General features: G+C 39.3%; 3 protein-coding genes across 9 annotated transcripts; 1 reads left to right on the top strand and 2 right to left on the bottom strand.

Annotated features, from left to right (window-relative positions):
* Positions 1-30,902: 30,902 nt before the first annotated feature.
* On the bottom strand, positions 30,903-36,673 carry LOC139444987 (protein CFAP276-like). The gene is made up of 4 exons (XM_071226024.1): positions 36,563-36,673; positions 35,603-35,835; positions 33,781-33,899; positions 30,903-32,589 (listed from the first exon to the last, which is right to left on the bottom strand). Exons 1-4 carry the CDS (start codon positions 36,638-36,640, stop codon positions 32,519-32,521), a joined length of 501 nt encoding a protein of 166 aa, XP_071082125.1. The 5' UTR covers positions 36,641-36,673; the 3' UTR covers positions 30,903-32,518.
* A 3,820-nt stretch (positions 36,674-40,493) lies between these two features.
* LOC139446229 (endosome/lysosome-associated apoptosis and autophagy regulator family member 2-like) lies at positions 40,494-103,915 on the top strand. 6 transcript variants are annotated; one of them, XM_071227575.1, is made up of 25 exons: positions 40,494-40,772; positions 53,992-54,115; positions 57,738-57,939; positions 71,772-71,786; positions 73,008-73,155; positions 75,965-76,054; positions 77,105-77,210; positions 78,228-78,377; positions 78,910-78,998; positions 79,625-79,910; positions 81,002-81,219; positions 82,192-82,256; positions 82,687-82,881; positions 83,636-83,854; positions 84,629-84,761; positions 86,260-86,301; positions 89,690-89,790; positions 90,828-90,916; positions 91,357-91,396; positions 92,241-92,483; positions 93,076-93,145; positions 93,439-93,521; positions 93,932-94,103; positions 96,288-96,308; positions 98,366-103,915. In XM_071227575.1, exons 1-25 carry the CDS (start codon positions 40,683-40,685, stop codon positions 98,420-98,422), a joined length of 3,048 nt encoding a protein of 1,015 aa, XP_071083676.1. In that variant the 5' UTR covers positions 40,494-40,682; the 3' UTR covers positions 98,423-103,915. The 6 variants fall into 6 exon arrangements, with proteins under 6 accessions (XP_071083676.1, XP_071083681.1, XP_071083678.1 ...); XM_071227580.1 differs by having other exon boundaries at positions 96,288-96,358; XM_071227576.1 differs by lacking the exon at positions 40,494-40,772 and adding an exon at positions 48,836-48,937.
* A 7,432-nt stretch (positions 103,916-111,347) lies between these two features.
* LOC139444926 (uncharacterized) lies at positions 111,348-137,507 on the bottom strand. 2 transcript variants are annotated; one of them, XM_071225944.1, is made up of 9 exons: positions 137,412-137,507; positions 135,070-135,175; positions 130,051-130,134; positions 122,407-122,484; positions 120,573-120,716; positions 117,617-120,091; positions 116,046-116,127; positions 114,152-114,308; positions 111,348-112,499 (listed from the first exon to the last, which is right to left on the bottom strand). In XM_071225944.1, the coding sequence occupies exons 1-9, from the start codon at positions 137,453-137,455 to the stop codon at positions 112,205-112,207; spliced, it is 3,465 nt and encodes a 1,154-aa protein (XP_071082045.1). In that variant the 5' UTR covers positions 137,456-137,507; the 3' UTR covers positions 111,348-112,204. The 2 variants fall into 2 exon arrangements, with proteins under 2 accessions (XP_071082045.1, XP_071082044.1); XM_071225943.1 differs by having other exon boundaries at positions 120,573-120,720; positions 122,408-122,484.
* Positions 137,508-144,179: the final 6,672 nt, after the last annotated feature.

Below are 144,179 nucleotides of genomic sequence, written 5' to 3'. Positions count from 1 at the left end.
CTCTTTCACACATGCAAAAAAAAATCCTCTAACACATACACATGCACATGCTCTCTGTCACACAAGCAAAAACACATCCTCTTACACATACACATGCACATGCTCTCTGTCACACAAGCAAAAACACATCCTCTCACATTTATACAACTATAAATATAACCACTCATACACACACACACACACTGGATGAGAAATCTACGAGAAGATTCTCCTCCAGAAGGCAGCCACTCTCCTCAGCGCCTTCCTCAGAGGTTGAACCTCTCTGTCCTCCACAAAGCTGTCATCATCCTCGTCCTCGTAGACCCAGTAGTCACTGTCGTCATCACTAGGGGCAGGATAGTGGTCGACGTAGGTGATCGTGACTGGGGCGGGGAGCGTCTCACCGTGGTCAGAGCGGGCCCAGAAGGGGGTGAAAACACTCAGAGGGTTGGGAGAGGGGGTCGGGGACGCAGCCTGGGGACGCTACATCAGTGATGGGGGAGGGAGGGAGAAAGGAGGGTCAGTGGGCCAAGAATATAGTCAGTTTTCAAATGAAATGTGCAAAAGAAAGTCAGTGTTATACACAGATTACACATGCTATAAGGGGTATAACAAGACCAAAATTTGGATCGACTGTTTGAAACAAGTAATTGGAGGAGAGGTATCATGCAGCTATTTTTCAGGACACAATAACACACAGAGAAAATGGGCAATGTCAAAAGTGTGCGTGAGGGGACATGGACAAATGAAGAAATGTGAGCTATTCGGCGGCCGAATCTAAAAGAGATGTAGATAAACTACATACACAGTCGGATTCCTCATCCAGCGACGGCCATAAACTCGCAGCAGGAGTGACATGATACCGGATCATGTCTTCCCGTGCTGAAAAGAAAGGGAATAAACACATTTAAAAATACATTAAAATACGTGTTCAATGAATATATCGAGTTAAGGTGTTCGGGTTAACGAGGTTTCCCTGTACTACGTTGAGGAAGTGACATTGCCCAGCCTCTAGGCAACAAATAGATTTAGGCCTCGATATTTTACACGCAGCACATCTCTACAGAAACTTGTGAGCTCTTATTTCCTCCTCAGCACCTGAATGGGTGGACGGACATGAGCAGGTGTCATGAGACTATAAGCAGGCGTTAGTAAGAGTGAAATGGGCATTTAATAGTTGTTTTCATGCTTTAGTCATGTCTTTTCAAGCCCGTGGTTTGAAAGAGTAGTTTATGAATAAAAAGATATCAAAGTTATACAATGTCACACATTTGATCTATAATGTTTGAACAACATCGTCCGTCATATTTATAGACGGACCACTCTCATTTCAAAGCAGACAAGAGATTTTAAAGTCACCTATTTCTGAATCAAAACAATTGCAAATGGCGACCAATGTCATCACCGCCGATACTGCTGTCAAACTACGGCCAATTTCAGTGCTAATCTACGTACTAAACACTTTAAGTACAATAAATGCATGCTTAAATACCTTGAATATGCAGCCTAGTAAACATCTTGTCAGAAGAAGATCTTGAAACGATACTGTAGTCAACGAAATGCAGAGCGATAGGGAGCAAGAGCGATAGTGAATCTGTTCAAAACAGAGGGGACGTTGGCCGCGACAACGGTAACTACGTTACGGAGACGAAGTCAGAACGAGGTGTCATCGTTCCATTTCCGGCAAGGCTAAACCTCTACAGTCGCATGTCATGGGTGTTTGCTGGTAATGACCGTTAGTTTTAACTGGGGACTGTTTGCTGGTGTGTGTTTAAGGTTGGCGGGACGTCTGCGCTTATTACTGTGGAAGGACAGGCTGCGCAAAACACCCGGGCAAATCCCCAACTAGCATCTCCACTGATACACTCGGAGAAATAGTCTGACATGAGTGGTCTCCCTTTGTTCATTGGTAGAAAAGAAGCCCATTCCCGTCACATACACGGAAGATAAAAGCTATCTAAGCTGCAAGCTTGTTCAATCAGCGTGTTTGTTTGTTTATTATGTACATGTATGATATGAGTAAGAAATTAACGCCGGTCCCACAGCATAGCGCAAGCTATATCCCTGCTCATCCACGTGTCAAGGCAGCTAGGATCCCGGCCCTTTAAAACTGTATATTTGATAACCAGCTCGATTTGTTGTGACATTCAGCGTTGGTTATCTGTATGTTGTTGTTGTTGTTGTTGTTGTTTTCCAAAATACTGAATCTGCTAGAGAGGGGTGCGCACTATACACAAGAAAATACGGTATGTATTTTGGGGACAGATTTGTACCCTGATCTACCGTCTGGTCAAGGCATATTAAACTGACGAAGACCATGTTCGAAACAACAGAGACGATTAAACGCCTCATTTCTATTTTCAGTCTCTTACTTTTCCAATCAGCTATTGGTTATGGGTTTGCTGTATGCTTATAATATACACCTATATCAGGTTGTTCATTTCGTTCAACAATAGCGTACAGGCTGTTGATCCCCCGGGTCCACAAGGAAATAAGGTGCTCCTTATATACCTGAATGCCAATGTGTATGTTATCAGTGTGGGTGGAGAAATGAACACTTAGATGAATGCACTTGTGCATCTGTATGACGGTGGACGTTCATGTAGCAGTAATGATTATTGATACAAGTATCGTATTTCACATAGATGTCATAAAGGGGCGGTGGTGTAGCTGAGTGGTTAAGGTGTTGGCTCATCACGCCAAAGGCCCAGGGTCCATTCCAGGTATAGGCTTATCTTAAAGTTCAGTCTTGGTGTCCTCCGCCGTCCTATGGGGTCGTTGCGATTTGCGAGTTTAAACATTTAAAGGGCAACTATCCCCGAGCAAACTCGGTTTTAGTAAGTTTGGCTCAAGTCTTTCAAACACAACTTTCTGTCTGTTGACTCAAATTTCAATATTTATATTAATCTAAGAGATCATAAGTACTCTGATTGACCTAAGTGTCCATTAGACATTACTTACAATGTGTAGACCTGGACTGAAACTGGGCACCAGACACAAAAGCGCAGTCGCCCTTTAAGTGCTAGTTTGCTAAGAAACTTACGTTTTTAATTTTATCATCATTTTAAATGATGAATTACTTTTATCGGTGTCATGCGTATCTAAACTGCAATATTTACTTTGCAACCAGCTACCAGTAAACGAATAGGATTATCAAGATCTATTTAAAAAAATCCATTTGTTGGAAAACCATCGGCAGAGGCGAAGGGAGATAACTCTCGATCTTTCATCCATGCATGTACCTAACAGAAATTGTGTGATCGTTAAATATCCAGTGTTACTACTTTTGGCTTCGGAGCTATGTAACAGCTATCCATGGGTATGGAGTTCGGACTTTCCATAGGAGATTCCTCTGGTACATTGGGCAAGAAGACAGCAACACAGCGGTTCAGGGAAAATGTCCCCTAATATCTTAAATTGATAATAAATATTCTCTATATTACCACTTTAAATTATGTTAACACCAGACTGGGGTCACCTGCCTTTACTGCTGTGTTGCTGCCAAGTAGTCGTTGGTAGATCCAAGAAAGGAAAACAGACTCATGTGTATACCATTATTCCATATTTATTTAGATATATTTAAGAAATGGAATGGCATGTGTCAAAAGAAAGTAATTAAAGCAGGGCCAAAAGTGAGCACTTTAAACAGTTCTCCCATATCAGAGAATAGAATAAATTTAAAAATGTCAGCCAAAGGGTGAGCCAAAACAAAGGAAAAGAAGATCGAAAGAGTGTGTCCAAACATAAACCGAAAGGGTGTAGCCAAAACAGTCCAAAAGGGAGAAATGCTTATTACACGGACACCAAACCACATCCACTCACACAAACACACATGCAAAACACATTCCCTCATACATACTCTCACCCACACATGCGAAACACATCCTGTCTCACATATACTCTTAAAATCAAACACATGCACAACACATGCTCTCACACATACACACTCAGTCACACACACAAAAACACACCCTCTCACACATAAACATTTACACACTCTATCACACATACAATACATACAAACTTACACCTATCACACATGCAAAAACACATCCTATCACACATACACACAAACACTCTCTGTCAGTCATACAAAACGCATCCTCTCACACATACACACTTACCCTCAACAACACATACAAAACACATCCTATCACACATACACACTTACCCTCAACAACACATACAAAACACATCCTCTCACACATACACACAAACACTCTCTGTCACACAAGCAAAAACACATCCTCTCACACATACACACTTACCCTCAACAACACATACAAAACACATCCTCACACACTCACACACACACACACACACACTGGATGAGAAATCTACGAGAAGATTCTCCTCCAGAAGGCAGCCACTCTCCTCAGCGCCTTCCTCAGAGGATGAACCTCTCTGTCCTCCACAAAGCTGTCGTCATCCTCGTCCTCGTAGACCCAGTAGTCACTGTCGTCATCACTAGGGGCAGGATAGTGGTCGACGTAGGTGATCGTGACTGGGGCGGGGAGCGTCTCACCATTGTCAGAGCGGGCCCAGAAGGGGGTGAAAACACTCAGAGGGTTGGGAGAGGGGGTCGGGGACGCAGCCTGGGGACGCTACATCAGTGATGGGGGAGGGAGGGAGAAAGGAGGGTCAGTGGGCCAAGAATATAGTCAGTTTTCAAATAAAATGTGCAAAAGAAAGTCAGTGTTATACACAGATTACACATGCTATAAGGGGTATAACAAGACCAAAATTTGGATCGACTGTTTGAAACAAGTAATTGGAGAAGAGGTATCATGCAGCTATTTTTCAGGACACAATAACACACAGAGAAAATGGGCAATGTCAAAAGTGTGCGTGAGGGGACATGGACAAATGAAGAAAGGTGAGCTATTCGGCGGCCGAATCTAAAACTAGTAAAAGAGATGTAGATAAACTACATACACAGTCGGATTCCTCATCCAGCGACGGCCATAAACTCGCAGCAGGAGTGACATGATACCGGATCATGTCTTCCCGTGCTGAAAAGAAAGGGAATAAACACATTTAAAAATACATTAAAATACATGTTCAATGAATATATCGAGTTAAGGAGTTCGGGTTAACGAGGTTTCACTGTACTACGTTGAGGAAGTGACATTGCCCAGCCTCTAGGCAACAAATAGATTTAGGCCTCGATATTTTACAGGCAGCACATCTCTACAGAAACCCGTGAGCTCTTATTTCCTCCTCAGCACCTGAATGGGTGGACGGACATGAGCAGGTGTCATGAGACTATAAGCAGGCGTTAGTAAGAGTGAAATGGGCATTTAATAGTTGTGTTCATGTTTTAGTCATGTCTTTTCAAGCCCGTGGTTTGAAAAGGTAGTTTCTGAATAAAAAGATATCAAAGTTATACAATGTCACACATTTGATCTATAATGTTTGAACAACATCGTCCGTCATATTTATAGACGGACCACTCTCATTTCAAAGCAGACAAGAGATTTTAAAGTCACCCATTTCTGAATCAAAACAATTGCAAATGGCGGCCAATGTCATCACCGCCGATACTGCTGTCAAACTACGGCCAATTTCAGTGCTAATCTACGTACTAAACACTTTCAAGTACAATAAATGCATGCTTAAATACCTTGAATATGCAGCCTAGTAAACATCGTGTCAGAAGAAGATCTTGAAACGATACTGTAGTCAACGAAATGCAGAGCGATAGGGAGCAAGAGCGATAGTGAATCTGTTCAAAACAGAGGGGACGTTGGCCGCGACAACGGTAACTACGTTACGGAGACGAAGTCAGAACGAGGCGTCATCGTTCCATTTCCGGCAAGGCTAAACCTCTACAGTCGCATGTCATGGGTGTTTGCTGGTAATGACCGTTGGTTTTAACTGGGGACTGTTTGCTGGTGTGTGTTTAAGGTTGGCGGGACGTCTGCGCTTATTACTGTGGAAGGACAGGCTGCGCAAAACCCCCGGGCAAATCCCCAACTAGCATCTCCACTGATACACTCGGAGAAATAGTCTGACATGAGTGGTCTCCCTTTGTTCATTGGTAGAAAAGAAGCCCATTCCCGTCACATACACGGAAGATAAAAGCTATCTAAGCTGCAAGCTTGTTCAATCAGCGTGTTTGCTTGTTTATTATGTACATGTATGATATGAGTAAGAAATTAACGCCGGTCCCACAGCATAGCGCAAGCTATATCCCTGCTCATCCACGTGTCAAGGCAGCTAGGATCCCGGCCCTTTAAAACTGTAGGTTAATGTATATTTGATAACCAGCTCGATTTGTTGTGACATTCAGCGTTGGTTATCTGTATGTTGTTGTTGTTGTTGTTGTTGTTTTCCAAAATACTGAATCTGCTAGAGAGGGGTGCGCACTATACACAAGAAAATACGGTATGTATTTTGGGGACAGATTTGTACCCTGATCTACCGTCTGGTCAAGGCATATTAAACTGACGAAGACCATGTTCGAAACAACAGAGACGATTAAACGCCTCATTTCTATTTTCAGTCTCTTACTTTTCCAATCAGCTATTGGTTATGGGTTTGCTGTATGCTTATAATATACACCTATATCAGGTTGTTCATTTCGTTCAACAATAGCGTACAGGCTGTTGATCCCCCGGGTCCACAAGGAAATAAGGTGCTCCTTATATACCTGAATGCCAATGTGTATGTTATCAGTGTGGGTGGAGAAATGAACACTTAGATGAATGCACTTGTGCATCTGTATACGGTGGACGTTCATGTAGCAGTAATGATTATTGATACAAGTATCGTATTTCACATAGATGTCTTAAAGGGGCGGTGGTGTAGCTGAGTGGTTAAGGTGTTGGCTCATCACGCCAAAGGCCCAGGGTCCATTCCAGGTATAGGCTTATCTTAAAGTTCCGTCTTGGTGTCCTCCGCCGTCCTATGGGGTCGTTGCGATTTGCGAGTTTAAACATTTAAAGGGCAACTATCCCCGAGCAAACTCGGTTTTAGTAAGTTTGGCTCAAGTCTTTCAAACACAACTTTCTTTGTCTGTTGACTCAAATTTCAATATTTATATTAATCTAAGAGATCATAAGTACTCTGATTGACCTAAGTGTCCATTAGGCATTACTTACAACGTGTAGACCTGGACTGAAACTGGGCACCAGACACAAAAGCGCAGTCGCCCTTTAAGAGCTAGTTTGCTAAGAAACTTACGTTTTTATTTTATCATCATTTTAAATGATGAATTACTTTTATCGGGGTCATGCGTATCTAAACTGCAATATTTACTTTGCAACCTGCTACCAGTAAACGAATAGGATTATCAAGATATATTTTAAAAAATCCATTTGTTGGAAAACCATCGGCAGAGGCGAAGGGAGATAACTCTCGATCTTTCATCCATGCATGTACCTAACAGAAATTGTGTGATCGTTAAATATCCAGTGTTACTACTTTTGGCTTCGGAGCTATGTAACAGCTATCCATGGGTATGGAGTTCGGACTTTCCATCGGAGATTCCTCTGGTACATTGGGCAAGAAGACAGCAACACAACGGTTCAGGGAAAATGTCCCCTAATATCTTAAATTGATAATAAATATTCTCTATATTACCACTTTAAATTATATTAACACCAGACTGGGGTCACCTGCCTTTACTGCTGTGTTGCTGCCAAGTAGTCGTTGGTAGATCCAAGAAAGGAAAACAGACTCATGTGTATACCATTATTCCATATTTATTTAGATATATTTAAGAAATGGAATGGCATGTGTCAAAAGAAAGTAATTAAAGCAGGGCCAAAAGTGAGCACTTTAAACAGTTCTCCCATATCAGAGAATAGAATAAACTTAAAAATGTCAGCCAAAGGGTGAGCCAAAACAAAGGAAAAGAAGATCGAAAGAGTGTGTCCAAACATAAACCGAAAGGGTGTAGCCAAAACAGTCCAAAAGGGAGAAATGCTTATTACACGGACACCAAACCACATCCACTCACACAAACACACATGCAAAACACATTCCCTCATACATACTCTCACCCACACATGCGAAACACATCCTGTCTCACATATACTCTTAAAATCAAACACATGCACAACACATGCTCTCACACATACACACTCAGTCACACACACAAAAACACACCCTCTCACACATAAACATTTACACACTCTATCACACATACAATACATACAAACTTACACCTATCACACATGCAAAAACACATCCTATCACACATACACACAAACACTCTCTGTCAGTCATACAAAACGCATCCTCTCACACATACACACTTACCCTCAACAACACATACAAAACACATCCTATCACACATACACACTTACCCTCAACAACACATACAAAACACATCCTCTCACACATACACACAAACACTCTGTCACACAAGCAAAAACACATCCTCTCACACATACACACTTACCCTCAACAACACATACAAAACACATCCTCACACACTCACACACACACACACACACACTGGATGAGAAATCTACGAGAAGATTCTCCTCCAGAAGGCAGCCACTCTCCTCAGCGCCTTCCTCAGAGGATGAACCTCTCTGTCCTCCACAAAGCTGTCGTCATCCTCGTCCTCGTAGACCCAGTAGTCACTGTCGTCATCACTAGGGGCAGGATAGTGGTCGACGTAGGTGATCGTGACTGGGGCGGGGAGCGTCTCACCATTGTCAGAGCGGGCCCAGAAGGGGGTGAAAACACTCAGAGGGTTGGGAGAGGGGGTCGGGGACGCAGCCTGGGGACGCTACATCAGTGATGGGGGAGGGAGGGAGAAAGGAGGGTCAGTGGGCCAAGAATATAGTCAGTTTTCAAATAAAATGTGCAAAAGAAAGTCAGTGTTATACACAGATTACACATGCTATAAGGGGTATAACAAGACCAAAATTTGGATCGACTGTTTGAAACAAGTAATTGGAGAAGAGGTATCATGCAGCTATTTTTCAGGACACAATAACACACAGAGAAAATGGGCAATGTCAAAAGTGTGCGTGAGGGGACATGGACAAATGAAGAAAGGTGAGCTATTCGGCGGCCGAATCTAAAACTAGTAAAAGAGATGTAGATAAACTACATACACAGTCGGATTCCTCATCCAGCGACGGCCATAAACTCGCAGCAGGAGTGACATGATACCGGATCATGTCTTCCCGTGCTGAAAAGAAAGGGAATAAACACATTTAAAAATACATTAAAATACATGTTCAATGAATATATCGAGTTAAGGAGTTCGGGTTAACGAGGTTTCACTGTACTACGTTGAGGAAGTGACATTGCCCAGCCTCTAGGCAACAAATAGATTTAGGCCTCGATATTTTACAGGCAGCACATCTCTACAGAAACCCGTGAGCTCTTATTTCCTCCTCAGCACCTGAATGGGTGGACGGACATGAGCAGGTGTCATGAGACTATAAGCAGGCGTTAGTAAGAGTGAAATGGGCATTTAATAGTTGTGTTCATGTTTTAGTCATGTCTTTTCAAGCCCGTGGTTTGAAAAGGTAGTTTCTGAATAAAAAGATATCAAAGTTATACAATGTCACACATTTGATCTATAATGTTTGAACAACATCGTCCGTCATATTTATAGACGGACCACTCTCATTTCAAAGCAGACAAGAGATTTTAAAGTCACCCATTTCTGAATCAAAACAATTGCAAATGGCGGCCAATGTCATCACCGCCGATACTGCTGTCAAACTACGGCCAATTTCAGTGCTAATCTACGTACTAAACACTTTCAAGTACAATAAATGCATGCTTAAATACCTTGAATATGCAGCCTAGTAAACATCGTGTCAGAAGAAGATCTTGAAACGATACTGTAGTCAACGAAATGCAGAGCGATAGGGAGCAAGAGCGATAGTGAATCTGTTCAAAACAGAGGGGACGTTGGCCGCGACAACGGTAACTACGTTACGGAGACGAAGTCAGAACGAGGCGTCATCGTTCCATTTCCGGCAAGGCTAAACCTCTACAGTCGCATGTCATGGGTGTTTGCTGGTAATGACCGTTGGTTTTAACTGGGGACTGTTTGCTGGTGTGTGTTTAAGGTTGGCGGGACGTCTGCGCTTATTACTGTGGAAGGACAGGCTGCGCAAAACCCCCGGGCAAATCCCCAACTAGCATCTCCACTGATACACTCGGAGAAATAGTCTGACATGAGTGGTCTCCCTTTGTTCATTGGTAGAAAAGAAGCCCATTCCCGTCACATACACGGAAGATAAAAGCTATCTAAGCTGCAAGCTTGTTCAATCAGCGTGTTTGCTTGTTTATTATGTACATGTATGATATGAGTAAGAAATTAACGCCGGTCCCACAGCATAGCGCAAGCTATATCCCTGCTCATCCACGTGTCAAGGCAGCTAGGATCCCGGCCCTTTAAAACTGTAGGTTAATGTATATTTGATAACCAGCTCGATTTGTTGTGACATTCAGCGTTGGTTATCTGTATGTTGTTGTTGTTGTTGTTGTTGTTTTCCAAAATACTGAATCTGCTAGAGAGGGGTGCGCACTATACACAAGAAAATACGGTATGTATTTTGGGGACAGATTTGTACCCTGATCTACCGTCTGGTCAAGGCATATTAAACTGACGAAGACCATGTTCGAAACAACAGAGACGATTAAACGCCTCATTTCTATTTTCAGTCTCTTACTTTTCCAATCAGCTATTGGTTATGGGTTTGCTGTATGCTTATAATATACACCTATATCAGGTTGTTCATTTCGTTCAACAATAGCGTACAGGCTGTTGATCCCCCGGGTCCACAAGGAAATAAGGTGCTCCTTATATACCTGAATGCCAATGTGTATGTTATCAGTGTGGGTGGAGAAATGAACACTTAGATGAATGCACTTGTGCATCTGTATACGGTGGACGTTCATGTAGCAGTAATGATTATTGATACAAGTATCGTATTTCACATAGATGTCTTAAAGGGGCGGTGGTGTAGCTGAGTGGTTAAGGTGTTGGCTCATCACGCCAAAGGCCCAGGGTCCATTCCAGGTATAGGCTTATCTTAAAGTTCCGTCTTGGTGTCCTCCGCCGTCCTATGGGGTCGTTGCGATTTGCGAGTTTAAACATTTAAAGGGCAACTATCCCCGAGCAAACTCGGTTTTAGTAAGTTTGGCTCAAGTCTTTCAAACACAACTTTCTTTGTCTGTTGACTCAAATTTCAATATTTATATTAATCTAAGAGATCATAAGTACTCTGATTGACCTAAGTGTCCATTAGGCATTACTTACAACGTGTAGACCTGGACTGAAACTGGGCACCAGACACAAAAGCGCAGTCGCCCTTTAAGAGCTAGTTTGCTAAGAAACTTACGTTTTTATTTTATCATCATTTTAAATGATGAATTACTTTTATCGGGGTCATGCGTATCTAAACTGCAATATTTACTTTGCAACCTGCTACCAGTAAACGAATAGGATTATCAAGATATATTTTAAAAAATCCATTTGTTGGAAAACCATCGGCAGAGGCGAAGGGAGATAACTCTCGATCTTTCATCCATGCATGTACCTAACAGAAATTGTGTGATCGTTAAATATCCAGTGTTACTACTTTTGGCTTCGGAGCTATGTAACAGCTATCCATGGGTATGGAGTTCGGACTTTCCATCGGAGATTCCTCTGGTACATTGGGCAAGAAGACAGCAACACAACGGTTCAGGGAAAATGTCCCCTAATATCTTAAATTGATAATAAATATTCTCTATATTACCACTTTAAATTATATTAACACCAGACTGGGGTCACCTGCCTTTACTGCTGTGTTGCTGCCAAGTAGTCGTTGGTAGATCCAAGAAAGGAAAACAGACTCATGTGTATACCATTATTCCATATTTATTTAGATATATTTAAGAAATGGAATGGCATGTGTCAAAAGAAAGTAATTAAAGCAGGGCCAAAAGTGAGCACTTTAAACAGTTCTCCCATATCAGAGAATAGAATAAACTTAAAAATGTCAGCCAAAGGGTGAGCCAAAACAAAGGAAAAGAAGATCGAAAGAGTGTGTCCAAACATAAACCGAAAGGGTGTAGCCAAAACAGTCCAAAAGGGAGAAATGCTTATTACACGGACACCAAACCACATCCACTCACACAAACACACATGCAAAACACATTCCCTCATACATACACTCACCCACACATGCGAAACACATCCTGTCTCACATATACTCTTAAAATCAAACACATGCACAACACATGCTCTCACACATACACACTCAGTCACACACACAAAAACACACCCTCTCACACATAAACATTTACACACTCTATCACACATACAATACATACAAACTTACACCTATCACACATGCAAAAACACATCCTATCACACATACACACAAACACTCTCTGTCAGTCATACAAAACGCATCCTCTCACACATACACACTTACCCTCAACAACACATACAAAACACATCCTATCACACATACACACTTACCCTCAACAACACATACAAAACACATCCTCTCACACATACACACAAACACTCTGTCACACAAGCAAAAACACATCCTCTCACACATACACACTTACCCTCAACAACACATACAAAACACATCCTCACACACTCACACACACACACACACACACTGGATGAGAAATCTACGAGAAGATTCTCCTCCAGAAGGCAGCCACTCTCCTCAGCGCCTTCCTCAGAGGATGAACCTCTCTGTCCTCCACAAAGCTGTCATCATCCTCGTCCTCGTAGACCCAGTAGTCACTGTCGTCATCACTAGGGGCAGGATAGTGGTCGACGTAGGTGATCGTGACTGGGGCGGGGAGCGTCTCACCGTGGTCAGAGCGGGCCCAGAAGGGGGTGAAAACACTCAGAGGGTTGGGAGAGGGGGTCGGGGACGCAGCCTGGGGACGCTACATCAGTGATGGGGGAGGGAGGGAGAAAGGAGGGTCAGTGGGCCAAGAATATAGTCAGTTTTCAAATGAAATGTGCAAAAGAAAGTCAGTGTTATACACAGATTACACATGCTATAAGGGGTATAACAAGACCAAAATTTGGATCGACTGTTTGAAACAAGTAATTGGAGGAGAGGTATCATGCAGCTATTTTTCAGGACACAACAACACACAGAGAAAATGGGCAATGTCAAAAGTGTGCGTGACGGGACATGGACAAATGAAGAAAGGTGAGCTATTCGGCGGCCGAATCTAAAAGAGATGTAGATAAACTACATACACAGTCGGATTCCTCATCCAGCGACGGCCATAAACTCGCAGCAGGAGTGACATGATACCGGATCATGTCTTCCCGTGCTGAAAAGAAAGGGAATAAACACATTTAAAAATACATTAAAATACATGTTCAATGAATATATCGAGTTAAGGAGTTCGGGTTAACGAGGTTTCACTGTACTACGTTGAGGAAGTGACATTGCCCAGCCTCTAGGCAACAAATAGATTTAGGCCTCGATATTTTACACGCAGCACATCTCTACAGAAACCTGTGAGCTCTTATTTCCTCCTCAGCACCTGAATGGGTGGACGGACATGAGCAGGTGTCATGAGACTATAAGCAGGCGTTAGTAAGAGTGAAATGGGCATTTAATAGTTGTGTTCATGTTTTAGTCATGTCTTTTCAAGCCCGTGGTTTGAAAGAGTAGTTTCTGAATAAAAAGATATCAAAGTTATACAATATCACACATTTGATCTATAATGTTTGAACAACATCGTCCGTCATATTTATAGACGGACCACTCTCATTTCAAAGCAGACAAGAGATTTTAAAGTCACCCATTTCTGAATCAAAACAATAGGGGGTGTAAGTAGGTCACGGGACTACGCGAGACCAAACGTTATTTTGTACATCCGGTGACAAACAACGTCTCGCGGCAATGGCGACAGCAGTGTCACGTCGGACAGGGCCCGACGAATCATATTTGGAACACGCAGGTGTAACTTAGAAAAACATGACATTGTCACAGGCATTAAAACACTCGAGATGGGGAACATGAATAGCAAGTGTTGGCTTGTCAAAGCAGTTGCAGTGTTGTCAAGACGTCCTATGGACGATGTCAAACTGGCCGCTACCCATTCATAAATATTGAGGTAAGTTTTTTGCACACTTCTGATAAGTTGGTATAATTGTCAGTGTTGATAAGGCAATACTGCTCGGTTCATGGTTCATCATCACACGTACAATGGTGATGGCGTTGAAAAATGAGCATAAACATTCGTTCTGAAGGTATTTGCAATATGCTCTCGGTTTATGCATCATACAATGTTATGGCAAATGTCCATTACATCTATCCTGAACCTTTTCCAATAATAAATGTTCAGCTCTTTTCAGGAACGTCACAGAATTATATGTGTAGGTCCAGGGGAGATGACACAAACTATAGTCATATTTAAAGAATGCCTATCATGTGCATGTTGGCAATGCAAATTTTGTCAATACTTAATGTTGTGCAAGGAGACTTAAATGGGGGTGCCTGTGTTAATAAATAAGGATATGTGCCAATATCACGATGATAATGTTATGTGCACTGAAAAATCAGGTTTTATCCACACACAAAAAATATTAATCTAATTTGTATATAATGATGATTAAATCCTTGCGGTGTTTTTTTAAGATCTCTGAAAAGTGACCTCACTTAAATGTATTCTGTATTATGTGAATAGACTTGATCATTACAACCCCATTTAGCATTTGTTTATCATATTCAGTTGAAGTTACAATGTACATGCTTAATTTATTAATTATATCTTGATGTGGACATTGTAAGAAATGGTTGGTATTTTAGAAGTATATATTATATGATCTCATAAGTGTTATTTATCTTTTGCAGTTGAGCCATATTTCAATGTTTGAGGGAAGAACGATTTCCTTGCTGGAACAGGACCTACCTGTCATCAACATGGTGTTGCAGAACATCTCATAAAGTCCAGTGTGAATCTAGATACTGACACCAGTAACAGTGCATACTGGCACATTTATTTGTTCAGGCTTGGCATTTGGGAATATTTGCCATGAATGTTTAATACTCATGACCATGGAATAAAATTACTGAATAGATCTGAGTCTTATTTATTGTTTTTTGTCTGGGATAATGCCATACAAAAAAAGGTTTTTTAATATTTCTGGTATCAGCCATGATACTGCATTGATATTGAATATAATATCATAACAATACACATGGAATGTGTGATAATAGATTTCCAGTTAATGGGTCAAAAGTTTCCCCCAAAATACAACGGATGCTTACCAATGAAAATTTAACTTAACCAATGGCATAGCAGTTGTTGCTTTGTGAAATGAATTCTTTGTTGAAATATCAACATGTCTTGTTTTTGCATCGCTGTTTTAGGGTCCAGCATACAAATTACACTGATTCATAGAACAATAGCCAATAAACATTGACATTTCTTGAGCAGATCTTAAAACAGATTGGTCCAAATGGATAGCGGAAAATGTGAAATGTCAGTTACCTCATTTGTTTGACTTGGATTTATTGGCAGAATATTTGAAATACACAAATATATGAAAAATAGGTGCAATTGTTTCTATCTCTGCATCAAGTCAATATGGTTGCACTAAATTTGTGTTCATCAGAGTTGATTGAGTGATAAGGTGAATGTATTATTGTTTCGGACTTTTGAGCCTCACAACCAGAAATATTAATTAAAAAACCCTACCGTTCATCACAATTAATCTTTTAATCTTGCCCCTTCTATCAATCACAGTCTGCAGTGTCATAACAATTATATTGCTGACAAGGTGTAACACTTTTATTTCTTCCCTCAGGAAAGCATATTACACTTCATATATTAGTAACTATCTTTCTTAATGTAGGACATGTCATTGGTGATCGCCTCCATAATTCAGTGTATTTGTCTTGGATTTTGGCCACTTCTGACTTGAAGTTGCTGTGTGCTGGATGCTGCTTCATCTTTTGGTTCTTGTACAGCAGAAATTCACTCCTGTATGACCAAGAAAAAACCCATTCATGTTCTGCAACAACATGGAGCTAGACATCAAGTACATACACAGTGTAAAATTACCATTGTCCAAAACCAGTTCTATTCATCACCGGACTTAACAAATAATGTTTACACAATTTGAAAAATAGGTATATCACTGTGAATATTCAGATGGAATACTAACAGCGGTTACTTGTTGCACAAACCTGAAACCACCTGAGACTAAGAGGTCTTTCATTGAAATATGTGAGTAAAATAAATCATTTTGACTTACATACTTTTATTATAATCATGATAATGCATGTTAAAATGTAATTCGAAATTAAGGGACATGTGTGATTTACAGGTTAGGGTTTGATATATTTATTTCAAATACTAGATTATAGTAATCAAGATAATGTATTGACTTGCCTTCATGGTTATTTGTTTATCTGTTGAGTGATTTGTGACACTATAAGTTTTTATGTTTATTTTCCCATACATTCTTTTTTGGTGCATGTTGATGAGAAGAACTTTTTTTAATTTAATTTGGATAATTATTTTTGGGATCAATATATTTACAGGCAGGGCTAAGAAAATCTATTTGACATGCAGTAATAACTGTCATTCATCCAAAGTAGAAGAGATCATTCATATTCTCTCAACTTTTAATTATTTAAAAAATAAAACATTTTTTTTATTATTATATTTTTCTTCTTCTTCTTTTTTATATATATATTTTTTTTGGTGGTGGGGGAGGGGGGTCCTTTGAGTCTTTCTTGTTAATTTCTGACATCCACACTTCCATACAGTCACCCAGTACGTGTAGATGAGAGTTAACTTATAGTGCAAACTACCAAAGAGCAAGTAGTAGTACATCTGCATTATTATATCTATTCACATTTAATATACAAACTAATTTATGCACAGGCTTTCTACATCGGATAAAAACCCTCTTGTCTCCTTCATAAAAAAATATTTAAAAATAAGTTTCTTCTCAAAACTAACAAATTTCTGAATGGAAAATTATTTACTTAATTAAAGGTAAACATGGTAAATATGACCAAATATAGTGCATATTAAATTTTAAGTTCCAAACACATGACTGGGTTATTGAGTACTATAATTACTAAAAAAATAAATTAATACAATATACTAAAATATATTTCACGTTTACAAATATATTCATAGCATAGATTTTCCAAATGTTATCCTCCAAATCTTGCCTAATTTAATGCCTATTCAAACTGTCAAAGGCACGGCTTCCTTGACACTGCTCATGCCGTCAGATATCAGAATACCGTGGTAAGTTGGGTAAAGTGGCCTACCTATTAGTAGTTACATGTTCATAAATAATATTACATCAAATAAACATGTAACACATCCTCAGTAATCATAAAACACTGTCCATTGAGACTATAAATACACGACTGAACGATAGTACCCCACTGGTTGTCAAAATTATTTTAAAGGTAAAGAAAAGAACACATACCTTTACGAACGGTCCCATGGTTGTCAGTTGTCAGTCAGGAACCGATAAACCTAACAGGAATGACAAATAATATATTCATATTATTCTGAAATAAGTAAACTTTTACGACTGTCAACAGCGGTGACAACCAAGCGTGGTAGTTTACTTGGTACCGTCTACAGAGTTAGCTTTGGCGGTCGCGCATTTCGAAAGCAAAAATAGTTCACGAGTACAGGCATGTCACCGGAAATGCTGGCACCGGAAGTAGCGCTTCGCGAGACTTACGGGCCCTATTGCAAATGGCGGCCAATGTCATCACCGCCGATACTGCTGTCAAACTACGGCCAATTTCAGTGCTAATCTACGTACTAAACACTTTCAAGTACAATAAATGCATGCTTAAATACCTTGAATATGCAGCCTAGTAAACATCGTGTCAGAAGAAGATCTTGAAACGATACTGTAGTCAACGAAATGCAGAGCGATAGGGAGCAAGAGCGATAGTGAATCTGTTCAAAACAGAGGGGACGTTGGCCGCGACAACGGTAACTACGTTACGGAGACGAAGTCAGAACGAGGCGTCATCGTTCCATTTCCGGCAAGGCTAAAGCTCTACAGTCGCATGTCATGGGTGTTTGCTGGTAATGACCGTTGGTTTTAACTGGGGACTGTTTGCTGGTGTGTGTTTAAGGTTGGCGGGACGTCTGCGCTTATTACTGTGGAAGGACAGGCTGCGCAAAACCCCCGGGCAAATCCCCAACTAGCATCTCCACTGATACACTCGGAGAAATAGTCTGACATGAGTGGTCTCCCTTTGTTCATTGGTAGAAAAGAAGCCCATTCCCGTCACATACACGGAAGATAAAAGCTATCTAAGCTGCAAGCTTGTTCAATCAGCGTGTTTGCTTGTTTATTATGTACATGTATGATATGAGTAAGAAATTAACGCCGGTCCCACAGCATAGCGCAAGCTATATCCCTGCTCATCCACGTGTCAAGGCAGCTAGGATCCCGGCCCTTTAAAACTGTAGGTTAATGTATATTTGATAACCAGCTCGATTTGTTGTGACATTCAGCGCTGGTTATCTGTATGTTGTTGTTTTCCAAAATACTGAATCTGCTGGAGGGGGGTGCGCACTATACACAAGAAAATACGGTATGTATTTTGGGGACAGATTTGTACCCAGATCTACCGTCTGGTCAAGGCATATTAAACTGACGAAGACCATGTTCGAAACAACAGAGACGATTAAACGCCTCATTTCTATTTTCAGTCTCTTACTTTTCCAATCAGCTATTGGTTATGGGTTTGCTGTATGCTTATAATATACACCTATATCAGGTTGTTCATTTCGTTCAACAATAGCGTACAGGCTGTTGATCCCCCGGGTCCACAAGGAAATAAGGTGCTCCTTATATACCTGAATGCCAATGTGTATGTTATCAGTGTGGGTGGAGAAATGAACACTTAGATGAATGCACTTGTGCATCTGTATACGGTGGACGTTCATGTAGCAGTAATGATTATTGATACAAGTATCGTATTTCACATAGATGTCTTAAAGGGGCGGTGGTGTAGCTGAGTGGTTAAGGTGTTGGCTCATCACGCCAAAGGCCCAGGGTCCATTCCAGGTATAGGCTTATCTTAAAGTTCCGTCTTGGTGTCCTCCGCCGTCCTATGGGGTCGTTGCGATTTGCGAGTTTAAACATTTAAAGGGCAACTATCCCCGAGCAAACTCGGTTTTAGTAAGTTTGGCTCAAGTCTTTCAAACACAACTTTCTTTGTCTGTTGACTCAAATTTCAATATTTATATTAATCTAAGAGATCATAAGTACTCTGATTGACCTAAGTGTCCATTAGGCATTACTTACAACGTGTAGACCTGGACTGAAACTGGGCACCAGACACAAAAGCGCAGTCGCCCTTTAAGAGCTAGTTTGCTAAGAAACTTACGTTTTTATTTTATCATCATTTTAAATGATGAATTACTTTTATCGGGGTCATGCGTATCTAAACTGCAATATTTACTTTGCAACCTGCTACCAGTAAACGAATAGGATTATCAAGATATATTTTAAAAAATCCATTTGTTGGAAAACCATCGGCAGAGGCGAAGGGAGATAACTCTCGATCTTTCATCCATGCATGTACCTAACAGAAATTGTGTGATCGTTAAATATCCAGTGTTACTACTTTTGGCTTCGGAGCTATGTAACAGCTATCCATGGGTATGGAGTTCGGACTTTCCATCGGAGATTCCTCTGGTACATTGGGCAAGAAGACAGCAACACAACGGTTCAGGGAAAATGTCCCCTAATATCTTAAATTGATAATAAATATTCTCTATATTACCACTTTAAATTATATTAACACCAGACTGGGGTCACCTGCCTTTACTGCTTTGTTGCTGCCAAGTAGTCGTTGCTAGATCCAAGAAAGGAAAACAGACTCATGTGTATACCATTATTCCATATTTATTTAGATATATTTAAGAAATGGAATGGCATGTGTCAAAAGAAAGTAATTAAAGCAGGGCCAAAAGTGAGCACTTTAAACTCTTCTCCCATATCAGAGAATAGAATAAACTTAAAAATGTCAGCCAAAGGGTGAGCCAAAACAAAGGAAAAGAAGATCGAAAGAGTGTGTCCAAACATAAACCGAAAGGGTGTAGCCAAAACAGTCCAAAAGGGAGAAATGCTTATTACACGGACACCAAACCACATCCACTCACACAAACACACATGCAAAACACATTCCCTCATACATACACTCACCCACACATGCGAAACACATCCTGTCTCACATATACTCTTAAAATCAAACACATGCACAACACATGCTCTCACACATACACACTCAGTCACACACACAAAAACACACCCTCTCACACATAAACATTTACACACTCTATCACACATACAATACATACAAACTTACACCTATCACACATGCAAAAACACATCCTATCACACATACACACAAACACTCTCTGTCAGTCATACAAAACGCATCCTCTCACACATACACACTTACCCCTCAACAACACATACAAAACACATCCTATCACACATACACACTTACCCTCAACAACACATACAAAACACATCCTCTCACACATACACACAAACACTCTCTGTCACACAAGCAAAAACACATCCTCTCACACATACACACTTACCCTCAACAACACATACAAAACACATCCTCACACACTCACACACACACACACACACACTGGATGAGAAATCTACGAGAAGATTCTCCTCCAGAAGGCAGCCACTCCTCAGCGCCTTCCTCAGAGGATGAACCTCTCTGTCCTCCACAAAGCTGTCGTCATCCTCGTCCTCGTAGACCCAGTAGTCACTGTCGTCATCACTAGGGGCAGGATAGTGGTCGACGTAGGTGATCGTGACTGGGGCGGGGAGCGTCTCACCGTGGTCAGAGCGGGCCCAGAAGGGGGTGAAAACACTCAGAGGGTTGGGAGAGGGGGTCGGGGACGCAGCCTGGGGACGCTACATCAGTGATGGGGGAGGGAGGGAGAAAGGAGGGTCAGTGGGCCAAGAATATAGTCAGTTTTCAAATGAAATGTGCAAAAGAAAGTCAGTGTTATACACAGATTACACATGCTATAAGGGGTATAACAAGACCAAAATTTGGATCGACTGTTTGAAACAAGTAATTGGAGGAGAGGTATCATGCAGCTATTTTTCAGGACACAACAACACACAGAGAAAATGGGCAATGTCAAAAGTGTGCGTGAGGGGACATGGACAAATGAAGAAAGGTGAGCTATTCGGCGGCCGAATCTAAAAGAGATGTAGATAAACTACATACACAGTCGGATTCCTCATCCAGCGACGGCCATAAACTCGCAGCAGGAGTGACATGATACCGGATCATGTCTTCCCGTGCTGAAAAGAAAGGGAATAAACACATTTAAAAATACATTAAAATACATGTTCAATGAATATATCGAGTTAAGGAGTTCGGGTTAACGAGGTTTCACTGTACTACGTTGAGGAAGTGACATTGCCCAGCCTCTAGGCAACAAATAGATTTAGGCCTCGATATTTTACACGCAGCACATCTCTACAGAAACCTGTGAGCTCTTATTTCCTCCTCAGCACCTGAATGGGTGGACGGACATGAGCAGGTGTCATGAGACTATAAGCAGGCGTTAGTAAGAGTGAAATGGGCATTTAATAGTTGTGTTCATGTTTTAGTCATGTCTTTTCAAGCCCGTGGTTTGAAAGAGTAGTTTCTGAATAAAAAGATATCAAAGTTATACAATGTCACACATTTGATCTATAATGTTTGAACAACATCGTCCGTCATATTTATAGACGGACCACTCTCATTTCAAAGCAGACAAGAGATTTTAAAGTCACCCATTTCTGAATCAAAACAATTGCAAATGGCGGCCAATGTCATCACCGCCGATACTGCTGTCAAACTATGGCCAATTTCAGTGCTAATCTACGTACTAAACACTTTCAAGTACAATAAATGCATGCTTAAATACCTTGAATATGCAGCCTAGTAAACATCGTGTCAGAAGAAGATCTTGAAACGATACTGTAGTCAACGAAATGCAGAGCGATAGGGAGCAAGAGCGATAGTGAATCTGTTCCAATTAGAGGGGACGTTGGCCGCGACAACGGTAACTACGTTACGGAGACGAAGTCAGAACGAGGCGTCATCGTTCCATTTCCGGCAAGGCTAAACCTCTACAGTCGCATGTCATGGGTGTTTGCTGGTAATGACCGTTGGTTTTAACTGGGGACTGTTTGCTGGTGTGTGTTTAAGGTTGGCGGGACGTCTGCGCTTATTACTGTGGAAGGACAGGCTGCGCAAAACCCCCGGGCAAATCCCCAACTAGCATCTCCACTGATACACTCGGAGAAATAGTCTGACATGAGTGGTCTCCCTTTGTTCATTGGTAGAAAAGAAGCCCATTCCCGTCACATACACGGAAGATAAAAGCTATCTAAGCTGCAAGCTTGTTCAATCAGCGTGTTTGCTTGTTTATTATGTACATGTATGATATGAGTAAGAAATTAACGCCGGTCCCACAGCATAGCGCAAGCTATATCCCTGCTCATCCACGTGTCAAGGCAGCTAGGATCCCGGCCCTTTAAAACTGTAGGTTAATGTATATTTGATAACCAGCTCGATTTGTTGTGACATTCAGCGTTGGTTATCTGTATGTTGTTGTTGTTGTTGTTGTTTTCCAAAATACTGAATCTGCTAGAGAGGGGTGCGCACTATACACAAGAAAATACGGTATGTATTTTGGGGACAGATTCGTACCCTGATCTACCGTCTGGTCAAGGCATATTAAACTGACGAAGACCATGTTCGAAACAACAGAGACGATTAAACGCCTCATTTCTATTTTCAGTCTCTTACTTTTCCAATCAGCTATTGGTTATGGGTTTGCTGTATGCTTATAATATACACCTATATCAGGTTGTTCATTTCGTTCAACAATAGCGTACAGGCTGTTGATCCCCCGGGTCCACAAGGAAATAAGGTGCTCCTTATATACCTGAATGCCAATGTGTATGTTATCAGTGTGGGTGGAGAAATGAACACTTAGATGAATGCACTTGTGCATCTGTATGACGGTGGACGTTCATGTAGCAGTAATGATTATTGATACAAGTATCGTATTTCACATAGATGTCATAAAGGGGCGGTGGTGTAGCTGAGTGGTTAAGGTGTTGGCTCATCACGCCAAAGGCCCAGGGTCCATTCCAGGTATAGGCTTATCTTAAAGTTCCGTCTTGGTGTCCTCCGCCGTCCTATGGGGTCGTTGCGATTTGCGAGTTTAAACATTTAAAGGGCAACTATCCCCGCGCAAACTCGGTTTTAGTAAGTTTGGCTCAAGTCTTTCAAACACAACTTTCTTTGTCTGTTGACTCAAATTTCAATATTTATATTAATCTAAGAGATCATAAGTACTCTGATTGACCTAAGTGTCCATTAGACATTACTTACAACGTGTAGACCTGGACTGAAACTGGGCACCAGACACAAAAGCGCAGTCGCCCTTTAAGTGCTAGTTTGCTAAGAAACTTACGTTTTTAATTTTATCATTATTTTAAATGATGAATTACTTTTATCGGGGTCATGCGTATCTAAACTGCAATATTTACTTTGCAACCAGCTACCAGTAAACGAATAGGATTATCAAGATCTATTTAAAAAAATCCATTTGTTGGAAAACCATCGGCAGAGGCGAAGGGAGATAACTCTCGATCTTTCATCCATGCATGTACCTAACAGAAATTGTGTGATCGTTAAATATCACAGTGTTACTACTTTTGGCTTCGGAGCTATGTAACAGCTATCCATGAGTATGGAGTTCGGACTTTCCATCGGAGATTCCTCTGGTACATTGGGCAAGAAGACAGCAACACAACGGTTCAGGGAAAATGTCCCCTAATATCTTAAATTGATAATAAATATTCTCTATATTACCACTTTAAATTATGTTAACACCAGACTGGGGTCACCTGCCTTTACTGCTGTGTTGCTGCCAAGTAGTCGTTGGTAGATCCAAGAAAGGAAAACAGACTCATGTGTATACCATTATTCCATATTTATTTAGATATATTTAAGAAATGGAATGGCATGTGTCAAAAGAAAGTAATTAAAGCAGGGCCAAAAGTGAGCACTTTAAACAGTTCTCCCATATCAGAGAATAGAATAAACTTAAAAATGTCAGCCAAAGGGTGAGCCAAAACAAAGGAAAAGAAGATCGAAAGAGTGTGTCCAAACATAAACCGAAAGGGTGTAGCCAAAACAGTCCAAAAGGGAGAAATGCTTATTACACGGACACCAAACCACATCCACTCACACAAACACACATGCAAAACACATTCCCTCATACATACACTCACCCACACATGCGAAACACATCCTGTCTCACATTTACTCTTAAAATCAAACACATGCACAACACATGCTCTCACACATACACACTCAGTCACACACACAAAAACACACCCTCTCACACATAAACATTTACACACTCTATCACACATACAAAACATACAAACTTACACCTATCACACATGCAAAAACACATCCTATCACACATACACACAAACACTCTCTGTCAGTCATACAAAACGCATCCTCTCACACATACAAACTTACCCTCAACAACACATACAAAACACATCCTATCACACATACACACAAACACTCTCTGTCAGTCATACAAAACACATCCTCTCACACATACACACTTACCCTCAACAACACATACAAAACACATCCTATCACACATACACACAAACACTCTCTGTCAGTCATACAAAACGCATCCTCTCACACATACACACTTACCCTCAACAACACATACAAAACACATCCTATCACACATACACACTTACCCTCAACAACACATACAAAACACATCCTCTCACACATACACACAAACACTCTCTGTCACACATGCAAAACGCATCCTCTCACACAAACACTTACACTCAACATCACACATACAAAAACACATACTCTCACACATACACACAAACACTCTCTGTCACACATGCAAAACGCATCCTTTCACACAAACACTTACACTCAACATCACACATACAAAAACACATACTCTCACACATACACATGAACATACCCTGTCACTCATGCAAAAACACATCCTCTGACACAAACACACTTGTACTCTCTATCACACATGCAGAAACACATCCTCACACACAAACAGTCTGTCACACATGCAGAAACACATCCTCTCACACATACACATGCACATACTCTCTGTCACACAAGCAAAAACACATCCTCTCACACATACACACCTACCCTCAACAACACATACAAAACACATCCTCACACACACACACACACACACACACACACACACTGGATGAGAAATCTACGAGAAGATTCTCCTCCAGAAGGCAGCCACTCTCCTCAGCGCCTTCCTCAGAGGATGAACCTCTCTGTCCTCCACAAAGCTGTCGTCATCCTCGTCCTCGTAGACCCAGTAGTCACTGTCGTCATCACTAGGGGCAGGATAGTGGTCGACGTAGGTGATCGTGACTGGGGCGGGGAGCGTCTCACCGTGGTCAGAGCGGGCACAGAAGGGGGTGAAAACACTCAGAGGGTTGGGAGAGGGGGTCGGGGACGCAGCCTGGGGACGCTACATCAGTGATGGGGGAGGGAGGGAGAAAGGAGGGTCAGTGGGCCAAGAATATAGTCAGTTTTCAAATGAAACGTGCAAAAGAAAGTCAGTGTTATACACAGATTACACATGCTATAAGGGGTATAACAAGACCAAAATTTGGATCGACTGTTTGAAACAAGTAATTGGAGGAGAGGTATCATGCAGCTATTTTTCAGGACACAATAACACACAGAGAAAATGGGCAATGTCAAAAGTGTGCGTGAGGGGACATGGACAAATGAAGAAAGGTGAGCTATTCGGCGGCCGAATCTAAAACTAGTAAAAGAGATGTAGATAAACTACATACACAGTCGGATTCCTCATCCAGCGACGGCCATAAACTCGCAGCAGGAGTGACATGATACCGGATCATGTCTTCCCGTGCTGAAAAGAAAGGGAATAAACACATTTAAAAATACATTAAAATACATGTTCAATGAATATATCGAGTTAAGGAGTTCGGGTTAACGAGGTTTCACTGTACTACGTTGAGGAAGTGACATTGCCCAGCCTCTAGGCAACAAATAGATTTAGGCCTCGATATTTTACACGCAGCACATCTCTACAGAAACCTGTGAGCTCTTATTTCCTCCTCAGCACCTGAATGGGTGGACGGACATGAGCAGGTGTCATGAGACTATAAGCAGGCGTTAGTAAGAGTGAAATGGGCATTTAATAGTTGTGTTCATGTTTTAGTCATGTCTTTTCAAGCCTGTGGTTTGAAAGAGTAGTTTATGAATAAAAAGATATCAAAGTTATACAATGTCACACATTTGATCTATAATGTTTGAACAACATCGTCCGTCATATTTATAGACGGACCACTCTCATTTCAAAGCAGACAAGAGATTTTAAAGTCACCCATTTCTGAATCAAAACAATTGCAAATGGCGGCCAATGTCATCACCGCCGATACTGCTGTCAAACTACGGCCAATTTCAGTGCTAATCTACGTACTAAACACTTTCAAGTACAATAAATGCATGCTTAAATACCTTGAATATGCAGCCTAGTAAACATCTTGTCAGAAGAAGATCTTGAAACGATACTGTAGTCAACGAAATGCAGAGCGAAAGGGAGCAAGAGCGATAGTGAATCTGTTCAAAACAGAGGGGACGTTGGCCGCGACAACGGTAACTACGTTACGGAGACGAAGTCAGAACGAGGCGTCATCGTTCCATTTCCGGCAAGGCTAAACCTCTACAGTCGCATGTCATGGGTGTTTGCTGGTAATGACCGTTGGTTTTAACTGGGGACTGTTTGCTGGTGTGTGTTTAAGGTTGGCGGGACGTCTGCGCTTATTACTGTGGAAGGACAGGCTGCGCAAAACCCCCGGGCAAATCCCCAACTAGCATCTCCACTGATACACTCGGAGAAATAGTCTGACATGAGTGGTCTCCCTTTGTTCATTGGTAGAAAAGAAGCCCATTCCCGTCACATACACGGAAGATAAAAGCTATCTAAGCTGCAAGCTTGTTCAATCAGCGTGTTTGCTTGTTTATTATGTACATGTATGATATGAGTAAGAAATTAACGCCGGTCCCACAGCATAGCGCAAGCTATATCCCTGCTCATCCACGTGTCAAGGCAGCTAGGATCCCGGCCCTTTAAAACTGTAGGTTAATGTATATTTGATAACCAGCTCGATTTGTTGTGACATTCAGCGTTGGTTATCTGTATGTTGTTGTTGTTGTTGTTGTTGTTTTCCAAAATACTGAATCTGCTAGAGAGGGGTGCGCACTATACACAAGAAAATACGGTATGTATTTTGGGGACAGATTTGTACCCTGATCTACCGTCTGGTCAAGGCATATTAAACTGACGAAGACCATGTTCGAAACAACAGAGACGATTAAACGCCTCATTTCTATTTTCAGTCTCTTACTTTTCCAATCAGCTATTGGTTATGGGTTTGCTGTATGCTTATAATATACACCTATATCAGGTTGTTCATTTCGTTCAACAATAGCGTACAGGCTGTTGATCCCCCGGGTCCACAAGGAAATAAGGTGCTCCTTATATACCTGAATGCCAATGTGTATGTTATCAGTGTGGGTGGAGAAATGAACACTTAGATGAATGCACTTGTGCATCTGTATACGGTGGACGTTCATGTAGCAGTAATGATTATTGATACAAGTATCGTATTTCACATAGATGTCTTAAAGGGGCGGTGGTGTAGCTGAGTGGTTAAGGTGTTGGCTCATCACGCCAAAGGCCCAGGGTCCATTCCAGGTATAGGCTTATCTTAAAGTTCCGTCTTGGTGTCCTCCGCCGTCCTATGGGGTCGTTGCGATTTGCGAGTTTAAACATTTAAAGGGCAACTATCCCCGAGCAAACTCGGTTTTAGTAAGTTTGGCTCAAGTCTTTCAAACACAACTTTCTTTGTCTGTTGACTCAAATTTCAATATTTATATTAATCTAAGAGATCATAAGTACTCTGATTGACCTAAGTGTCCATTAGGCATTACTTACAACGTGTAGACCTGGACTGAAACTGGGCACCAGACACAAAAGCGCAGTCGCCCTTTAAGAGCTAGTTTGCTAAGAAACTTACGTTTTTATTTTATCATCATTTTAAATGATGAATTACTTTTATCGGGGTCATGCGTATCTAAACTGCAATATTTACTTTGCAACCTGCTACCAGTAAACGAATAGGATTATCAAGATATATTTTAAAAAATCCATTTGTTGGAAAACCATCGGCAGAGGCGAAGGGAGATAACTCTCGATCTTTCATCCATGCATGTACCTAACAGAAATTGTGTGATCGTTAAATATCCAGTGTTACTACTTTTGGCTTCGGAGCTATGTAACAGCTATCCATGGGTATGGAGTTCGGACTTTCCATCGGAGATTCCTCTGGTACATTGGGCAAGAAGACAGCAACACAACGGTTCAGGGAAAATGTCCCCTAATATCTTAAATTGATAATAAATATTCTCCATATTACCACTTTAAATTATATTAACACCAGGGAAGAATTTGTCAATTTTCAACCATATTTCACAAACACACCTCCCCATCCCTCCCTGCCTAACTAATATCAAAATTAGCATCAAGGGAATTAACACAAGTAATAAAGTCCCATCACATCTCATCACAGCCAGACTATGGTTTGAGTATGATGCTACAGCAGGACAGCCAGGCCATGGTGTGAGTATGATGCTTTACTAGTGCAGCCAGGCCATGGTTTGAGTATGATGATACACTGGGGCAACCAGGCCATGGTTTGGGTATGATGCTACACTAGTACAGCCAGGCCACGGTTTGGGTATGATGCTACACTATTAGTGCAGCCAGGCCATGGTTTGAGTATGATGCTACACTAGGACAGCCAGGCCATAGTTTAGGTATGATGCTACACTAGTGCATCCAGGCCATTGTTTGAGTATAATGCTACACTAGTGCAGCCAGGCCATGCGCTGAGAAACTTACACTTGCATGGCATTAAAGTTTCGAATACACTCGGTCGGGCAGTTAATGGAAGACCTCAGGCTTCTGCAAATGATAATGCACAAAAGCAATATTAGATATTATCATACCTCCTTGTCAGAATGATGAGATCTGATTGGTCCTCATTGTCTTTTTAAACACTCTGTATCCCGACTTGGAGAATAGATTTCTAATCGGGTGAATAAATCCCTTAGACCCTGCCATGAGCAAGACAGGCTGCACATGGATTTATGAGAGGCAGAATAAATCCCTCATACCCTGCTTCCAAGTAAAAAGCTGCACGCTTTTTCCAATTTAATGGAAGTCACACGACATAGCACAAGCTAACCTCAGCTCAATCGAACAGCTGCTTTCTATAATTTGTTTATTTATTTGAATTATTTTACAATGTCATATTAAAACATGTCGGTAAGATAAATTCGTTGTAGCAGGATAACTCAGGGTACATGGGGTTTTATGCATCCCTCGTTTTATACCACTTGCCAGAGACTTATAACATTAACAAGAATAACAAAATGAGAAATTGTATGGAATAACTTTAATGCAATCAAAATCCATATACTGTCAGTATCAGTACACTTATCATGGTGTAAAGACGTGAACGTGAAGGAGGTATCACAGCTGAAATAACAGTAAATATACACCAGTGCTCACATGCTAGAATAAACTGACTTCAGAAAAACAGACTTCAAAATGATAATACCGATCTGCAATGTCTCAATAATACTTGATAATACTCTCTATCATGCCAATTAAGCCAAGCTGTTCCCTGCTGTCTACTAGACACTAGACCACTAAACACTGTGTGACAGTAATACTGTTTGGTTAGCTATGGCTCAAGAGGTTTTGGTCAAGGTGGAGAACTACTATAAGACAAGCAACTGATTTTTTCTAAATGTGTCTACACAACAGACTTCTCAAACGGATGCTGTTTATCATCTCAAATAAATTCTACATCACACAATCATAACTTTCCTTGCTAGAATTTTACCAAACCAATACGACAAAAATGCTTTGATTTACAAATTCTTTCAACTTTTCCTCTTTGCTGTGAACAGAACATATTATTCTGATATTCAAGAATATCATGCCATGATGTTGTCAAGCCTTATTTTGATCATTTTACAATTCCAAAAAATATACTTGCAATATTATTCAGAATACCAAAACACGAACAAGCGGAAAAATACAATCCTGTTAGTTTGTATTTGACTTCAGACAATGACCTCAGTGTCCAATCCAAAAATGGAAACACCATCATCAAAACTGGTAGAAGCTGTTAAGACATCTTGATTTAATAACTGCTGAGTATGCAAAACCACTTTGAAGGATTAATTACTGTTCTGATATTGCTGGGATAAATACAAGTCCATAAAAGCAGCACGATGTAAAGTTTGCATAATCAAACAATTCTAGATGTAAATATGTTGTACAACTATATAAAATATATCACAGAAAATAAATATATAGTGAGAGCAACACTTCTAAAAAATACATAATAAAATATACATATGTACATAATTTCTTAACAAGGATTTAAAAGATAATAAGTACACTAATGTTTACAAATTAACAACAAATGGGTTAGCATTATCTAAAACATATCATATCACTTCATTAAACATGTTGAAGTTGTTAAATTCTTTTACACAATATTCTTAACGAACATTGATGGATCTTGTTAAATAGCTGGAGACGAATGTGGACTGCTACAAGTTAGGTACTGTAGAATCCACCGTCATGTTTCCTTGAATAGCCGCCATTGGTGCCAGCGATGTGGGGGCTCTCTATAGTGACAAGGGAGATAAGTACGGTGGGATTAGTACTGTGAAGAAGAGCGACACCTGCCTTCATCAAGCAAGCACCTGATAACCTGACTACAGTTTGTGCTTGAGTGAGATCCAATGTTTTAATCAAATTTCCCTTAAATAAACTATTAAACTCATTATTCACTGTTAATTTGTTACTTCATGTGTTTAACACATAAAAAATATTCCATTATCTTACAATTTTAAGATACAATCGCAGTCAATATTGGCAATGAATTTTTACAATTCTTTTATAAAAGATCATTGTTCTAGAGTTTCAACAAAGAGCGGATAATTAATCAGAAATGTCCCACTTGTACATTTTTATTATTTTACAGCCTTGATCAAACAACTGTACTGCTTTAGTACCCCCTGTAGAAATTTGAACAAATTACGTTCCCATTTATATATTTAATCCATGTCCAGTTAAATTTCCATCCTGTTTAATCAATTAAATTTATGATACGATTTGTTTTGACTAACAAGTTATACGACCAAGGTGCTTCACATTGTATTCATTGCAATGCATCAAACAGTAGATGAGGCTGACAGGTGAGATGCTAGGATGAAGAAAAGCAAAGGAAGAAAGTCAGTCAATCCAATTTATGTAAACATGATTTATAATAATGTTACTCCAAACAAATACAGTAGAATCACCTGAATTTTGATCAGTTTCAAATTATTGATTTATCAAATCCAAATACATAAGGACACATTTTGTGTATTTTTTTTTAAAACAATAATTCAAAATCGGTCAATTTTTGCAATGTTTGACTAATTTTTCACGCACATTTAATGGGCATGTGAGAAGGCACACAGTTTAAACTAGTTCTACTGACTAGTAGCGACTAGCTCGACAGGACAAAAGGACATAGTTCACATCGGAAATAAGTCCTTGAATGTCCATGTAAGATGTCTACAGCAGTTAGTACTATGAGCAGGTAAGAAACTGAAAGATGAAAGAGGTTAATTGGAATGCAAGAGGTTATCAAAGCCACAGTTGTTCTTTAAACTACTGCATGTTGTAAACAGTGTGTTTGGAACACAGCATACCCTGTGCTGATGAGGTAACCCTGAAGTCTTTTTCAGTTATCCCAAATTTCATAAGATATTTTCAAGAATTACTGTGAATGTTAAACTTTTGTCATGATGATAAAAAATCAGTAGTAGTGCATGTTGTTGATTACAAAACTTTCAATTTTCATCATGTGAGAATGCTTATTTCATAAATAATTCTCAATTATATATATTTTTTTTTAAAAACCCAATTTCTTAATATGATAGTTAATCTGCCATTGCATGACAGAATAGAGAGTGAGTGAGTGAGCTGCTTCTATCAATATTCCAGCAATATCATGGCAGGGGATACCAGACCATTGTAAGGAATTGAACCCAGGGTTTCAGCGTGAGGAGTGAACGCTTTAACCACTAGGCTACCCCACCACCCCTTATGACATGAACTTTAGTCATGTGACAGAATCGCGTGTCCTTAACTTCTGTTGTGTAGTACAAAGAGTAAGCTGTACATAACAAATGAAACATGATGTGGTTCGGGATATTTCTGTTATGAATTTGTTAGTTTCTGTTAGTGCTCCCAGCAAGAGACTGGGCATTGCCAGTTTTAGAAGACATAAGCAGTTAGACAGAGGATTGTGAGATTCTAGACAGTGAGGAAATCAAGAGCAAAAAAATCCTCCGTCAGGTTTTCTAGAATAGCCTTTGTTTGTTGTCTGGGTATGGTGGCTCTCTGAAATAAACACGTCACAACATCAGCAAACTAAAGGTGAGGTGAAAAGGTTTAACGCCGCATTCAAGATTATTGTACTTAAGATATAGCGACACACATGCTTGTGTTTGTGGCTGCTTGTACAGCGTGGAATAAAGCCGTTTTTAAGAGCCAGCCCACTGAGACACCATGCGGTAGTTTAAACATGTATTCCACTCGGTAATACTGACTCAAAGCCGTTCAGTCCTTGTCTTATGCCCTTAATACAGGCAGGGTAACAACAAGCACCTTTTAAAATCGTTTGGTAAGAGGCGGCCTGGAATCTAACCATCGACCTCCTGCTCTCCGGGCAGACACAATATCCGCTACACTACAGAGGCTGTCATCAAACAAAGCGCATGAGTGAATATTGACTAACGCTGCTTTCAGCCATATTACAGCATATCACAGACACCTAGAGATAATCCTGTCTGGACCAGAAAAATAGTGGTTGACAGCATGACCCACTGTTGGGGAACAATGACACACATTGTGAGCACCCAATCTTCATTGACTCGGCAACAAGCATCGTACTGCGGGCCCCCTTCCTCATCAAGGGCATCAGTGAACGTGATCACAGACATCCATGATAGAAGACCCATGCATGTGTTCAGAATATATTTCCATGCAGCACTTCAAGGCACAACATATGTGTATCTGTACAGTCGAGACAAATATTTTCGTTTCTCCACAACACTTTACTTTCAGCAAGTCCACTATGCCCAGGGAAGGATTTGCTTCTATGGGACAAAATATTTTTTTTCAAACATTCCTGGGAACCAATTTGCTATTATTTTATTATACCAAAAATCCCAGGCCCCCTAAAAATCTCAGATTGGCCCCTTAATAATTCTGATCATTTGTGCTTCTCGCTATTTCTAATACTACCCACAACACTTGTACTAAAACATCAGACATATTTTTTATGGAGGAAATGATCTTTGAGTAAGCCTATATATTTCAATATGATAAATAAATAAATAAATAAATGATAAAATTATTACAAGAAATAATTACAAATATATGGAAACATAGAAGTATTTGTTTTACATAAAAAAGTGAAAATCAAAATTAAAGAATTCAGGATTTGCTTTGTGAGAGTTTTGTAAAAAATATAGTGTTTTGTGAAATGCAAACTATTGTGACTTAACATTATGCTGGAGATGAACCCACCAATTGCATTCTTGATGCAGTGAATGCTCTCTCTCTTCGTCTGTTCGGAGATGCTGATTGGATGGTCCATTGCGGGTGCTTGTGGTACTACTACAACTGTCCGGTTCTTTAGCACCCTCCTGTAACAAGCAGCAAGCTGACACTTCACACACAGCTACTTTATAACACTACAGTAGTGATGCCTCAATCAAGTCTGGCCGATCTGTTTTGCAAATATAATTTTATAGGTGAATATCACCGAACACATCGATTCTAGTCAAACAAAATCACAGAGGTCAACAAGGTTTCAGGGTTTCAAAAAATATTGACTGATTGTCATCCAAAATATTTTTTTCCAATTTCCAATTTTGATAATGATATAAAAGAATCAAAACTTAATGAAATCATGAAAATGTGTTACTGCCCTAAAATTCAATTTAAGACCGTTTAATTCTGTAATAAGTTGACAGAGCCTCTTACTTATAAGCCAGTACAAAAATTAGTATTAAAATCCATAAAGGGAAGTAACTGTATCTAATAACCTAAACATATACAGTTACATTTTGATTAAATTTATATTCTTCTGACCATATGTAAAATTTATTTGAATTTTTGGCATAACTTTATTAGTGTTGCAAAAGTCATTTTGAACGTTATGTGTCAATGGTGGTTATTCACATGAAGCATAAATGTTTGGTAGGACCACATAAACTCTAGCGGAAAAGAAAGTATACACCCAATACTGTTTTCAGCAAATAAAGTTTTGATAACATTTACAATCTTTTGGTCAAATCCAGTTTTCAAGTATATACTTTCTTTTGCCCAGCAGGTTATATGGTGTATATCATCAAGTAAAATAAGGAATGGACAACAAGCAGCTTTCTTCAATCAGGAACTTGCAGTAATAAAATTATCTTAAGGGTGTTTGGTAGTGATGGGGTACAGATGGAAGTTTAATCACTTATTTTAATGTCCTAATATGCATATATGATTATAATATACAAATACATAATAAAATGGTGACAGGTCACTGAAAACTGTCATGGTTCAGTGGTAGCCACTGATACTACATGTGGTCATGTACTATGTGCATTGTCAAAGTGTATAAAGTGGAATTGCATACATATGACACTGTATGTATTTGGAGGTTAGTGATTAAGGAAAAGATTGGTATACATATGTGTTAGGGCTGGGATGAGTCCAAATTTACAACCCGGGTACCCACCACCCTATTACCCGACCCTACCCGGGTACCCACTGTAGCTCTGAGGAGATGTCTCAAAATGTCCGATTGGGAACATTTTTACCATAGCCCTGGCAAAACGTATTTAGATACATTAAACAATCTGGTCATTCATTCATACACTGAAGTTGAAATAAGGTATATCTTTATTCAACATATGAAAAATCAGAAGGAATGGGTGCATAGTCAGAAAGAAATGTGAACATTAGTGACTTAAGTGTAACCATAGAGTTCTAGAATATTTTTGTCATCAAACAATATATCAAGTGACTAACCACGGGTCTGGGTAGTCCTGTGGGTATCCGGGTCCTACTCAGTACCCACCCGACCCGGGTAGCCGAGTTACCCATCCCAGCCCTAATATGTGTAATATTTTAAGTCTGCTCCAAATCCTACAGTGCAAATCCACAAACTTTTCTTTCGGGACGATTCATAGCCCCCAAAAGTGATGGATAGAAAATCTGACGTTTACGATGATCCAATGAAAGGACAAGGACCAGCAGCTTGGTCACATGTTATAAACCTTCCTGTTTTTTAGTATGATTCAATGACAACCTGTAAACCTTAACTTTTACTGAAAAAGAAATTTCGACAACTTACCCATGTTCCCTGCCAAGAGTCTCGGGCTGGAGAAGAGTTTCATTTTTATCCTTGAGGAACTCTCCATGATGGTCATATTCTGACTTCAACACAAAGTCCAGGCTGTCCCGGGGAGCCACGGGGTCGTAATGCTGAACCTCCCGCCTCGTGCTGCTCAGGGTGTGCTTTGTGTTCAGACGGTTCCATGGGTCCTGCTTCTGGGCCAAGTGTGTAGGAACACCGTACGGTTCTTGCTGAAATCGGAATGAAACATTGGAATTATATTTCATTTGCAATGTATGTAATATTTACATTAAAATGTTGGTTTCTTTATTGTCAAATCCTCAATAGAACCCAAAATACAACAACTCATCGTCAACAAATTGGATTGTGAATTTTCAGACACCTTAGACAAACTCTTCATTAACAAATATGGAAAAACTATTCATTTTATTTGCAGAATGATTAACACTCTAATTATATAAACAAATAGTTTTAGTCCACTAGCCCTTATAATAACATATAGCAAAACCCATTAAAATGGCAAACTTCTACTAGTCCTTACGATACCTAACTATTGAGCAGGTTATGTTGACACCAATTATTCAAAGACAAACAAACAAATATTTGTAAAGATGTCCTGACTTGAGTTTAGACTGGTCAGTCATTGTTTCCAAACAAGTGTTTGTAAACAAACAAGACTTTAGTAGGCTCAGTCTGCCAAGTATAATTAGGCTACTATTATTTCCGTTGCTATGGAGGATACATTTTGCAGGCAGAATCAGTATAACAACGTATTCCTGAACAGTAATTATATATAACCACACAAACAAACTAATTAAAGCAGAAACGTGAAATGAGAAACTTGTGTCGAATTTGCTCTGCGATTGAAAGTCATCAAAGTGATGATCGGTCAACTGAAGTCTGAATACTCGTGTATTCTTCAGCTTAGGTCTTACGATAAATTATACATATACTTACTAAAGTCTGTCGAAGTCCAGCGAAATTTTCATCATTCTGCAGCTTTGGGAAAGGGTAGGGATCGCGTAGGGACATCATCTTGGCAGAGAAGTGAAAGCACACGACTGACAGTTCCACACAACGTTGTATTAAATACTATAGCAACCAAGGGAATCATGGGTAATCCCCGCATTCGCCAAAACAATCTTTTGATATTTAATTATTTTAAATAGCTGTAAACTGTCTAGTATTTTGTATAGGAAATGTTGTTTTACTGACTATATATTTTCAATCCTATACTTTGTGATTTAGGGAGAAATAAATACCATACGGAATTCACCGAACGCCAACGAGTTGCGAATTGTATTTACCTAACAGCTAATGTTAGTTTTCTACCCTTCCCAACGGCTTCTGGCGAATTTCTTCAAGCGGTTCTTCGATTCCGAAAGTAATATTGTTATATGGACTTCCTGGTAAAAGTGAGTTCCTTTGTAGCAAAACTAAACTAAATAATATGTTCTTCTTATATATTTGTAAATATGTACACAATCCAGTCTGTAAATTAATTTAAATAATCCTTGTCTTGTCTGTTTCATCTGTATTCAAATGTATATGCTCCGCTCTGTAAATATTGTCAAGGCGGCATCGAATAAAATCATGTCTTATCTGTTATTACTTGTCTGTATGTGCTGTGGCCATGTGATTACATAACATTAATAGGTAAAATCACAGTTATTAAGACTCTGGCTCTTTCGACATTAGTTCATATATTTTCAGCACTTCCAAACCCACCCGATGTTTTTTTGAAAATTTAATCAACTATTTTATACATACATTTGGAATAACAAACCAGACAAAATCAAAAGGTACTTTGATAAGGTAATATGAAGCAAGTGGTCTGAGAATGATAGATACCCGCAAATTTATTGATTCATTGAAATTATCATTTTTAAGGACAAGTTTACAAAAACCGGCCTTGTCAACATTAAAGAACTTTCAATCAAAACAAATGTTCCTTTTGGGAGCAAATATTGATAAGTTTATTACTTTTGGAGGGATATATTGAATATTTGTGGTAATTACTACAGAAAACATAAAGTTGACAAACAAAGATATTTTGACAGAGCCATTATGGTTCAATCACCAATTTAAAAATATTTTCATTTTAAGACATTGGTTTAAATAAGGTTATTTATGTAGCAACAACAGATTTTTAACATTTGAGTAATGCTAAATATCCCTAAATCATGGAAAAAAGCAATAAATGGCAGATTTTGTATAATAGCTAATTTAAACATAAATAACATTTTGAGAGACTTGTTGATAAGAACAAAGGGCTACAGAATATTTTATGATAAACTCATAACTAACTTTCTTCTGATGTGTGATAAATGGGGAAATTAACTTAATCAAAGCCTTTTATGGAATACTGTTTTCACTAATTGTAGAATGTGTACCAATGATGTTAAACTAATAGATTTCCAGCACAGATTCATAAATAGAGCTCTATATACCAAAAAGGAATTACTGAAAATGAAGTTAACGATGATAACGCCACTCTTTTTGTGTCTCTGAATCTGAAAACGTTTTGGAATTTTCATTAGAAATTGAAGTGTACCTTAACTCGAAACTTGCATGTGATATTCATCCTACCATTCTAAATATTTTGCTACAACAAAAACAACTATCTTAACAACCATATAATTCTTCTTGCAAAAGATACATACACCAGTCAAGCATTAAGAACTCTGTTATGCTTTCCTTTCTTCATAAAAATATTGAAAGAGATATGTAAAATAGAAATAAATATCGCAATGAAAAGTAGTAATAATAATTAATTCGACAGAAAATGGAAGGAAATATCAGCCTACTTAATATAATTTATCAGTCAATCCAATATATGTATATCCCATATCTTGATGTTTTAAGATTCTATGAATTGTACACTTATATACCTCATGTACCAATGTTACATTTATGTCTACTGAATTGAAATAAAAATATTTTTTTTAAAAACAAAAAAGGAGTTACTTTGCAGCAAAAACTAAACTAAATAGTATTTTCTTCTTATATATTTGTAAATATGTACACTATCCACTGTTAATGAATAAATGAAATTCTTTGTCTTGTCTGTTTCATCTGTATTCAATCTCCACTCTGTAAATATTGTCAAGGCCACATCGAATAAAATCCTGTCTTATCTGTTTTTATTACTTGTCTGTATGTGCTGTGACCATGTGATTACATAACTGGTCCACCATCTGGGGTCGGTGACAGCCTGGTGCACCGAACCAAGACTAGTGCTGGTCCAAGCTGTGGTTCCCATGGCTAATACCGTATTTAGTCAATTAAATACGTTCCACAAGGCGATCTTAGGTGAGGTGAAATAGGGTTTAACGTCGCGTCCACGATTATTGCACTTATATAGCGACGTGCATGCACGTGCGTGCGTGGCTGCTTGTACTAGTCCGGACTGATGCCGAGTTATAGTGCTAGCCACTGAGATACCATGTCGCAGTTTAACATGAATATCCCACTCAGACACCGTATACTGACTCCGAGCCGACCAGTCCTTGTTTTAGCCCCTTAATGACGAGCGCCAGACAGGGTAACAACAAGTACCATCTATTTTGGTATGACGCGGCTGGGGACCAAACCTCGGACCTTCCGCTCTCCGGGCGGACCCTCTACCACTAGACCACGGAGGCGGTCTCAAGGCGATCTTAAAACTTGCGCTAAGGTGATCGTTTCTCCCTTACTTTAACTTGACTTAAGACAAACATGGCACTAAGATCACTTTGTCGAATGGGGCCCAAGCCTTCATCAATTTCAGCTTACTTTTAGACCCGGCCCATATCAGAGTCCAGGCTTTATTTCACAAAGATGTTGGGAGTTACGACCATATTAACGCTAAGATCGCTTTGTGCATGTGGACCATGGTATTCAAATTCAACGGGGAGAAATCATCAGCTGAAGGTGACCATGCTTTCCTTTAGGCACCGAGCCTTGTTCAAGAAAGCGATCGGAGCGCTACGACTGTCGTATAGGAGTAACGATCACCTTAGAGCTACGATCGCTTTGTGGAACATCGCGACATAGCCACATCGTGGGGATTCCGGGTTAATATTCTTCCTCAGCGCTTATGGATGTCCTAAGAGGCGACTAACGGGATCGGGTGGTCAGGCTCACTGACTTGGTTGACGCATTTCATCGTATCCCAGATGCGTTGATCGATGCTCATGATGTCAATCACTTGATGGTCTGGTGTAAACACGATTATTTATATATGCCTGGCTATAATAATACATAAAGAAGAGAAATATGGATGTCAACTTCTTTTTATGAGAAACACAACGTTTCTCATTTGTTATCGGCGCGTTGCAGTAGCCTAGTGGCTAAGGCGTTCGCTCGTCACGCCGAAGACCCTGGTTCGATTCCCACATGGGTACAAAGTGTGAAGCCCATTTCTAGTCCCCGCCGTGATATTGATGGAATATTGTTAAACGCACGCTGCTTAAGAAAATACTCACTCTCATTAATTTGGTTAAACACAGACGTTGTTGGAAAGCATTTTTAAAGCTCATTAAGGACGGAATTTCAATTTGCAAAATTTGTCTGAATTTTGGGTATCGATATACATATTTGAAACTTCACATGATGCAAAACAAACAGTTTCGCCATGTCAGATAATGCGTGTTATTTAGAGGTATATTTGTTTGTTGTTTATATTTCCGGAACAAGTGAACGATAATCCCTTTTGACTGTTGTTAAAGTACTGTTCTCTATTTCGAGACCGCACCAGTCAATAATTATCGTATAGGTCAAAGTACAGTCAAACTTTTAAATCAACTTTTATTATCAGCAGACGTATATTTTCAGGAAATATTTATAACAACAGCTGTTAAGAATATAGTATTAGACCTTTTTCCGTTTGACGCATGCGCTTCGAGAGGGAGCGTCGTAGTTTATTTTTAGTACAGTTTGGCAAGTGTAGGGTATCCCTCTCTTATCGCCAAGTGAAATAGAAGCCTGCTCGTGAGCGTTGGCTGTCAAATACCTCCTTGCTTATCATTTTGGATGAATGCAGAAATACGACACATCTACAGCTTAAAGTGGACATAATTACTGATATTTTGGTGCAATGTTAAGGAACAACTTGTGGCCATTTGCAATCGCATATTGTCTCCTGTTGATGCATGTTGATGCAGACGATGTTCCGACTTGTCAACCGGTAAGATTTTTACATGGTTATGTTTTATTCCCTGTAATGAACGTCGGTCGTATTTGTAGACTGTGTCATTGGGCAAATAAGCGTTTATATCAATAGGAACGACGACGCAGTTTGTAAGGCCCATTCAGCAGTAGAAACTAACAGTTTTAGTCCACTGGTCCTTATAATGATAAAATGTCGCAAAATCCTTAAAATGGCAAATTTTACTAGTCCATATGATACCTTAACTATTGGACATTTTGGCAAGGACTACATGAGTAGTACCAATTTCTAATGCTGCATTTTAATTCACAGATTAAACGGTAGCAGAATTTCTGCTGTCTAGGCCAATATGGGCCTAGTGTTGAGTGTAGATGATCACTGATAATGTTCCGTGAGATATAAGTGTGGACAAGTTAGAATAGTTCTATCTCAGTAACACTTTATTGTTGACCCATTATGACCCTTACAGATAAACATTGTGTAACATCTACGCTGTACCTTTCGTCAGCACCAATTAAGATATTAGAAGGACTTCTAAAAATACTGTTGGTCACTGTTTCTCTTATCTAGTAGCACCCTAATTTCCATTGCCAACCAATATTTGAAATTAAGTATGAAAGTGATGAGGTCCTTATCATAACCTTAATGGTAACAGTAACAATTTAGGGATCCCTAGATTCAAACAGTATAGGAGCAAACCTCATGGACCCCCTCTTAAAAGGCCTAAATTTGAACACTGCTGACCATTAATTATATGTTCATCTGATGAAGCAGCAAAAATAATTTTGATCAGGTATATACAATGTCACTTTCATGATTCACAAAACAACATTTCAAAGCACATGTTCGAGACACATATCATATTTTTGACAAGGAATATTGTGGATAACAACTTCTTTCACCTGATGAAGGGCAGAAAGACTCTCATATATGTGATTCTTAGTACATATTGTAGGCTATTGTGTGTTGATATTTGAGAAGGTAATGAATTTCGGCTATATCTAAAGGGCTATTGTTTCAAATAGGTCACTAGCCCTAAAACAATGTACATGATATAGTGACCATGAGACTACTGCATAAAAAACCAAGGCACCATACACAGATAGAAGCAGTTGGACATTATAGCAGAGTAAGTTACATTCTTCATGTTCATGCAGTCCTTCCAAATTTCATTTGGTCCACTTTGGCATTTTGTAACCCATTGTTCATAATTACGCATCTTTATCCCAATTTACATTGCTGCTTTTGAATTGGTTGTCCGTTGACTGCTGTTTAAGTGTTGCCACACAAAATGTGAACTATTACTCAGCTGTTACAATCATTATTCATCAATTTACAACTGGACGCGACATACTTGCTTTGGCGTCACAATGATCCCAGTATTTCAGGAGATAAGTTAAACCACATATGGAAGTTTTGCAACATCTTCGATTGCCTGGAATTGGAAGTGTAGTGTTTGTTTAGAGTGCTGTCTTATTTTTCCTCAAATGAACGACTGGTATCATTTTCTTATGATCATGTGCCTATTTTTATATATTCTCATTCATTGGTACTGAGAAATCAAAGTGACTTTCCTTGATTAAACTGTAGTTATCCATACAATCGCTTTTGAAACTAAGACTTTTCACTGTCCAGAACAAAATGCACTATTGGCCTATTATACTTAAAATGATTTGGGATGTGCTACAACATCATGACATGTTTTATAAGTGTCCTTGCACTGATCCATTTGACAGCTTCTAGTGGAATTACTTGATTGACTAATTGTTATCTTAACAGAGAGACTGTTGATGGTGTTCTTTCATTTTTCACGAATCCCATTTATGAGACACCGTGAATGGTATCTCCTCATTTATCAGACAGCTTGTCATAGGTTATGGTTGAGTAGATTACTAATCCATAGGCTCATACCTTTTCAGTAAAATAGATTCACCCAAACAAGGTAGTTGACTAGACACATATAGTTTAGTTGCATCAAACATTTAAACTTAACATTACTATTTCATGTGATATTTCATTAAACATCAATATTCTATAAATCTGTATTCATATGTTCATGTCATGTTCAGAGTTTAAACTAGGGTATTTCATAAAATCATAACAATGATAATAGTTATCCAGAAGATAAACGTCTTTGCACATTCACAGTTTTCTATTTATTCGACCAGTTTCAACAAGTTTTCCAACAGCATCGAAATACTGAAGTGGGGTCTTAGGTCCAATGACCAGCTAATCCTTCAGTCTGCAGAGATGATTATCAATTTCCCAATAGGTGTGCTTTCAGGGAAGAGGCAGGGCACCAAAGACATTTGGGAGATCTTGGTCTGCTCCACTTTCTCAATCTTCTTTACAATTTCAACAAATCTGAAGACATTCGCATGAAGACATCTGTGGAAGCCTTCTAGTTCTAGATTGTTGTTTGTCATCTTTGGTTTCATTTAATGAGTTCAGTTTCATATCAAAACAAAACTCTCTGGTTTCCTTGAATGAGTCCAATTTCATAATCACGATAATGGCCATAGTGTTAATATTATACATTGATCCTGAGGTATTGCTCAGCTCTGGACAGTGACCACTGTTGGGCTGATCCGTTGTAGCAGTAGGTGATTTCATCATGATCACAGTGTTCAGCATGTTCAGCATGGTCATGTATAGCTGTATTAAACATATTAAGGTCTACCCTAGCTCAGTATAATGGAACAGTCTTGTGTTTTATCTCATTTTACCAATGATTAGTGATGCATATTTTTATAGTAATTTGACAAATGGCACGGTTATTTATTTATTTATTTATTTGAACTATAAGTTCCCTGAAAAGTTGATTTTGTTGGCGTGAAAACTTGCAGACCTGTTGATTATGTCCAAGATCAAAGTTTTGAATTGTTCCCTGACACATGTTACATGCTCAGCTGTCCATATTCATGTGCATCATCAGTGCTGGGGCCAACTCCTGGCTTGTAGACATGGTTGTTGTGTGTATAATATCAGTTGTAGCAGTATAACGAGGGATGCATGTGGTTTTATGTTCCCAGAGGCGAGTGATATTAAACCGGGGGATGCATTAAGCCACATCCGTTGAGTTGTATAACAAGGGACACTTAAAACCATATGTACCCAACGTAATACTGCTACAACGAATGTATCTAGTATGGACATGTTTTAGTGTGACATTGTTAAAGAATTAACAGCTGTTAGAGTGAGCTGAGGTTAACTTATTCTATGTTATATGACTTTCATTGACTCGAGGAGGAGAAAGCGTGCAGCTTTTTGCTTCAAAGCGGGGTATAAGGGATTTATTCTCCTCTCAGAAATCCATGTGCAGCCTGTCTCATTTGAGGCCAGGTATAAAGGATTTATTGTCCCGCTGCGAAGTTAGAAACGTTCAGTTTTTGTCCGCTAGTCCTTATAATGATAACATATAGCAAAACTCTTAAAATAGGGCAATATCTACTAGTACTAGTCCTTAGGATACCTTTACTATTGGGCAGTTTGGTAAGGACTACAGGACTAGTGCCAATTTCTAACCCTGCGCTTAGAAATCATGTAAACCAATCAGATCTCATTATTCTGTCATGGAGGTATGATAATGAAATATGTCCCTGCAGCATCAGCTGAAAATTTGAGATTGTGAGTCAGTTTATGTTTAGCATTCATTTGAAGTGTTTGAATAAAATTCAAGAGGTTCCTGTCATAATGCTAGTTTTAATAATTTTAGAATAAGGGTGCCTAGATTTAAAAAATACAGCAGTTTGTGCTAAAAACATCTGCATCGACTAGCCCGAACTTGTCTCTTGGTGTAATTTTGTTTAGACTTTAGTATTGATATGTGGACTGTTATCATGGCCATAAGCCGAGTATACTAGACCAAACAAAATGTTACTAGACTCTGGCTTCAGATTAGTGGCTAAAATAGCAAAAACAGAAAATGATCCAGTCAGTCAGTTGTCTTTTGTCATGTACATTGATGATCAATCATGACTTTGGACTGATTCAGATTGAGAAGAATATAAAAAATCTTGTTCTGCTGTGCAGGGTTTGCACAGAAAAGTGTTTGAATCAAACCTGTTCAAAGTTCTTTAGATTACACTTTCTCTATTAAATGTTTGAAAAGTATCGTATTGCCGGGTGTAAATTTGCAATGCATCAAAACATCAGTGAATCTTGACACCCCCAACAAGTATGCACCCTTTTGACCACCCCAAGCTGATAAGCTGTGATATAAATGAATTCATGTTCAACACATTCAAAGTGACTTAAACTCACTCACTCTAATATACGAGAAACATTATCAATTGCCCTTAGTAACCTGGAGACAGACTGGATCTTGATACTATTGTTGTTTAGACGTCCCATATGACAGGGATGCTATTTAGCAATGCCCTGCCAGCATTTGTCAGTTGGTCTAATGTTAAAGGTATCTAGAGGGCAAGTGGTATTTCAGCATTTTAGAGGTGACCTTAAATGTTACCACTCTTTGGGCTAGTAAATCACTGCATGAGGAATTCAGAATCAAATATGGGATAAGTGTCTGACTGGGATAATATATGAGTAGAGAGCTCATCTGGTTTGGTAATATTTTCAAATGGCCTATGATGTTGGAGAATTGTAGTATATTTTACAGATTCTTTCCAAGGCCAATCAATGTCAGGCCTAGAATTTTGAATTACCCCTTCACTATGGTTGTTATGGTCTTCAAGAACTTGGGCGAACTCCTTGTCTGGTAAATTCTGCTGTAAGCTTGTCAACATTTCTAATAATCAATAACCCATATGTTTATTGATATCCCAACTGAAGAGTAGTTCTTGCTGAGTCCCCAGGCATAGACGACTATAGGAACATGGTGAATGATGGTGAAATGTTTACAGACAGGAACAGATCCTTGGTTAAATCAATGAATTGTACACACTGTCGGCAAAACACTGGAAAAATGCATCAATTTATATGTATGCGTCAATATTTATGGAAAATCTACCACTTTATTTAAAATGCAGGATTATTGTTTGTTTGTTGTTTAACGCCGCACTCTAAAATGCAGGAAAGGTATCAGGCAGTTGTTTTTGTGAAGCGATCTTCCCCATGTGAAAGAAATAGTTCAGATAAGATGAAAATTCAAAATTCAATTTTGATTGTTACCTGTGTATATGTTATCATTATTTACATACCAAATGAAGCTAATTTCTTTGAGACTACTCCCATTGCATGTTCTCCCGTACAATTGACTGTTTCCAGTTAAGTATAATGGTTTGATAAATTAGAGGATAAAGAATTAGGTAGTAGGCAGGTATGGGTGTTATGCTTCACTGATGCATTGAGATTACAGTCATGCCCCGCTTATACGGACTTCAGATATCCGGAAACCTCGGTTCCCGGACGATTTTCATTCAAAACGAAATAATTACTATATAAATTTACCCGTATATCCGGAAATTCAGTTTCCGGAACCGGACAGTCATTTTTATACACAAAACACTGAAATGCACACAAAATTGTCTCACTTATCCGGACAATACACTTCCGCTGGTGGTAATCCTTTGATTCGTGAGAAGTCAATTAACCAAGTGACACTGAGTTACGTTTGAGACGAGCTTGTTTATTGTACATGTAATCCCCTTTGATAAATATGGCGTCTGTGGAGGTCAGAGGTCAAAGTTGTGTAAGTATGGCCTGTAAGTATGGCACTGAATTTGGACATACCATAGGAAAATCGACAATTGGTGACAGTTCAAACTTCCATGACAGACTTTGTCATCTGTCATGAGTTGCATAATTGAAGGGAAGTAACTCTTCCAGTAAGAAGCTGGTTTCAGTTATATGGAAATTCGTTTATACGGACGAATTGTGAAATGACGCAAGTGTCCGTATAAACGAGGCACGACTGTATTCACCAGCCGATGTAATGGAAGATATGACTACCTATATATTGATTCATGTTTAAGTCTGTATCGATTTAAACTAATATTTCAAGATACAAGATGATAACTACTGTGGCTAGCGTTACGGAAATGCCATAATGAAATCAATCTTTTAACATAATTTCATTAGCATGACAAGAACAAGCCTGGAGTAACCTGTCATGAGATTTTAGCACAAGCTGGTTGACAGCAAGTACCTTTTCTCAGCCAGGCCACATGGATCATTGAGAATTTCATGCAAAAAAAGAGCAAATAAAGTATCACGCTGTGTATCATGAACCATTTAATTGGTATACCTGTACCAGATCTGAATTACTGGTTGCTTTACTGTATGCTGCCCTAGCATCCTTCAGGAATCTAGTACAAGTAATACAAGGAATATAAGCAGGCAGCTTGCTAGGGTCAAAACATAGTTGAAAGTTTATGCAAGAAAAGAATGTAAACATGGTAAATGGGGCTCGGGGCCCTGTTACTTACTTTCAACATGTTCAATGGGCCCTTGTCCATTATGTTGTCTGTGATTTCCTATGAAATTTCTTGGTTCCTTCCTGACTAGAATCACTGATTCAGGATCACTATATCCATCGTCTGGTCTACTACTGTCATCATTTGATTTGAAAAAGAACATGATTTTTCTCTGTTTGGTATCTTTCTTTGGTGACGTATTCCATGTGTGTTGCACACGTTACGTGGCCGAAATCGATTGCCATTTGGAGTAGACAAGTTCAAACCATTTACGTATCTATGTTACTCAGAGAAGACGATCACTTGTGTAACTTTCCGAATGTTTTCTTCCGAATTGTAAAGAGTGAATAACTGAAGCTACTTCCTATGTAACCAATCTATGATCTTGCAGTAATTACGATGAGGAGACCATGTACGATTTATGCAGTTTGAAGGTGCACCATAAGGGTTAATTTGAATGCACCATTTCATATTCTGTGCCTGTATGAGGCATGGTGCTCTCATTCACTTTCTCCCCTTGTATCAAATGGTGAATACAGCCTGTGCTGAAACCTTTGTAATTTACTAGTCATCTCTGAACATGTATCTTTGTATCATGGTTGACCCATGGAGATGCAAATGAAGAACTGGTCCTCGGCATCTGGTTCTTGTCTTGGTAGAGAATGTGTGTTTTCAGTGTGTGACTTATTGATGGTATTCAACAATTTGTTTGTTTGGAATGATGTTCATGCTATCAGTCACTTGTCTAAACTTGATTAATTACAGGCTCCACTAGGGTTGAGACGGGTAATTCGGGTCGTCGGTTCCGGTGGGTCCTGAGAAGGACCCAGGTACCCACAGGACTACCCGAACCTGTGGTTATTCACTTAATATAGTTTCATGACAAAAATTCACTATAACTAGTATTAACTACATGGTTACACAAGTCACTAATGTTCACATTTCTTCATGACTATGAACGCATTTCTTATAACATATATGTTTGAATAAAGATAAAACTTCTGTCAACATAAGTGTATATGCATTACCAGATAGTTTTATACATTTTGCTCGGGCTACTGTCAACATGGTCAAACTATTCCCAATCGGACATTTTGTACATCTCTTGACACCAACAGTGGGTACCCGGGCAGGGTCTTGTAAAAGGGGTGTGTGTACCCAGGTAGTAAATTAGGACTTGTCCCAGCCCTAGGCTCCACTGATATTGCTGTTATTTTGCTGAATCGCTGAAAACAACATTCACTCATCATGCTCATGAACATGTTACTAATATGCGCTAAGCAAAAAAGAGGAGTATTCAAACTTAAATACCAGTTAACTAGATTGTATCCATACATCATGGATTATACAAATGTACTGCAAATAACAATTAACCAGTCAATCAATATACATCACTATTTCCCTAGGTATTATTATTACCCAATCTACCGGCTAGGCAGCCTTGGACTTTTGATCTATGTTTTAATTGACCATTATTGGTGCTGAAATTGCAACAGTTGTGTTGTATCAAAGTGTAACTTGGACTTGTGAAACACAATATGTTCAGCCAAAGATAAATCTATAGACCCAGTAAGTAGGTCAGAAGGTTTCCCAGGATCTCCAGCGTGCCATACTGCTGTCTCCAATTGTACTGCTTCTCTTGGATGAATAATTAACAAATCATACTGACTTAAACGACGAGCTGGTATTTGGCATGGTGTAGTGCACGTGGCAAGTGGTGAAGCAATGGCTGAAGCATTACCCTTTCTGTTGATTCTTCATATCGTGGGATTTAGTGTGGTTAGTTGTCTGGACGAATGTAATACAGTGAGTATGTCTGATGCTTCAACGTCTTTCATGTTCTGCATTGTGATTTGTGTTTGTTAAAATGTAATGATGTGTTCATGGTGTATGGCGTTGTGAATTCATTATCGGTTGTAACCTTGGCTATGTTCCGTTCCAGATACAGGTGCAGGTTTGAAATCAATTAATGAATTGGAGACTGGTGACATTTTGTTGTGTACTACAATTTTGACCATTAGGTAGTTCCATGGCAGATCCGTTTTGCGGACTTGTGAAAATATAAAATATTTTTCTTGACCTGCTGAGGTTGATATTGGGTACCAAGTCTGTAGCAAATGTTGGTACAAATTCACAAATGGCTTCCCAATGCTTACTGTAGTTATCATTTTTATAACTTATGTTATGGCCACACAGATATGACTTGTATTTCACTAATATCAGGACCAGTAAAGAGACTTTAATGCTTAGCAGTGGTACAAATTAGACCTGAAACTACACATGGTAAAGGGTCTTTGTCATTACCCTAAAGTTAAAGATCAAAGGTTTAGGAGATCCCTAGATTCAAATACTCTAAGAACAAACCTCAACATGCTCAATGACCCAAAGATACCCCTTAATTTCTTACATGCTTAGTTTTACATTATTGCATTGAATGCAGCCTTAAGATACAATGTTGAAATACCTTTGAATTTAGGAAAATAAAAAATAAAAAGCAAATCCCAATGTTGAAGATTTGTTTCCACTGTGACAGTCAAGGGCACTTACTTTGGAATCCTAGATAAATCCCAGACACAGGCATGGCTTTGGTAGTGTTGAGACTGGGAATCTGATAGTTATGGCTGGGGTTCCGACAGGTGCTTCTTGTAGACAAGAGCAATTTAGCATCTGGTCAGTGTCTCGGTTTCACGTCTTGTGTCATGTGGGATTGTATGACCTAAGAGTAAGAGCATGGTAAAAAGTGTATATGTTCTTGGTTTTAACATGCAAGCTGCAATGTGTTGACTTATTGGCTAAACAGTGGCTTGTGCTCTTAACACTTGCCTTGAATATTGCATGTAGCTCTTGGTTCATTAATAATTTCAAGGGACTGTAAAAAGCTATATATAAATATGGTCAGGCTTCATTCTAGGCCACATCATTGGGACTTTCAATTTTTAGATGGTGCACATTGAAAATACGGAAGGACCATGATGGCCTATGCTGTTTTGTTCCCTGTATGCTGTATAAGAAATAATTATACACAATGCAGTGCCAGAGAAACGCTCTCAGGTAACTCGACAAAACATTTTATATCGAGCTCAGTGATTGGTTCATGTCGACAATAGCAGTCAATGTTATCTCAAGAGGCATATTTCTCATGACATTGGCAAAGTATGGCCATGACGGCCCAGCAGTAATTGGGCAAAGAAACAAATGGCAAATGATAAGGATGAAACAAAAAATTCTAAAGAAATGCCATCATATCATTAAATATTTTGCAAGCTCGTCCGCCATATGAGGAACCTGAAACTAAGTATGCACCTTGCATGTTCTTGATGTCTCTTTCTTCTTTATAAGCCTTAGTAGACCACCTTCGTGGTCTAGTAGTTGAGCGTCTGCCCGGAGAGCGAAAGGTTGGAGGTTCAAACCCCGTCCTCGTTGAAAGATGTTGAAAGATGGTACTTTTTGTTACTCTGCCTGGCACTTGACATAAGGGGCTGAAACAAGGACTGGTCAGTTGGTTTTGGCATGGTATCTCAGTGTGGGCTAGCACAAGCGTACTAACACACAGGCACATACTCAGACATGCAAGCACACATGCACGTTGTTATATAAGTGCAATAATATTGAATGCAATGTTAAACCTCATTTCACCTCAGGGGCGGTCGGGTAGCCTAGTGGTTAAAGCGTTCGCCTGTCATGCCGAAGACCTGGGTTCGATTCCCGACATGGGTACAATGTGTGAAGCCCATTTCTGGTGTTCCCCGCCATGATATTGCTGGAATATTGCTAAGAGCGGCGTAAAACCATACTCACTCACTCACTCATTTCACCTCACCTGACCATTTAGCCTTAATTCATGTAGTATATGGTCCAGTATCATCCAGTCTTGTCGAACAAAATGTAAGTTTACTGGCTTTAGATTAATGGCTGAAATCGCAGACTGGTTTTTTTTCTCATGTCTGTCTGTTACTTTAGCCACTAGTCTGAAGCCTGAATCTTGTAAAAGTAATTGATTAACTAAAAATCAACTAAAAATGATGCCAAGAGACACTTTTAGGCACAGGCTGAGTTATTAGATTTTCCCAGTAGATGGATTTGCAGACTAATGATGATATGAATTGTAACTGTTCAGTTCAACTTTTATGTTTCAGAAGCCAATAATTCACCAATAATTACGACAATTATTGATGTGGTAATGACTGTTTATCTCAATTTCAACTCTTTGTAACCATGGTAACTAACTAAGATGCTCTGCTGGGAGCTTAGTAATAAAACTGATATCCACAAGTGTAGACCAAGTGGATGTTATGAGACCCAGGGGAGGTGTCAGTATTGTTGCTCCTTTAATGACTAGTAATGCTGGTGATGTAGATGCAGACAGAGCTCCACATAAGCTCTATAGTTAAATAAGATATGACAAAAATATCACATTACCAATGTTCGAAATGAAGGGGCTCCTGGATTTGTATGGTATTTGAATCAAGGGACCCCTATACCTTTGGGTTATTATGGTAAGGGTTATGACAAGGACCCCTTGACCTTGTTAGTTTCTAACACTGATAAACCAGTTGCCATGGTTACAAATGGTTAGGTTTGAGTTGGCATATAAATACTCATGCTAAAGTTCAGAAAAGATTAGTGTAAGATGACAACATTATGTGTAATGTACCAGATAGGTGGATCCCGAGGGGTGGTCCAGGGGGCCCGACTCCCCCCCCCCTTGAAATCCAAATGTAGTATGTTGCAGGCAGCATAATTATCTGAGAGAGGATTTTGATATTTTACGACCCCTCCCTTTTAAGAATGCTGGATCCAACCTTGTACCCAGTGCAATCTTTTCAACTTGCATACCAATATTTCTCAGTTTTTTTGAGTATGTAACATTTGACACTGGGGGAGCACATTAATTCATGGGGCTGTAGCCTAGAGGTTTTGACACTCACTTGTCAGGCTGAAGGCCCTGGTTTGATTCCCCACATGGTGCAATGTGTGAAACTGCCATGATTTTCAGCGTTACAAATTGGCACTAGTCCTGTAGTCCTTGCCAAACTGCCCAGTGGTAAAGGCATCCTAAGGACAAGTAGAAATTTGCCATTTTTAAGGGTTTTGTTATCATTACTAGTGGACGAAAACTGTTAGTTTCTAACGCTGATATTGCAGGAATATTGCTAGAACAGGTGCAAAACTTTAATCACTCTTGGAGTGAGATAAGATGGAAAACTCACAGATGGAAATGAGAAACTATTATAATTTATAATCAGAAATTTGTTCTGAACAATGTCTACTGTTTGGTCTAAAAATACTCCACAGACTGGATCCAAGGGAGTACAAATACTCGGAATACCAGCAAAAAATGATCAATACCACAATGTGAATGATAACATAGGAGTAAGTACTCAGTGGCTCAAGAAATTCCCCGTAGCCTTGTGCAGTGTGTGTCAGCCAGTATGGACCTGAGAACATGTGTGACCACCTGTTTTAATTCCCAGTACCTGAACTTCCCCTAGGATATCTCTGAATACAACTCCATCGAAAGCGCTTCCTCTATCACCATGCAGACAGGAAATTAACATCATTGGAATCATGATTAACAGACTGCTGCCGTGGTGGGGGAACTTGGGACTTGGTTAATAAAACCTGGCAAATATGTTGTAGTGATACATTTGATACTCTCCGTTTAGTTGGGTGAGCATCTGCCTCTAGACAGGAAAACCTGGTTAGATCCTCTGGCCACGTCATGCCGAAAATGTTAAAGGATGATACTTTTTACCCTGTCTTGTGCTTGGTATTAAGGGGATTAAATGAGGTCCGGTTGTGTCTGAGTGGGATATCCATGTTAATCTGTGGAATCTCAGTAAGCCAGTGCTACAAAACTGGCACAAGCCCAGTCTAATACACATCATGATGTTACCTTTGATCATATTCAAGATACAGGTAAAGTTTATATCAGACCTGCTAAAGATATCTTGCAATGTGTAACAGAAATCTATGAAGTGTATACCTTTTGACCAAACATAGAAACACGATTTGAAAACAATACACCTTTCCCAAACAAAACCTGGGAAATCCCGAGCCATGCATGCTCTGACCTAATTAGTCACTGTTTAAGAAGATTGGTTGGTTGGTTTGTTGTTTAACGCCGCACTCAGCAATATTCCAGCTATATGACGGCGGTCTGTAAATAATCCAGTCTGGACCAGACAATCCAGGGATTAATATCATGAGCATCAATCCACGCAATGGGGATCGATGACATGCATCAACCAAGTCAGCGAGCCTGACCATCCGATCCCGTTAGTCGCCTTTTACGGCAAGCATGTGTTGCTGAAGACCTATTCTACCCCGGATCTTCACAGGTAGTTTAAGAAGATGTTTAGCATGTTTAGTCTCTGATGTTTAGTCTCTGATGTTTAGTCTCTGGTTTGCCTGGTGCTGTCTTAGGAACCAGTCACCTTGATATTATTGGGATACTGCTACAAGTGTATGTGGCAATACGTTTTGGGCAGAAACCATGGCATTTGACATAAAGAGGATATTTAAAGTTTTAGAGACAACAAAGATCTTGAGATTTGATGCTTTGCTATAAGGGGCAAAACATTTTGGCCAGAAAACATTATCACATTTGACTTAAAGAGTGTATATTATTTAAAGTTTAAAGGTACAACAGAGATCTTGAGATTAGACACTTTGCTATATATCTGATTGTGATATCTATCTTTTACATCACAATGAGCAATGTAGAACTGAATTAAATTTGGTGTGATTAAATGTAAGATAATCCTGATCTACATAGACAAGACAGTACGTTTATTCTCTCCTAAGAATACAATTTATGTTTGGTTCCTTCTGATGAAGTGTTTGTGCTTGTCCCACAGAAAGACTTCCACTATGAGTACACGGAGTGTGACAGTGAGGGGATGAGATGGAGGGTGTCCGTGCCGGAACACAACAAGTGTACAGGGGGAGCTCCCAATGCCCCGGTGAGGGGGAAAGACTGCAGTAAGTATTATCCAGTCACAGCATCAGTACCACTGTCAACTCCCTCCCAATACTTATTTTCAGCAAAACTTTTGGGTGCTGAAGACCTATTATCCTCTTTGGGATTTCCCAGTGATATACTGGACGAAGGATGGTCAGGCTCAGTGACTTGGTTGTTATTTGTCATGGTACCCTGATGGGACATTGCTCATAATATAATCACTGGTTTGTCTGGTCTGGTTTGGACTTGATTGTTTACAAGGTGCCATCATATTGCTAAGCAACAACAAACCTCTTGAGGTATCCCCACTAGGCTTCACACAGTAGGAACAATGTTAAAACCTGTTAACTTTGCACAGTAAATATTATTATTCTAGACCATGGTTTTGTCAATTATCAAAATTGGCACATTAAAATAAGGGAATTTACATGCTTTTTAAAAAAAAAGCAAAAAAAAAAGCTTGAAAATAATGAATTTTTTTTTATATGATAATATTTTCATTGTAATAGATGAGAACTCAATTTCTATCATATGTTAGGCACAGGTAATTGAAACACATTCACCACAGTAATACCAAAGCTCTCTATTATATACAGTGCTGAATGATCCAGCTTGACAGGGAATTTAGTCTTTTATTGATCTTTAATGCTGTATGTGTAACAATTTGAATTTTAGTCAGTGATTTTCAGCTGTGCCACTTTATATTTGCAATAATGGAATTTAATAAATGAAGATCCGGGTTAGAATTGATGCTTGTCATAACGAGATTGGGTGGTCAGGCTCACTGACTTGGTTGATGCATATCATCGTATCCCAACTGTATAGATCTATGCTCATGATATCAATCACTGGATTGTCTGGTCCAGACTTGAATATTAACAGTCCTCCGCCATATTGCGGGAATATTGCTGAGTACGGCTTTAAACAACAAACAAAATCATTTCATACATTTACAATATGTAATTGTAAAGTGTGCTCTTAAGGCACCAGGAACATTTTTTAAACCTTATATTATCATCTCAGTCTGCGACTTTTGCCTATATTCCGAAGCCTGTGTCTTATAAGATTGTTGAGTTTAGTAATCTCAGCTTATAAAACTCCATAAAAACACTAAAATGTACTGAAAATTATGTTAAGAGCCATGTTCATACTAGTAGACTCAAGTTTGGGCACAGGCTGTCATTTTAAAATTGCCATTGGAACTTACATGGAAGGCATTTCTAATCCTGTATGACTTCCTTTATCAATTTAAGTCTGGTTGAAGAGTTGGAAGTGAACAGCTGGACTCCTTAGTCCTCCAAATATTTCACCGAGAGCTAACATTCCAGGGTGCCGTTGTACAAAACAACCTTAGCGCTACGATGATCGTAAGTCCATGTTAAAGTATGAGATCACCTTAGCGCTAAGATCGCTTTGTACAACGGCACCCTGGACAGTTTTCAAGCTCTGTTTTGCTGTCAGTTACCAAGGAAAGTCATCAGTGTTCTTGTTGACCAACTTTCAGCATTATTCAGCCATTGATCTGCTATTGTGAACACACTTGCTGTAACCTCAGACTTTAAGAAATTCATCAAGCCACAATTGTCAGCTTAAGAGTAGATGTGTCCTTCATACTAAGTAAGTTTATTTATTCATTGTTTTCCCTTCCAATTCCTAGAGTTGTTGTCATGTCGTGAAGTTTTTGTCTTCTGTCATTGTGAGTCATGTGCTTCGTCATTAAATTTTGAATGGTTGAAGTACCAAGGCACCATCCATGTATTATTTCAGTAGTCTTTGTTTAACACTTGACACATTGGGATTGGAGGAGTTATTTTTTTTAACTAGAGTAGTACAATATAAATAGTTTTGATCAAACCCTCAGAGCCCAAAACACATACAAAAATTAAAACGAAATTAGTTTACGGTAGTCATGGTAGTCAAAATACTTTCAGCTGAGTTTTTTTATGAATTAGCAAAAAGAAATAACAGAATGCTACTGGTTTTATCTTCAACTAATTAAAATCTTAGTTCTAACAACTTCAATATACCCTTCTCTGAATATTGCTGAATAGAGTGATACTTTGTTAATCCAAACGTCTTTAGTACAAGCTTTGTTAATCTGTATCTACAAAAGTTTTGATAGAAATCAATGCTTTGTTAATCTGAGAATGTGAAAATGAAGATGTTTTCACTGGAACAGTACCATTCGCACTATCCAGATTTTAGTATATGTGTAATTTTAAAGACGGTATGACAATCAGCAATTTTATCTTGGGCCCAAATTAGTTTAACTTTGCAGTCTGAAACTTAAGCCACTAGTCTGAAGCTAGAGTCCAGTAAATACAAATTGTTTAATATTGTAAGCTCACCTATTCACTAGTCCGGGCCCCCAGTGAAGATTCCGGGGTAGAATAGGTCTTCAGCAACACATGTTATATAATGACAGAGTATATCAACATTTACTGTATACTGTTGTACACTGTAGTATGGTGTATACTGCCACTGAGCAACTGTTGGAAACTTGTTATCCCCTGCCCAAACTGAGTTTTGAGGGGGATATGGAAATGTCCATCCGTCCATAATTTTTTCCTGAAGTATAACTCCTAAATCATTCTATAATTCTTCATGAAACTTTGTATATACATCAGGCATGTTCTGAACTGGTGCCTTTTGCTATTCAATATTTTTTCAATTTATTTGTGTCATTTCCATTTCCCAAGGCAAAGAGTTGACTTCAGTTCAAATGAGGGATCGTTCCCAGAGTGTAACTCATGAACTGTTTCTCATTTCTTTGTTGACCTTCATATGCACATCAGGCAAGTGCTGAACTTATGCATTTTGCTATTTACTAATTAAGGTGATTTAAAATTTTCAGATTTTGCTTTTCAGAGGCAATAACAAGTTTGACAAAGATTCAAACTTTGTAAGCACATAAGACATCATACTTCGTACAACCCTGTCGAAAGTTAAAATAGGCCTCCAGCAACCTATGCTTGTTTTCAGAGGCAAATAAATGGATTAAGTGGTCAAGCTTGGAGACTTGGTTGATTGTATGACATTGTACCCAGACAGAGTGGGAAGCTGTGCATCGTGCAGTGTGTATTTAAAACAAGCACAGTATCATTGTGATCATATATTTGTTCAGGTGTCATTTGACTATTCAGGGTTAGAGACATTACTAACAGCTTTTGTCCACTTGTCCTTCTAATGATGACATATAGCAAAACCCTTAAAATGGGCCAATTTTTACTAGTCCTTAGGATACCATTACTATTGGGCAGTTTGGTAAGGACTACAGGAATTGTGCCAATTTCAAACGCTGCTATTTGGCTTTTTTGTTATGCAATAATGATTTAGAGTTTTGAAAATATCAAATGAAAAGCTGTCATTTGAAAAGTACCATTATTTATTCACGTCTCTGGATGGTATTTAAGGCAGTAAATGAAATGAGAGATAATCGTTTGGTTTAGTCGTCAATGTTACAGTCAGTTGTACTCACAAGCTGTAGAATTAACTTTTTTTCGTATTATTAGGTATATGATATATGTTTTGTGTTTTTTATGCATATATTGGAAAAGATGGGGTATATTGCTGACTTAGTCTTCTTGATGGTTATTGGGAATATTAAGCCAGAAGTATAATCATGTCTTCTCCTTGTTTCAGCATTCACATGCAATGCAGGTCAGTTTCTGGACATCCAGGGGGACCAGGAGTGTCACCCCTGCCCTGCCGGCACGTACTCTCTGGGAGGTGGGGTCCGCTTTGACGACTGGGACAACCTCCCTTTAGGGTTCACCATCTCATCCGAGGCCTTCGGTGGAGGCTTCATGTGGAGAAGCCACAAGCGCGATGTCAACTGCAGCAGGTAGGCAGTGCAGGAGAGTCTATCTGTCATCTGAAACTGACTTTCACGGGAGATGTGGCTTGGGTGAGATCAAGCAATATCTCCTTTGTTGGCAAAGTTTACATAAGTGACATTGATTCCGGTAATAAAAAAAAGGGAAACTATTCGTGCCCATGTTCCTTTATATACTGTCTATTTAGCATGAGTATGTGACCATAGCAACATCGAACAAAATGAAGATGACTATGAAGTTGTCAAAAATGTGCAGAGGAGGTCCGATGTATGGGCCCAACTTTAAGTCATTTGGGCTATTTTTATTCAGGTTCATAACAAAATACAGATGAAAGAATGCATGCAATATATTGTGGTACGTATTGCGATACATAAATCATTATTACAATAAATTGCAATATGAAAGTCAGGCCAATACCCATCACTAGTTGTGATGTCATCGGTAACCGTGATGTCACAATCAAATGACATCACAAATCTCTCAGTTAGCAGTTCTTTGTACTCTCATTATAATTGTTTACAAACTGAAAGAGTTGGAAGAATGATTTGAATGATAAATAGAATCTCACCCTCTTGTGAGGTCATGTGAGGTTTTTATTTTTATCCACATGTGTTGATGACAAGAGACACTTGGGTAGATTCTCTGGTCATGAAACTATAATATAGGGAATAATAATGTTATTCAGTGTCAAAATTAAGCATGAACATCATAACCCCATAGTTGAATGGATAAAGATGGGGAGGTCTTAAGACCCCCAAGTGCTTCTACTCGTCCGAACTTATTCCGGTTACTAGGCTCGCCCACTGACATTCCATACCACAGTTTAACATGGATACCCAACATAGACGCGGCATACTGACTCCACTCCGACCAGCCCTTGGTTCATCCCTTACTGCCGAGTGCCAGGCAGAGTAACATCAAGTACCATCTGTTAATGTCTTTTGGTATGATACGGACAGGGTATCGAACCACCGATCCTCCACTCTCTATCTCTATCCACTAGACAAGGCAGACAGTCCAGTTTCTGTTGAAAGCCAGTGAAAGATTCTTGCCTGATATTTTCCCTATGTATAGAACATACCCTGATGCATTTAATTAAGTTGACTTGTTTTTAGCTGAGGTCTCATCTGCATCACAACGATGCTCCATTGTATTTATGCAGTCTTTGTGTTGCCAAAATATTGATGATTTTCCCTATGAACATGGTGAAGTCACTTCTCAGTGGCAGTCTGCAACCTCTTCGAGCATTTTGAAAAATGTCATAATGTTGTCTTCTGATGACATGAAAACATATAATGAAGAAATAAAAGGATTATTGATTAGTGTTCACATGATTTGATGTTGCCATGGATACTAGCAAGACTTCACAATGGATCATTTTGACGGCAAACAGTTGCATCTCTGGTCCAGACTTGATAATTTATAGGCTTGAAAAATCTGTAATATTGATACAGTGTTACAGTGCTCACTCACTCACTCACTCACTCACTCACTCGCTATGAAATCAATAATAATATTGTGACAATCTGAAGTATTCACTATAAAATAGTTATAAATCCACAGTTTGCAACAGTCTGTTAATGATATAATAAAAGATTAGTTCATGCAGAACATCTAATGGAGGTTGGTTAGGAATTATTGGCGAACTGTTCTCTTTGGACAGACTACTACTGTAGACATTGTGAATATTTCATTAAAACGGTTAATTAAATATGACAGTTTCCATAGGACGATTAACTGGTTCACGAGTTTTCTAACCATGATGTCCCTACAGTACAGCGTGACATGACACCATTCTGCAGGCTCCATCCCATCATGACACATGGTCACATGTTGTTGGCAACTGAAATGCAAGACGTCAGTCACATCTGTTACTACAGTGTTGATGGCTACTGACTGGGGCAATGTTACCCAGAGCTCCAGAATAAAATGTATTGAGAGAAAAATGATATGAACTTATTTTCAATTGATACTTGTTTGCCTGACAACTCTTTTTTGGAGGAATATGAAATATAAATGCATACAAAAGTAAAAATTTGTAAAAAAAGATTAAGTTTATTTTTATTTGTCTGACTTCTCTGATTTAGAGGAATTTCAAACATTTAGTGATACAAATCCATGAAATAGAAAATAATATGAACCTATTTTGAATATATATTTTTTTGCCTGACAACACTATTTTAGTGGAATTAAAAAACAACCAATATTCTTACATAAAGTAACATTTAAGCTAATAACTTAACAGAGACCATGTGCATACCCTTTCTCTGATTAATGAACATGAATTTGTTTATTACTAATACCGTATTTTATGCAATAAGCGCCCACATTGATATTGGCTTCGGAACAGTCCCAATTAGCACCCCTTCCGATTGATCAATGTACACCCTTAATTATGGGCAATTGAATTCTGGAAAAATATATCTGTCGTATACAAAAATTTCAGGCTGTCAGCATAAACCACGAAATTTACGATCTTTCATCTCTGTTTTTTCTCTTGCCAAAATAATATTCTAATAAGAGCCCCTTATTTCTAATTTTGAGAGCACTCTGGGCGGTTAATACGTCGAATATGGTTGTATCATACACTTAATTTAACTGAATTAGACTTCATCTGTAACCCATTGAATTAATGGACCCAAACAGTTCAATGACAGGTTAAAACAAAATGAGCAACACACATTTATGTCAACTTACCTACGTTTATGCACAAACCATAAATTAAAAAAAATAATGAAATATTTTTCATTCAACAGCAACAAGAATCTATCATCAGTTACTACTGGCACACGTTGTGATTATTTTAGAGGTTTTTGATATTTGTGTATGTTTTGTTTTTTAAAAATTTGTTTTGTTTTTGTTGTTAATTATTGTTTTCATAAGAGAATATAACTATCCATGCTGTTATCACTTGTAGGCAGTGATGGAGCAGATGTTCTTGCTATAACTCTGTCTATATTAAGGGGTGTGTCGTAGTTCAATGTGGTTAGGAGACTATGATTCCATGTCTAACATTCATGATCAGGTTATAAGGGGCTGTTTCTGGTGTCCCTCACTGTGATGTTGCTGGAATATTGCTAAAAGTAGTGTAAAACCATACTCGCTCACTTGATCAGGTTATTACGTGATTGTTTATTCTTAGGCTTAGTGAGATCACGGTACTTTTATCACCTTAAGTCACCTTTGGATATGTGAATATAGAATACATTCTGTGAGTTATTCAGTTGTTGTGAATTGTTTTTGTTTCTGTATGTTAATTTGGTTATATTCATAGGCATAACAGTGAGATAAGTGTTGCCATGGTCACACCAAGAGTAAAGAGCCTGTGTCATGAAACCTGGAAGTGATGTTTACATAACTGATGACCTTTCATGATTATCTTAACTCTGGGTTTTAATTACACAATGGCATACCAATTCTTTCCACAGTACACATAATAAATTAATTAATATTATCATCTCTGCCCAAATAATGAAATATTATTACGAAACATTAATCTAATGTGGCCTAATTAATTGAATTGTCAAATGCCTTACAGTTTGAATATTTGGATTAAAACTGAAATGATTAATTTAATGTGGCCTAATTAACTGAATTGTCAAATGCCTTACAGTTTGAATATTTGGATTAAAACTGAAATGATTAATTTAATGTGGCCTAATTAATTGAATTGACAAATGCCTTACAGTTTGAATATTTGGATTAAACTGAAATGATTAATTTAATGTGGCCTAATTAACTGAATTGTCAAATGCTTTACAGTTTGAATATTTGGATTAAAACTGAAATGATAAATTTAATGTGGCCAAATTGAAAAATATATGGAGAATCTCACCAGAATGTCTATTGAGATATATAATATCACAAGTTGATAAGAGTTTAATATTCAAAGACTTGCCGAGGAGAGAAACCTTTATTGACTAGTGTTGATATGTTTCATATGATACGACACAAGGGTGAGACTGTGTTTGTCATCCGACATCATTCTTCCAATTTGTTCAGTTTGTAACAGGAACAACCAGTGTCTTAAGTGTAAAAAGTTCAGCTGACCAGGTGCAGTGTCATTGAGAGTAGTGACATCATTTGATTGTGACGTCATGGTAACTGATGATTTCACAATAGCCTGCAAAGCATTTTGATCCAATTTCATTGATCACACCCAGTGGTCATTTCCTTTATTTTGGGAATAATATGGTCACTCACTAGCCATACTGTGTCAGCCATGTTATCAGAAACATTCAAGTCGTAGCACTGTCTCTTTGGTTATCATTGTCAATTTTGATGTGATATGAGTCATTAGTACAAATTTACATAAATTGATGGGTTTGGAAATCTCATCTTTGTACATGTTGTAGGGGAGAATATTCACAAGTGAAAATCAATAGGACTGGTCAGCAGCTGTCTGGATGAGGTATTCAATGTTGGAGAAAGTTGTTCTAAGTATCCCTTGTCATCTTGATCTGACCAAATTACCGCTGTGTTAATTAGTGTCTGTGTCACTTGTGGGTCAGTCTGGAGAGGCCATGCTAGTCCAAGAAGGAGGCTTATCTCTTGATCATGTGACATGACAGCTGGTCGGTGTACACAGGGGTCACTCTGAAATGTGTTACAGACATGCAGGAATGCAACTCAACTGAAACATTTACTAGCCCCAATAGTGATAACATAGGACACCTAAAAACCTGAAATTCTACTGTCCTTGGGATACTTTTAACATTAGACAAACTGACAGTTGCTATTAAGCTTGTGCCAAGTTGCATCCCTGAATGTGTGGGATTCTAATTTGTGTGACTCTAGAAATTGTTACTAGAAATTGCTTGCCCCTGATTTGAAAAAAAAAGGAAAAATGTAGCGATCAGCATGTCCATTTTAAAGGACACAAGGTATCCAATTGAAATCCAGTTCATAAACTGGCGTGCAGATTTCGGTCAATTGCAGGATTTGCAGTGCATGTGCTCTACCAACTTGCTGTCAGCAGATATATTCCAAATCTTTTCATGTTTTTAATCAAGGTGCTCACATGATTTGATGCATTTTGCGATGTAAGACCCGTTTTATCACGATATAGATCTTGATTATCGATCAGATCGTCCTGACTGCATGCCGCCATTTTGTTTGAAGCTAATGCGAGTGATACGAGAGGTGGAATCTGATTGGTCCATAGGAGAGGCTTAGAAGGGACATAACTGGTGAAAAACCAAGTTCGGCAAGGGTGGAAACTGGACTTTTAGAGTCAGTTAACTCTCTTGCCTGGGGAAGATGCAGATTTGAGGGATATGTCATCTCCTGATGGCTGTTTACTTTAGAATATTTGACTCTAATATTACAATGTGTCAGTATACAGCAGTATAAAATTTTATGATACAAAATTATTTGTAAGTTTCCTCCCCAAACTGTGAACTCTGGACCAAAACTATTTTGTTTAGATTAAACTTTCTGAAATTCAGCTTGCATGATCATGATGGTCAACTTGTTTTGTTCTCTTGTTCTCTCACAACCCACACATCTGTGTTATGCTGATAGGTGCCAGCATCATGATTTATAGACCCCAGGGTATATGACATGGTATACTCCAAGCTGCTGTTACTGCCATTGTATAGCTTATCATACTGGCAGTTTTTCTAATACCTTTATTAACTTGGTGGCAGGACATGATGCCACAACAATTGATATATTTGGTCGCTTGTATGCTTCATGATTTTGGCCTTCTTCCAGGGATTAAAGTTCCAGTGGCACTGTTAAAATTGTAATGGCCCAATTAAATGAATTCCTGGGTGCCGTTGTACAAAACAACCTTAGCACTATGACTGTGATAAGACTATGTTAAGGTATGGGAGTTACGACGCGCTAAGATTGCTTCGTACAACGGCATCCTGATGCCTAAAGGGAACAAACTGAAATATTTTTTCTTATACTTTGGTGATGTTTTTTATGAAGCCTGTGGCAAATGTACTTGCACTCAAGGAAAGTGAACAAATACATATGAACATGCTTAATGCACAATATTCATGATATTATACACTAATTAAACCTTGGGATTCAGAAACTGAAAAGGGTAATTCATCAATCTCAATGCAATGGGAAGGTGGCAATCTTTGTAAATTACAACTGCTCGTTATCTACTCATGTAAGACCATTCATCATTAATATCCTTTAACAAGAAAAAGTAATTTGAGTATATTTTCATGTCTACTGTCAATTTGCAAAATCTGCGACACTCAATACTGACAATAGACACAGATGTAGTGATTGAAAACTGTAGATAGTTATCCACTGTGAAGCATGTTTTGTAAGTACTGTATACAAGGAACAGTAATTTCAATATGTACAAACCCTGTCCGCTTCTGATTTGCCTGACTAAAGACAACAAAGCCAGTTACAGACATAACTGTCATGGACAAAGTGTCATTGTATCAGAGTGTCCCGCTGGGAATCTTGTCCTATTGATTTATAGCCCATCATCCTCATGTGTTTACAACATCTCACTGATTGCTTTCAGTCGCACTATTTCAGGCCATCAGGATGGCAGCTATTTTCATGTGGTTTATACAAGTTACCAAACAAGAATATGTATTTGTAGTTAGCAGGAAGCTTATAGAGCCAAATTTTCTACCTTGTAAGCGGCTGTTCCATTGTAGCAGATCTGAGACATGTAGCTCTTTAGACATATGTAGAAATTCTTGTTGAATATGTTCGATGTAGAAATTGATTTTTTGAGTAATTGACTAATCATCTCATAGAGTAGGTGATAATAGTGTATGTGTGCATTGTTATGTTGTAGACAACACATGCTAGTGATGATTACATCAGAGAAAATGCTTGTAGGGTTCATTTGGCGGTGAACATTACTGTTTTGTTGTATTAGGAACATATTTTGTAGAGGCTGAAGAATTTGCATCGTTTGTTAACACTTGTTGATCTGATCCTGATCCTGAATTGTATGGATGTCTGGTGTATTGTTGTACTGGGTCTCCTTTGTCTGACAATTGCCTGGATACATGGCTGTATGAGCCATTAGCGCTGAAGGGACGGGGATGATGATGGTAATTATGAGTTGAAAATATAGGCACACGATAATGACAAACAAGTAATTGCCAACATGGGGACTTGTGTGTGGATACAGACTAGCTGCGGAGCCAATTTACATGATGTCATTTATTGGTTGTAGAGACTGGAACATTTGGAATTCATTGTTTATTGACCTACACAGTCTGTGACTTTACCTGCTAGGCAAAAACCCAAGCCTAATAAAATTCTGCTCAGTCTAATAAGTTCAGCTTATAATAGTCCTTATAATAACACTAAATTGTACTGAAAACGGGTGCTGAGCACTAAGTGTGAGCTAGTAATCTCAAAAGTTATTTGTACAGGTTGCCTTTATAATAGTTTACCAAGGAATTCTGTCCTTCCGAGGACATTTTTTGTGTGACCTATAACTTGAAAACTACTGCATAGAAAATATGAATTTTTCCATGTTTTGTACTAATAATGTTTTCTTTTTACTTCAACATTTGAGCGACCTTGAACAAATTATAATTTGATTCTTTTCAAATTTAAGGAACACTCGGAATATTGAAATTGTTTGAACTGAGTCTTTAACAAGAGAAGGGCATATTCTGCAGTATCATGTGAGATTAAATGTATGTTATCAAGTTAGGTGTCGTTAACAGACAAGCTGGAAACAATTGCCTCGGTAACAGGTGGCCTCTTTATTCAGGACACAAGGAAGGTGGAATATCATGAGATGTCATGCTTTATGTTGTGACGAAAGGTTTACTATTTAATGTTGTCAAATGAACGTTAGTCCTGCACCATGACTCGAACATATGTATTTCAGAAAACCAAAGTCAATCTAGATTATGAAAAGCAAGTCTAGCCTGCCAAAAATCAGCATCCGGAAAAAATGTTTTAGATGAGAGAATTGTACTGTGTAATATAAGATTTCATATCAATATTGTAATGTTTGATCTAGTCACTTTCCTGCCCAGGGGCACGGGTGGCCTAGTCGTCTGAGGTGCAGTGATTGGCTGTGCAGAGATGTGTCCCTTGGCTATGCCAGAAACCTAGGATTGTGGGTTCGAATCCCGGTTCTCCCCAATTATGTTTCTAGGTTTGTCAGCACCATACCCGTGCTCGTGGGTTTCACCGAAGTGTTAAACGTCTGAGACCTGCATCACTTTGGGCTTTCCTCCTGCATTAAACTGACACGTCGCGATATAACTGTAATACTGTTAAACAGGCGTAAAACCCAACTCACTCACTCACTCACTCACTCACTCACTCACTCACTCACTCACTCACTCACTCACTTCCCTGCATGGGAATGACTATGTGAATGTTTCACTTGCTTTGTTTTTCTCTTTGTTTTTTTTTAGCTATTTTTTAGAATTTGATACTTGAAACTGCTACCATTGGATTCATTTTGTTCATTGGTCCTTTATGAAATTTTGGAACCAACAATTTGAACCATTGTATTTTGGCTTAAGGTTTGATTAACACTAGCTGTGGTGTTTCTTGGAACAGATATACCAGTATTTCATTCTGTATGTTGACGTGTGATTTCTGGAAGAAACTCTCAGGGTATGGTTTAAGGATCTTGAAATCCATGTCTGCGTGAATAATGCGCACCGCATCCTGTTTGGCTTCTTTTCTGGAAAAAAGTTGCATGTTATACAATGAAACTATGGTATGTTTTTTTTGTAGTGAAAGGGTTTAATTAGTTGAAAAATGTTATATTATTGTTTACAACACAGTTGTAATAGAATATTGACTGATACAAATGTACATGTAAATCTAATCGTGCTAATGGTGACATTATGATTTCAAAAACGTATTTGGGACACAGCTGCAACCAGCCATTCAAGGATTGGCTAAAATAATCAATATAATCACTACATAATTTCCAAAAGTTCTGATATTCAAATACTTCCCTATAATGGAACTCAACTGTATACCATTTCATGGACAGTGGGTTCATGTCATGTGCATGAAACGATAAATATTCATCCAGCCCAAGCTAGTCAACATGAGAGCACAGTTGGACGTAATTGCCCAATTACTATGATTGCATACATTGCTGACATAGACATGTCGGGTTGTGTGGGACAACCCATGTGAGGGTCTACAGAGAACCTGCCCACCATGCCTCGTAGCCCAGCTTCCTGTTGTCAAGGCTATTTATCAGCATGATTACTGGCAACTGTAGTCAAAGTCTGGCTTTCAATGGAAGCCTGATTGGATTTTGATTCTTGTTTGAACTTCAAAGGTTAAATCATTAGTGTCCTTTGGCCAGATGGATATTAAGGTCCATGTGTCCTTTCAGGGGAGGAAATTAAGTTAAATTTTCACTTGTCCACATACAGTATTGCCATTTACCTAATGGTAAAAGTTTCTGTCTGTGTCCAAAGCACTTGAGACTTCTAGCCCAAACTTGGCTCTTAGCATAATTTTCAGTAGAATTTCATCAGGGGATGAAGGTGTACGCATATTCTCTGAAACGTTGCGTTTCTCATAATAAAGAAGTTGACGTCCATAAATTCTCTCTTATGTATATGTGTATCACCTCTAAATGCCATTCAAAGACTTGATACAACTTCAACAATATATCCATTAATAAGTACCACAAGAACTATCAGTGTTGTTTTTACATGCATATATATTAGGGCTGGAACAGGTAACTCGGGTACCCGGGTCGGGTGGGTACTGAGTAGGCCCGACACGACTACGCGGACCTGTGGCTGGTCATTATGGTCATGTGGTATATTGTTTAATGACAAAAAATATCTAGAACTCTATAAGTCACAAATGTACACATTTCTTTCTGACTATGCACCCATTTCTTCTGACTTTTCACATCTTTGAATAAAGATATACATGTAACTTGAGTCAGCTTCAGTGTATGCATGACCGGATTGTTTAATACATGTATCTAAATATGTTTTGCCAGTGCTTTGGTAATAAAATGCCCAATCGGACATTTTGTACCTATCACTTGAGACCTACAGTGGGTACCCAGGTATGGTCGGGTAATAGGGGATGTGGGTACCCGGGTAGTAAATTCGGACTTGTCCCAGCCCTAATATATCTATCTATCCTAGCATCCTAGCAGTCATTCATCGAATGAAGGAGTGTGCATATTCTCCAAAACGTTGCGTTCCTCATAATTAAGAAGTTTACATCCATAAATTCTCTTTTATTTGAATTCACTTCTAAATGCCATTCAAAGACTTGATACGACATCAACATGGAGATAATGCAGTAATATCCATCAACAAGTACAACAATAACTATCAGTGTTGTTTACATGCATATATTAAGGAGTAAGCATGTTCTCCGAAATGTTGCGTTCCTCATAATTAAGAAGTTGACATCAATAAATTCTCTCTTGTTTGAATTCACTTCTAAATGCCATTTAAAGACTTGATACGACAATAACATGGAGATAATGCACTAATATCCATCAACAAGTACAACAATAACTATAAGTGTTGTTTACATGCATATATATATGCCCCTGCATCCTAGCACTCATTCACCGGATGAAGGAGTAAGCATATTCTCCGAAACGTTGTGTTCCTCATAATGAGGAAGTTGACATTCATTAATCTCTCTAATACTGAATGAAGTTTTGAATGAACATAATAAAATTGATACATGTAGATATAGAAAGACATACAATGAACACTTTTTATAACTAATGAGAGAGTGTAACAACAGGACTAACTTGGTATGGATTTGTTCCGTGCTGGCAGTAATGTCTACTTTGGGAGAAAGAAGTATGAAATCAGAACTCAATTGTCCACATGTATAAATTGTCTCCAATCTGTGCATTATTCACAAGAAAATATGGTAACTATTGTTAACTAAATATATAGAATATATATAGAACGGTTTTACATGTCAAGGGTTAATTGAACAAGTGTTTTAAGTGTAATTGTGAAGCTGGTGAACGGTTGTGTTTGTGAGATTGCCACATAACAGGTGAAACAACATGAGGCCACCTGTCAGATGACACCAGATGGAGGCCTTCTGTAAGTCAAATCTCCAGTCTTACATAATGGTATCAATTAGAGAGAAACAGGCCGGCAGCCAGGAAGGTGATTGTACATGAAGCATCAGTAACTACCAGTTCAGGACTGATTAGGTGCTACAAGGACTGTCATTTTGAAGGCTTACCTAGGGACTGGATCCTAATCTGTTCCTCTGTCCCTCTGTCCCTCTTACTCATCTGTGGTGGTGAATGTCAGGGTCAGCAGTCAGAAAGTGTCACTAGTCCTGTAGTCCTTGCCAAACTGCCCAATAATTAAGGTATCATAAGGACTACCGGTAGTAGAAATTTGCCATTTTTAAGGGTTTTGCTATATGTTATCATCATAAGAACTAGTGGACTAAATATGTTAGTTTCTACCGCTGGTATTTATAGGGCTGATGATCGAGGTGATATGATATATTATTGCAGCATTATTGCGATAGTTAAGAACACTATTGAGTATTGTGATGCTATAGATACTATGAATAGTGTTGCAGTAGTTTGACAAATAACTGACAGTCCTAGGTATGTGGATTGCCTTGTAATTTGACAAGATGTCCTTGATTCAACAACCAATTGTTTGGGAAGTTAGTGATGTAACATGCGAGGTAAACATTAAGGGAGATAACTATTGTTGTTGTCAAATATAAAGGTCAATGTAGGATAAGGGCCTTTTTTGGCCCACTTGAAATCTAAAATTTTAATGTTTTGACTTTTGAAATATTGGTATAAAAATTATCAGACATGTACAAATGCCTGATTTCTAATATATTTTTTCCCCTTTACAATATAAAGTTTTACACTTCTGACTTAATAAAATACATAAATATGGCTAAAATAAGTGAAAATAGCTGATTTCTCAAACTTCAAATGAAACTCTAACTATGAGCAAGTCTGTGATCGAAAATAAATCTTTTATCATATGTTTGAACTGTTTTTATATGCGTCTTTGAAAATCAGCTTGGCCAAATTGAAAGTGTTATTAGAAGGATAGTTGTGGAAGCATTGGTTATGTTGGTATTTCTCACCACAACCTCTGGGGGCACGGGTGGCTCAGTCGTCTAAGGTGCTGCAATTCTGTGTGCAGAGTTGCGTCCCTTGGCTATGCTAGAAACCTAGGATTGTGGGTTCGAATCCCCAATTATGTGTCTAGGTTTGTCTGCACCATGCCCGTGCTCATGGGTTTCAGCGAAGTGGTAAATGTTTAAGACCTGCATCACTTTGGGCTTTCCTCCCACAATGAGCTGACATACCTTGATATAACTGCAATATTGTTAAAAGCAGTGCCAAACTCACTCACAACCTCTCCTGGATATTTTGGTTGCATTAGCTGCTACATGTATAGGGGCAGAGTGAGTGAAGTTTTACACTTATTTTAGAATGAACGATGAGAAGTTGTTTCACTTTTACACATAGCATAAATCACTGGTTTCAGCCTCAAAGTGATGGAGCACTTTTTAAAGGAGGACTAGGCTTGGGCTATTTGGTGGGCCCAGCACTTGATTCAAGTCCCTCAAACACAACTGTGTCTGTTGGTTCAGATTGTATTTTGTATGTCATTCTAACAGTTAAGTATTATCCTTCAGACACTGTATTGTTTTTTTTAAAGGTTTTAATTACAATGTTAAGAACTAGTCAGAAAATAGCCACATGACTGGAGAGACTAGCCCCCTTGTAGCATCAAGTCCTGCCCTCCTGGGTTTCCTCCACAGCAACAATAAGCATGATAAGTGTGAAAGACAAGATGTACCATCAATGACTGTCTGGCAACAGCTGCACTGATAGTATGTGACATGCAGGCAGAGATAGAGAGATATCATCTTGCTGTGACTAATGTGTGCTGTACAGCAGGTGCTTGTTCTCCCTTTGTCAACTCTCTCTCATTTCCATACACACAATGCTGTACAGCTGACCATTGTCTCCACGTGGACTCATTGAGATGCATGGAGTCGCATCAAACTGGGGGATTGATTTTTACCTTTTGTTTATAGATATTTGTATTCAGGTTGATTAGAAAGAAAATAGTGGAATTATTAGAAAAGATCCTGTGATGGTTTCAATAAATAGAACCACCACTTACTCATAAACACAAATGTCGACCATGTTTTAGTGGCCAGTGTCTGTGTTTCAGAATAAAGTGTAAAAAATATTTTTCTGTTTGTGATGTTAAGAGGTTGCAGGGTGCCTCTGAATAGTTTCGTGTTTGTAATTTTTTACAGTTTTATTTGTTCTGTGACTTCCAATAGGATGTGGAGTTAGTTTATGTTGTGTACATGAAAACCATTTACCATTAACTGATACAGCTATTAATATTTAAGAATTCATAGGATGATGTTGTTAACATCATCATTGTTGTGGGTATTATGAGTATAAGTATTATTTCAAGAAACCCTCACACCACTATGTTTTAGGTAAGAAATAAAGTATTGAAACCAGTCTGCCTTAGATACCACTTTGTTACCAGTCAGCAAAAGTGACTTAGGTTCATGCTGAAATACATGATTTGTAATAAAGTGGTTTCTGATAGGAATGGTTATTAATATTTCTTCCCCAACATGATTATGCTTATTTCCTAATTAGGCATTGTAAATTTTGAAAGGTTGATATGTCAAGTCAACATTTATCATGTTTATTGATTCAACTGATTTTTGACTTTGATAATAAATCTTTATGTAAGAACATATCAACATTCAAAGCAAAAAACTTGCATTTTGACTGTGTGTAATTGTAGGTCAAACCCAAAGGTCAGAGCAGATTAAGGATTTTGACAGAAAAGTCATTTTATATAAAATAACTTTGTTTATTGAACAGTGATTCTGTCAATGGGTGAGTAAAATAGGTCTTGATTTTGTTTTTCGTCAGCCAATATATACCCATTACTGAACCATCAAATATATATGCTTGCCATTATTTATGGACATATTCTAACACAGGCAATTCTTGTCTTACTGTACAGGGTGCATCCACTGTCTTTTTTCTGGAAATTTTCTTTCAAAGTGTTTCTATTTATTTTACTCATAAACATTTTGGTTTTCATCGGCCAAGTGTATCAGGCTAATAGAGAATGTGTAATATTAAAGGTTTAAGGTAGTGGTTAAGGTTGCACCATGTTTTATATTGCACTTAGTCCCTTGTTTAGCTTTTCAAAAGGTCTGTATAATGCTGAAATTAGATTGGTTTGAGGGTTGAAACATATAGCTTTTAGTTTGTTTACTATGCATAACATGTACACTTAAGATGTGGGCCTTAATGGGGTCTGTCTATGATGTGTTTGCCCAGTCACATCATGTCTATGATGTCTACCCCAGTCACATGAGTGAGTTAATATTTATCAGCAGTATCGGCAATATCACTGTCATATTTCAACCATCAAAGTAGATAAAGCTGGTGCACAGTTAATCGATCTCATTAAGATCCAACCTTACTTCTCTTTACTGCTAAACAAAGATCTGAGGACATACCATTTAGAGCGACTTTTCTTCTGACCAATTAGAACATCGCTTACCAGATGTGGAAAGTGACATTCGGAATGTGTGTTCTAATCAAGCAGCCTGGAAAAAGTTAAAACAGTTACAGACTTTACAACTGAACCTGTCAAAATCATTGTCTAACCGTCTCTTCAATGGAATATACATATGAATGGAAATGACATTGCATAGCTCATGGGAAGTCCTGCCGTATGATCTCAGTCAAATATTATACATTCCAGAATATTCTTTTGTTCAGTTTTCAAATTTTGAATGGAGAACTTTATCAAAATATATTTCAAAGCATTGTCTGGATTGAAAGTCACCAGTTTGAAACTAGTACTGTATGGCTCCAGAAAGCTGCTCTCTGATTGGCTAATGTAGACTTTCTTAGTCATTTCATTGGTCGGTCAAAGTTCGTAATAGGTAGTTTGCACATGACCTGTAATGGGATGTCTTCAGATCTTTGTTTAGCGGTAGCGAGAACTAAGATGTAATTTTAATGAGATTGATGGTTAATAAAATATTTATTTGTAGGTAATATTTGTAAATAAGTGTAAAAGTGTATGTGATGTTACAGGTCAACGTGGCAGCTGCATTCCAACTACATCGCTGCAGTCCCTGGCGACTGCACTACGAGTCTAATCTTCTCCACAAAGCTGGTCAAAGCTGGAACCGTCACCTTCGAGTATCAGTCACCCAACCCAGACATACTGTTCCACTTCACAGTAAGTTCAGACATACTGTTTGTCTTCCCACTAAGTTCAGACATACTGTTCCACTTCCCAGTAAGTTCAGACATACTGTTCGACATCACAGTAAGTTCAGACATAATGTTCCACTTAAAGTTCAGTTCAGACATACTGTTTCACACCACAGTAACTTCAAACACACTGTTTCACGTCACAGTCTGTTCAGACACACTGTTTCACTTCATAGTCAGTTTAGATACACTGTCCCTCTTCACTGTCAGTTTAGACTCGCTATCCCACTTCACTTTCAGTTCAGACACTTTGTTTCACTTCACAGTCAGTTCAGACACACTGTTTCACTTCAGTCAGTTCAGACACTTTGTTCCACTTCAGTCAGTTCAGACACTTTGTTCCACTTCACAGTTAGTTCAGACAGACTGTTTCACATCACTGTCAGTTCTGACACAGTTTCACATCACAGTCAGTTCAGACACACTGTTTCACATCACAGTCAGTTCAGACACTTTGTTCCACTTCAGTCAGTTCTGACACACTGTTTCACATCACTGTCAGTTCATACACACTGTTTCACATCACAGTTAGTTCAGACACACTGTTTCACATCACAGTCAGTTCATACACACTGTTTCACATCACAGTCAGTTCAGACACATTGTTTCACATCTTAGTAAATTCAGATACACTATTCCAATTGATGGTGAGTTCAGACACACTGTTTCACTTGATGGTGAGTTCAGACACACTGTTCAACTCCACAGTCAGTTCAGACAGGTCTTGCCTTTGCCTGTTCTGACTTATTTGTGGTTTGATTTCCAGTACTTTGAAAACTTGACACATATAGGGGGAAAGCAATATGCAGTGAAAGGTCTTGAGCATGAAATTCGGCAGTAAGTCAAATAAATACTTATTTAATTCCTCTATATGTCACTCTTATTACTGACTTTGCCATCCTTGGTACAATTCAAACTGAAAGAACACCCTTACTGTGTCATTATTCATCTAAAAAAAGAGGCAAACAAAATGGACACAATATAATCATTCTCTAATTTCTATATGCCGAGTTGACATCAATATTCTCAAACATGATTGAGAGTGATTCTGGTGATATCACCCCTGCTGCCCTCTATTAGCGAAAGTAACCATTTTTAAGATCCATGCTGGTAAAAGAATCCCTTGCTAACAGATCAACAAAATGTTGATGTATAATTAAATGTTTGTCTTGTTCATGGGCATATTGATCCATTGTAAAACTACATCAGAAATAACGACTTCTTCAGTTGCTGATGTGTTCCTGGACAGATGGGAGTGACAGCCTCATGAATCTTCACTCTTTGTAATTTAGATTTGGAATCCATTGTGAACATAAAACAGTCCAAAACTTCTGAACTTTAAATCTGTGCCATCCTTCACATTCATATCTGCGTCATCATTCTCAATCAATATTGGCACTCAAAGTGCTGTAAAAGTTTTGTCTTTTTTATGAAAGTTCATTTGTGTTGCATGTCTAGCTATACATGTATTTCAACAGACCGCCATCATGTAGCTGGAATATTGCTGAGTTGGCGTTAAACAACAAACAACAAACAAACATATATTACAAAATTAAGGGTGGAAGTCAAGGTGTTCAACTTCCTGTGAGTATAAGCAAACTTGCTGATGCAGCATAAAACAATATTCACTGACTCGACTGCCCACACTAATATTTTAACATCTAAGATTCTGTATTTTGTTTTCATTTTGAAACATTGGTTTAGAGTAGATATATCATAGAATAAGGGAACTCTATAGAATGTTTTCACAGCACTGATCATAATATCTAACCATATTTACTAACTTGTGAAGATGGCGATTTCATGTTTTGGAAATAATACACTTTAACGCGAAATATGGTAAATATTCACGTTAATTGATAGTTACAAACTTGAAATATGCGGGAAGATGTTTCTTTGCACTTTGTGAGCTAAATTAATTACATTTTTAAGGTGGTATTTTTGTGCTGACCAAAGAAATGAAACTGCATGGCAATCGATTGTAGATTTTTCCTTGATATTTTTATAGCTTTCCACTGGACGTTTCATCAGGACCACATAATTGAATGGCTTGTCATCATGGATGTGACTTTGTGTTATTCCTTTTTATAATATCATGTGTATCTTCAGCAGATAATTAGTAGTAAGAAATACAAAATTACATTACATCTCTTTGACATGTTTGTGTAGGAGATCTCATGACCTTGCCATGATTTATTTCCCTAGCAGATATTCAATCAAATCCAGCTTTACAAAAGTTTGAACATGGCTTAGAAAAGAAATAGAAAAAGAAATACATTCTTTTTTTCATAATATATACCCCACGCCAGCTATTTCACTTGTCTTAAATGAAATCCAAGGAACTGTGACCAGTGTTTGCAATTAGAGCAAGTAAAGGGTGAAAGTCTAAATTTCTTTGTCATAGTCATACTGTTCAAACTACTGGCATTAGGAAGTCCTTCACCATCAATACGTAGACTAGTATACACGAGGAACATTTATAATCACATGAAGTATTGACACTAGCTGTCCTAAAATACAAATATTTAACTAAATTCCCCAAGCATTCCAAGAAATTAAATATGTCTCAGCATCATCTGTAGAACGAAGCACGGGTGATTAATATTGTGACCATGATAACACTTGGGTGCCTAAACATCATCAAGTAGACATCAGATGGTGTCTGTGGACATATCTCATTTTGTTTCTGTTATTGTATTGTCTGTTGGAGTATAATTGAACTTCTAATACTGCTAACTAAAGAGATGTGATTGATGGATTGTTGTTTCTTGCAGGTTCAGAATGACCAGTGTCAGGCTATTGGGGATGAATCCAAGGGCACCTGGCCCCCCAACACAGAGGAGGGCAAGTGGAAGACTCAGACGGTAGGCTGCCCACACTGGGGATGTGCTGGTGGAAACATGCTTGTTTGAACTTAGATATGTACCATGTATACTAGACAGGGTAGGGCCTTAGTTCCGAACAGTAATGTCAGTGAATGAAAACCTTCTAGCCTGAATGTGGGTACACACGATAAAACACCCTTAACAGTTTGAAATTCTACTAACTCTCAACATACACCTTTTGGGCATAGAAATTAGCATTAGCCCAGACCACATTTGTTAATTTTTAAGGTATCCTAAAGGCTAGTAGAATTTCTAATATTTTTGGGGGGATGTTTCTAAATGTTTTCACTTTGGGATAATAGTCTTTCTTGGTTAATTTCCATACTTGATAAGGCAAACCGGCATGGGTGATTAATAATCTCTATACCTGATGATATGATACATGGCTTAGAAAGACGATATGCCTACTCGTGTATCGATTCATGTTTTAGTTATTGATGCTGTGCAATAATCTGGCCTGATTACTACTGGGGCAATGTTACCTCACTGCTTATCACGATACGATTGCATTATACTGTTAGACCAAGCCTAAATAAACCAATCATATGAGTTCAACTCAAACGAGTAGATCGCAACAACCTCTTGTTAGCTGGGCAGATCGATCATAGAAAATGTCACACAAAAACAGTGCAAATTATGCATCGCAATCCATATATATTATCCATACTGTTGTAGATGTATTGTGACACCCCAGCGATAGAAACTAACAGTTTTTGTCCACTAGTCCTTATAATGATAATATATAGCAAAACCTGTAAAACAGGCTAATTTCTACTAGTCCTTATGATACCTTAACTCTTGGGCAATTTGACAAATTCTATAGGCCAATTTCTAATGCTGCACACTGATATGTAGTTTTACAGATTTGTTTAATTATTTTTTGGAAAACTTTCAAAATATTTCCTGCTATTCTCTTAGTCTTATTTGCTTGTAATTTCAACCAGGGTATGCAGCTTTTCAGCATTCAATGGGCTGAAGTCCCATGTTGTTGATGTGGGTATGACAGACATGTGCCCTTTATATCTCTAGCTGAACCTGAAGAGTGGCATGAATGTGCTCCAGTGGCGTGCACTCGGGATGAAAGAACGAACCCACAGTCGAAGTCCCATCCTCATCAGGAAGATAGAAGTCACTGGTGTGTAGCTCTCGGTGTGACATGGTACAAGTGTAGTTGCAAGCAGCGCCATAATGCACACTCTGCAGCATAAAGTACTATTCTTAATTTTGGAGAACCTTGCAATGTGTGCAGCCCTGTTTATGGTTATGATAAGTACTGCCAGATCAAACTAATATGATCTATTGATGTAGATCCTTAACAAATTATGAGAATCCTCACCAAAATGTCTTAAGTAATTAATACAGCTATTGTCATCTGTGTCCTTTTTTTTACCAGACCACTCAAGGACAAAAGAGCTGTATTTGTTTCACACCATCAATCTGACTTGATTCACATGTTCCATTGTAGAGATCTGACTTGATTCACATGATCCATGCAGGGATCTGACTTGATTCACATATTGCATTATGGAGATCTGACTTGATTCACACTTTGTATTATGGAGATCTGAATGATTCGGACGTTCCATTGTGGAGATCTGAATGATTCACATGTCCCATTTTAGAGACCTGAATGATTCACATGTCCCATTGTTGAGGTCTGAATGATTCATATGTTCCATTGTAGAGGTCTGAATGATTCATATGTTCCATTGTAGATATCTGAATGATTCACATGTCCCAATGTAGAGGTCAGACTAGATTCACATGTTTGCGTTATGGAGATCTGAATGATTAACATGTCCCATTGGGGAGATCTGAATGATTCACATGTCCCATTTTAGAGATCTGAATGATTCACATGTCCCATTGTGTAGATCTGAATGATTCACATATCCCATTGTACAGATCAGAATGATTCACATGTCGCATTGTACAGATCTGAATGATTCACATGTTCCATTGTAGATATCTGAATGATTCACATGTCCCATTGTAGAGATCTGACTTGATTCACATGTTGCATTGTACAGATCTGAATGATTCACATGTCCCATTGTAGAGGTCAGACTTGATTCACATGTTGCATTATGGACATCTGACTTGATTCACATGTTGCGTTATGGAGAAATGACCTGTACCTGACTGCCTGCAGGTGTGGCATATACGTCTGAGTGCACCAAGTGTCGAAGCGGCACCTACAGCAGCGGGGGCACTGAGTTCTGTGGCTACTGCCAGGAAAACACCTACTCCAACCGCGGCGCTGCCCAGTGTTCCCCCTGCAACCAGGCCACAGAGTACTCCAGTAAGTTTATCTTGTGCAAGGTACCAAATCTTATTTCCAAAACGGAATAGCAGCTTTCGCACTCTTGAAAATTCTGGTTTGTGGGTTTGATCAGACACTTTAAGAACTTTCTAGTTTGTTGGTTAGATGACAGGCACTTTAGGAACGTTCTTGTAGTAAACAGGTGACATGGGGATTTGTACCCAGGAATGAGGGGTTGAATAACTAAAGTGAGTATTACACACAAGAATACTGAAACTGATGTGCATGAAATAATTGTGGTCAAATCGGCTTTTCTGGGCAATTAACTCAACTGTTTATATTCAGTGCAGCAACTTTTGTCAGCTTGCTTCTGTAAACATTGTAAATCTAGGCTAGCAATAGACAAAATAGCTTCAACATTTCAAACACTTTACAAAACTGGAAATATCCTCTCAAATTGTCAAGATATTGATAGGGAATGTAACATGAGCAGGAAGAGGTAATTTGAAACAAAATGAGAAATATAAGATCAGTTGGTGTAAGGTAAGTGGAACATTGCTTTGCCTTGCAGCTGTAGGCGCCAGCAAGTGCGAGACCCGACCTCCATGTTTGGAGAGAGACTACTATGAATACCAGACTCCATGTGATGACAACAAACAGGTGAGGCTAAGTTGGCCCAAAGCTGTACTACCAATACTTACTTATTCTTGAGCTAGATTGTTCATTCAGGAAACATTATTCATGTAGTGCTATATTTGTTACAGTCAATGAGTAAAATGGGATTCACTTCTGCAATTTATATAATGCTTAAATATTTTAGTCATTTTATTAATTGATTGAACAATATTTATTTGACAGATTGACTAAGAATTATTATAAAGTTCCAAAGGGCTTCAAAACATTGCAAAAGACCAATTATGTGAGGACTAGAAGCCTGAAAAATATACTTTGACTTTTGTTTTCTCTTAATCTTATCATTTCCAGTTACAGGGTGATAAAATTCAACATCAGAATGTTTGGAATTTGTTATCATAATAAAATATATTGATTTTTCAGTCAATTTGGGATGTTGCTCTTAATATGGTTTGTCTGGTCAGACTCGTTATTTTCAAGTCACCATCATAGATCTAGAATATTGTGGCACCGGAGTGTGGCTCACATAGTTTAACACTGACTGGTTTAATGCTAACGGCGCTTTGTGCAATTGGGTCATGGTCAGCACCCTTGATAATGCTAAAATATACAGCAACATACCTCATGCACCCCTACTCTCTATCTATTTCCAGACACGCAAGGAATATGCGTGGATCTCCCCCCAGATCTGCAACCCAGCGGGTACTGGTGCTGTGACCCTACCCCCACAAGGGCCCTTGGAGGACTGCCCTCCCTGTAATCCGGGCATGCAGCTGTTCAACAACTCAGTCTGTGAGTTCTGTCCAGCCAACCAGTTCTCGGACGGCTCCAAGCCCTGTGAGGCGTGCCCCGCATCCACTTCCCCCGAGTACAGCCTGGACTACAGGTGGTGGTCCGTCATGCCGCCCAACGTCTCCAGTGACTGTCTCTCCATGACAGGTAGGCAGGAGATTATTCTTTCCCCTATCATATCTTTGACTATTGCTGTTGAAATATATATAAGGCAGACAAAAGGACAGTTGTTTTCCGTTACTGTATTTTACTTATGTGATCCATCAATTGAAATGACAGTTTGTTCCATCATTGACATGGGGAAAAAGTAAGGCAGGTGCTTGAGTTTTTCTCATGTAGTATTTGATTCTTAGGTCCCTCCCTAAATATTTAGTTTTAATAACATAGTATATAACAAGAATTACTTGACTTTCATGATAAATATTGAACACTGATTGATGTAATGACCTTTTGTAATTTTTGGAAAGGTTCAGAGAGTGACTGGTACTTTTTAGTTACATTGATCAATATTACAACTATTGACCCCCTTTTGGAAATCTAGATCTTGAGGACCGCCCCCACAGTCTAGTGGTTGAGCGTCTGCCCAGAGAGTGGAAGGTCAGGGGTTGAATCCCTGGCTGCATTGTACCAAGTTGTTAAGAGATGGTACTTGTTGTCACCCTGCCTGGCACTCAGCAATAAGGGGTTAAATCAAGGACTGGTCTGCTTTGAGTCAGTATACTGTGTTCTAGTGGGGTATTCATGTTAAATTGCGGCTTTGATTACTGTGTGTGACATGGCTGATTGTCCTGGATCATTGCTCATGCTCATAAATAGTCCGGGGGCACGGGGGGCCCAGTCGTCTAAGGGGCCGTGATTCGCTGTGCACAGTTGCGTCGCTTGGGCACGCCAAAAACCTATGATTGTGGGTTTGAATCCCTGTTCGCCCCAATTATGTTTCTAGGTTTGTCAGCACCATACCCATGCTCGTGGGTTTTACCGAAGTGGTAAACGTCTGAGACCTGCATCCCTTCGGGCTTTCCTCCCACATCAAGCTGACACGCCCGTGATATAACTGGAATACTGTTATAAGTGGCGTTTAACCCATCTCACTCGCTCACTCATTAATGGTCCACATGGGTAATTGTGATTCTGCATGCTACAGATGGTATTTTGCTGACAGTGGTTTAAAATAACATTCACTCACTCAATACAGTTAAGCTTCAGTATTAAGAGTGTTGTTTTAAATTCTTCTCCAGCTGAAACCTGTTCCCCACAAGCCGGATGGTTGGTGTCCAATGACCACATCCGCACCCAATTCAGCCATGACAAGAATGTTTTCCTCATCCTCACCATGCATATCCCCGGCTTCAGAGGCCAAGCCAACGTTGTCAACGGCAAGGCAGATATTATCGGACATATCTCCTTCGGGTTTGAGATCAACTGTACAGGAGACTGTGAACTGGTGTTCTTGACTGTAAGTGAACAGGGATAAAGTTAATGTCTCCCCTTAGAGCCCAGGAGCTCTTTCCATAAAGTGATCTTAGCGCTACAACAATCAAGCCCCCAAATTCAAACATTGGAATATGTTGGTGGAAAGTTTTAACCTGCACTGGTGCAGCTTCAGTGTAGCAAAATCGATCCCTGTTAGTGCTAAAATCACTTGTTGAACAGGGACACACACCAGATTGTGACACACGCTCATGTTCATTAAGTAATGAATGTGGTTGAGATTGAAATGAGAAAGTTATGTACAATATGTAAATAACTTCAGATTGTTGGATATTTTGAAGGCTACTCATTTTGGTGATCATCTTGATATGTGTTCAAGGCAGTCAGATCTCCTGTGCCTCATGCTTGTTAGGGGACTAGAGTGTTCACTGGGTGGCCCAAAGAGTTGCTGAGTTATGTCTGATTGTGTGTGATTGCATCCAAATATGGTGCAGTAATCACCGCTAATTTTCTTGGATCAAGAGACTTCTGGTTCAGAATGAATCCCCAGCAAACTTGTAAGAGGTGCCTAAGTGGATCTGCGGTGAGGCTCAGTGACTTAGTATATTGTTTTCATCATATACAAAGTGCATGGATCGATGCTCATGTCAGTCATTAGGTTTTCTGGTCCAGACTCTATTGTTTACAGACCGCCATCATATGGTAGAATGTGCTAATTGCAACGTTGAACCAGAAGCAAAAAAAAAAAAAACACAATGCAATCATCGCACTAAGGTTATCACAACTCTCATCCTTTGACATAAACCTAGACCAGTGTTGATGATAAGACTGCTTTGTGACATGATACACTAGTACAGTCTGAATTACTTTTAAGTATGCAAAGTGCAAAGTTTGTTGATGTCGCCAGATATTGTAACATTAATCATGTTTTCTTGAACCTTGGTCCTTACTGCATGTTGTTTGATCAAATGTTCATGTTGGACACTCTCTATTTCAGGATGTTAATGGGAAGAACTCAGTGGCAAAATCATGGAAGGGAAGTTATGAAAAAAATGAATATATGTAAGTAAATATATTTGGTATTCCTCTGAATGATTGGGGAATCAAAACTGAAATGCAACATGAAGTCATTTTCAGGCTTGATTAATATTTGTGTAAATATCAAATGTGATTTCTCCCTAAAAAACCTTTCATGCATCCAAAGTTCTTGCACAAGTTAAACCTTTAAAACATTTTGTGTTTCATATTTAAGGACATGCGTGCACAAATAAAAAATCTCAACAACGTCCATATATATATATATATATATATATATATATATATATATATATATATATCAACTGATCTTCGACAAACATACAGTATAAAGATTTCTAAGATTGCTTTGTGCACGTGAGCCCTTCACAACAACCACAACACATAGCATTGTGGTTTTTTTAGGGGATATGGCAATATAGCTGAGCCAGAAGTTTATTTGCTCTTGTTCTTCCAGGTACAAAGTCCGCAGCAACAAGTCAATGATCGCCACCTGGGCCTTCCAGCCGTATGACTGGGAGAACCTGCCTGAAGCCAAGGCAGAGGAGTACCTCAACAACATCGCCAAGATATATTCCATCAAGGTCTCTAACACCATCTCTGGTGGCGCCTCGGAGTGTAAACCTTGTCCTAGAGGAACAACCAAAAACACGTATGTTTTGCTCTTTCTACCAAGATTTCAAAGAGTCTTGATCAAGGTTACAACATCCAAGGCCTCAGTAAATCTCTCAAACAGTTTATGGTAGACATGTGGAGGACATTTCCATTGAAGCATCATTGACACAAATTATGTCCAGTGCAATACCCTATTTTGACATGTACCATATGTAATTGTGTTTTTAAAGGGGAACAATTGACTTGCTTTTGCATGTGTTTGTGACAGGAGCCAATGATGGGACAGGATACGCTCACCTTTTTGCAAATGTCTGGTGTCATATACTATTTGATAGTGATTCATAAACATATGCTTGTGATATAGTCGGAATAGTACAATCAACTCAGAGATTTCTTATGAATATGGAAAGGGTTTTATTGCTTTTATTCATGTGCATACATTGTATTTCTTGGTATCCATGCTTTCCATTGGAATAGGTATGTGCATGATATTTTATGGAGTCTGCAATATTACCTCTGTAGACAGTAATGTGTCAGCAATGAAAGATGCCATTGAAGCAAAGAGTCAGTGTTGCATTGTGGTGATGTTACAATAATTCAAACATTTTGTCCAATATATTCACTTACAGCAGACAAATTGCATTTCATTTTACTATTTCAGTGGACATGCATTTGGAAATATAAGTTTTCTTGATCCCACTGATTGGGAAAACTATATAGGACTTGTATCATATGACAGTTGGAAGGCTGCTTGGGGATAGTGTATTCCATATTCAATGATTGTGTTCCAGGTGTATTCCGTGCCCAGATGGGCAGTACATCGACACGAGCACAGCATCGTGCAAGTCGTGCCCACCCAACACTGTAGTGTCAAGCAGTGATTCCTGGGGGGAGCAGGCCTGCAAGGTGTGTGGGTCGGGCCTGAAGGCTGAGGGGGGCAAAGTGTGTAAAACCGACTGCAAGTATGTGGCGAAGGATGGCAAGGTGTATGACTTCTCCGACCTTGACAAGTAGGTGTTAATGTTCTTATTGGGATATCAGTTCATGATATATGTCAGATGAATGTTTGATGTATACAGATCCTTATCAGACATACAAGCAAAAATATTTTGCTGTTTGATTCGAAAAAAACAGGTGTGATTTGTCCCTTTTTTAGCCTACCAGATCATATGATTTAAGACATACAGAACATCTCTTAGTAATTATGATGACAGGTATCTGATGTATTCATAAGAAGGAGTCTTTGTTCTTTTTACATGTTGTGCACTAATTAAATACTAAATGCAGGTAAAGTTGAAAGGTGTCAAAAAGGCTGATTTCATTGAAAGAAATCTTTTGGGTCACTGACTTGTTCATACCGGTAGTTAAGTTAAAAAATCACTCCAGAAGTTAAAAAATCACTCATTTTTGTCTTACTCCTGTACTCCTATACATCCACAATATGTACCTGATATGTTTTAGAAATAAATAAATGACACGTTGTCAGTCATATTCCTGACCTCTGTGAATGTGTGTAATCATTTCTGAAATAGGTGAATGAATGTTTATCAATTTCATGAACCAAAGAAAAGTAATGTTTGCAAATGAAGTTTTTGAGATGAAAAGAAAAATGCCAGTTTTCTTAAATAACTAGCCTCTCAGATTTGTTTTTATGAGACTACCTTATGTAATCAACAATACGTGAACCAAGTCAATTATTAGATGTTTTGAAGATGATTCGCAGATACTGATTGTGTTGGTTGATAGTGGAGGATCATGAATTATTTATCTCATTCTGTTTCCAGCATTCAGTTCGTGGTGGGCAACAAGTTGTTTACCTCCAGCGGTACCCAGTACTACCACGGCTTCAACATCAGCCTGTGTGGAAACAAGGGGACACAACTCCCAACCTGCTACAACAACGTCACCGAACAGCCGGTTAGCACATTTCCTCAAAATCCTTTCTTTATCAATATAAAACAGAAGGTGGCAATTTGAAGTTCATTTGAAAGCGAAAAACTTTGAAACCTTTGAAGTGTTGAGTGACAGTTGCTACATTTCAAGAAGACCATTAATGTAATGAAATAACTTGTAGGCATGAGTGATGGTGTTAATATTTCATGACGTAGAACTTCCAATAATTGCCAGTCTTATCTGAGCCTTGTGGTAAATTAATCCTGGTTTATGCCCCATGTGCACGTACACTTTATGTTTGACACATGTTGCACTGTGTTTGATGTTTGTGGAAGCACTGTTGACATCATCTTCCCGAGACAAGGGAGTTAACTGACGATAAAAGTCCAGTTTCCACCCTTGCCGCAGTAGGCTGGAATTTCTGGGCTCGATTGTGGAGCCACCAGTGGCTATTATGAGAAATGTCCCTTCTATGTCCCTCCTATTGACCAATCAGATTCCACTTCTGATATCACTTGCATTTGCTTAAAACAGAATGGCAGTGCCCACTCAAGACAATCTGATTGATTGTGTCTCATTTCACGAAGAGCATCAATCCATGTGAGCACCTTGATTAAAAACATGAAAATATTTGGGAAATATCTGTTGACACCAAGTTGGCGGTACACATGCTTTGCAAATCCTACAATCGACCTTAATCTGCATGGTAGTTACAAACAGGGTGTTGATTTGTTACGTGATTTTGATTTGACTATGCATAGAATCGTCAGTCCAGCCAAAATATAACTCCATTATTCTAGCTTAGTTCGGCAAGGGTGGAAACTGGACTTTCATAGTCAGTTAACCCCCTTGCCTCGGGAAGATGTGTTGACATGATATAACTGTGAATTTTTTAAATGTAGCAAGCATGATCATCACGTGTTGCTCTTACCCTACAATGTATGTCATGGTTGCAATTTACAAATGTCAAGGTCAGTTGTACCTTGTAAGCTAATTGTGAATCAATGGCTGCTGCAATTTGCAGATTATTTCATGGAAGCTTTGTGTGCAGTTGTATCAGAAACTGTGAATTATGATTTAATGTTGTCCATGGTGTAAGACATGGAGTTCTTGATCTGTGATGTTGTAGATAATGTGATGGACAGTCAGGAATGTATGTATGATTTATGGGAATGGGGTGGGGTGGGGTGGGGTGGGATGAGGTTTGTGTGTGTGTATCGTTGACATCGATCTGAAGTTCAGTCCTGATTGTGCAGTATACATCACAGTGAACTTGAAGACATACTGAGACTTCATAAAGCTGTCCTACATAGACTTACGATAGTCATAGGGCTAAGATTGTTTGTGCAGATGGGCCTCTAGGTCTTCAGCTGATTTATGTCTAAATGTGGTTTAGGATAATATGTGATATATTGATTGCACAATTGATTTTTATAATCTGTAACTGCTGTCCTAACCATCTTAGCTTACTCAGGGACACATGTAAAGTGCTTTTAAATTATGACTAAATTTAAACCTACAGGGCAACAAATCTGAAGAAGTAGAAATTTTGAGCCATGGTGGAGTATGTTCAATTTCTACCTTAACGCTCTGTTCTGTCGGATGGAGCTGTGGGCTGTTGGCATATCATCATTGCATGATGTGTGTGGTACTTGGGTACTTGGGTACTTGTTTGGTTTTACTTCTTGTATTTAGATATATATTTTTTCTCCTGATTCCACTTCGGCTTTCCTCCCACATTATGCTGACATGCTGTAATTACGGTGATATAACTGGAATACTGTTCAAAGCAGCATTAAACCCACTCACTACTTCATTTTTTCCTGTCAATGTTTGGATTGATTGGTAGAATGTCCCCAGCCAATTATGCCATGAATTATATCACCATTCTATTGTGATAAATACTATGGATCCATTTGGAATGTAGTTTTGTTGAAGGACATGAAGCTAGAAATAGTAATCCATTGATTTTCCCTGTTCTTTCATAATTGAATTGTTTGTTTGTTGTTTAACGCTGCACTCCGCAGTATTCCCGCTATATGAAGGCAGTCTGTAAATAAGTGGGTCTGGACCAGACAATCCAGTGATTTAGGTCATGAGTATCAATCCACACAATCGGGATACAATGACGTGTCAACCAAGTCAGCGAGCCAGAGCACCTGATCCCATTAGCCTCTTGCGACAAGCATTGGCCTCTTTCACGGGAAGCATGGGTTGCTGAAGACACACATGCCAATAGCACCATTACTCATCATTTTGACTAGCTGTTGATTTCAAGCTTATGGTGAAAGAAATTCTGTGCTCAGTTGGTGATGCGAGGGAGGAGACATCCCTTCTAAAACAAAGATTTGGTATCAAATGGGTCCAGCGTATATAAAAACAGAAAGGAGATAGTGGATAATTGAGGATGTTAGAATGTGAGACATGGTTGATTGTATGTCATCATAGGTCAGATGATAATTTATAAATCGGTTCGCCAGTTTAAAAATTATAGATGGAATTCAAACAAATTTGTTTTTTTACCAGTCCCTCATTAACATTTGTTTGGCAAGTAAATTTGTGTTTGTACCTTAATTGCTATGCATAGACAGGCTATGCAATAAGATATTAGGCTTATTGCAGATTCCTATGTTAACCTTGTTCCCTCATATTGACTTGCTTTTGGTCAACAATCTACATAGAAAGTATTGCTTGATTAGAGGCATCGTTGCTTAGGCAGGTTTGATTTATTCTTAATATTTTTTTGGTAATTTCATACAATTTTGGATACATGTGGGAATACATCTATTTTGCACATAATTTGATATTTGCACCCTTTTTATTTACACAACCATTGTTGTTTTCTTGCATGTTGCATGGAATATCTAACACATGGCCTCCTTGTTGGTAGAACTATTGACATCCACTCAAGTTGCGGTAGTTGAATGATGTGCTGTAATACCTTCATCACAATGGCAGGTTTGAATCAACAGATATGGAGTTAAACTGCTACTAGTCCTTTTGGCCTCAACTTTGTCCTGTAGCCCAATCTTTGTCCAGTAATATCCTGATCTTTGTCCAACAATATCATCATCTTTGTCCAAAAATATCCTGATCTTTGTCCAATTATATCCTCATCTTTGTCAAAAAATATCCTGATCTTTGTGTCCAATAAAATCCTCATCTTTGTCCAACAATATCCTGATCTTTGTGTCCAACAATATCCTGATCTTTGTCCAATTATATCCTCATCTTTGTCCAATAATATCCTCATCTTTGTCCAGTAATATCCTGATCTTTGTCCAATAATATCCCGATCTTTGTCCAATAATATCCTCATCTTTGTTCAATAATATCCCGATCTTTGTCCAATAATATCCTCATCTTTGTTCAATAATATCCCGATCTTTTGCGAATAATATCCTCATCTTTGTCCAATAATATCCTCATCTTAGTCCAATAATATCCTCATCTTTGTCCAATAATATCCCGATCTTTGTCCAGTAATATCCTCATCTTTGTTCAATAATATCCCGATCTTTGTCCAATAATATCCTGATCTTTGTCCAATAATATCATCATCTTTGTCCAAAAATATCCTGATCTTTGTCCAATAATATCCTCATCTTTGTCCAAAAATATCCTGATCTTTGTGTCCAATAATATCCTGATCTTTGTCCAAAAATATCCTGATCTTTGTGTCCAACAATATCCTGATCTTTGTCCAATTATATCCTCATCTTTGTCCAATAATATCCTGATCTTTGTCCAGTAATATCCTGATCTTTGTCCAATAATATCCCGATCTTTGTCCAATAATATCCTCATCTTTGTTCAATAATATCCCGATCTTTGTCCAATAATATCCTCATCTTTGTTCAATAATATCCCGATCTTTGGCGAATAATATCCTCATCTTTGTCCAATAATATCCTCATCTTAGTCCAATAATATCCTCATCTTTGTTCAATAATATCCCGATCTTTGTCCAATAATATCCTGATCTTTGTCCAATAATATCCTCATCTTTGTTCAATAATATCCCGATCTTTGTCCTTTTGCCCCAATTATAGCTACCAGTAGTAGAAATAACAAAATCTGCTTTTGCAGTCTATGCCTTAGCAACTAGTCTGAGCTTGGGTCAAGTGACATTGTTTGGTTTAGTAGTCACAGCTAATAAGTCCATATGTTAAAACTAAAATATACCAAAAGCCGTGGTTGGGAGAGCAGACGCAAACGATTATATCAATATTCATCATCATGAGGACAAGAGACTTTAGATGTAATTCTACACCGGTAAGGAAGAAGCCAAGATTACCTTGCTAGTATGAAAGCGAAAACTAAATGCCATATTTTGGATGTGGAGTTGACAAGCATGTGGGTTTCGGAGATCCTGGTTTACTAGTACTAAAAATACTAGAGCTGTATCGGTTGGCTCTCTTTTCCTTTCCTTGCTTTGCACTTCATATTTCATATGGCAAGTATTGCCCACTTAGCCATGGTTACTCATGGTATACCCCTGATTAATAAGATAGGTTTTTGTCAGTGTCATATCCATGCTAATTGGTTTCATCAGTGGGATTGACATCTACAACTTTGACTTTCGGCTTTCCTCCCACATTAAGCTGACATGCTTTTATATGATTCTGATCCTGTTCAAAGTGGCATTAAGCCAGCTCAGTCACTACAGTGTTAAATATTAAGCATGAAAGTCAAGGGGACTTTGGTATGAACATAATATCTAATGTACAAGATTAAGGTTCCATGGATCAAAACCCTTTGGCAGAAAAGGTTAGGAACACCTTAATTTCCAACACTGCACTGCTACCAGTGCATGCACTGCTGATGATCTTTTCACGCTTACATTGTTATTAATACATTCCAATGTGTGCATGAATGATCCATCTAGCTGACATATTCAACCTGAACTTGATCCTCTGTAGAGTATTAACACTGTGATGCTATGGTTTCAGACTTATGGACTGCCAACAGATGTTCGGGGTATGGTTTGCCGGTCCACGTTGGTACCCCAGAGGGATGCAGAAGCACCCGTTGTCTCCACTCAGCCAGTGAGGTGAGTTGGGGTGGCCCTCAGGGAGGTGGACGGGAGGTGGGTGGGGTACCCCCAGAGGGATGCAGAAGCACCCGTTGTCTCCACTCAGCCAGTCAGGTGAGATGGGATGGCCCTCAGGGAGGTGGGTGGGGTACCCCCAGAAGGATGCAGAAGCACCCGTTGTCTCCACTCAGCCAGTCAGGTGAGATGGGATGGCCCTCAGGGAGGTGGGTGGGGTACCCCCAGAAGGATGCAGAAGCACCCGTTGTCTCCACTCAGCCAGTCAGGTGAGATGGGATGGCCCTCAGGGAGGTGGGTGGGTTACCCCCCAGAGGGATGCAGAAGCACCCGTTGTCTCAACTCAGCCAGTCAGGTGAGTTGGGGTGGCCCTCAGGGAGGTGGGTGGGGTACCCCCAGAGGGATGCAGAAGCACCTGTTGTCTCCACTCAGCCAGTCAGGTGATTTGGGGTGCCCGGCAGGGAGGTGGGTGGGAGCTGGGTGGGGTACCCCCAGAGGGATGCAGAAGCACCTGTTGTCTCCACTCAGCCAGTCAGGTGAGATGGGATGGCCCTCAGGGAGGTGGGTGGGGTACCCCCCAGAGGGATGCAGAAGCACCCGTTGTCTCAACTCAGCCAGTCAGGTGAGTTGGGGTGGCCGGCAGGGAGGTGGGTGGGGTACCCCCAGAGGGATGCAGAAGCACCCGTTGTCTCCACTCAGTCAGTCAGGTGATTTGGGGTGGCCGATAGGGTTTCACCGAAGTGGTAAACATCTCAGACCTGCATCACTTCGGGCTTTCCTCCCACATTAAGCCGACATGCCGTGATATGACTGGAATAAAAGCGGGCGTTAAACCCAACTCACTCACTCACTCACTTAACTTCTTTTGAGTGGTATATTTCAAGACATCAATTTGGCTCCTTTTGAACAATTTAAGAATTGTTTCCTGGACATGTAAGAGATCAGTGCACCAGCATAAGTTTCTGTGTCATAGCAACTTTCCTATTCTGACTGCAAGCTGGAGGTATATGGCCCAGATTGACATGGTGTTATGGTTTCAGTCTTGGGGACCACCTGGTGAAGATTGTGTCCAACGACAGCAGCATGGCGGACCTCTTCAAGGAGGAGGGTTTCTCCGCCACACCTGAAGGTCAGTCACATGATTCATCTTATACTATAGTCTGTGACAAAAACATTAGAGTCTGCTAGACAGATTGTCTTTAACAGACAAATAATCTTTATTCTCAGGCACTTTCTTCATGAGAAAACGTATTTCTTGATGTCATTTTGACTGAGCTTGAAGACAACAAATCTCTATTGTTGCACCCCTAAGTACACCTGGCTGTGGCAAACAGAATAGAAATCGTTTTTAAAGAGTCTTTGCTTGAGAACCTTACGCCTCAGAAGTTGAATGTCAAGTGATTTTAAAAAGGTTTCCATCAGTTTCGTTAGGGTTTTTTGTTTCATGAAATTAAATTCATTTACTGGTAGATATTATTATGTATATGTCTGTGCTGAGCTAGAAAATAAAATATCTTTTGTCATAAAAAAATATGCGAATATTCATGAATTTTGTGGCTTATTTTTCAGAATTAGAAAAGGATATTCATTTTCACTACAAGTCTGAACAGTAAGTAGATTAGAAATGCTAATGAGTTGAAACTATGTTTGATGGGAGGTGATGACATTGGCTGATATGGACTAGAGCAAAACAGGGCAGTTGGGTAGTCTAGTGATAAAAAGCTCTAACTCTTGACTCTGAAGTCCTCCTATCATACACCCAGTAGGGATTCTAGGTTAGAATTGATCTCCTGTAATCTATGCTCGTCGTACATGCTGACTTAGTTGATTGTGTGGTCAGGCTTCAGGACTTCTTTCATTGCATGTCATTGTACTCTGACAACGTGTAATGTTGCATATGATATCAGCTGTAGTAGTTGGAATATTGCTGACTGAAGCATAAAACAACATTCACTCACCAAATATGACTCCACACATAACAACTGTAAAGCCAATTCTTGTTGCCCTATGTTCTTGTTGCTATGAGGTTCAGCTACTAGAGCCGACAGACTCACTGTCTCTCTGTGGGGATTCAGGGTTAGAATTGGTCTCATGCAACCTTGTGACTTGCTTGACTGTGTTTCATTGTACCAAGATAGCGATCATTGCCCATTATATATATCAATCACTGGAGTGTTTGGTCCATATTTGATTATTAGTAGGCTGCCGCCATATACTACTCAAAAAAAGTTGAGGACCACACAATCTTTTCATGTTAGTATGACATATTAACTGTAGTATTAGGAAAGAACCAGGTTGTCCTTATTTTCTTTTTGAGTTGTACAAACGTAATGTATTTCTGAGTGCTGCATTAAACAACCCAACGAAACAAACAAATGTTATCGTCCTGTTCTCTTTGCTGTGGTATGCAGTGAAAGAACGGCCAGACTCTTTATTGTGGCCTATGTTCCCAGGTCAACCCCAGCCTGCCCCGAGGGACGCACCACCATCATCAGCCTGAGATGTGACGTGAAGCAGGACCTCCAGGGCGTCATTGACCTGCCCCCCAAATGTTCCGATGGCACCTGCGATGGCTGCACCTTCCATTTCCTGTGGAAGAGTCAGCATGCTTGCCCCATCTGTCGGAACGAAGACTATGAAGTGATCAACGGAGAATGTATTCGTGGAGAACAGACTATACATTACTATCCTCCAAAGTGAGTCTTCCACTGGAAATATCTTGTGTATCTAGATTATCTAGACCTGAACTGAGGCTGAGATTCAGCCCCATCTGCAGCAAATGTCAGTAAGAATACCCACAAGGAATAACTAATGTTATGGCTTTGCAGAGGTCACTGATAACAGGACCAATATAGAGAAGGAGGCTTTATTGCTTAGTTTACGTCAGTGCTTTGAATCCAATATGAAAATACCTCAGAATTTAAGATAATAAGACTTTATAAATGTCAAAATGTTGAAGAAAATAACAAGTTGTTCCCCACTGGCTTCCTAGTGCACTTAGATTGGAATCTTAGGTGAGTCCCATTTATCATATGAGCAGCATTCTATTTGAATATGGAAATGTTGTTGGGGATATGGACGAAAAGATTTGTGCTGATTATTATCAGTGGGACAGCTTAAAGCATTAAATCTGGGAAACATTTCATTCTAGCAGAGGTGTTAAATCTTTTTGAAATATAAGATCTTGAAAAAAACATATATGCTGTTTTAGTAGTCCTACATTTTCCTAAGTGATCCAGTTCGAATGTCAACTATGAGCCTGTTCTGAGATAAACTCTGTATGTGCAGACACTGCCTGCTGAGTGACTCCCATAAGCCAAAACAGATGAAGCAGAAGTGTACCACCATGCCATTTGCCGTGAGTATATACCTGATATATCTGAGTCTCTGATGTGGTACCACTATGCCATTTGCTGTGAGTATATATACCTGATATATCGGAGTCTCTGATGTAGTAGGGGGCTTTGGCGATGTTGCCATGCCAATGTGGTTCATGTTATCATGCTGATGTGTTTTTTGTTACCATGCCGATGTGGTTACCATGCCAATGTGGTTCATGTTACCATACAGATGTGGTTCATGTTACCAAGTTTATGTGGTTCATGTTACCATAATGATATAGTTGATGTTACCCTGCCAATGTGTTTGCAGGTCCAGGTGGCTCTGCCAGTCGTTATCGGTGTTGGAGTGTTGCTGATGCTCCTACTTGTCTACCTGTGGAAGAGGAACAAGAGGTGGGACCTTCTCAGTCGTGTCATGCTGTTGTCACCATCACTCTAACAAGATAGAATGGAAATTATCTTTCTGTAATATACACAGATTTATACTCATTTTAGTTATATTCCTTCTTGGCTGAAAAGATGAGATCAATATGACCTTCCCTATTGTGACGACAAGATTGACCTGTGGGTTTAGGCTTATTCCTTTAGTGGGACATTTCAGAACATTAAGTAGTACCTATGTGAGCTGTGTGACCTGAGTGAGCCTATGTTGTCCATGATATGATTAACTGTATAGGACCTGTGTTAGCCTGTGTTGTCTCTCACTGATATGACCTGTATAGGACTGAGGAAGGATATGTTGTCTCTCCCTGATATGACCTGTATAGGACCTGAGTGAGCCTACATTGTCTTTCCCTCCTCAGACTGGAATACAAGTACATGAAGCTGGTGGAGACTGCTGGTGGGCGTGATGGCGAACTGCCGGGGGTGGAGTCCTGTGGGCTGGAGGAGGATGACGAGGAGGCCGTCCACTTCCCTGACAAGAACACCAGCATATTCCAGAAAATCAAGAACAAGATTACCAGTGGTGGCAAGGTCAGTCACTGGGTGGGGGTTATTCAGAGCACCGATAGAGTTGCTTTCCTTAATTGTGCCAGGATCTGCTGGTTTTGGAAGCCAGATGTGCTCTGATTATGATCCCTGATTTGGTTAACATCTACTACCTGCTTCAGTTTAGACTGAAACACTGTTCAAAGTGGTGACACAATTCTCTCACTCTGTAGCAAAAGGGTGTTCACCTTTTTTGTAACAGAAGGGCTAATACAGGCAATGGTTGTAACATGACTCCAGATTTGGCACTGATAGACAGATAGTTAGAAATGTCTATTGGGATAAGCTGGTGAAGATTCCTCAAGTTGACAGTTAGTAGATCAACTTAGGAAAGGGATATAACTGCAGTGCCTCCTTGGGGCTACCGCAATGTCATTAAAATCAGATCCCAGTTCTCTCTATCGCTAAACAAAGAGCTGAGGACATCCCATTACGTGTCACGTCAGAATGACCTTTCATCCGACCAATCAAAGCGTCGCTTACCAGATCATGAAAGTGACAGTCTGAATGTGTTTTCTAATCATGCAACCTCGAAAACGTTAAAAAGGGGGTATTCCGAACGACAGTTACGGCCCGTGCGACTGATTATCGTCTATCTCTCACTTCCGTTGGATAAATGTTTGAACGGAGGAGGCATTGCACAGTACGTGGGAAGCACTGCCATACAATCTCAACCATATATTAGACATTCCGGACTGTTCGTTTGGTCAGTTTGTTCAAGATTTTAATCGAGAAATGTGTCTACATATATTTCAAGCGTTGTCTGAAATGTAAGTCACAAGGTTGAAACGAGTGCCGTAAAGCAGAACTTTAGATCTGATTTTAATGAGATTTGGGCTACCGAGGTAAGAGTGAGTGAGTATTCCAACTATGTCATGGCAACGTACACACAGTTGAACCTTGGCTAAGCCGAAATCAGAGGTTGACTAATCACTGACTCCAGCTGCCAGAGCACATTAACACAGTCAGCGAGGTCACTAATTGTAACCAACCGATCGTCTGTAGCAAGCTTGCATGGGGTGGTGGGACCAAATACTACATTCTTGTGACAAAGGTCTGAAGGTCACAATGTGACTGATTATGCTGATTATGGCTGTCTAGTTTTTGGATGTGTGACCATCAGCATTGCTCATTATTTGTTTGCTTCTGCAAGGTTCATACAGACTTGAAAAGGCCTTGAATGTTAAGGTCCCTCAAAAAGCCTTGATTGTTAGTGTCAACCTTACAAATCCTTAAAAACTACCAAACTGTTTTGAAACGTCTTGAATTTGAACAAAATGACTTATACTTCTAAGAGTATTAAAATTCTTGACAGAAAATTAATTTTTTTGTTGGTAGTGAAAACATATCTTGTTGGAAGAGTTATGATGTCCATACTGTATTTTAGCTCATACGACTTAAATATATTATGCTGGATTTTAAAAAATATTGACAGACTAAGGCTAATAACCCGACTATAAAGCCTCAGTGATGGCACCGAGATACGGCCCTCAGTGAGGAATCCGGGTCAAACTAGGTCCCTCAATCTGTGTTTGTTGTAAGAGTTGTTGAGAATGGGGATCAGGTGGTTACAATGGCTGCTGACCTGGCTGATTCTTACATGCCTTCGAGTTCTTTGCAATCAACATCTTTGCTTTTCTGTTAACCCCAGTTAGTTTTGGCCCAAATTGGATTGTTCAAAGGCTGTTGTGATATAGGTGGAATATTGCTGACAACATCGCTAACCTCCCTGTGATACTTATGATAAGTCAAGACTTTGAATGGCATTGATTAGTCACTGTGAAAAGGGAAACGTCGTCACTTCTGTCGTTATTACAAATATTTCATGTGTATGTAAATATGCAAGTATACTATAAATATGTCATATGTATGTATGTAAGTATGCAAGTATTGTTAACGTTTCTTTTAATGTTATCACAATTTGTAATAAATGTATTGTTTGGTTTGTATGTGCTTCATGTTCCCAACTGTTTTCAAGTTTATGTATGAATTCATCTAAATTTAAGATTTAATAACATTCCACAAGGTTTACAAAAGTGTTGATATTTTGCAGTATTAATCTGATTGACTGTCTTCTACGATTCAATAGGATATCAATCAATGTATCTTAAGCAGAATTTCTGCATGAGATGGCCTCCTTACTGAACTTAATGTGACCACATTACTCAGGTTTCAGACGATGACTTTGCTGTAAGTAGTTGGTAGACCACCTACCCCACCACCCAAACACTGCCCAAGAGGTACATTCTCAGCCTTCTACAGATGTAAACCTGTGCTGTCCGCCAATGTGTCAGGCCTCTAGACTTTGGAAACCATGGAAACATTAATCAGATTTTCAAATATTCTGTAAATTAATTGTGGAATTGTCAAAATTTCATTTATTTTTTTCAAAAGAAGATTCAATTACTAGTATCCATAGATGTGTCATACCAGGGTTGACCTAAATCAGTTAAATGTTTCTCAGGTGTGTCATGGTGTTTTTAACCAACTCCATGTTTTTGCATTTGATTAAATATTCGTAAAAAGATCTGTAATAGTTGGAACTTGTGTTTAAAAAATGAATTGATTTTAAAAATCCATCATTATGAAATCAATTACATGCCTGAGAAATTTTCTGTGAATTTAATGCAGATCATGCCATAGCTTTTATTCATGGTACCTGTTTCATGAAAGAAAAAGAATTGGTCTTGATTTTATGGTAATAGACCCAGTATCACCTCCATCTACCATGTCAGGCAATTATCAGGCAATCATTGTTTGTGTTGGTGGAGGCTTTCATATCAATTTCTGTTCCATCACTTGCTCTGAGCCCACCTGGATAGTTTCATGCTCTCATTTCTTGTTCATTATGTGTTCCATCACTTGCTCACTTCAACAGAAGGTTGAAATGAGCTCCTGCCATGGCGCCTTGTCCACTGACGTTGTCAGGAACCAAGAAATGGTGTCTCCAGAAAGTGCTCCAATTTCCAAAATTTTTAAACATGGCCTCAATTTTAGCCACATGGAAAACGTAATGTTTACCTGTATCAATCATTTCTACTTGTATCATTATGAAATTTACAATGCACGACTTGTTAAGGTGAGCTACAGAGTCTCATGGCTCTCTGTTATTGGTTATATTGGACTGGGTCTTCAGACATGTAGTTTCAGTGTGTTGGGGGCCCAGGGTTTTTTTCTTCTCATTTCCTCAATTTCCTGAAAAAAGGGTCATATAAACCATACAATATCAAATATGTTCAAACCATTTTGTTTTAACTGTGAACAGGGCTTTTATAAAGGAATAATGCATTTACAATTTGACATTTGAAAATGATATTTCTTGAAAAGTTTCAATATTCACTGTTGGTATAAAGAAAGTTATTTGAGACATGGAATCGTTTGTAGCCCATTGACTGGACTTGGTAGTACAGTCGTGCCCCGCTTATACGGACTTCAGATATCCGGAAACCTCGGTTCCCGGACGATTTTCATTCAAAACGAAATAATTACTATACAAATTTACCCGTATATCCGGAAATTCAGTTTCCGGAACCGGACGGTCATTTTCATACACAAAACACTGAAATGCACTCAAAATTGTCTCACTTATCCGGACAATACACTTCCGCTGGTGGAAATCCTTTGATTCGTGAGAAGTCAATTAACCAAGTGACACTGAGTTACGTTTGAGACGCGCTTGTTTATTGTACATGTAATCCCCTTCGATAAATATGGCGTCTGTGGAGGTCAGAGGTCAAAGTTGACCTTGATTATGTATTACGAGAACATTACGAGGAATTGTTTTATATCTAGGGATTAAGATTACCTTGTGTATTTTGCATAATTGAAGGGAAGTAACTCTTCCAGTAAGAAGCTGGTTTCAGTTATACGGAAATTCGTTTATACGGACGAATTGTGAAATGACGCAAGTGTCCGTATAAACGAGGCACGACTGTACTCATCCTAGAAATTCATAGAAGTCAAGATGGAAGACAAGGCTGATGTCTTGCTATCAATATAAATATCAGATAATCAAATTCAATCACAGACAATCAGACTTTGAGTGCCTTTATTCGAGAGACATAAACTGTTGTGTTATCACCAGTATAATACAGAGAGAGTGAAAACAACTAAACGTGCATGTATGTGTGTGTCAGTTGTTCTGCTATTTGTCTTTGCATCTGGTGGTGTTAATCAGTAATGTAGTATTATGGTGTATGTTGAGTAATGAGTAATGTAATATTCCTTTAATGTTCCCGATGTTGCAGGATGATGACAACCCTTTTATTGCTGTGAAGATGCAGGAGAAGTTACCTCTGACATAGTCTTCTGATGGTCCATCGGCATGACTTTAGTTACAACCCAGATCTACACACTCAAGTACCACAACTCAACACAGCACAACTGCCAGGACCACAACTCGTCGATTGTCCAATCACAGATCAGCACCTGACTACATTCAGCTTATCTTTGATTGGCCAATCACAAATCCGATCAGTCAAGCACCTGCCTACACTCAGCTTATTGATTGCCCAATCACAGACCAGCAGTGAAGCACCTGACTATATTCAGCTTATCTTTGATTATCCAATCACAGATCAGCTCAGTCAAGCCTCTGCTTATTCTGTCTTTGGTAGTCTTGAGTTTCCATGATACATACAGCAAAGGTGTTTGATTGAGTTAGATGCAAATGTATTACTACGACAGAACCACACACACAAAAAAAGTATTTTTTAAGGCAGTATTGCAAAATTGGTACATCTTTCACTGTTATTGTCCAAGGTGATTATGTATTTTACCTGTAGTTATCCGTGTACATATGTGACCGCTCTTTCACCTACCTGCACAATGTGTACAGAACTTAGGATTATCCTCCAAACTTGTTGTCTCCAGAACTACAGGCAACGGTTTTCAAGAGCTAAGTCTTCAGAAAAGACCAAAGTGTGTACAGGGTTATTCTTAGAAGTCTTTGTGCAGAGGGTGTCTTTGACAAAAGATTTTATGTTTGTTTGTTGTAACAATTATTCATCAAATCTGACTATCTAGCACAGTATATCAATGTTTGGTGTAAGATCATAACCATGTCATCAATTTCATATAATCACATACATGCATTTAGTGGAGAGAATACCCATGACCTTTGACCTGTTGACCTTAGTCAGTGCTTAAAAAATATTCTCTCAAGTGCTATGGTTTCTGTGCAGATGTCCTTGTTTCTAGTGGTGTATACACTTAACACCCATCAATGAGGGGGATATTGCTGGAATATGGACTAAATGGCTGGAATATGGACTATAGTTTGAGTATTGCTGGTAGATGTATACTGGTACATGACTAGACTATTGCTACAAATGGCGTACAACCCTACTCATCATTCTCCTCTACCCAGTGGTTAAGTGTTTGGCACTACTGCCATGGTTTTGTGTCCTACACTTTGAGGTACCAGGGCTCCATTTGAGGAACTTGATTTAACTTGCACCAGGTGCATGTTGCCATGAAAACCAAGCTGCACCAAACAAAACCAGGTTGCACCCTGGTCCCATAAAGCCATCTATCAAAGCTGCCAGTGTCACACGACCTTGCACATAACCTTGAAGTACTCACAGTTTGATGACGTCAAGCCTAAGAAAGCATGACAAATTACACACAACAGTGATATAGGATGGTAAAGAAACATCAGATGTATTGAGTGTGTTCTATGACTGATTTTGTCTGAAGAAGGAAGGTTTAGTAAAACAAACGAAATGTTTGTTGCATTTTCAAACAACAGGTTGTACTTGTGCATGTTTTAATAGTCAAATTGAGCCCTGGGTGCCGACGCTTCACTGCATATATCATTTTTCTGTCAGATTTTATATGTTGTCTTCATGTGTAATGATGACATGTTCTCACTGTCACATGTACAATGTTGTGTGACATAGTGTTGGCCGAACTACTCTCAGTTCATTGCAAACCTATTAAGGCCTAGACAATGGTATTTCATGTCTGACATGTTTAATTAACCCAAATGTATTCTGTCACATAAAGGTTTATTTGGCCAGAAGGGCAGAAACAGTCTTCAGTGAAGGGGCACTGTGGGTTTCCAAGTCCTGAGCAACCTGTCCTTGTTGTAAGAGGCGAATAATAGATTTGTCTCTTGGGTGTGTGCCTCAATGGTTCATTGTTCATGATGTCAATCACTGGATTGTCTGGTCCTCACTTGATTATTTACAGGTGGCTGTCATAGAGCTGGATGACTTCTGATTGCGTCCTAAACAACTCACAAACTTGAGTGAATGGCCTGTACTAAATGTGCAATGTGTATATTCCTTTGAAATCCAAAATTCCATTTATGTGCTGTGATTATTTGAAAAAGCATGTGAATCTGCCAAGCCAGGTAACTGACTATATTAGACTATATGTTATCTGTGCAGACATTTCTACCATATTGAAATCCAGTGAAAGTACACCATCAATAACTTGTAAAGGTGAACTAGTTAGATATGAATATGAACATTCCAGGTTTTTGTGATATGTTTTTGCACACACTGACTGAGAATCTCTAAGAGGATGAGGTTTGAATTTGTCTCACATGTAACATAAAAAATGAAAGTCCACATGGCAGGTGTTGGTAAGTTTTGAGAGAGTTGAAAAATGGATTTTAAGTTTTATTTATTTTGCTTCTATCTACTTAGTTTATTATACATTATTTGCTGTTTTCACTGCCTTTTGTTCTTGAAATGTTGTGAAAATGAAATTCCAAAAACTGTTGTTTTCTTGATTGATACTTGTGTTTACCATTAAATGTGATTTTGTATTGTGGACATAATGAGGCCGGTTGTCAAACACAACCTCCCTTTCAACAGGATCATACATAATACTTCTGTTTTTAGTGATTTTATTTTTTCTATTCATTTATTGTTGTCTGCTCAGCTGGTGTGCTCAATTCAGTTATAGTTATCTATTGATAAATGTGCAGTCTTCCTACATCATTTACTTGGCATTTGAAAGAGATGGGGATAAACTAATATATGTTTTTCTGTTCTTAAATCTGAATTTATATTATATTTTATTTTGACTACCTCTGTGGGAATTCCACAAACACATTCACATTCTTTGAATTGCGTGGATCGATGCTCATGATGTTAGTCACTGGATTGTCTGGTCCAGACTTGATTATTTACAGACCGCCGTTACATATCTGGAATATTGCTGAGTGCGGCGTTAAACAACAAACAAACAAAACATATTTTGAATTACTCCCTTACCTGTAAAGACTTAACTTACATCAAACTGTAAAGGATTACTAACTCTTGAAACAAACAAAAACATGTGTGAAAGGGTCTGTTTGCCCCGACATCAATTCTGAAAGTAGTGTTGTTTCCATATACCAAGGGAAACAAACACTTGAGAATCTGACTGCCTCCATGGTCTTGTGGTCGAGCTTCCAGCCAGAGAGTAGAAAGTTGGGGGTTCAATCCCCGGCTGCAATATACCAAAAGACACAATTGGTAGCTAAAACAAGGACTGGCTGTGTCTGAGTGGGGTATTTATGTTAAACTGCGGCATGGTATCTCAGTGGGCTAGCACCATCAATCGGCATTAATCTGGACCATTACAAGCAGACACACACACGTGCATGCATGTCACTGTCTAAGTGCAAAAATCTTTGACATGACTTTAAACTCTATTTCACCTGACCTCACTTCCGAATCTACTAGACGCATACATTTCTTCAGTATTGTCATGTTAATCTCAGAAACCACACACTTGCATGTATTCTCACCACATGTTTGTCTTGATGGAGCAAAGAGAAAAATGTGTTCATTTATACGTTTATTTTAGTTGATAATACTTGGTATCTGTTGCTTTTATTGCACTCCCGCTTTCAGCTATCTAGAAATCCATTTATGGTTTGTTTTTTTCTAATGTGGGAACATAATCATATTTACTATTTTTAATTGAATCAGCAAAACAGAGTTCCTTATAGGGAAGGCCTGTTGACAGATCCCTCTTAGGCTCTCTGTAATATTTCATTATTACATTTACTAAGAGGTTTTCTGTATTGCAGACTCTGACTGTCTGTCTAGAAATCCATTTATTGTTTATTTATTATAATAATGTAGGAACACAATCGTATTTACTGTTTTTCATTGTATAAGCATAGCAGACAAGCTCCCCGTTTGCGGAGCCCAGTGCAGTATTGCATTGTTACAAGCAAGCAATGACTGTCACTTCCTGATGCCAAATCTCCCCACTTTAACTCCAACTATTGTTAGAATGCAAGTTGCAATCTCAAACCAACGAAACAAACATAAATTCATCTTGGAAATAGTAAGTCCGTCATAAACCATTTCAGAATTCACTCTTTCCACAGTCAAACACGAGTGAAGAAATTCAAGATGTTTATAACGGCTGCATCCACACTGGTGACGTTTAATATCACCGGGAGAGAAACGAAATCACACACTGTGATGGAGCTTGTGTAACAAGAGTACCATGCATAAATGTAGAAAAAGATACTCTAGATGTAATCAAAGATGAAAAACTTGGTAAACCACCTTACAAATTTCATAACTGTTCTTAATCAAAAATAGAGGAGCTTGTGTAACAAGAGTACCATGCATAAATGTAGAAGAAAGATACTCTAGATGTAATCAAAGATGAAAAACTTGGTAAACCACCTTACAAATTTCATAACTGTTCTTAATCAAAAATAGATTCTATATAACTACTGTTTGCTCAGATTAACTCTTAGGCTGGATGTGGTTGTATGACAACACTATTGTTTTGTATGTCAAAATACATATAATGGCAGATGAAGTTTTTAGCCTTCACTTGAGAACAGACAGCTTCCGTGTTACTTTTGGTTGTGATTGTCAGTGTGAACCAATGTGATTTGTACATCTTGTACATAGTAATCAAGGATTTTATTTATGGTTATCAAAACGTTGCAATCAAAAGTCAATATGTTGTAATTTCACAATTTTAATTTTGTTTTACTTCCTGTATTTGGGATAGGATTGACTATGATTGACCTCTATTTTTTTCTTCCCCAAACATGAGGTGTAATTTGCCATCTTCAACAACATGACCAAGCATTGTGGCCTATTCCACTAGGACCATCTGCACATTTACTGTTTCTTATCTCCGGTGGTCCTAAATTTCTGTCCTGCACAGTGAAAAAACATTCTCACATCTACCCACTGGAATACATCAGTATACATTTATAGAAGTTACTGTAAATATATTTTAATATATAATTTAACTGTTTCAGAAAAAAAAATTTGCACTGTTTTGTTATAAAGATGATCTGAGAAAGTGACCCTTGCTTTGGTATTTCTAATTTTGTCTTTTAAGGTATGAATCATTTTTGCACAGGATATTTATTAATTTAAGCATGTGAAACCTGGAGATGAGAAACGCAACATTATATGTGGCTTACGTGATCTAAGTACCACGACTGCCATAGTGCAGGTTGTCTATGTTCCACTGCTAACATGGCTGTGGTGTTGAAGAGTCAATACACAACATTCCAATCAGCAATGTGTTTTTGTGATTTAGTTATAGTATGGAATATATATATACATGTGTTTCTGTTATGTAGTGTTGGTTGTTTATCTTGGGTAGGGGTTTAATCTGTTGTCAAATCCTTATTTTGTTTGAAATCCTGTGATTGTTTTGTGATACATTGTACATTACCATCCAGTTATGTTATGTCAGTTTCTGCATTACTCAACCTATTTCTCTCATGTCATAATAATAATCAACAAAAATTGTCTTGATGTTGAATCTCCCAGTATTTTGCAAAGTAATAAAGCTTTTTTATTGTATTCATGTCACAAGAATTGTACAGTTCTTTTCAAATATTACAGTGTCCATGAAAAGAGATTCTGATGAAATCAAGTGGAAAACTATGTAAGCCTGATTCAGGACTAGTGGTTGATAGTATGAGCAAACAGTCCACATCGTCAGGCACAACAGCATTGTAACCACCTGATCCTCTTCCAACACAGATGCTGGAAACAACTCCAGGTTCTAAACAATGGCAGCAGATGTTGAAGAGAAAACATGAATTGTCTCAATCACTGACATCAGGTTTATTCCAACACAGCCTCAGGGGCTGCTCACTTGCACGCTTCACACAAAGACAAACATGTCAGACATTTTCTGCTGAGATGGACAGACATTCAATTTACAGCACAACAGAAAGATAAAATATTCTGCATTCTTTCTTGGGCTCATGTTATAGTGCCACACAAATTAGAAAACATGGAGTAATATGAACATTTTGCAACACCACCATGACAAGCACTATAGCTAAACTACCATAATTGCAAAATGAAATGGATGACATGTATTTACAGAGAATAAAGCACCTGTCGCTTTGTCCAGCTGAGAGCAATGATTCAGCGACCAGGTCTTTCCTGGAGGTTGATTGATCTTCACGACTCCCAATTGTACTTTTGTTGAAACAAGCATATTTGTGCAGGGAACAAGATTTCCTGAATCAAGTGTGACCAACCAATTTTGTCACCAAGCTAGGGGAAATCGTCTTCATTTTACATAATTGTGCGAAATGTCAATATGTAATGGATTAACATATCATCATCCACACCAAAAAGAATAAATCTTAACATCAGATTCAATGCAATACTTCCACTCATTTTCCCCTCTCAAATCTACATTGGGAAACCAAATAGCATGACAATAAGTCATATTATGCAAATCAAAATTCATAACCTTTTCATAAAAAACCGCAGCTTCACTATTTTCTTGAAAGAAAATTATACAGAATCAAGCTCACATGCACTATTATACCATGAAATTGAAACAAAGCAGATATATACAAACGTGAAATGTGCTCTACCAAACAAATAACTCTACTATAGGCGGCCAACATCTTTTGAAAGTCAGGACTGATGACCAAAAATAGACTCTGCAAACATCACATAGCTTCACAAAATGTTGGGGAAGAAGTCGACCTGAGAGAAATATATTCCTTCATGAAGTGCTTGTCATAACTTTAATTGAATCCATGGTAAATCAGCTCAAGACAATGAAACAATGCATTTACACAGAAACGTAGCTCAGGTGACGTCCAAAGGAATGACGACAATAGGGGTATCAAAATATGTTCACCTCATGATGACATACACATTGTTTTATTTAGAATGTGAATAGTCCGCATAATCAATGTACTGCAGACATGGAATCCTAACAAGGCAAATTACAAAAGACACAGTTGACTTATGAATTTCAACTTTATTCTTTCAGTGCAACAGTTTGGTACAGATTCCTGTACCTTTATCAAGCGTGACATCACATTGAAGAAAAAAGCTGAACTCCATTGATAATGCAGCTTCTAAAATGTCACTTTAAAGATACAGAAACTGTAAATCAAGCAATTCGACATCAGCCTGGCATTGAGATTTTCACAAGGGTACTCTAATCCTATGCATTCCAGTACCTTCTGGACACTATATATGTAAAATATATATTCAATATCGGTTGATAACCCCATCATCACAACTGTCAAATTGATACACCAACTCGTACAATAATTTTGTCCCCCACAAATGATCACAACTGATACATTTAGGACAGTGTGCTGCAGGTGCATTTCACGAAAAATGTGATGCTTGACGGTGCTTAAACAGTTCAGAGATACAACTTGTGACCTTACATTATCCTGAAAAGGAAAAAACACACAAACATGATGCACTTTGCCTCCCATTGTTTTGGGGGGGGTCAGGACATACCCATGTACATTCGATAAAATCCTGTCCCTCATCCCCTATTTACAGGATGCTCCACAGGGAGTAGGAGGCCTTGATGCAATGACATCCTCACAACACTACCATGGATACATATAGGATTTTAGATGAACTGCCACCACATTGGGAAATTCTTTTGTTTGTTCAGATTTGTGATTTTTACAATTTCTTTTCTTTTCAGAGGTGCTTTAACATCACATTTTAACATTGCATTCCAAACACTAATGTCAAACTAAGCCTCTTTCCTGTTTTATGGTCTTGCTTTAAGTCATTTCTACCAAGCCATTAGTTTTAACTACACTTACAAGAGATAGAAAATTCTTAATTAGCATTTGGGAATTTTTACTAAAAATTCCTGCAAACATGGTGGCCTTAACAATTACCTGGTCTGAGCAAATCCCTGCCTAGTCATAGACCAATCATTGATACACATGTCCTAAAGAATAAAACCTACAAGAATAAGTGATTTCAATAACAATTTGAATATGATATTTGCACAAGGGAAATAGTTCTATGGATATACTTCTTACAATGATTGTGACGTCTTGGTGTAGATATACGGTGGCGTTTACAGCCATCACTAAACTCCGCTACATCCTTTGTTCATCATACCAGCCTCCAAATGCCACTTAAAGAAGTTATGATATTTACAGCTTATAACATTATTTTTAACATACTTACAATCATACATACAAACATTCTATTACTCACAGAAAAACAACACTGGTGCAGAAGCTGGGGTTAACCCTGCTCTGAAAGTATTTCAGTTGTATCATGTCACAGTATATTTTGAATTTACACTGTGGGTGGGTTGGGTTTAATGCAGCTTTGAACAGTATTCCAGTTACATCACAGTGTGTCAGCAGAAAGTGAGAGGAAGAGATGCAGGTCTCAGACGCTTACCACTTTGGTGAAACCCTCGAGCATGGGTATGGTGTTGACAAACCTAGAAACATATGAGGGTGAACCTCATGAACAGTGAATTGCTGCACCTTAGACGACTGGGCCACCTGTGCCGCCTGCAGATAATGGAGGTGGAAGGTTTCTGACATGTAAAAGCGAACATATATTCATGTTGACATTCGTTTCAAAGATGAGAAAATATTTCTAAAAGGACAAACTTCGAAAAAGACGGTATATGAAAACTATTTCTAAACTAAGTACTCAATGCCCTGTATAATTATTTGGGTAATCTAGCAAACATTTGACACCAGTTACTCCAAGCAATTTACAGGCAAATCGCAGGTCTATAAAATATATTTTCTAAAATCAAATTTTACAAGATGGGGAGATTGCCAACAACAAAAATTCAATAATACCTCCATACATTAATACAATCTACATGTCAGATTTTAAGTCTTCAATCACTTCAGTTTGTGCAAAACAGAAGAATACTGACTTGTCTATTCAACATGAATAGCTAGATTTTACTCTTTCACATACAAATCATCATTTCCAACTAAGCCCACCAGAAAATGCATTAGGGTGGATGCACTAGCAGTTACAGAGGCAAATGTCTCTTCAGGAGCAACTGATTAGAAAAATAACCACAACAAAATGTGACACAATACAACAAAGTATGGAAGTTGTGAAACTATAGAGTACTCTCCCTTTAGCACTATAGAGTGCTCTCCCTTTAGCACCATAGAGTGCTCTGCCTTCAACCCTAAGGTGCGCTCTCCCTTGATATCAATATAATTACAAATCATGTTATCAAGGCACAAATTAGTATCACATTTCCTTTTTCCACTCTTGCCCAATACAAATTCAATACATTTTCTCATGACATACAATCTACAAGTGTTCAGCAAGAAAAGAAATTTCTATGCACTGTGACATTCCTATTCACAAAGATGTTGCCATATTCTCAACATCCAACCTGCTTTCAATACAACTACTTTTTTTAAACTGAATGAAATCATGTGAAATAGCTATAGAACATAATCTATCTAATGGATAGTTATTTCTTGCCACTAATGCCTACATATGATCTTAAATTCTACTGATACCAGTATTAAGAGGATGACCATTTGACTTTTTTGGGGGAGAATCGGATCTCATCGAGAAAAAATAGATTGTCCCCTAAAATTCTTGAAAAATAATAATTATGCATGACATTGTTGCAATGTGTTTTTTTAAAAGAAAATATCTTATCTTAGTTATATTTACAAATATATCTGGCTTTGCAGCCGTAGCTGAAAAGTTATCGTCTCAATACCAAATCCCAGGTCCCCACCCCCAAATACCAGAATATCAAATGTTCCTTCAAAGTTTTAGGCCAACCATTAAGTACTATCTGTATATTATGAGAGCTTGTCTTTGCCAGAATGAGTATACAGGTATACAGAGTGAGAAATATTGATGGAAGATTCACTGCACATGTAATTACAATAGTTCCCTATTAATGATTAAGGAACATATCTTTATCAGAAGAGTTCCACTGAAAGTGTTAAGAGCTGACAAAATAGGGGATTGGATGTTCACAATGTCTGGCCTGGATGAAATCTACACAAATAATTCATTGTAGCCTGTAACTAGATCTAATTCTATGACAATACTGTTTAATACATAATACTAATTATTCTCACCATTGAAACATGTAACCAAATGAAAATACTGAAAACATTTGTTTGAGAAGATCATTGCAGTGTTGTGTAAATATTCCCTTCCAAGAAAACAGCAAGACAAACATAATTGCACGCACACACAAACGTTTAATTCAAATTAAGATCATGCAGGTTGCCTAATAAGTCAATTGACCAGTGCTTCAGCAAATTCTTGACGATGTGGATCCATGATTTTATACCTTTAAGTTTCTTTTCAATAAAAAGAATAATCTGCCACTCTTTCAGACAAGTAACTGACATTATAGTGGGGTTTTAATTTACACTGCCTTTGGGAATAAGTAGTCTTGTGTCTTCAATATGCTTAATTCAAAGTGTTGTTTGTTTGTTCGTTGTTTAACGCCGCTCTCAGCAATATTCTAGCTATATGACAGCAATTCTGTAAATAATTGAGTCTGGACCAGACAATCCAGTTATTGACATCATGAGCATCGATCCACACAATTGGGATACGATGACATGCATCAACCAAGTCAGCAAGCCTGACCACCCGATCTTAATTCAAAGTAATGTTGTTTTGAGTGAGTGAGTTGGGATTAACGCCGCTTCTAACATTATTCCAGTTATATCGCAGCGTGTCAGCTTCATGTGGGAGGAAAGCCCGAAGTGATGCAGGTCTCAGACGTTTACCACTTCGGTGAAACCCACGAGCACGGGTATGGTGCTGACAAACCTAGAAACATCATCGGGGCGAACCGGGATTCGAACCCACAATCATAGGTTTCTGGCGTGCCCAAGGGACGCAACTCTGCACAGCGAATCGCGGCGCCTTAGACGACTGGACCACCCGTGCCCCCATGTTGTTTTGAGATGAAGGTACACCACTTCAAAAGTATCTACACACTAGGGGCAGAAAAATCCCTATTCATATTCAACATCCCTTGTGTTGTCAATGACCAAAAAAGGGTAGATAACCTCCAATATTCTCAGTAATCTCCCCTTATTTCATCATTGACCAAGAAGATAACCTACATTCATACTAACCTATTTCTCCCCTTGTTTCGACACTAAGGGCAGATAACTTCCATTCATGTTCAACTATTGTCAGTAATCTCCCCTTGTTTTATAAGTGATTTAAAAGGGCAGATAACCTCAACTATCAACCCAAAGTATCGTCAGGGTCTACTATAAGCCATGGCAAGGAGGACAACACTGATGGAATGCAATGAACTACTATGGCATAAAATTAACACCGGTGGACAAGCTCATACATATTCATAATGTATCAAAATATGTATATATACTGCAAAAATAAAATGCACTTCTAATATGAAGCAACATTGCAAGAGAAAACAAGAATCTATGAAACCCTTAACATTTTCCTTTTGATTGGTCAAGTCTGCTTTTTCATGCATGTAAAAACATGCCTTTGATGCAACTGATTGTCTCTATTACCATCAGAACATTGCATAACTTTATCAAAAAATATATCCTCTACCATGCCCTTGGACATAGGTGAAATGCTTTTCTGAATGGCAGAGTGCTGGTTGTTTTGAAATGTTGTGTATCGGTAGGTTGAGTCAACAGGGGTGCTGTCTGTGGGTGGAGTCAAGAACAGGGGTGTTGTCTGTGGTTGGAGTCAAGAACAGGGGTGCTGTCTGTGGTTGGAGTCAAGAACAGGGGTGCTGTCTGTGGTTGGAGTCAAGAACAGGGGTGTTGTCTGTGGGTGGAGTCAAGAACAGGGGTGTTGTCTGTGGGTGGAGTCAAGAACAGGGGTGTTGTCTGTGGGTGGAGTCAAGAACAGGGGTGTTGTCTGTGGGTGGAGTCAAGAACAGGGGTGTTGTCTGTGGGTGGAGTCAAGAACAGGGGTGTTGTCTGTGGGTGGAGTCAAGAACAGGGGTGTTGTCTGTGGGTGGAGTCAAGAATAGGGGTGTTGTCTGTGGGTGGAGTCAAGAACAGGGGTGTTGTCTGTGGGTGGAGTCAAGAACAGGGGTGTTGTCTGTGGTTGGAGTCAAGAACAGGGGTGATGTCGGTGGGTGGAGTCAAGAATAGGGGTGTTGTCTGTGGGTGGAGTCAAGAACAGGGGTGTTGTCGGTGGGTGGAGTCAAGAACAGGGGTGTTGTCGGTGGGTTGAGTCAAGAACAGGGGTGCTGTCTGTGGGTGGAGTCAAGAACAGGGGTGCTGTCTGTGGGTGGAGTCAAGAACAGGGGTGCTGTCTGTGGGTGGAGTCAAGAACAGGGGTGCTGTCTGTGGTTGGAGTCAAGAACAGGGGTGCTGTCTGTGGGTGGAGTCAAGAACATGGGGTGTTGTCGGTGGGTGGAGTCAAGAACAGGGGTGTTGTCGGTGGGTGGAGTCAAAAACAGGGGTGTTGTCTGTGGGTGGAGTCAAGAACACGGGTGTTGTCTGTGGGTGGAGTCAAGAACACAGGTACTTACTAATTCAGCAAAACCAACAAGTACAAGCACCAAGTTTATTTCTTATCAAACATAAACATAACATCCACAAGCACACCTCCAACCTCTATTAATCCTTTACTGAGAAGAAAGTGAACATGGTCAGCACCTATTAGGGTTAAGGCACCAGACAATAGATTCAAGTTCCCCTCTAACCACATGGATCACAACTCATCATCTCTGGATTCAGGAAGCCATCAATATTTCATATATTATCCACCGTCTTATGAAAAGAACAGGGCAAACTACTCTTTAAAAAAAAATACATGTTAGTCATTTCAAAGATGGGGGCATGGATCAGAAGCTCATCAGGAGCCCATCAGAGGCTCATCAGAGGCTCACCAGGGGCCCATTAGAGGCTCATCAGAGGCTCATCAGGGGCCCATGGGGGGCTCATCAGAGGCCCATCAGAGGCTCATCAGGGGCCCATTAGAGGCTCATCAGAGGCCCATCAGAGGCTCATCAGGGGCCCATTAGAGGCTCATCAGAGGCCCATCAGAGGCCCATCAGAGGCTCATCACGGGCCATCAGTCCCATAATTACAATAATCGTAAATAAGACTACGACAATAACTTTATTTGCAAGTATGAGTGTATCTTTTTAAAACCCATCCATTCCTGAAGAACATGCACGGGTGTCGGTTTATTGGTTGGAATACATTTGGTCTCATCTAACTGTTGGGTGCAGCTGTTCACCTCACAGAATATACAGGCCATGGAAAGTTCCACCTTAACCTACGTCCCAGCGAAATAGCTACAAAATTAATATATGCATACGGTCAGAATGTTTGCATTCTTTGGTTTACGGTCTTCTGTGTGAAAAGTTTGATCCTATTCTTCAAAACTTATCCAAGTAGGTCTCCATGTGTGCCATGCTAGTAAAGCATGGCCCGTCATCAACCTATTGCAGCTTTGTACAAATTGGTAATAGAATAAAAAAGGTGTTTTCAGATTTGAGTTTTACCCCCATTATTTTAGTGTTGGTTGAATCTGTCAACCAATTTACAAAAAGTCTCCACTATAAACAAATCTCCCACTTAAATGTCTACACTATATATGAATTTAGTTTTCCAATCATCTGAAGAAACAAGCGAATACATGACAGGACTTCCCAACCAAAAAAGCTGCCAGTCTTGTTGAAACAAGCTCTCTCAGACAGATGCTCATCTGCATCTTCAGCCCCAGTTGAAGTTCTGCAGGATACGCTGTTTCTAATCTAATGCATAAATGTGAAAGTGCATGGTTTTAATACAAAATTTATCACAAAACATTCACCATGTTCACAGCTACTGTTTGGGTAGCCACAACACACATCACAACATCAACCTTTGGAAATCAGGAAGATTCTTTGAGAACACGCTCCACATGTTTGATATTGTCCAGGAGATTGTCTCGCACATCGACCCGCAGTCCACGACGGGACGATATCCTCTCTTCCAACATGGCACACAGGTCAACATCGGAAATGCGGGGTCGCTGTGCTGTTCTCTCCCTTGGGTAAGGGTCGTCTGGGGAGGCGGACGTGGATGGCTGGGGTTCGGAATGAGATGATTTACGAGAGTAGGAGTTGACGGTGGACGAAACATGCGTCGATTTCTCCCTTGATGTGGAATGGTGAGATGTGTGGCGTCTGAAAATATGAAATAGAAATACAAGCATTATTACAATCCCCAAAAATAATTTACAATGTAGATTATATCATTATGGCCATGAGACCTGTGAAGATCGGATAGAATAGGCCTTCAGCATCCCATGCTTGTCGTAAGAAGCGACTATCTGGATCGGGTGGTCACGATAGCTGACTTGGTTGTTGTATGTCGTTGTATCCCAATTGCATGGATTGATACTCATGATGTCAATCACTGGATTGTCTGATCCAGACTAGATTATTTACAGACTGCTGTCGTATAGCTGTAATATTGCTGAGTGAAACATTAAACAAAAAACAAACAAACATTACGTCCATGTTCTCACATGCCTGGATCAATGATGACGACGACGACGACGATAATGATGATGAGTTAGTGAGTTAGATTTGAACGTCTCATCAGCATTATTTCAGCCATATAGCGATGATGATGATGATAATGATGATAACAGCAATACCACTCATAACTCAGTTCAGGCAATGTGCTACCACAATCACTGAGAGAGGAAGTATAAAGCTGCTTTGGACAGTATTTCAGTCACGTGATGGGGTCAGCACACTGTGCAAGGAAAGCCTACAGTGACGTCGGTCTGAGACATGACCCCAAGCAAGGCAATCATGGTGATGACAAAGGATCATAATCAGAATAAATCAGAGCCACTGATCAGCAGATCAAGACACAACAAGCGTATAGTTGACAAAGTCATCTATATCCCCCGCCCATTTTAACACGTTATGGTCCCAAACCAGGTAACTGACCCAACATTTCTCTTAGCCCATGTCAAAATAGCTGCAATGGAAATTCTAAAATAAACATTTCTAAAACTCCTTAATATCAAATGGCACTAGTTCAGTATGCGCTTTACATATAGACATGCAATGTTTGGCAAAGAAATATTAAACAGTTTATTTATCCATCTATTGCTTGATAAAGGTGTTAGGATCTACACCGAAACGTCGCTCTAATTGTAATAAAGAAGTTGTTCATCCATAGAACTCGTCTTACTTCAGTTTATTTGTTATACTACTTAAGTAAACCAATCCTATATTAAAACTTAAATCCAACTTGTTGTCATGGAAACATAAACAATAAAATTTTCTAAAAGTGCTATATATCAAAAGGCACCAGTTCAGTATGTGCCTGGTAGACATGCAAAGTTTTGTAAGAAAGTATTTAACGTTTTTTTAGTTACACTCTGGAAACGAACACCACCCCTGTAGAACCTAAGTCCAATTTATTGCCATGGAAACGTGAAAAATAAAAAATTCTAAAATTCCTAAATAGCAAGAGGCACCAGTCCAGTTTGTGTCTGGTAAACATACACAGTTTTTGTTGGAAAGTATTGAATGGGTTTTGAGGTATGCTCCGGAAACAAACTCTACCCTATAAAAAATAACAATAAAAATTTATCAAATTCCTAAATAGCAAAAGGCACCAGTTCAGCATGAGTCTGATAGACATACAAAGTTTCTTAGAGAAATATTTAACGGTTTCTGAGTTATGCTCCGGAAACGATTTCGGCACTCACGCACGCACGCACACGGACGGAACCCATTTCTATATCCCACGCCAACTTCGTTGTGGCGGGGGATAACTAAGGGACACAACTCTGGGGTGAGTGTGGGTGGCTTACCTCCTGTCGTAGTCCAGGTCTTCCTGGGTGGAGACATTCTTGTGACTCTTGTGGCTCCCCGTGGCCTCCTTCCGCTCCACGTCCAGTCGCACATTGATGACGTAGCCGCTCCCCGGGACCAGACGCGGCATTTCATCCCCAAACAACTGAGATATCACTGAACACACAAATGGTTTTTGTCAGTTCACTTCACTCTCAGGTCCACGTTAAGGATGTCACTGACCGACAATTTTAGTTTTAATAAATTTCCTATCACCAGGTGATCACATGCAATATTAACGTTCATAATCCTGACAAATACAAAATACACTAATGAACAAGATGAAAGCTGGCCTAAATAAGGGGAATGCTTAAAGATGTTTACCATTACATTAGAATTTAGTTTCAAACTTTCTAGTGCAATGACATCATTTTTGGGGAAAGATTCACACTTGAAAAAGGTTTCAAAATCACATTACCAAATTCAGATTCAAATGTTAGGTGATAGAACACAAATAGTGTTGAAAGAGAAGGTTTTACTGACAACACACGCTGGCTCCTGTATTGACCTAATTCCCTTCCTGTATTGACCTACTTCTCTTCCTGTACTGACCTACTTCTCTTCCTGTATTGACCTACTTCTCTTCCTGTACTGACCTACTTCTCTTCCTGTACTGACCTACTTCTCTTCCTGTACTGACCTGCTTCTCTTTCTGTACTGACCTACTTCCATTCCTGTATTGACCTACTTCCATTCCTGTATTGACCTAATTCCATTCCTGTATTGACCTAATTCCCTTCCTGTATTGACCTACTTCTCTTTCTGTACTGACCTGCTTCTCTCTGTACTGACCTACTTCTCTTCCTGAATTGACCTACTTCCATTCCTGTATTGACCTACTTCCATTCCTGTATTGACCTACTTCTCTTCCTGTACTGACCTACTTCCATTCCTGTACTGACCTGCTTCTCTTCCTGTACTGACCTGCTTCTCTTTCTGTACTGACCTACTTCTCTTCCTGAATTGACCTACTTCCATTCCTGTATTGACCTACTTCTCTTCCTGTACTGACCTACTTCCATTCCTGTACTGACCTGCTTTTCTTCCTGTACTGACCTGCTTCTCTTCCTGTACTGACCTACTTCTCTTCCTGTATTGACCTACTTCTCTTCCTGTACTGACCTGCTTCTCTTCCTGTACTGACCTACTTCTCTTCCTGTATTGACCTGCTTCTCTTCCTGTACTGACCTGCTTCTCTTTCTGTACTGACCTACTTCTCTTCCTGAATTGACCTACTTCCATTCCTGTATTGACCTACTTCTCTTCCTGTACTGACCTACTTCCATTCCTGTACTGACCTGCTTCTCTTCCTGTACTGACCTGCTTCTCTTCCTGTACTGACCTACTTCTCTTCCTGTATTGACCTACTTCTCTTCCTGAATTGACCTACTTCCATTCCTGAATTGACCTACTTCCATTCCTGAATTGACCTTCTATTCCTGTATTGACCTACTTCCATTCCTGTACTGACCTGCTTCTCTTCCTGTACTGACCTGCTTCTCTTCCTGTACTGACCTGCTTCTCTTCCTGAATTGACCTTCTATTCATGTATTGACCTGCTTCTCTTCCTGTACTGACCTGCTTCTCTTCCTGTACTGACCTGCTTCTCTTCCTGTACTGACCTACTTTTCTTCCTGAATTGACCTACTTCCATTCCTGAATTGACCTTTGAACTGAGTTCCCTTCCTGTACTGACACTGTTTTTAGCAATATTCCAGCAATATCACCACGGGGGACATCAGAAATGGGCTTCACACACTGTACCCATGCCTGGAAGCAACCCTACTTCCCTTCCTATATTGACCTACTTCCCTTCCTGTGCTGACCTACTTGAGGTTATTTCCCTAGTCTCACCTGCTCCGACCGTGCTGCCGATCCCTGACTTCCTGTTGGGGGAGTAACTGAAGGACTTGTTACTGTTCTGCTCTGAGCCGCTCTGCAACAACAGCACAAGAATGGTTATGATTAAGCAAAAATAGTGACTTGATTATAAGTTGTCAACCGATCTCGAGGAGTATTTGGTATGATGTTCCTTGTGTGTAGCCTATGTACCCCAAGCCATCAGACGAGAAGAACATGGGCTCACATGCAGTGTACATCACACCATATGCCCCGAGTTATCAGTTAACAACAAATTTATCTTACACTCATTCATACAGATCCAGAATAAATATCCGCAGTTTACCTGAGTTAAGTTACTTCCCTTTACCCAATGCAATCAGATAAACATCGGTTCATTTCAACTCAACGATACTTATTTGAGATATGCAAGTTACCTACGATGTGTTCTGATTGATTTCTCAGTGAGCTTCATGAGCGGGCTACATGGAGAATAATAGCCTGCTCTTTAAACAATCAGAAGCTAGTATTTTAATGTAAGGTGAGATAAAGCTTTATAACAGACTCAGCAAGCAGATAGTGAACTAACTAGCTGACCTGTTACTGGAAACAAGGGGATATCATTTAACATGTTACCACGACTACAGAAGCATCCATGTGATGAACTGAGCTGCCTTTCACTTCCAGGGTTTCAGATGGCGGTCAGTCACCAGTCATAGACTGATAAAATTTCAATTTGACCGATGGTTTGTTTAAGTTGTCGGACTCAGGACCGATAGAAATGCTAGGCAAGGGGTCACACGTGTCATAATTTCATGATTAAACAGTAAATAGTAAGGATTATTCCTACTTATGGTATCGATTTTAATGACCAATGAAATACTCTCATAAAGTTTGATGTCAATCGAGACAATGTACAGTACATAGTGTCCTGTTTTCGATCAGAGCTTTCAGCATCATATATGCCTTTATTATTATTCCTGACACAATACTATTACCATGATTACCATGATTATCGTCAAATCACAGGTTTTCGGACATCGTATGTTTTTTATCAATAATACTTCCACTAAAGTGAGGGGTGTGGCGTCACACAGAAATTGTAAATTGTAGATGACGGCTTGTTTTTAAGATAAAGTTTTCCTTTATAAGTGAATGAGATGTTTTACAGTTGTTCACGCGACTAGCGAGTAAAGTATGAATGTTTCTTCAGCATCCAAAACCCCATAACACGGCGATATATGTTGTGTTAATGTCTAATGTTGTTTTGTTTTTTCAACAAAAGGTAAGTAAGTACAAGGTAAGTCTTGCATTAAACGGTTCATAAGTTGGATAGAAAACTCCTCCAAGATTTTGGTGGATAATGTAAAACCTCAAGCTCGGGAAAAGCCCTCTGGCCTACGTCCCTCAGGCATTTCCCTCGCTCACGGTTTGATATTTTTAACCAAAACCATGGAGTCGTGTTTTATTCTTAACATACAATGACATCCAGACTGAAACATAACATTTACCATACTCAGCATTAAATCTCATTTAGTCCTTAACCCAAAGGACATTCTAAACAGAAAGGTCAAAGTTGTACTTACCGCTTGGTCATTGTCCTCGGACATGGAGTGTCTGTAACTGCCGGGGGAACTACGCTTCCGGAACTCCTGTCCGGAACTGTGGCGAGAGTCACGGGAGGGTGAGGACTGGCCACCTGACCTCTCCCTGGACTTCCGATGACCTTCAGCCCGACGATGTACATTTTTACCATAAAATCCACCCTGGTGAATTTGATCCGATTCCAAGATTGGTGTTTGAGAGTGTGGGGACCGGTGAAGAGGAGTTCCTCGAGAACATTGATCGGGGGAAAGCAGACCTGGGTCAACAACACCTGTTCCAGAATTTGACATGGCCATTCCTGGTCTTATCATCCTCCGAGATGCAAGCCCCCTCCCACCTCCCCGGCCATACCCCTTCTTCATGCCCCTCTTCATTCCACAGTTGTGAAGGGATCTCTTGTAACTACGCTTGACAGCAAATGCATTTTTCTTTGGAGCTGTTGCCCGGCGAGAAGCAGGGAGAATGTTCTTCAGGGAGACCGCACCAGTGTCACTAGCAAACTCAGTAGCTTCACGTGGTTTCAGAAATGATTTTTTATTTTGCATTTTTGAATGCACATCTACAAAGACTGACCTATCCAAAGCCTCCTCTTGATTAGACAGCATTGGCCGCTTCATGCTGGATTTAACTGGTTCCATGGTAGATATCTTCGTCAGCACTGGTGGATCCTCATCTCGTGGATGCTCAGCATCCATCATTTCAGCATCAGCAAAGATATCGGAGACACTGTTGTTCAGGGAGGCTGTATCATTGGGCGGGCCGAGAGGGCTCAGCCTGACAATAGGAGAAGATTTCTTGTTGGTCAGCCCACCTCCTCTGCCCATCTTCATACCCCTGCCTCTGCCTCTCTTGGCTACCTGAAGCCTCCGTGGTGCCGGCGGCGCGCTGCCTGCAGCTGGGGTTGAAAACAGGGACTCAACAACATCATCGTTTCCATTGCTTGCATATTTTTTCTGATTGATTTTTATTTGTGACAACACTTTCTTCCCATACTTCTTAATATTCATTAGCCCTGCACTGACACTCATTTCCGGCTGGACGCCATGACTGCTCGCATTCTTCTCGGCTTCGATTGCAGCTTTCATCGCTTTCAGCTGAGCCTCTAGTCTCTGTAGAACAGCCGGAGAGTGTTTCTTTTTCTTGTTCCATTTATGAAACTTTTTCTTGCGCATCTTCGATCTTGGAGAGTTCCCCTTGGGTACTTTTTTCACGTCTGCTGTTTTGGGTTCTGTCAGAGTAATATCTTGCTTACCAATACCTGTCTCTCCTGGTTTACTGTATGGTTCAACCATATCATCTCTATCTGGCTCCTCCTTGAATTTCTTAATTCTCCTTTTCGGGGATTGGAACTCTTCGGCGGAATCTGGGATGGGAGGAATCATGTCGCCGTTGTGAATATCCAACACGGCATCATTTAGCCGAGGCTCTTGAGACAATTGTTCTCTCAACACCGCAAAAGCATTTTTCTTAACGATGCTTTTGGTTTTGCTGCTCTTCGCAGACGAGTCCGTTTCTCCATCTAAACTATCCCCCCCAACAACCGAGGACATAGCACCATCATTCACTTCAGGCTCACCAACAAAACTGGTATTCAAGGCCTCAAAAGAATTCTGCATTGTTGCCATTTCAGCAAGCCTCTTCAGGTTCTCGGGGCTTTTGGGGCTTTTCTTCTTTGTAGACAAGGTCAGGTATTGTTTCTTCTTCCTCTTCTTAATACTCCATGGCTTATTTGGAGCTGGGATCTTCAAATACGATTTCAGTTGTTCATCATCGTCATCACTATCCAGACATGGACCCTTGGCCATCAGAGCAGCAGCGGAGTCGTCCCCCTCCTCGTGAGTGTCTCCAACACCGTTGGTCTCCTGTCCCGACAAAGCCTTCTGCGTTGCATCTAAGAAATCATTCAAGTCTTGTTCCTTTTGCGAACTACTGGAATCTTCTGCAGGTGGCCTTGACCCAGATTTCTTCACCTTTGCCTGAGAAACTTTGTCCACGCTAGCTTTCCGTTTACGGGACTTCTCTGAACTCAGTATTTTAGTTTTCAATAATTTCTTCACCTCTGAATGCTTAGAACCATTCAAAAGGCCACCTTCCCCAGATTTAATGCTGTTCTCAAGCGTATCACCATCCATACTGGCCGTACCCTCACTGCCGCTCACAATGCTCGACACAGTAGATAACTGAATTGGGTCTGAAGTCTTACCAGGGACGTAGGTAAATAAGTCTACATCCACCTCTGGAGCTGCGTCCTCTGTCGCAACAACCTTTTCCACCTCAGCCTCCTTCACATTATCTTCGGCTACATCTTCAGCAACTGGATGTTTACGTGGTCGACCCATTTTCTTCTTCACTTTTTCCACCACTTTTTCCCCGGAATCAATTTTTCTAGGTCGACCAAGTTTCTTTTTCTGGCTTTCATCTTTGTCACTGCCAGGCTCCGGAACAGTTTCTTTCATCTAGACAGGAAATATTCCAATCATCAGCAGGGATACATGTTTGTTTGTTTGTTGTTGTTTAACATGACACTCAGCAATACTCCACATATAAAATGGCGGTGTGTAACAAAACGTGTTTGGACCAGACAACTCCAGGATTGATACGAGCAGCAATGATGACACACTACCAAGTCAGTTAACCAGATCCATAAAGTGGCCATGTAGAACACCTCATTCAGCAATATTTCAGCCACTTGACGCCTAAAAAATCATGTCTGTTCCACACAATCAAGCGATTGAAATCATGAGCATCGATCTATGCAATTGGGATGCGATGACATCAATCAACCACGTCAGCAAGTCTGACCACACGACCCTATTATTTGCCTCTTATGACAAGCATCGGTTGCTGATGACCAATTCTAACACAGATTTTCAAGGGTCTGAACATATGACAATGCATGGTATCTAAATCGTATGACAGGACACCGTATCTACTTACAGTGTCATTCTCTGGTTTGATGACATCCTTGTCAGCATCTCCCTTGGGTTGAGGTTCTTCTTCCATGCCAGCCTTTTCTTCCTCCAACACAGCTTCTTTCAGTACCTCTTCTACACCAGCTTCAACCTGGTCCTTTTCATCGCTCTGCAATTGATAAGGTTACCATGGTTACATCTGGCATGGGGAACTAACAGTGTACTGACACATTTCATTGTGAAACAATACATAAATATATGAAACATCAAATTTCAGTCTTAAATGGATCAGTTTGGTTTAACACCGCTCTCAACAGTGTTTACGTTATCACGCCATGTCAGTTTGATGTGGGAGGAACATTGGAAGTGACGTAGGTCTTAAGTCATATTCTACTCTGGTAAAATCCTGTAGAATTCGAACCCAGTATTTTGGGTTTCTGGCACACCCAAGGGATACAACTCTTCCCTGCTAATTCAATGCTGGACCATCATGTTCCCCAATATTAAGGAAACATTTGTCAAAGGAAATCAATATTAGCCCCACTAACGAGACTAAAACATGTTTAATATATTTAGTCAATCACAAAACAATAGTGGCAGGAGACTTTTTGTACAAACATTCAGAAACTACTGTCACATGACACCTTATATACACTTGTACCATTTTGTATCGATACATTATCTTCTGATACATATATCTTATCACAGTATCATGATCCATGTTCCAATCCTCGGATTCTGTCCTATTGAGAGAATAACCAATAGGCTAAGCAGACTTGTCTTTGCACTTGTTTATTTTGCTTGTTTGTTCGTTTGTTGTTTAATGCCACATTCAGCAATATTCCAGCTATATAGCGGTGGTCTGTAAATAATCGAGTCTAGACCAAGTCACTTAGGCTGACAGCCGTATCCATTTTCATCGCCACTTCCGACAAGCATCAGCCATCACCGTTACCAAGCTTACCGTGGAATCCCCACTAGTTCTCAGGTACTAGCATGTTCAAATAAAACCCGGCACCAGCTCATCAAACTGACTCAGGCTACCGCTAGTTTACATCCCGGCACCAGCTCATCAAACTGACTCAGGCTATCGCTAGTTTACATCCTGGCACCAGCTGATTAAACTGACTCAGGCTACTGCTAGTTTACTTCCTGGCACCAGCTCATCAAACTGACTCAGGCTACTGCTAGTTTACTTCCTGGCACCAGCTCATCAAACTGACTCAGGCTACCGCTAGTTTACATCCTGGCACCAGCTGATTAAGCTGACTCAGGCTACCGCTAGTTAACATCCTGGCACCAGCTCATCATACTGACTCAGGCTACCGCTAGTTTACATCCTGGCACCAGCTGATCAAACTGACTCAGGCTACCGCTAGTTTACATCCCGGCACCAGCTCATCAAACTGACTCAGGCTACCGCTAGTTTACATCCTGGCACAAGCTCATCAAACTGACTCAGGCTACCGCTAGTTTACATCACGGCACCAGCTCATCAAACTGACTCAGGCTACCGCTAGTTTACATCCCGGCACCAGCTCATCAAACTATCTCAGGCTACCACTAGTTTACATCCTGGCACCAGCTGATTAAACTGACTCAGTCTACCGCTAGTTTACATCCCGGCACCAGCTCATCAAACTGACTCAGGCTACCGCTAGTTTACATCCTGGCACCAGCTCATCAAACTGACTCAGGCTACCACTAGTTTACATCCTGGCACCAGCTCATCAAACTGACTCAGGCTACCGCTAGTTTACATCCTGGCACCAGCTCATCAAACTGACTCAGGCTACCACTAGTTTACATCCTGGCACCAGCTCATCATTCCTCGTCCACACTAATGACAACATATTTACCTGACTTTTCTCCGGTTTGTTGTCCAGGTCTGGAGTGTCCAGGGCGGACAGGGCGGACGGGGTGCCATTCTTGGCTTTCTGTGATGACAAGACATCATATGAACCTCTGCACCGATGTATTTAGAATACATGAACACAGCCATGTAGGTTCATAACAAACATAAGCAAATATCTGCACAGAACATGCTGAACTTTAACGCCTGAGTTTTAACAGTGAATTCACGACACTTCTAATAATTACTTGAGGCCATCATCTGTTTTCAACAAGTATCATGATTTTAAAGATGTTTACTGTTTGACTATGTATTAACAAAAAAATATAACCCATGTACATATCATGCTATCTAATAATGCAATGATACCACAAAAGGAAAAATCATTCAAAATGTTAACAAGACACATCTATTCAGTAGAGACAATGATGTATGATGTTTGTTGCTTAACGCCGCACTCAGCAATATTCCAGCTCTATTACGCAGTCTGTAAATAATCAAGTCTGGACCACACAATCCAGTGATTGATATCATGAGCATCAATCCAATTGGGATACAATGACATGCATCAACGAAGTCAGCAAGCCTGACCACCCGATCCCGTTAGTAGCCTCTTACGACAAGCATAGTCGCCAAGCATGGGCTGCTGAAGACCTATTCTACCCCGGATCTTCACGGGTCTATTCAGTAGAGGATCATGCATGAACAAATAATGTAACCAGGATCTCAGTTGTTAACACCCTCCACCAGCCAGGTGATACTGTTCACCACTACATACTAATGCCACTAGGATCTCATTACCATATCATGCATATCACTAGTCAACTACAGGGCCCCGTTCCACAAAACGATCTTAGCGCTAAGATGATCGTAACTCCCATACTTTAACATAGGCTTATGACAATCATAGCACTAAGATCGCTTTGTGGGACAGGCCCCAGAACTATAAATATAAATTCATTTTGCTAAAACATCTAAGATATCCATGGTAACATGTCTACTGAATTTATAATACGTCAAATAGCAAAATAATGAAACTCAAAATACTCCAAAGCAAAACGTGTTTCCACGAAATGAACATATTTAATAGCTGAATCCACTTGCCGGTACCAATGACTCACCTACTGTGAAGTTTCCAATAGTTAGAAACAATCAGTGAGTGAGTGAGTGAGTTGGGTTTAATGCTGCTTTGAACAGTATTCCAGTTATATCATTGTGTCAGCTTAATGTGGAAGGAAAGCCTGAAGTCTTAGAGGTTTACCACTTTGGTGAAACCACAAACATTGGTATTACGCTAACAAACCTAGAAACATAATTGGGGTGAACCAGGTTTCAAATCCACAACCATAGGTTTCTGGCTCAAGGGACACAACTCTTCACAACAAAATGCAAACGACTTGGCCACCAACTTATCTGTTTATACTAACAAAAGGACACTTAAAAATTTCCGGTCTTCAAACAGCCTGACTTTAGGATCTCTGCTTGTCTATATTAAGAGCATTAAATTTTCCTGAAATTGTAAATTTTACAATAAATTGTTTATACCTATCCTATCTCACACTATGAATTTCTCATTCATCTTTCGATCCTAAGTGAAAATGTGCCTAAACATGCTAAACAAAGGTTTCCAGTTTCTAAAAAACAATTCACCCGAACACACCTCCCAACAAACTGGGTTTGGGTTATGCACGCTTTTCATGACGATCGATTGAAAATGAGGTATTTTCAAAATTCTCATTTAAATAATCTTACCATTACAATGAAGAAACATATGGGACACTTTATTTTCTATTTTGCAGAGCTCCAGATTACTTTTTGAGCAATTGAGTTTTTACTCAAAGGTTTCTATTTCAATTGGATTATTACATTTTTCATTGGGTAACCAATATTTTTTCACTCATCTATTCATCACTCTATTGTTTTTTTTTCCAAAATGAGTAAGCATTTTGATATTTTATAAATATGAAATAATGTTTTAGATGTATATTACGGTTCTAAATATAGGCTTGACTTGGAAAGTAAATTAGCTCGTAAGTGTGTTTGGGAAATTAGCTCCGTTGTACGCATGCTGAAAAAGATTCGTTGGGTATTAACTTGTGCTGTTTTCAAACAATTGAGTTTTTCATTTAATGCATGCATTTCTGTACGGAAGTTAATTGAAAGTAATTGGGTTTTGAATAGTTTTGGGGGGTATTTTACGCAAATATGCAGCTTATCTGTAGCTCTGACTCTGTAAGGCACTTTCACCATGCTTAATTTTAGACCAAATACTGGTAGAGAAACATGAGGAAATCACTGTTTTAACACTTAATATTTATCCATAAGACTTCAAACAGTTAATAGCAGGAATTCAAATTCCTTTTTCGGTAAATCTCAAGGACAAGTGAATAAGATAAACCAGTTGCCGTAGTTGAACTTCTAGTTGCCAAAAACTTTTCATTGAATTAAGTGACAAGCATTGATGACATGACATGACATGCCCTTGCCGCCGGTGGCACAGTCTGTCATGGCTGAAGTGCTTCAGACATTTTGGGCCATGATGTGATTGTCGGAATACTGTTGAGATTTACCCGACCGAGTATGGTACGATATAAATGTCTTCACAATATTTATATTGGAAAACAATCTCACAAGAGACATATTGAGTGAAATGTGAATTTGGCAATAAGGAATTACACGACATGGTGATTTACAATTTCCTGTATTGACCTGCCATGAAGTTATTTCCTGCTACCTTGGCATTTCATATAGATTACGATAATCACATGTTGTTGTCACATAAAATATGACTGAAATAGTAACCATGGTTGGAAGAAATTATATCTGAAGCTATTAATATGTACCTGGAATAATACATTCCAATATCCTGTTATTTTAGTTGCTGCTTTTTCTGTATTCATTAAAATTAAAATAATCACAAGTGTAGGACTTTGGAATGTATGGATGAGATGAAGTAACAAAGTAGGTTGTTTGTTTGTTTGTTTAACTCAGCAATATTCCAGCTATATGACGGCGGTCTGTATATAATTGAGTCTGGACTAGACAATTCAGTGATTGACATCATGCGCATCGATCCACACAATTAGGACAAGATGGCATGCATCAACCAAGTCAGCGACTCTGACCACCCGATCCCGTTAGTCACCGTTGGTCAACGTTTTGTCCGTCTAAGAGTGTTAGATGTGTTGAAATTAGCACTTCAGGTTCACTACTTACCATAGCACTACGAACATCTTTCTACTTTTAGTTTTTCCATTAGAAAAAGTTCCGAAATATTTATTGTCAAGATATTTCTATGGATTTGACATAAATATGTATGTTGCAATACGTATCGTATCATGACCTTGCTGTATCGTTTCACCCCTAGCAGTAAGTGACTAAAACATTTGAAAACTTCCTCGTCAGATTAGACGCAAAGATGTTCCACTAAATGAGAGATGACATGATTGAGCTCACGCTGTCTACCCAAGTCAGATAGCTTGAAAATATTTTTGACGGTCCAAAGGAATTCAGTAAACATGGCTTTTCAGCATGAATAAGGAAAAACATACCGAGTACATGTTACTCTCAAGGAATTAGGATACTGATCTTGTGACCATGGTGACAATAGAAAAAACGATCTCATTAAAATCCGACCTCCTAGTCCAATATGATACCTTTGACCAACTAACTCTAAAAGGGAGGCTGCGTCAGGTGGACTTTCTGATCAGCCAATCAGTGTCAAGGATTCAAAAGTCAAAAGATTCAAAAGTCTGTGTACGAGCCAACTGCATACCTAATATTTGTTTCTCAGGGCTGGGACGAGTCCAAATTTACTACCTGGGTACCTACCCCCTATTACCCAACCCTACCCTGGTACCTGCTGTAGGTCTGTTTTTCCAGAGTCCTGGCAAAAGCTGCTTAAAATGATCTGATCATGCATACACTGAAGTGGATAGAAGCTATATTTTCACTCAAACAAATTAAACTCAGAAGGAATGTGTGCATGGTCAGAAAGAAATGAGAACATTTAGCAACTTTTTGTGTAACCATGGAGTTTGTTATTATCATTAAACAATATATCAGTATTATCACATGACTAACCACGGGTCCGGATTGTCCTGTGGGTACCTGGGTCCCACTCAGAACCAACCCTACCCAAGTACCAGAGTTACCCATCACAGCCCTATCGGAAACGTACACGAACGGGAAGTTCCTAATGCAAAATGATAAAGGGCAAGCTGTTATATTTTAGAGGATATTTTAAAAACCCTTTCATGTCTGACTGTCATGGCATCTACACCCAAGGCGTATACCATAGAATGCCACTCAGGGTACATTTTATGTGGGTTTTGTTACAATCTGTTCTGTTACAATCAAATTTTGGAATTGGTCTTCAAAGTCTGGTAAGGTTTCACCTGACACAACCTCCTATAATGAGTTGATAAATCTTCAATCAGAGTTATATCGTAAAAAAGTAAACGATCTGATCTTAATGAGACTGGTTAAAAATTGTCATAGTGCTTCACAAACAATAGACATGTTTTAGAGCAGGTGCTTGATGTTTTTCAGAACAATGGTGCCAACAGTTAGTGGACGAAAGGGATGAAAGTTGGAGAGAGAGGGAGACTACATCCACTGTCTACTGACTATCCAGCAGGGATCAGAGAACTGTACTGTTACCGTAGTGCTATAGAACAAAGCTGCCATCATCTCTAGATCAGCTGAAAGGGGCGGAAATACAATATGTGTTAATAATATTAATAGCTCAAGAAAACAGAAGTCCTTACAAATAATCAGGTCTTGTACCCATATATGCATTGACAACGTATCAACAAATGACCACAAAACCAGTAACCATAAAGATATGAAAAGTTCAAAATAACGTTTTTCATCATTGCACAAGTCATTTAAACAATGAACAATGAACAATTGCCACAAACAATTTTGAACAGGGCGATAAAAGATTTTAATTTTTGTCTGGTAATGATATCATTTCAATGAATGTGAAGGTGGTCTGGGTTTAAACAGAAGAGTTACCTCCCCTTGGTTAAACTCAAGCTCCTCACAGTGATAGCCAGTTCCCAGAGCCTTAATACTATCACTGCTACCAGTAACAACTCCCCACAGTGCTAGGGGCATATAACCAAACCCTTTTTGTTTACAAACAAGCAATGACAAATACTTTTCCTGCATTGTTATGGTCCGCAATTTGAAATTCTATTTTATTTATACTTTCCTGCAGTAGTGTGGTTAGAATGCAGGGAGTTTTGTTTCCGTTAGTCTACAGTAGTGACAGCGATGCTACTGGGAGGGTAACAAAAGAGTGTGGGATGGAGCTCGGCCTAAAATAAGACCATGCATGAATGAGTTTGAACAAGTTTTCTCCCATCTTAGAAAAAGAACCATCTACAATTCTAAACAAGTACTCTTGGCGGGCAAATTGGAAGAAACTGTTATTTTCTTCTAAACAGGGACACCATGCGATAATGTTAAACTAAGCATTAGAGCCTCTTCTTTATTGGTCCTGTTATCAGTGAAATACAAGCCACCTCAGTTTTAACCTTAGTTTTAACAACATTAACAGGAATTGCAAATTTGTAATTCCCATTAGGGAATTTTTACCGACATTTACTGAAGACTTAGGGTCGAATATCGGCCTCTGACATGTCTGAGCAGGTCTACTTAAATCTCTGGAGCCTGGTTATTTCTGAAGTAAAATATTTTTTCATGGCTTTGCATCCTTTACAGAGAAAACCAAAAGTAAAAAATATGCATGATTATTGTTACATTAACCACCCTTAAATTCTTCGCTAGTTTTTCCGTATTACTTTAAATTGACAAAACTAAAATCAAAATGACATATATTCAGATATAAAGACTGACCCTATTTGCACAAAAGGCTGGTGCTTCACTTGTAACTTGAATACAATAACCAGCACAACCATGGTTAGTTCTAATGCTATCAGGAATTCCTCTATTCAGCATGTTCAGCCCCAAGTCTTCAGCAATGGAACTATAGGAATACAAATGTTCCTGCTAATCTCGTTATAGCAATGTCCAGTCCTTGCAGGGACATGTACCACCGATAACATGGCCAATCATTATGACAGAGAGGGAGAGGCTTTAATACTTAGTTTTGATCACTGTGTTAAATGCAATGCTGGGAGTACATTGGCCATGTTGGAAAAATAGCTCTGAAGTAATAAATCAAGACCATTAGAAAATCCCAATATGTGGCAAAATAGAGATTTTGTCACCCAGTTTGCATGCTATGTTTATTTAGTTTGGAATGATAGTTATATCCCCAAATAAACAGTTGTGTACCATCAACCTGGGAAATGGCCTCCCTACATAAACAAGCATACCAACTCCTATTGTGGCCATGACCATAACACGAGATGTGCAGTAAAGCTTTTCACATGTAAAGGAAAGTAACTGCGAGCTATATTCATCCACAGTTTTTTTTAAGTATAAGGAGTTTTGGGGGAAAATGGAAATATAAACGAAACATGTGGCAGACTTTATGATGATGCGAGCGGTGCCTGAAAACCAAGACTATTTTTATTTATAGCCTAAGCACAATATTTCTAAACATCCCACGCCCAATCGCCACAACTCTTCATTTCAGAAGTGAGATCACGATCTCCATGTCTTATCACTAATCATGCAAGCTTCGCACAGATCTTCTCTCGCTGGTGTTCTTGAACTCTTGAACTCAACAACCAATCAAATGCCTCTTCAGAACTAGAGTTAAGCGTAGATTTACATTCCAAATTGCACCCTCATACATTGTCAACCAGTGCAACACCAAACCTCTCCGTGTCCCGATCTGGGGACACCTCCACACAAGGTCATGCAAGTGAACCCTGAGCTCATCTGGACTGCAATCTAAGGGAAGAATGTGTAGATTCTTGGGCCAATCAGACATCAGCTTTCTAAAAAGATTCGGCTTCACTTCTTAACTTTTTCTTTTCTTTCTTGAATCAGAAATAGTGATTTGTCCAAGAATACAAATATTCCCTCCATGGTACTCCATGTTGGGTGTTTAGACCCTGGTCCTCAAAATCGACAGAGTATAAAATATCCACAATATAATAACTCTCTTATTTATCTACATTTTGAAGTTGTATTATATTGTTTGAAATACAGAAACCAGATATGCTGGTCTGAATACTTCACTTGTACCGAGAATTTAGTAGCCTTGATGCTGATTGGCTGATTAGAAAGTTCACTTGGTGCGACCTTCGACAGAGGTGTCATCAGATCTTCACTCAGCGAGGCATCTTTCAGAGTAAAAGGTCTGATTTTAATGAGATTGGATCCCTCAAACTGAATTAGAAGACATTAACATATGAAATTTTAACTGGATGTCTTATTCAGAAGTTTTCCAGTTGTATCTGAGACAGTACGTAACACAGCGAGGTGAGTGTGGGTCCGCTACACTGCTTCTTTCAATCATTATTTTATTGGACAGCTGCGCTTAGAGTCGTATCATTAAAACTGGACTCAAAATGAAGCTACAGCAGCGAGTGGGTGCAGGGTTGTATCATAAAAGAATAGAGACATAATACCCTTAATAATCGAGGATGAGAGTCAAGGATGGGGTAGTTAGTATCTGGAATAAATTGTGGAGGGGTGGTTGAGAAGTCTTGTGTACTGTTGAACTAACCTGTATTAATCCAAAAGCGTCAGTATCTGGTTCCACTTGCTCCAATCCACTCGAACCAATAGCACTGGTATCACTACTCTCAGCCTGAAAATGTTAAACAAAGCAATGTCATGTGTTATCAGTAAAGAAATCAGAAAAGATATTGTGATTCTGAATTCATGTTCAGTTCAGACCTGCAATGTTAGAAATTAAGAGGGTCCTGGGAAATGCTGGTGACCTGGATGAATCTAGAATGAACATACCTTATTCAAAGTAATAAGCGCCCCGCTCTAATAAGCGCCCACAGCCATATTTGCTAAATATATTGGCAAGTGAACAATTCTAATTAGCACCCCTTCCGATTGATCAATGTACACAAGACTTATTTATTCGCGTATAATACGCACTCGTGTGTTACATGCACCCTTAATTATGGGCAATTAAAATCTGGAAAAATATATCTGTCGTATATAAACAGTTCAAACCGTCAGCATAAACCACAAAATTTATCTTTCAACTATGTTTTTTCCACCAAAATGATATTCTAATAAGAGCCCCCTATTTCTAATTTTGAGAGCGCCCTGGGCGCGTATTACGTCGAATACAGTATTCTAAAATGAGCCCTTATGATGGCTACATCTGCATTGTTAACATACCTTCATGACAACGGGTTTCATCCTATATTTCCAATAATGCTTGGTTGGTTGGTTTGTTGTTTAACGCTGCACTGAGCAATATTCCAGCTATATGATGGCGGTCAGTAAATCATCGAGTCTGGACCAGACAACCCAGTGATTGACATCAAGAGCATCGATCCACGCCATTGGGATCGATGACATGCATCAACAAGTCAGCGTGCTTGACCACCCGATCCCGTTAGTCGCCTTTTACGACAAGCATAGTCACCTTTTATGGCAAGCATGGGTTGCTGAAGACCTATTCTACCCCGGAATCTTCACGGGTCCCCCAAAAATGCATATCATTATACTGATCCACTTATGTAGGGCTCAATTTAAGGAACTTGATTTAACTTGAACCAGGTCCATGTTTACCATGTTTACATGAAAAACAAGTTACACCAAACAAAACAAATTGCACCCTGGTCCCATAAATATATGAAAGTCGACTGCCAGTGTCACACAACGTAATGACGCAATGCTGTAAAATGATAGCTTGATGATGTAAAGCCCAAGAAAGAATGACAAATTAGACAAAACACAGTGATTAGTGATATTGTTATGTAAATTGAGTTTAGAAGTATCAGGTGTGTTCAAAGATTGATTTTGTGTGACAAGTAAGGGTCATATAGTCAGACTATTTGAAATTGTATTTACATGCATTTGATGCATGTAAACATAAATTTGTTTGTGTGTTTGTCTGTTTGTTGTTTAAAGCCGTAAATAATCAAGTCTGGACAAAACAATCCATTGATTGACATCATGAGCATCGCTCTACGCAATTGGGATACGATGACATGCATCAACCAAGTCAGTGAGCCTGACCACCCAACACCTCTTGGTCTTATGACAAGCATAGTCGACATAAATATTAGATTCCTTATTTCAATAATGAGTTTCACTTGTGCATGTCTAATATAGCAAACTCGGGCCATGTTATGCTTATACATGTAGGCATACATTTTTCACTTAAACGTTATAGCGAGTGTGTCCAGTGAGTGAAGGTAAAGTTGAGTAAACATGTACATGACGATCCCATGAGGCAACATGTGGTCTGCTCCCTCGAGTTCCAAAGAACATCACTGATGTCAAGTCATCACACATGCTCAGGAACCTTAAGGGGTGGCAGGGTACCTAGTGGTTAAAGCGTTCGCTCGTCACGCCGAAGACCCGGGTTCAATTCACCACATAGGTACAATGTGTGAAGCCCAATTGTGGCCTCCCCCCTCTAGCTGGAATAGTGCTAAAAGCGGCATAAAACAATACTCATTCACTCAGAAACCTTCAGCTTCTTACAGATGATATCAAACACAATAAACCATTGACACCCTGAGTGCACTTCTTACCAGAATCAAAATCTTGACTATATGTAACATGCAATTACAATTTGGATCAATTTAAAGATTCAAAGAGACATTTATTTTTTACCCACAGGCCTCCTGATGGAACTTCTTGTCCAGGAAAACCCTGACTGAAGACATGCAGTTAAGCTTTGACTGACAACCAAGGAGACCCTTATAAATTAATTGGCAGGATGTCAAATCGCTGAACTATGCACTGTCTTATCTGGAAACACCTACAGATCAAAGTCCAATACATAATGCTTTCATGAAAAAAACCTAGATATGTAAACACGAGGGTGAATGGGGTTATACCAGTCAGCCAGGTTACCATGGTTACAGCTACCAGGGATTGATCTAGCCCTGCCCAGGAGCCAATATTCTGTCCCAAATCTGCAGCCAATGTCAGAAAAACTCCCAAATTGGAATTAAAATCCTTCCCAGTTCATGTCCATACACATGATACAGTTATAACCAGTGATATGTCCTTATAGGGTGGTGTGGTAGCCTAGTGGTCAAAGTGTTCACTCGTCACGCCAAAGACCTGGGTTTCCAAGATGGGTAGATTGTGTAAAGCCCATTTCAGGTGTCCCCCCTATGATATTGCTGGAATATTGCTAAAAGTGGCGTAAAACCATATTCACTCACTCAGTCCTTGTTGAGACTTGTACTTCACTGATAACGTGGCAAAAAACATCAAAAGAGGAAGAAGATTTAATGCTAAGCTTTAGATTATTGAATTGACAGCAATGCTGATAATACAAAGATAAAAAACCTCTGAATAAATGGAAATCAAAACTTTAGAAAATTCAAACATTGAGTAAAACAATCATTTTTTCCCAAGCTCACCTGCCAAACACTCTTATTGGCTTAGTTTGGAAACCCAGATAAACCCCTGATTACAGAGTCTGATACTTGGGGTAGCTGTCCTACAACTAAAATATGGCAAAATTCAGGAAGTTATTATTCCCTCAAGATAAGAACTACTCTCGGGAGGAGCACAGTGGCATCTAACACTGAACACAAAGACAGCATACATAATATATACCTCAACTTTACATAGGGATAATTAGACATTTCATTCTATTTAAATACACACTTGACAAATTATAACTCACTTTTTTGTGTCATAGAAACATAAAAGTATACCTATAATAAGTGGAGCAGTTGGACTCGACTGCTGAGTGAATAAATATTGTGTAATGTTGCAGTCAGCAATATTCTAGTTTTATGATGACTGCCAGTTATAAACGGACCAGACAAACCAATGATCAAAGCATGAGCAGCAATCCACAGCACTTGGGTAGGAAGACACACTAGCAACAAACCCTATTTTAGTCAGCTGTAAAACAATACAATGTACTGAAGACAAATAATCTACAATAAATAAATTCTAGCTGTTTTAGACCATAGGGATATTTACTATAGTTTGTCCTCCACGGGCTGTGATAGGGACCAAAGGATATATCGACCACTACCAGTTCTTTATGCAAGTTCATGGTATACTACAATGCAGGAAATTAATATGCAAAAATGCATTTAATCCCGTTAACAATTTGTACTATTTACATTACAAGGGCCACAACTACGCCTAAAAACGTACTACCCGCCACTCCTCTTTATCTGACACAAATGATGACAACCGATTAAGTCAGTGTTATTTAGACCTGTTAATCTGACAGTCTTATAAATCATATTAGCCGAATAAATAGAGGCTATCAAGCGAGTGTGTTTGGGGATGGTAAATATCCAGTATCAGGAATAAACATTATATATACCAAGCATTGGCGAGCTAAACACATAGTATTTATTCCTAATACAGGATATTTACCATCCCCAAACACACAAACGTATATAATATAATGTCATTCTTCAATTCTGTGCAGGAAAATCTCTTTCCATCTCTCACAAACATTACCAAAACATTGCAAGTTTTCCTGGAATGTGTGCATTACTATAAATTACATGTACGTCAGAGGGTAAGTGATGTGTCAGTCGGACAGTGACAGTAGCCAATATAGTTCCAACCGAAATCTGTTTCTTATACAGTGGCGTAACTACATATATGCAAAACAACAATTGCCTACACAAATTCTATTACGTGCCATTCGGGGCAATCCATCGGTCTGTCCAATAGAGTAACTGCCCTTTATCGAAGTCACGTCACAGTCACAGTCAGACATTGTTGACACTCAGCCTGTCCTGTCATAACGTTCTGAAGTGCAGTCAGATGTACACACAGTGACAAGATGAAACAAGGTAACAATTCGAACATATTTCAGCCAAAGCCAACTGTTTCAATTTGTGGAAAAGGTATACAAGCACAGATATGGAAACTGATCCAGCTTGGTTAGTGCCCTTGCAAAATTGTTTCGCAATTTTATCTCCAAAGTTGCCAAAACTTGTAAAATGCCTAAGCTCTCCCATTTTCAATCAACACATGCTTAATATCCATAACACTCTGTAGTGTTTTGGGTACAATGAATGTTGCAACATATTCAGGTTATGAATTTGGAGAAAAAAATACCACAAGTAGATTTTAAAATCGTGGAAGAAATGACACACAGACAGTAAGCAATGACAGAATGTGATTCATTGTGTTGTTTGATTGTCTTTTATGCATGAATTAGTCATGTGACACTGTCATACCACGCGTCTTTTCTTTTGAGCAGGGTGCTTATATGGTGTTCTTTTTCAATATTTCCTGACAAGAGACAGTTTTGCTCACCCCTTCTAGATAAATATTTCTCTGGCCTACTGAAAACAGGATGAAAACACACTCACGCTATAAAAAGGCGAGGATAATTGGTCCCTGGCAATAACAGGTGGTAAGATAGCAATTCAGTTGTCATGCTGACGAGACTAAGTTGTGATTTGTCAGACAACATAAACTTGGTGGTGCAGGTAAACAAAACTACTGCACATGAAGACCCTTACTGTATGTTTTAATGCACCATTTTTTTAAATTATGCATGAATTGTGCATGGCGCCTGACGTTCCCAGTCTCTGCTAGTGCTACCCACCACAATGGAGGCCTCCTGCTTGCTGTGTTTGATTGCTTCTACAGATATTTCCGCCTCTGTTACAAGAATGGAAGATGCTGGAGGGCCAGGAGCAGATTCCAAATGACTGAAAAATACATCAATACATCAAGTAGTCAGGTTAATATGACATGTCAAAAGTGGTTGGTTGGTTGGTTGGTTTGCTGTTTAACGCCGCACTCAGCAATATTCCAGCTATATGACGGCGGTCTGTAAATAATCGAATCAGGACCAGACAATCCAGTGATTAATATGAGCATCGATCCACGCAATTGGGATTCAAAAGTGAGTTGGGTTTAAGGCAGCTTTTAACAGCATTCCAGTTATATCCCGGCATGTCAGCATAATGTGGGAGGAAAGCTCAAAGTGATGCAGGTCTAAGACGTTTACCACTTCGGTGAAACCCATGAGCACCAGCATCAATATGTGCTGATTTCGGTAGACTGCAGGATTTGCAGAGAATGTGTACCCTCAACTGTGGAGCGACATATTTTTCAAATATTTTCATGTTTATAATCAATGTGCGCAAGTGATTTGATGCACTTTGGAAATAAGACCTGCTTTATTATAACAAAGATCTTGATTATCCATGAAATCGTCTTGACTGGGTGCCGCCATTTAGTTTGAAGCAAATGCAAGTGATATGAGAAGTAGAATCTGATTGGTCAATAGGAGGGACATAGAAAGGACATAACTCGGTATAGCCACTAGTATGACTAGTGGCGCTATGATCGAGCCAGGAAATAGCAGCCTAGATCAGCAAAGGTGGAAACTGGACTCTTACAGTCAGTTAACTCCCTTGCTTCGAGATGGAGTTTGACTGTTATACGTCAACATACTGTTTTCACAATATAAATTCCAAGACCACAGAAAGCATCAAAGGGAGACGAAAATATATCTGCCAGTTGACGAAAATGCCACACTTATCATGCATATAGTTAAACTTATTTTAAATATATTTGTTAAAAGCTGAAAATAACATGATATTAGGAATATATTATTCCAGGTGAATTAATAGTTTAAGATCTTCCAAACATTGCATCAAAATTCTTTAAGTTATATTCATTGGGTATTTGTAAACCAGTAGATTAGTACTCAGAAAATATGAGAACAGCTGATTGTTATTTCTGGATTAGTTTATGAGACAATACACAAAGTTATCTTTTTTTCTGCATATAAAAAAATGCCTAGCAGAACAGAAAATACAATATAAATGGCAAATCATCATGTTCAGTGGTAATTTTTCTTAAATTTAAATTTTTTTTACCAAGTTTGTTATCACCTGTTCGTTTACCTAAATTCTCTGAAGGGATACTATGTAGTTTTTATTATACAAAATATTATATAGATTGATAGTCTCACCCTTTCAAGTCGTGTACACATTACTCAGCAACAGAAACACATGTCAGCTTAGCATACTTAGCGCAGCTACTGATTGTATACCTTTGTTATAATATACAGCTTCATATTTTTCATGCAGCACAGCAAACATAACACCAAACACAAGTCAATAATGAGCAAATCTTGGACTTGGACTGATGTTTCCCTTTAAAGAGGGTTCTGCAATTGTATTTCAATATTGGGACCCATCAACATTAACATTAAGTTTATGACAAGGGCCTCTTGACTTTCATGCTTTACTGCGAAAATTGGTTTACCATGTTCATCAAATGGAAATACTTCCACCCGTATCCCAACTTCAAATGTTTTTATGCATGCATTGCCGTTCAATCCTTTTAATCACATATATTTTTTAGGGGGAATAGGGACAAAATTCTTACCCATCAAATATATATGGCTTCATCTTGTTCAGTTAAGAACATGGACTTATCACCACTACAACTGGACCTGGCTACATAATACAAAAAAATAAACAACTCGAAACTAAATCGAACTAAGGATTCCCTTTTGTCAACTATCAAAATTATATGCATGGTTTCATACAACCCTATTCTACCTTGACTTCCTCGCATTCAGTTTCCTTATAACGCTTGATCTGGCAAGTTACTTTCAGATGCTGGGTCTACGTGGGAACAATATGCCCAATTCTAAAACAAGAGCTTATTTTGGGTCGTGCAATCACAAACAAGTTGGACAGATTAATTGTCATGAGGACTTTGAAAGTTATCATTGCGTGTCCTTCGTAAAACAAACAAAACACTAATAAATGTACGACCATCAACACACGAAAACAGGTGTCCCATCCGGATTGGTCACAAACGTAAACGGGGACCTGTTTCGGGATAAACATCAGTTCACTGCTTGGCTGTGCCTTGTCAAGTTTCGTAAACGTAAAACCTTTTACACCATTCTCAACTACTTACTCTTTCACAGTGTCGGCACCGTTTTGCATTATGGGTTCTGGCATAAAGAGCAGTTTTGTGTCTTTTCCTGAAAACGCATCACTGCCCACGCGCCATTTTGTAGCTTCCGCCGGAATTTTGATAAAGAGGAGACAACTCTTATCACCTTATCATCTACAAATCGTTGCTGGAGCAATCGGTGGTATTTGTGGAGAGCCCAGATGGAATATAACTCAAAATGATAATAAAAATTAACTATTCTCACTGTCTATGTTTTTTATACGGAATATAGGACTAAAATAAAATCACTTTATACCCAAGACAACAGGATGCAAATACAATGTAAAAAAAACATCGTGAGGCGAACGTAAAATATTAACTGACATACATGGAGTTCCCACGGACAAGCTACACTTTGATCTTCCAATAACTCAAGTACTATAATAAAATCACAAGGAGACAATATTTACAGGAAACTATAAACATTACTATGCTCATCTTACATTTGCCAAGAGATATTATGTTTTCTAATACCCATTTCTATCAGATGTCTATGGTCGCAGTGCACAAAAGAGGAGCATAATTTAAAATATGTGTGTGTGTGTGTGTGTGTGTGTGTGTGTATTTTGGGCAGATGTTAATATTCATCAACCACTGGCATACACATATTTGACATAGTGTGTCACTCAGAGCCACTGTCTAATTAACATCAATGTCAATCTTTCAAAATGAACGTCACTTTTTCAGATTCTCCCGCAAAACTTGTCTAATAAATTAGTTTCTTCCGAAAATTACACGAATATTGTGCATTTTAATAGACTCCTCTGAATCTCCCTTTTGAAAAATGCAGTCGCTTAGCAACATGATTGTAACGTCAGCACCAACAATTTAGGTGTTTCATCTGAAAACTATATTTACCACATTATTAGCTACCACTATAGTAGTTTAGGCCCCGAAACGGATGTAACGGGTGAAGCGAAAGTGTTTGTTTATTTGTTTGTTGTTTAACGCCGCACTCAACAATATTCCAGCTATATGACGGCAGTCCGTAAATAATCGAGTCTGGAGCCGACAATCCAATGATTGACATCATGAGCATCGACCCGCGACATTGGGTTCGATGACATGCATCAACCAAGTCAGAGAGCCTGACCCCCCGATCCCGTCAGTCACCTCTTACGACAAGCATGGTCGCCTTATGCGGCAAGCATGGGTTGCTTAAGACCTATTCCTCCCCGGATCTTCACGGTCCTTAAGCGAAAGTGACCCATGTGATTCATTCTATTGTCATCTGGCCATATCACGTGGACATTGATGACCGACATTGAGAAATAACTGATCAACGATAAGGTTGTCGAAATACGTTGTATATATGCACTTTTCCTGTCATTGTTCATGTACATTCGTTATATGCTCATGTCTATCCTTCAAATGGGGCACGATTGATCCAGTTTTTTTTGTGATGAAAATAAATAAATTCGTCTTTAATGCCAGTTTGATGTAATCACCATTGTCTTGGGGAAATGTTCCAGTGGTACAAACAACGGTTTATGTGGAGACAAAGGTTACAGTGAGCATCTGTTCATGTCCCTGGTAAAACAACGTATTCTCTCTCTACATATATAGACATGGCACCGTCGGAGTAATTTGCTATGCAGAGTTATGTCCCTTGGTCACGTCAGGATCCGATTACCAGTGGGTTCATAGTCCAGAGTCTCCCTGATTTTTGGTTTCTTCATATCTAACCTTTGTTCTACGACCGCCTAACATTGGGCTTTCCTCCTGCACATTAAGGTGATCCGTGATATGACTGAATAACTATTTCAAGCGGCGTTAAACCCAACTCACTCACTCAAGACTCACTCAGCCATTCACTCGCTCACTCACTCATCCCCCCATTTTCCTTAGTTGTAGCACTCATTAACTGGATACAGCCATTAAGCTGTAGTGACGTAATAAAAACTCTCAATGACACGAAAGCCCCGTGGGGATTCCAGGTTAAAATTAATCTATGCAGGTCGAAAGAGGCGACTTAAAGAACCAGGTGGTCAGACTCAGAGACTTGGGTGATTGCGTGTCATCGTACTCCGACGGCGCCAATCGTGGCTCATAATATCAATCACTGCACATGGGGTGTCTGTTCGAGGATTGAGTACACCAGGCTGTTATTAGACCGTCATTTTGTAGCTGAAGTGTGTGTGTATGGTTTTTCGCCTCTTTTAGCAATATTCCAGCAATATTAATATCACGGCGGGGGACACCAGAAATGGGCTTCACACATTGTACCCATGTCGGGAATCGAACCCGGGTCTTCGGCGTGACGGGCGAACGCTTTAACCACTTGGCTACCCCATAGCCCCTTGTAGCTGAAATATTGCCGAGTGCGGCGTTATATAACACATAAACATGCATGGTGTTGCTGTGCACGTACACACAAGCAACACCATGCATGTTTATGTGTTATATAACGTCGAACTCAGCAATATTTCAGTTACCATGGGCGATCGGGTAGCCTAGTGGTTAAAGCGTGTACGTGCACTGCATGGGCTGACATTAAGTCCCAGAAACAAGGTCATCTTATTTAAATATATGTATCTACAAAATAAAAAATAATCAAATCAAACGGGCGCCCAGAAAATGCTTGCGTTCAGGATCTGAGGTAATTTAGACTTGCCAGATCATTCTAGTCTTCACGGGGATCCATTTTTTAAATTTATTTTCCGGAGTCTGGGAGACAGACTTTAGCACACGGAACAGCCTCGGTTTTTGGGAGGGAAATGGCATGGATATTAATTCACAGTCAGTACATTCCCGGCCGCGTCATACCAAAAGACGTTAAAAGATGGTACTTGTACTTGTCTGGCGCTCGGCATTAAGGGGCTAAAACAAGGACTGGTCGGCTCGGAGTCAGTATACTGTGTCTGAGTGGGGTATTCATGTTAAACTGCGGCATGGTATCTCAGTGAGCTAGCACTATAAATCGGCATCAGTCCAGACTAGTACAAGCAGCAACACACACACACACACACACACACACACACGTGCATGCACGTCGCTATATAAGTGCAATAATCTTGGACACGACGTTTAACCCAATTTCACCTCACCTAACCTCACAGTCAGTACACTGTATTAAAGAAAAGTGCTCTTACAAACTACACATAGAATACGTTGTTTTACCAGTGATACGAACAGATGCACACTGTAGCCTTTGTCTTCACATATACCGTTGTATGTACAATTGGAACATTTCCCCAAGACAATGGTGATAACGTCAAATTGGCATTAAAGACGAATTTATTTATTTTCATCACAAAATCCCATTCTGAAATTGTAAGGCCCTATAATTGGGTTCGTATATTCAGTGCAGAAAACCGCACGGGAAATGCATACGATATCGAATGTCTGCTTTATAAAAGTTTAATTAAATTTCAATGCAGAAAACCGTTCTGGAACCTTCGCAATATACTCAGTTTGGCATTATGACAGTGAATATACCGTGACGTGTATAAACACACTCGGTTACAGACAAACAATCACATGGTGGCTATAAAATGTTTGTTTCATGACTTCACAGCACGTTGTTGCAACTGTGTGTCAGAACCAGGAGGTCGGGGAAACGTTTCCTGTTTATGCAGGAAGTCGTTTAATCGTTTATTGGAACTTTCGTGCATCGTGTGATGTGGCGTGCCAGCAAGTGGACGAACACACGTGTTTAAATCAGCGGAAATAAGACAGCTTGTTTGTATGGCAGTCAAAAAGTAAAAATGTCAAACAGTCTGTCAGTAGTAGAACATGTGTTTATAATGGCGTTCTGATGGAGCCGAGATAGATATTTCACAAAAAGCCTCTCAGAGTTCCACCGCGAATGGGAATATTTGAGTGAGGATTTCCCATTGACGAAAATTGACGTTTTTCATGCTACAATCTAACCAGACCAGCGTGGCCCTTTGCGCGTGACTATGCAGCCCTGGTCGAGGATTCCTTATAGACCCACTGTATGTTAGGGCTGAAAATGGTAAAAAACAAATAAATTATGCAACAAATATGAAAACGATTAAGTAAAATTATACTTGTTTTGATTTTATCACTGTTTATAGTAATTAAAATGCATTGTTTTGAAACAACATTTTGTTTACTTGCAATATAGTCGTTACTAGGAGGGGCCCCGACACCTAAGGCGCCGCAATTGCGTCCCTTTGGCTACACTAAAACCTATGATTGTGGATTCGAATCCCGGTACCCCCCGTTTAAGTTTCTAGGTTTGTCAGCACCATACCCGTGTTCGTGGGTTTCATCAAAGTGGTAAACGTCTGAGACCTGCATCACTTCGGGCTTTCATCCCACATTAAGCTTACGCGCCAATGATGTAACTGGAGTATTGTTCAAAGTGGCGTGAAAACCAATTGCGCGTTACCCACCCACCTATAAAAAGAATGGACCCGTGAAGATCCGGGTTAGAATAGGTCTTCAGCAACCCATGCTTGCCGTAAAAGGCGACTATGCTTGTCTTAAGAGGAGACTAACGGGATCAGATGGTCAGACATGGCCAATGCTTAATGCTGTTGATATAATACAAATTGTATACAGAAAGTACTAATGTCAATCAGTCTACATCAACTATACATGTTGTTAGGTATTATCATCCAATCAGGAAGTGGTATAACTGAGAAAGGGTTACATATCAATTTAAAGTCATTTACAATTTGACTTCACTATTTTAAATTTTTTTTTGTGTGTGTGTGGGGGGGGGGGGGGGGGGGGGGGGATATGATGGGATCGGTTGTTCTGTCTCACTGGCTTGGTTGATGCATGTCATCGTATCTCAATTGCGTGAATCGATGCTCATGATGTCATTCACTGGATTGTCCAGACTGAATTATTTGCAGACCGCTGTCATATAACTTGAATATTTCTGAATACGGCGTTAAAAAACAAACAAACAAACAAGGAGTGAATTACCCCAAGTCACATAGGGCATTGTCTGTTTTCAAGGACGCTCTGGGCCCACTTACACAAAGCGATCTTAGCGCTAAGATGATCTTAACTCCCATACTTTAACATAGGCTTACAATAGTTGTAGCGCTAAGATTGCTTTGTGCAAGTGGGCCCAGGACAGTATTTCAGTTATATCTCGGCATGTCACCTAAATGTGGGAGGAAAGCCCGAAGTGTTGCAAGTCTTAAGCTTTTTACAACTACGGTGAAACACTGAAGCACGGGTGGGGTGCTGACAAACCGAGAAACTCCTTGATGGCAAACTGGGACTTAACCCATGATCGGAGGTTTCTAGGACGCCTGAAGGACGAATTCTGCAAAAGCGAACTGCGAATGGCCATCATTGTTAGTTTCAAATACAACGCTGATCAAAACATGCAGACAATACTACAGACAGTGAAGCATGTAATCCCCCCTTTTCAAAAGGACTATTTGCATGCTTCTCTAAATTAAGTCGGTATCAAAGCAACAGGTAGGTCAGTGTATCCTTGCACACCGGTAGGCTACTCGACTCGATGTATTTGTAATACACAACTCCAGGATCTAAAACCGCGCCACAAAGGTGGGCATTTGCGTCATCTTCATTGAATGCCAGACCCAAAAAACATTATCGTCGGGAACGCAGGCATGGTTAGTGCAGCCGAACTAGATCTAGCTTGGTTAAGTGCTCCGTTGATGAATAGAAGTTCTACTTGCGTCACATGCACATTTTTAGAGTTCTTTGGTGAAAGTCAGTTTCCCGCAGTGGCACGTTAAAAAAAAGCTTGTTCTGGGCCTTAATCATTTAACCGCTGTCTTTGTCAAAGACGCTTGGTACGGCATATAGAACACAATCACTTTATAATGAAGGCGTCGGAGTGTGAATATAATGTAAAAAAACACTATGAAGCGAACGTTAAATGTTACATGACATACACTGAGTCTAGAACGAAAATCTATACTTTGATCTTCCAATAACTCAAGTTCAATTTTTATCACAACGTCACAGCATAAGATTTCCTCACATCGAGCGACCTGACAAAGTTGTGTATTCGCTTCGCTTCCTAATTCGAAAGGGGCGGGGCCACTATAGCTGTGAAAATGTAGTACGCCTTCACTATCCAGCGATTTCACACAAAAGTCCATTGTGGCATAGGCTACAGCTTGGGTCTCTTCGCGGTGCAGAGATAAGCCTAGACTAACAGTAAATTAGTCCCAGAAATAGAGTTATCTTATTCAAATATATATCAACAAAATAACAAAATACACTGACGTCCAAAAGAAACTTTACCAGAGTTTGAAATCACTCTTGCTAAAAAACAACAAAACATACATGCATGAAGTAAAGTGTATTGAGAAGATCAATATATCAACATAATCAACACTGAAAATGACAATCATACCCCGACCGAGAATGACGCCAGAGCCCCCCAAAGTTGGGTGTGGTACAAAACTCGAGCTTTCAGAATCATGGACAATAGGCAGAGTACATAAACAATCGCCCACGTTCAGTAACAAGTCATTAGTAGAGTGTGTGACTACCAAATGCCTCAATACACGCAAAAACTCTTCGACGCACTGAAACAATCAATCGTCTGATGAGGTCACGTGGGATTTGACGCCATTCTTCTTGGAGGGCCAAGATCAGTTCTTGCCGGTTGGCTGGAGAGTGTGGTCGTTGTCGAACACGACGATCCATCAAGTCCCAGAGGTGTTCTATGGGGGACATGGTGAGTGAGCATGCAGGCCACGGCAGGACGTTCACGTTGTTGGCTGCGAGGAAGTTAGTGACAATTCTGGCTGTATGGGCTCT

The sequence above is a fragment of the Haliotis cracherodii genome, unplaced genomic scaffold (assembly GCF_022045235.1).
Source record: "Haliotis cracherodii isolate W230 unplaced genomic scaffold, xgHalCrac1.p SCAF_6, whole genome shotgun sequence".
In the NCBI taxonomy this organism is placed as follows: Eukaryota; Metazoa; Mollusca; class Gastropoda; order Lepetellida; family Haliotidae; genus Haliotis; species Haliotis cracherodii.
Note: the sequence above shows the minus strand (reverse complement) of the source record. Positions and strands in the feature narration are given on the sequence as shown.

What these genes read in the sequence shown, in the direction of transcription:
- LOC139444926 (XM_071225943.1), bottom strand. Translation starts at nt 137,455, where the DNA reads ATGCCAGAACCCATAATGCAAAACGGTGCCGACACTGTGAAAGA. An exon ending in AGCAGGAGGCCTCCATTGTG is followed by an intron (nt 130,135 to 135,069) that starts GTGGGTAGCACT and finishes TAACATTTTCAG; the next exon opens with GCTGAGAGTAGTGATACCAG. An exon ending in ACGCTTTTGGATTAATACAG is followed by an intron (nt 122,485 to 130,050) that starts GTTAGTTCAACA and finishes TTGTCATCACAG; the next exon opens with AAAGCCAAGAATGGCACCCC.
- LOC139446229 (XM_071227575.1), top strand. Translation starts at nt 40,683, where the DNA reads ATGTTAAGGAACAACTTGTGGCCATTTGCAATCGCATATTGTCTCCTG. An exon ending in GCAAGTGGAAGACTCAGACG is followed by an intron (nt 76,055 to 77,104) that starts GTAGGCTGCCCA and finishes TTATATCTCTAG; the next exon opens with CTGAACCTGAAGAGTGGCAT. An exon ending in GTGAACTGGTGTTCTTGACT is followed by an intron (nt 81,220 to 82,191) that starts GTAAGTGAACAG and finishes TCTCTATTTCAG; the next exon opens with GATGTTAATGGGAAGAACTC.
- LOC139444987 (XM_071226024.1), bottom strand. Translation starts at nt 36,640, where the DNA reads ATGATGTCCCTACGCGATCCCTACCCTTTCCCAAAGCTGCAGAATGAT. An exon ending in CTGGACTTCGACAGACTTTA is followed by an intron (nt 35,836 to 36,562) that starts GTAAGTATATGT and finishes TTCCGATTTCAG; the next exon opens with CAAGAACCGTACGGTGTTCC. An exon ending in CTGCATCAAGAATGCAATTG is followed by an intron (nt 32,590 to 33,780) that starts GTGGGTTCATCT and finishes TGTTTATTTCAG; the next exon opens with AGAGCCACCATACCCAGACA.